Raw genomic sequence first — 142,497 nt, 5'->3', positions numbered from 1 at the left:
ACATGAGAAGGGCAATCTGTAACTTGTTAATATCAGTGCATAAAAGAGAGGCCTCAGGAGGGGTGTCTTTGTCCAGCTGAGGAGTGGAAAATCTTGCCAGATGAGTGGGAGAGCCCTGCCTCTGCTGCGTGCAGTCTGGCAGGGCCTGTGAAGGAGGGTGCGGTGAGGGTGCAGCTGGGCATGAGAGAGGGCCTGCCCCAGGAAGAGTTTTCCCTCCCTCGTGCCATCCCACTGCTAGCTCCCCGAGTCCCTGTGCCATAGCCCTTGTCCCCGGCCTGGCCACTGCTAGCCAGCCCACAGATGACACATGGAGGGCTGGGGCCCTTGTACAGGGGAAGCAGGGCAAATGGAAGGTTCAGGCTCAGTTCCTCCCCTCTGCTGCTCCTGTAAGAACAGGAAGGAGGCCATAGATGCCAAACCTTCTGCCTTGCCCTCCTTCCACCGGAGCTGGCTGGGGAAGATGTGGCAGCAATAGGGGGCAGCGCTGCTCCTCCTTTGGGGTCCCTCCTTGAGGGGACCTCTGGTGGTCCCCCTCCCACCCTCTTGCTACCTAAGCCCCCTGCAAGCTCCAAGGCAAGTATCGCTTCAAGTGCCGGTGGGGAGGTCCCTGGGGAGGTGGGAGACGTCTCCTCCATATTCAAGGAGATTGAGGCCCAGGGTCTGACCCTGGTCACACAGGGGAAGAATGATTCTCTGCCAGCAGGCCTCGCTCTTGGTAACTTTACACCACCCTCCCCTCCCCATGACCACTGCTCCCACTCTCACTTCTGGGGAGCCCCTGGACCCTTCCACCTGCCCAGTCGTGCACACCTCACTGAAGGCCACCAAGCCCATCGAGGCAACAGCCCATGCCATGTGGCCAGGCCCTGAGTCACCAGGGGCACCTCTTGCTGTTGCAGGGCAACCAACCTCCTTTCTGGGTGGGGACCCCGCTGCCAATTCTCCATCCATCGATGCCATGGCTGCAGCACCCACCATGGAGAAAGAGCCTGGCATCACCGAGGGCCCCATTCCCATTCCCCTAACACCTGAGCCCAGCCAAGAGATGCCTCCCTGGGTTGCCCGGCTGCTGGGGCTCATGGTCCCATTTCCACCCCTCTCCCTGACCCCGTTCCTGATCCCTGCCCCGACCCCTGATGCTGATCCTGTCCCCCTCCACCTCCCGAGCTGCTGCTGCCCCTGGGGTTGACCAGTGGATGACCCCCAGGGCATGGCCTTCATGTTCCCTGGTCCTGATCTCCTAAGGGCTGCTATTTTCCCTCCTGCCCACTGAGCCAGGGTCTGAGGAGGGCTGTGTGGGGCCGGCCCGTTGGGCACCATGCTGGAGGTCTTCTCCCTGCCTGCCCATTGTGGTAGGCCATGGGGCTTTGACAGGGGCCCCACCAGAGGACAGCCAGGGGCCTGTGACCCCACCCCCTGATAGGTTGCGAGAGGAGCTGCAAGAGTTTCTCAGGATGCCTGTCAGTCCTGGAACAAGGTGCAGCTTGCTCTCCAGCTCTGAGGGGAATTTTATCAAATCCTCCAGGCCATGAGGACCATTTTGGGGGAGAGTAAAGGGACAGAGAGGCTGGCTGCTTCGGCCTACCAGAGGGCCCACTGCTTCTGTGACTCCCAGCTTACATAAGGGATTGGTCACTTATTACTGCATGGCCCAACAGTGTCCCTGCCAGCAAGGATTCCCCCGCAGCCCTCCCTATGATGCCCATTACCTTCACTACATTAAACACCTGGGGCTGTAGGGTGGGTCTCTGCAGGTGCCAGATGCTCTCCTTTTTTGGGGGGGGTACTCTGTGGTTTTCCTGCAGGAGACCCATATGGATCCAACAGCTGAAGCAAGTTGGTGGCTGGAGTGGGGGGACAGGGTTCATTTTAGCCATCTCACAGCTCATACAGCTAGAGTGGTTACCCTGTTCTCCCCTGACCTATGGCCCGAGATACTGGGGGTTACTGAGGCTGTGCCGGACCACCTGCTGCACCTCTGGGTCTGCATGGAAGGCCTGGTGGTCAATCTCATCAATGTTTATGCCCCAACATCGGGCCCAGTGCAGGTACACCTTTTTTAACTGGCGTCTGCCCTCCTCAGCTCCTTGGATCCTCACGAGTGCCTGGTCCTGAACAGGGACTTAACACCGTCCTCGAGGAACAGGACTGCTTGGGGACCAAGCAGTTCCCGGCTCTTGTGGACATCTTCTGGGAAATTGTGGACCATCACTCCCTGGTGGATGTCTGGCGCGACCACCACCTGGATGACGGGTTGACGTTCACCTTTGTCCGGGTGGAGGCCCATCAGTCATGCCACTCCTGGTGGGACCACATTTCATAGAATCATAGAATCATAGAATATCAGGGTTGGAAGGGACCCCAGAAGGTCATCTAGTCCAACCCCCTGCTCAAAGCAGGACCAATTCCCAGTTAAATAATCCCAGCCAGGGCTTTGTCAAGCCTGACCTTAAAAACCTCTAAGGAAGGAGATTCTACCACCTCCCTAGGTAACGCATTCCAGTGTTTCACCACCCTCTTAGTGAAAAAGTTTTATTTATTTTATTTATTTATCATGCTGTCACCTTTCACAGGCCCACTCCTCCAGCATCCAGCCAACCCCATTCTCAGATCTCCATCTGGCAACTGTGACGGCCTCTCTTAGCGCAGAGAGGCAGGGGCCAGCCTATTGGCACTTTAATAACAGCTTGTTGGAGGATGTGGGCTTTGTGGATTCCCTCCAGGAGTTCTGGCTGGCCTGGTGAGGGCAGAGGTGTGCCTTTCCCTTGGCGCAGTGGTGGTGGGATGTGGGGAAGGTGAACGCCTGCTCTTCTGTCATGACTACACCTGGCACACCAGCCGGTGGAGGGATACGGTGATAGAACAGTTGGAATGGGAGGTCTTAGAGTAGAAGAGGCATCTGGCCACCAGCCCTGTGGATCCATCCTTTGGTGGAGCATGCTGGAAGAAGTGGGAGGAGCTCCGGGCCCTTGAGAACCATTGGGTCCGGGGTGCCTTTGTTCAATCCTGCATTCACCTCCTTTGGGAGATGGACCACGGCTCCTGCTTCTTCTACGCCCTGGAGAAAAAGAGGGTGGTGGTGGGGGCTAAGAAGCATGTCACCTGACTTCTGGCAGAGGACGGCATCCCCCTCATGGATCTGGGAATCATAAACTATAAGGGTTGGAAGGGACCTCAGGAGGTCATCTAGTCCAATCCCCTGCTCAAAGCAGGACCAATCCCCAACTAAACCATCCCAGCCAGGGCTTTGTCAAGCCTGACCTTAAAAACTTCTAAGGAAGGAGATTCCACCACCTCCCTAGATAATGCATTCCAGTGTTTTACCACTTAAATTGATTTATTGAGGACCTGCAGGGTTGGAAGGGACCTCAGGAGGTCATCTAGTCCAACCCCCTGCTCAAAGCAGAACCAATCCCCAACTAAATCATCCCAGCCAAGGAATCAATTCTGAAGCACTTAGAGGAAAGGAAAGTGATCAGGAACAGTCAGCATGGATTCATCAAGGGCAAGTCATGCCTGACTAATCTAATTGCCTTCTATGATGAGATAACTGGCTCTGTGGATGAGCGGAATCATAGAATCATAGAATATGATTCTATGGTTCTATGATGCCCTTGGTGAATCCATGCTGACTGTTCCTGATCACTTTCCTCTCCTCTAAGTGGGAAAGCAGTGGACGTGTTGTTCCTTGACTTTAGCAAAGCTTTTGACACGGTCTCCCACACTATTCTTGCCAGCAAGTGAAAGAAGTATGGGCTGGATGAATGGACTACAAGGTGGATAGAAAGCTGGCTAGATTGTTGGACTCAATGGGTAGTGATCAATGGCTCCATGTCTAGTTGGCAGCTGGCATCAAGTGGAGTGCCCCAAGGGTCGGTCCTTGGGCCAGTTTTGTTCAACATCTTCATTAATGATCTGGAGGATGGCATGGATTGCACCCTCAGCAAGTTTGCAGATGACACTAAACTGGGAGGAGAGATAGATACGCTGGAGGGTAGGGATAGGTTACAGAGGGACCTAGACAAATTAGAGGATTGGGCCAAGAGAATTCTGGTGTGGATCAACAAGGACAAGTGCAGAGTCCTGCACTTAGGATGGAAGAACCCAATGTATCGCTACAGACTGGGGACCGAATGGCTAGGCAGCAGTTCTGCAGAAAAGGATCTAGGGGTTGCAGTGGATGAGAAGCTGGATATGAGTCAACAGTGTGCCCTTGTTGCCAAGAAGGCCAATGGCATTTTGGGATGTATAAGTAGGGGCATTGCCAGCAGATCGAGGGACGTGATCGTTCCCCTCTATTTGTCATTGGTGAGGCCTCATCTGGAGTACTGTGTCCAGTTTTGGGCCCCACACTACAAGAAGGAGGTGGAAAAATTGGAAAGCATCCAGCAGGGGGCAACAAAAATGGTTAGGGGACTGGAACACATGACTTTTGAGGAGAGGCTGAGGGAACTGGGATTGTTTAGTCTGCGGAAGAGAAGAATGAGGGGGGATTTGATAGCTGCTTACAACTACGTGAAAGGGGGTTCCAAAGAGTATGGATCTAGACTGTTCTCAGTGGTAGCAGATGACAGAACGAGGAGACATATGAGTGTCCTCAGGGCAACACAGTTGCAAAAGTGAGTAGTGGCTCACTGCAGCACACACCACACTTGCTGGCTCATCCTGGTGCATGCTGGGGTGGCCATCTCCCCGTTGATGAGACCTGGTACCACCGTATTCCTGGAGCTCCAAACTGCCCTGCTGCCATCCCTGGCTATGTTGCTGTTGTCTTCTCTAGCGGTTGACTGGGAAGTGTGCATTGGGAAGTGTACAATTGACTGGGAAGTGTACAATGCCATGTAGCCATGTTGTCTTGAAGGGTGAAAGCAGGAAGAATGGTGCCTTCATAGCCCACCCTTTATTCCATAACATAATTAAGGAAAATATTTCTCAATGAACCCTCAATAAAAGATCAAAAACAGCCAATGTTTGCATCATGTTAAGGACACTGGTATTTTCTTTAAATTTGCCAGACCAAACTAACTAACATCTAACACATTTGAAGCTGTTCTTTTCACACCGTTGCTCATTCTCAGGGTCTGCTTTGTCTCCAGACAGATCCATTCTCTTTCAGAACCGCCTTGCTCTTTCTGTCTGTTTCACTCATTGACATGTCGGAGTAAACACTCCCCTTCACTCTATTCTCAAACAAACACTAGTATTAACTTTTTGATTCTGATGGATTTAGAAAGTATTTTTCAAGTGGAAGATGACATTGCTGGGGGATTGTTCCCAAGATCCGGTACTTTGTGTTCAAACATCTCCCAGCTTCCTTGGTGAAAATAAGACCACGATTTCCTTTCAATATACAGGAGGAAAGTAGTTTTTCACCCCAGGTGGGACTTGAACCCAGAATCCGGAAGCCAATGCCTTATCCATTAGTCCACTGGGGCCCTGCTGTTCAACTGGTGGAGGGATGGAAATTTCCTCTCATAACTGCACATTGCTCACATTCACCTGGAATCTAAATACCCCCTTTATGTGCTTTACATAACTGTCTGCATCCCCTGTCAGCGAGGCAACTGGACAGGTCGCTGACAGAGCTGAGCACCACATTTCTGCCAGCCATCTTTAGAGAAGAATCCCACCCTAGAGTCACACCTCCCTCCTGCAGCACCTCCACGACTGTGGCTCTGAGTGGCAGTAGGATGATTAGGGGGCGAATCCAGGGCTGGAAGGCAGGTAAGGTAAGCCTGTAAGAAGTAACTATGTGGGTCATACCCAGGGTGAGGCTGTGGGCTGCTGGTTGGTTGTTGGGATCTGAACTCTAGATCAAAGCTGCACAGCAACCTGACACCCAGGGTTATAAGGCTGAAATAGTGAACCCCTTACTTGCCTCGGTGAACCCCAGACCCTTGTTACTCAGGGCATTTAGGAGTCTCTGTCCCTTAATAACTTCCTGGAGCTCCCCAGCAGGCTGCGGGCGTCAGCCACCTCCTGCCTCACAGGTTAGATTCTTGCGGTTCTTCCAGCCGCCCCCTCGCTTGAAGGCCCAGTGTAAGAAGAAGGAGGCCCGGTGCTAGCAGAAGAGGGTTTTGATTCATTAATCTCTATGTTATGGGCACAGCACACTTCCACTGTGTCACTCTGCTGGCTTTTTGTAAGCAGCACCTAGCAGCCCTGGGTCCAGGCTAGTGCCTTGTGAACTCTGGCACTGGCAGGAAGTGGTGCAGGGTGCTGGGCAGTGGCCCTGGCAAACCAGCCCCTGGTAGGTGTCTCTGTGGTATCATGGATCAGTGAGTTTGGCTGTTAATCGAAAGGAGGGTGGTTTATGCTCCCCCAGGGATGCCACTGAAGGCGGGTTCCTCAAAGTCTGCTGGGAGCCATGAAGTCCACCTTTTGCCACCTCAAAGGCTCCCTCTTGGACCCAGTGGGTTCATGTGCTGGCTGAAAGAGTGTGGGGGCCGTGCCACAAAACCCCGTTTCTGAGCAGTCACGCTGGGGACTTCGGCTTAATCCAAGTGCAAAATATTCAGTTGGGCACGTTTCACTCCCTTCCCACCTCTGCCCAAGTGACAAGGGAGAAACAGACGAGACACACGGGCTTGAAGACTGCCTCCATACGACGTCTCTGTAGGCTGCTGTGATGTTATTAATATGAACTGGAACAGTATATATCATTGTTGACACCACCGTTATATATTTGCAGCAAATATTGTACAAAGGTTGTCGTGTGAGGTGTCGATGACAAGGTTATGATTTGCTGGTTATAATTATGCTGCCTGTAAGTGTGTACCATTTTTGAATTTGAAGTTATGAATATGGGCTATGTACTTGTATCTCAAATTTATTTTATTCCAAGTAGCCTCCTTGATGCATTTGGTCAGCTTCTTGAGAAAGGACTATTCTCAGTAGGTGCCCAATCAAGAAACACTTAACTGACATTAGACTTTGGGAGATGCCAAACCACAGCTGAGCTTTCCTGGGAACATTCAAACTAACATGTAAACAATGGTCTGAATGACCCATCCCAGCTGTGGATGTACTCCAGAGACTTGATTTGAACTTGCAGTTCATTCCATCACTGCGACAAGCCTGAACCAAGAACTTTGTCATTACTCTATGTAATTGATTCCATTTAACACATTTTAGCTCTCCTCTATATCTTTTTCCTTTTATGAATAAACCTTTAGATTTTAGATTCTAAGGGATTGGCATCAGCATGATTTGTGGGTGAGATCTGACTTGTACATTGACCTGGCTTGGTCCTTTGGGATTGGGAGAATCTTTTTTTTCTTTTATTGGGGTATTGGTTTTCATAACCAGTCATCCCCATAACGAGTGGCACTGGTGGTGATACTGGGAAACTGGAGTGTCTAAGGAAATTGCTTGTGTGACTTGTGGTTAGCCAGTGGGGTAAAACCAAAGTCTTCTCTGTTTGGCTGGTTTGGTTTGCCGTGGTGTGCATAGAAACCCCAGCCTTGGGCTGTAACTGCCCTGCTTTAAGCAATTTGTCCTGAATTGATATTCTCAGAAGTGTCCCAACAAAGGCAGCAACGTTACAGCTGCGCAAAGTTCTTGGCTTGCCTCATGCATCATCAGGGAAGTGCGGCCATGCTGCCCAAACCTGAGTCACGTCTGCAGCCTGGCCCGCCCCTGATGATGGAGCGCAGAGCCACACAAGTCAACGGCAGGTCGAGTCGGGAACCTCGGCTCTTTCCCCTGACAGCTACACAGAGATGCCTAGTGTCCCGAAAGCCTCCCTCGTGTTCTCCCGCAGCAGCCGCCTGCTGGTGTGGGTGGGAAAAGGAGACGAGGAAGCACTGCTGCCTAAAGCCAGGACAGGAGGCCCTCATCACACATGGGCCTGCCTCTTCCTTCAGCCCAGGCAGCCAGATGTCCCGGGGAGCTTCCTGGCAGTCTGACACCTCAGCCACCTCTTGGCTTAGGCCAGTGGTCCCCAACCTTTCTGTGGAAATAGCATATTGCTATTCTCGGAAGACTGTGGTGGGCACTGGACACCCTGCTGTCAAAATGCCACTGCCGAGTGCTGCCAAAAGCTGCAGCAGGAAGAAGTGTTGCTGCCAAAATACCACTGAGAAACAGCAATGCTTCTTGGTGGCATTTCGGTGGCGGGGTGTCCTGCAGACGCACAAAAAGGCACCCTCAGGCACTGCGTTGGGAACGACTGGCTTAGGCTCTTGGTGCTCTGCTGGTTGCCGCCTCACTTGAAGGCCCAAAGCAAAAAGAAAAGATCACATGCATAGCGGAAGATGGTTTCGATCCACCGACCTCTGGGCCCAGCATGCTTCTGCTGCACCACGCTGCTGGCTCTTCCCCTACAGCATCCAGCACCCAGTCTCCAGCATCCACACTAGTGCCTTGCAAGCTCTAGCCCCAGGCTGCTGGGGAGCAGCCTTGGTAACAGTGGACTTGTATCTCTGTGGTGCAATGGGTCAGTGCATTTGGCTGTTAACCAAAAAAGATGGTGGTTTGAGCCCACCCAGGGATGGTGGTAACCTCTTGTTCCTCAGAACCTGATGAGAACCTCAAAACCATCCCCCTTGGAATCAGTGGTTTCAGCTAAGGCCTGAAGAGTGTGCTGCATGAGAGTGAGAAAACCAGCACCCATGCTGGAGGCTCGGGCTTAATCCTCAAGGCTGAGCGTAAAACTTTCCACCAGGCATGTTTCATTCCCTTCCCACCTCCACCTAACTGAGTCTGACTTAACTGAGAGAATACTACTTGCTTCGGGGGCTGAGTGCCAGGCCTATGTACACAGTGGCCAGCCCAGCAGAGTTGGTCTTTCATGACCTGCGCTTCTATATTGCTGATGTTGGCTGCAGAGATAACGCTGATGTTAGTTCATTGGTCTCCCCAGCTGATCCTGAGAATCCTCCTAAGGCAGCGCTGCTGGAACCACTCCAGCTGCTTCAGATGACGTCTGTAGGTGTCACAGCCATGGGGAAGGGTGGGGATGACAACTGCCTTGTGAACCAAAATCTTGATACCTGTTTGTAGGTCCCTATCATTGAAGACTCGTTTGAATAACTTCCAAAAGATGTCCTGGCACAGCAGATCCTGTATTCAATTTCTGTGTCAATGCTGGTTGTTTGGGAGAGGTGGCTGCCAAGGTATGGAAAATGGTCCACATTTTACAAGGGTTCTCCACTGATAGTGATTTTGGAGTATGATGAGTACTTTGTGCAGGTGAGGGCTTGTAGAGTACCTTGGTTTTCCTGATGTTGAGAGAGAGACCCAGGCTGTGATAGGCATCTGCACAAAGATTTAGGGGGGTTTGCAGGTTGGCCACTGACTGTGCAAGAATGACAATGTGATCTAATTCTCATGGTCTTAGAGTTTGTTCATAAGAGACGGAGATTGAGGAGTTGACCATCCATATGACACTCAATCCCAATTCCGTCAGGAAGGCGGTCACGGATGAGAATCAGGGTTGTGGCAAGGTAAATGGAGAAGAGTGTTGGAGCAGTGACACAGCCCTGCTTGACACTGGTTCAAACGGTGAATGATTCTGTCTCTGAGCAGTTGCACAAAATGGTGGCAGTCATCCCATCATGGAGTCATCTGATGATGGAAATGAATTTCTGTGGACAGATACAACACCTTCCATAGGACATCATGATTGATAAGAGTCAAAGGCCTTGGTTAGGTCTATGAATACCATGAACAATTCCTGGTGTTGCTCTCTGCACTTCTCCTGAATCTGTCACGCCACAAAGATCATGTCAGTTGTGCCATGGATGGCCTGAAGCCACCCTGTGATTCAGGGAGGAGTTCCTCAGCAAAGGAGAGGAGGTGGTTTTGTAGGATCCAGGCAAGAATCTTCCCTGCGATGGAGAGGAGAGCTATATCTCTATAGTTCCTGCACAAAGATTTGTCCCCTTTCTTGAATATTGTAATAATGTTAGTGTTCTTAAAGTCAGGTGGAATTTCTTTGCGGGTCCAGATTTTTTGAGGAGTTGGCAAAGTTTGTGCTGGAGCATAGTTCTACCAGCTTTAAAAACCTCAGCTGGCATGCCATCTGGGCCTGGAGCCTTGTGATTTTTTTGTCTGGGTGATGGGATGGCATGCTGGACTTCCTCTGGATATGGGGGGATCAGCAAGGTGTTCCATTGCTGAGAATCATAGAGTCATAGAATCATAGAATATCAGGGTTGGAAGGGACCTCAGGAGGTCATCTAGTCCAACCCCCTTCTCAAAGCAGGACCAATCCCCAATTAAATCATCCCAGCCAGGGCTTTGTCAAGCCTGACCTTAAAAACTTCTAAGGAAGGAGATTCTACCACCTCCCTAGGTAACACATTCCAGTGTTTCACCACCCTCCTAGTGAAAAAGTTTTTCCTAATATCCAACCTAAACCTCCCACACTGTAACTTGAGACCATTACTCCTTGTCCTGTCCTCTTCTACCACTGAGAATAGTCTAGAACCATCCTCTCTGGAACCACCTCTCAGGTAGTTGAAAGCAGCTATGAAATCCCCCCTCATTCTTCTCTTCTGCAGACTAAACAATCCCAGTTCCCTCAGCCTCTCCTCAGAAGTCATGTGTTCCAGACCCCTAATCATTTTTGTTGCCCTTCGCTGGACTCTCTCCAATTTATCCACATCCTTCTTGTAGTGTGGGGCCCAAAACTGGACACAGTACTCCAGATGAGGCCTCACCAATGTCGAATAGAGGGGGACGATCACGTCCCTCGATCTGCTCGCTATGCCCCTACTTATACATCCCAAAATGCCATTGGCCTTCTTGGCAACAAGGGCACACTGCTGACTCATATCCAGTTTCTCGTCCACTGTCACCCCTAGGTCCTTTTCCGCAGAACTGCTGCCTAGCCATTCGGTCCCTAGTCTGTAGCTGTGCATTGGGTTCTTCCGTCCTAAGTGCAGGACCCTGCACTTATCCTTATTGAACCTCATCAGATATCTTTTGGCCCAATCCTCCAATTTGTCTAGGTCCCTCTGTATCCTATCCCTGCCCTCCAGCGTATCTACCACTCCTCCCAGTTTAGTATCATCCACAAATGTGCTGAGAGTGCAGTCCACACCATCCTCCAGATCATTTATGAAGATATTGAACAAAACCGGCCCCAGGACCGACCCTTGGGGCACTCCACTTGACACCGGCTGCCAACTAGGCATGGAGCCATTGATCACTACCCGTTGAGCCCGACAATCTAGCCAACTTTCTACCCACCTTATAGTGCAATCATCCAGCCCATACTTCTTTAACTTGCTGACAAGAATACTGTGGGAGACCGTTTCAAAAGCTTTGCTAAAGTCAAGATACAATACATCCACTGCTTTCCCTTCATCCACAGAACCAGTAATCTCATCATAAAAGGCGATTAGATTAGTCAGGCATGACCTTCCCTTGGTGAATCCATGCTGACTGTTCCTGATCACTTTCCTCTCATGTAAGTGCTTCAGGATTGATTCTTTGAGGACCTGCTCCATGATTTTTCCAGGGACTGAAGTGAGGCTGACTGGTCTGTAGTTCCCAGGATCCTCCTTCTTCCCTTTTTTAAAGATTGGCACTACATTAGCCTTTTTCCAGTCATCCGGGACTTCCCCCGTTCGCCACGAGTTTTCAAAGATAATGGCCAATGGCTCTGCAATCACAGCTGCCAGTTCCTTTAGCACGCTCGGATGCAACTCGTCTGGCCCCATGGACTTGTGCACGTCCAGCTTTTCTAAATAGTCCCTAACCACCTCTTTCTCCACAGAGGGCTGGCCACCTATTCCCCATGTTGTGATGCCCAGCGCAGCAGTCTGGGAGCTGACCTTGTTTGTGAAGACAGAGGCAAAAAAAGCATTGAGTACATTAGCTTTTTCCACATCCTCTCTCACTAGGTTGCCTCCCTCATTCATTAAGGGGCCCACACTTTCCTTGGCTTTCTTCTTGTTGCCAACATACCTGAAGAAACCCTTCTTGTTACTCTTAACATCTCTGGCTAGCTGCAGCTCCAGGTGCGATTTGGCCCTCCTAATTTCATTCCTACGTGCTTGAGCAATATTTTTATACTCTTCCCTGGTCATATGTCCAACCTTCCACTTCTTGTAAGCTTCTTTTTTATGCTTAAGATCCGCTAGGATTTCACCGTTAAGCCAAGCTGGTCGCCTGCCATATTTACTATTCTTTTGACACATCGGGATGGTTTGTCCCTGTAACATCAACAGGGATTCCTTGAAATACAGACAGCTCTCCTGGACTCCTTTCCCCTTCATGTTAGTCCCCCAGGGGATCCTACCCATCCGTTCCCTGAGGGAGTCGAAGTCTGCTTTCCTGAAGTCCAGGGTCCGTATCCTGCTGCTTACCTTTCTTTCCTGTGTCAGGATCCTGAACTCAACCAACTCATGGTCACTGCCTCCCAGATTCCCATCCACTTTTGCTTCCCCCACTAATTCTACCCGGTTTGTGAGCAGCAGGTCAAGAAAAGCGCCCCCCCTAGTTGGCTCCTCTAGCACTTGCACCAGGAAATTGTCCCCTACAGTTTCCAAAAACTTCCTGGATTGTCTGTGCACCGCTGTATTGCTCTCCTAGCAGATATCAGGAAAATTAAAGTCACCCATGAGAACCAGGGCGTGCGATCTAGTAGCTTCCGCGACCCATGTTGTGCTGAGTGCAGCTTCCCAGCCTGCCACTAGGGGTGCTGTCTCTTTGAAGAGAGAGGGCTTCTGGACCACTTGTGCTCATGGGCAGGGTCCTTTCCATAACAGCGGGAGCATTAGCTACTGGGTCCAGGCCATGGGTCCAGCTCAGCCAATTACATTCAGCCTCCATAACCACCCCCGGCAGCTTCGTGGGATTCCCCTTTCTCCTCTGTTCTAACTTGCTGCGACATGTTGTCATGTTCTGGGAAGCAGCTGCTGTCTTCTACCCCAAAGGTGGCTGCATTGTGGGAGTGGGTGAAATGATTTCCTCAGATCAGGTGTTCTAGGCGGCACTTTTATACCACCTAGCAGATAAACTGGGGGGAAGAGGGAGCAGGTCTGGGGACATCAGTGCTGGGTAACTGCAGGGTGACAGTAGATTTGATTTCTTTTGCGCTGCCCCCAAGTGCCATGATGCTTGGTGTGGTGGGTATCCTTGTTATGGGAATTGCAGGGGCACAACTGGGCCTCACACAGGGATCAGGGCCCTGTTGTGCTGGGCGCTGGATGCATGTCACAACTGAGGGGCAGCTGCCTTATAGGAGCTATTGGGGGAAGATGGGAGCTGGGCACTGCGGGAGGGGCATCTGGGGCTTGCAGCACCAGGGAAGGCTGTTCCAGTAGCCAGAGGCAGTGGAGGCTCTGGGGAGATTCACCTCCCCTTCAGCCCCTCCTGGAATGGAGAGCAGGGCCGACCCTTTGGTATTTGCCATAATTAGCCCCATACCAAAGGGGCACCACAGATCCCTGGGTTATCCAGTTCTATCAGACCAAAACCATCCCCTGCAGGATCTGTGGCCTCCCAAAGCATCTCTGGCTCCCAACACAGGATTTGACTCTGATCCCAGCTGAATGGTCCAGAACGAATGACTGTCCAGAGATGGAAAGCTGGTTAATAGATGTTATCAGGGAGGGAGGGACTGCGGGTCAGGATTCAGGGGCATCGGCAGGGCTGGGATAACACGGTGACGGCGGGTCGGGATTGAGGGGAATCGGCAGGTCTAGGTGCATGTTCAGCTCACTCAGGCCCTGGCTGCCCTGCGCCTGGCCCAGCCAGCATTGTGTGTCACTGGCTCCCTGCCACGTGAAGCCTGCTCTGCCGTTTCTTGATTTCAGGCCCAAGGGCAGGGATGAGGAATGACTGTCCATCATCCTGTGCCATGGAGATTGAGAGGGCCCCAAGCCCGAGTGCATGAGGCCAGCGGGCAGCAGCACAGACCAGTACCCTAGAGAAATGGGGCTGAAGGTGGCAGCCTGCCCAGATGGGACTGTTGAAGCCCCACATGAGGCAGGGGGCTGGGCCCGAGCCCAAGGACCCGATCCTCCATAACCCAGAAGCTCTTACCCTGGGGCAAATGGATCCAGTAACGTTTGACCCCTCACCGGGTGCAGGGGTGGGGCTCAGGTCCCAGGTTGTAATGGGAAGCTCAATCAGGTAGTGCCAGAGTTAACACTGGTGCCAGCGTCCCTACCAGGCTAAGACACAAGATCAGGGACGCTGCAACAGCCGGGCAGTGCCCTGTAAACTGTCACCACTGGGCAATGAACTGAGACCCTGTTATTGATCCATGCCAATCACAGTGTGGCTTTCATCCATGAGCCCTTTACAAACATTCACCAGAAAATTGCCACAGACCAATCACAGGGCAAGAACCTCCCGAGGGGGAGACCTAGACAAAGGTGGGCGGGGGTGGAGAGGCAGAACTGGAACTAGATTGCGGGTCTCAGAGAGTCCCCAACCCCTATGGCTCCCAGAGTGCTTTGTGCCATTCTGCCAGGGTGTGTCTAGGGGGAGCTCTGCAGTGGGGCCATGCTGGGAGCGCTGGTCCGATGAGTTGCTCTGTGTCACTGGAAACAAAGCAGCAAGGAGTTCCCAGCATACTCCACCCTGCACCTGAGATTCCATCTCCTGCCCTCTGGGATTTTGCATGGGCATACCATCCCCTTCCCAGTGTGAGTGCAGGGGAGTGGGGTCTGCACAAGGGTCCTGTCCCTCCTCTGGTGTCAGTACAGTGGGTCCCCCCAGTGGTAGTACAGGGGGCAGAGTCTGCATGGGGGATCCCCCCAGTGGCAGTAGCAGGGATACACTCACAGGGGCTGTGTTGTCCCATGCTGTATGAATTTCTGAGCCATGTTCTGTGACGGGAGCCCTGTGCTGTTCCCCCAAGGGCTGCAGTGCCAGGGGCAGGAGACAGCAGCTGCCTGAGAGCTGGAGAGCTGGCCTTACCCAGGGATTGGTGGGTACCCACCCTGGCCTGCCTGCACTGGGTGCAGGTGAGCTCTCCCAGACAGGCAGCAGACAGCCCCACCATGATCCCTGGGCAGGGACAAAACTTACCCTGCTCTTAGCCGGACCCTCCCTAGGGATCTCATGGGGGCATGACAAGGAGCAGGTAGGTGGGGAAATCTACCCCCACCCCCATGTGCAGGCAGCTCAGGGGCAGGGCCCTGCCCCCCGGCTCTCAGAGCTCAGACCCAGGCAAACAGGGGCTTGGTCTTTCCTTGGCGAAGGCGCTGCAAAGCCCAGACACTGGGGACCCATTGCCAAGTCCAGCCCGGAAATGGGCTGCAGAGGCCAGAGCAGGGCAGGGACTTGGCTAAGCCACCCAGCAACTCCCTGCCCTCAGGCCTCTGCTCAGACCCCAGCACACACGGCCCCTTATGCCGCTCCCAGACTGCTGAGGCCAGAGACACTGGACAGGGCCTGGGGGAAGCCTGCTCTCAACTCCAGGAGGATTCAGCAGCAGCCTTGTGTTCCGATCGGGGACAGATGAGATCTCACAGGGCCCCAGCTCGCTCAGTGAGTCAACGGGCCAGATCCCCACTGGTGTCAATGGGCTGTGGCTCCACTGGAGTCAATGGGGCCAGATCACCACTGGTGTCAATCGGCTATGGCTCCAATGGAGGCAATGGGGCCAGATGCCCGCTGGTGTCAATGGGCCACAGCTCTGTTGGAGTCCATGGGGCCAGATCCCCGCTGGTATCATTGGGCCATGGCTTCTTTGGAGTCGTTGGGGCCAGATCCCTGCTGGTGTCAATGGGCTGTGGCTCCACTGGCGTCAATGGGGCCAGATCCCCAGCAATCCGAAGGGCTGCTGTACCCATCTGCCAAGGGGTAAATGACGCGGGAGGGAGAGAAAAGGTTGTGAGCACATTGTAGGCGGTGGGTTGATCAAACAGTTTAAAGATTGCGTGAATGTAGGAGGGAGCATTTAAACACACCCACATACCCTGTCCAGCCTGACACACAGTGCTTTTGTGTATGTGTTTACTGGTTTACAAACACTAACTGTCTCCTTCACACACACACTTACAAAATAGACTGAGCATCCAGCTCCCATTTCCAAATACGTTGCCAAATGCACATGCCTACAGGGAGAGCTGCCGTCGCTCTCGGGACACCCTCCTTTGATAGGGTTAAAATTTTGTCAGCGCCATCCAGCACAGCGCCAGCTTGACACCAGACAGCTACACCAGCGGTCTCCAAACTGGGGTGCCGAGATGATACCGGGGGGGGCCGCAGCAAGAGCGCCGCCGGATGACACGCCACCAGTTTTTTTTCTTCGGTGGAAGCTCTGCACGTCCGTGGCTGATGTTCCTCTCTGGCAGCGTGCCTGCGGGAAGTCTTCTGTTCTTCTGTCGGTGGCGCGTCTTCTGGTCTTCCTCTGTGGCAGATCTTCCGCTCTTTACCCTAGGGATGCGCGAGCCAAAAAGTTTGGAGACCACTGAACTAGACAATGCCTGTGAGCAGCACGGGCCTTCCCATTCCAGGGCTGGGGAACATGTTCCTGTTTGCACCACAGTTACCAACTGGGGCAGGGGACCAAACTGCACCACAGTTGAGTCCTGATTTCCTTTTGTTTTGGGCTCCCAAACACTACCAATGCCTTGGACTTGTCTTTTGTTCCCAGCCCTGTGTGATGACTAGCAAAGGGCAGGTGGGTGAACAGAGCATGTCTGGTAACAGAGACTGCAAGGCCCTGAGGGACACCATGACAGCTGAATCCTGCAATGCAGCCACAGTCTGGGAGGCCCATCCACACAGCGGCAACACCCTGTCACACCTTGGGTACAACTGACAAACATGTTGCAGCCCAACTGACAGGCAAAGACAAAACCCGGTGCCCTCACTTAGTTAGGAACCATAGTGTGTCTACCAGACTGTGTGCTGACTATCACTCCTCTGTTCCTTGGTGTTAACATGTGAAAGCAACCACCTTACAAATAGGGTTTGGACAACACCCTCTACCCTGCCTGCACCACGTCACCTTGCCATGCAAAGCAGTGTGCCCCACAATGCCAGATGAATATTTAAGTGTCATGTCACCCTCAGAATGTGTGTCAGGAGATCTCTCTGATCATGTTAGAGGAGTCATGGTGCAGAGAGGCCATTCAAAGCTCCAGATACCATCTCAACAAAGCAGCTGTCCTCATCGTCACCCTGAAACAATCACCTCCCTGGAGGAGCACTCATTCCCATCTCCCTAGACCCCAGTCTCCAGCGTATCAGTGCACCACAATTCCTCAGCCATGGAATCTGCACAGAATCCAGAAAACTCTGCTCCAGAATCTTTGCTTTCTGTTTTTTATAAATTATGTTTCTAGCCCTTGTGGTTGTTTTTTTAAAAAAAACTCTGAAAACGTGACCAAGTATAGTGGAAGCTTCTTGAGTCTGCAGACAGCCTCGGACAATAGCTCTGAGGGGCCTGAACTGCCCCAATCAAGAAAAGGGAGTGTTGACTCTGAAGCCTAATGCTGACATATAAATGTCAGCACTGACAGATGTCACTACTGATAATTTCAGTAGAACTATCAAGCTAATTTTCTTATCCCAAATTGCCTCCCCCATTTTCCCTGATGCTATAAGCCTTGACTGTTCCTTCCCTGCTGCCCAAACCTCCAGCTTTCCCCTAGCACAGTGACTCTCAAACTGTTGGTCGGGACCCCAAAGTGGGTCAAGGGGTCACCAGGGCTGGGATAGACTAGCTGGGGCCTGTGGCCAAAGCCCACATCTGAGGGCTTCAGTTCTCCACTCTCCCCCAGCCCCTGCACGGGGCAGTGGGCCTTAGGCTTTGCCTCACACACACACCCTAGGCCTCGGGGGCTCAGGCTTTGGTCCCTGTCATAAATATAAAGGGAAGGGTAAACACCTTTAAAATCCCTCCTGGCCAGAGGAAAAACCCTTTCACCTGTAAAGGGTTAAGAAGCTAGGATAACCTCTCTGGCACCTGACCAAAATGACCAATGAGGAGACAAGATACTTTCAAAAGCTGGGAGGAGGGACAAAAACAAAGGGTCTGTGTCTGTCTGTGTGATGCTTTTGCCGGGGACAGAATAGGAATGGAGTCTTAGAACTTAGTAAGTAATCTAGCTAGATATGTGTTAGATGCTGTTTTCTTTAAATGGATGAGAAAATAAGCTGTGCTGAATGGAATGGATATTCTTGTTTTTGTGTCTTTTTGTAACTTAAGGTTTTGCCTAGAGGGATTCTCTATGTTTTGAATCTAATTACCCTGTAAGGTATTTACCATCCTGATTTTACAGAGGTGATTCTTTTTACTTTTTCTTCTATTAAAATTCTTCTTTTAAGAAACTGAATGCTTTTTCATTGTTCTTAAGATCCAAGGGTTTGGGTCTGTGGTCACCTATGCAAATTGGTGAGGATTTTTATCAAACCTTCCCCAGGAAAAGGGGTGGGGTAAGTTTTGGGAGGTTTTTGGGGGCAAAGACGTTTCCAAATGAACTCTTTCCCAGTAACTGGTGTTAGATGTTTGGTGTTGGCAGCGAAAGCCCAAGGGAAAGTGTAAAATAGTTTGTACCTTGGAGAAGTTTTAACCTGAGCTGGTAAAGGTAAGCTTAGGAGGTTTTCATGCAGGTCCCCACATCTGTACCCTAGAGTTCAGAGTGGTGAAGGAACCTTGACGTTCCCCCATCCTGGGGTCATGCAATAATTTTAGTTGTCAGAAGGGGGTTGTGGTGCAATGAAGTTTGAGAATCTCTGCCCTAGCTGTTATGATGTGAGGCACTTCTGTGTTGTCATTAAAAACTCTATGGCATATTGAAACTTAACCATGTGGGGCCTTGTGAAACAAACAGAGATGAACATCATTGTAACTAATCGGAGCGGCTGGACTGGCTGCACTGTTCATGCTCCCAACTACTTCACCAATATCTCCATGCCCCCAAGCTGCTGCAGAATACCTGCCCTGCTGCCCTGGAGCCTGGCACAGAACTTAGGGCCAGCTTGGTAAATGCTGTTAGAGAGCTTATTCCTTCACTCTCCCACTTCCCTGGTCTCGCATGAACAGAGGGCAACAATACCCGAAGTCCGAAGGTGCAAACAATTCGATGTTTATTGAGGTGAACTTCCAGCAAGCTTAAATTCAAGGTCCTTTTTCCTTATTTTTGAATCCCAACTTACTTCCTGTTTGCCCCTAATTTATATAGTAATATTCTTAGCTATACCTTAACCAATCACTCTACTGAAATTTAACTAACCAATCCTAACATATTGTAACATGATAAGCTAACCAATTATATCCCAACACCTTAATTAGTTTACACCCAGCAAAATTAATTATACAGCAGACAGAAACAATCACAGAACCAGACAGAGACCATGCCAATAAACAATAGGAAAGTGGGAACTATAATGACAAAACAATACAGAAGTGAGGATTTCACAACGACATCTATAAAGACATAAGGGTTTCCCAGCTGTGTCTATTGATAAGTGAGTTCTTACCAGATAGAAAACTATCAACCTAAATTTCCTTTTACATCTTCTCGGCTCTTCCCTTTCTCTGGAGGTGATAGATCGGATCACCTTTCTAACAGCCCCAGATTGACTAGTTTGGAATGTGAGGAGGTGACCGGTCGCTTCCCAGCTTATGGCTGCCTCTGCTGCTTAGCCAAAGGCCTTGGCCTAAGAACAGGGCCTCAGACTGTCACAGTGAGAGAAGACCCTTACGCAGATTCTTTCTTGTATACCTCTGTTACTAGCTAAATGATGAACATATACCTACATTCTTAGAGCATAGGCCTTTACAGACAGGCCTGAATATCTATATCCTAACACTCCACCCCCTTTTTTTCTTTTTTTTTCTTTTGGGATCCTCCTGCCCAGATATCCCTGGAAAAGCATAGGACATATGACGACACACTTTCTGATGGGGCCAGGCATCAAGGTGGAAGGTTTTGAAGCTCCATCTGTCCCACAGCCCCTTGTGTAGTACCATGCCCTGCACCTTCTCTCGTACAGGCATACCACACCTATTCCAGTTAGCATTCCAGACTTCCCAGTATAGTGGGCCCGAGAAGGTTGGTTCTGGGTTGTCAAGTACACTCGGGGGGGCTTACTACATTACTTATAGGTTATAATTAGTGGCTGTTCTCTAGGGGGTTGTGCCCCCCTTGATCGTTTCCATATGCAATGTAACACACATATAGTTAACAATACACCAGCTGCTATGATAATCCACAGCAACACCGAGAGTCCTGACCACTGCAGTATGGTCCAACATCCTGGCCACCATCAAAAACACTGCTTCTCCTCCTTTGATAGGGTTAAAATTTTGTCAGCGCCATCCTGTAGTGTGTATTGTAAGTGTGTCCAACTGTTGGCACTTGCAGCAAGTTGCTCTTGTAATCTTTGTGTACTTTTGTCCATATTGTGTGTCCATTGAATATCCACAGTGAAATTTGGTATTGTCCAAACCAATTCAACTACTTGGTACGGTATGGGGTAGTAGGTGATGGTTCGATTGTTTACAACGATTAAGTCTACTGATCCATTGGTGCACCATAGTCCAGGTGGCAGTGTATAGAAGTTCATAATTTGGTCATACAGTGGAAGGATTTTGCTTCCTAGTGTTATATTGCAGGATTGCATACATTCCCAAGAGAATACACTGTACCCCATAAACATTACCCCTAAATGCTCCCCCCTTTGCAATAGGCTATTGATCCAGCTCCTCCATAGTCATAGGAGAGGGGCACATCCATGTTCCTCCTCTGGATATACACCTGCTTAATGTGATGACAGTCCAATTTACCCCATTCCACCCCCACCTATTTCCTAGTGGCTCCCAACGCGCTCCCCCTTCCCTAGTTACTCCCATAGGGTTCAAGGGAACCACCTTATTTGCATTTCCTTCCCATGGTATCATAGTAACAATTACACAAGAACTGTCCCCACAGGTCGGGGATGTTATTTTCCAGGTAGATGGGTATGTTTTTGCAATTGTGGATAAACATGGGCTAGCCTTCCAATTTAATACTGAAGGCCATTGTTCTGACCAAGCATCTCTCATATATTGCAGGATTGCATACATTCCCAAGAGAATACCATTAACATTATTAACTGAGCATTTTTAATATCTACGCACACTTCTCCCCATGTTAGTCTTCTGAAGCCATCCCCTACCCATGTCACCAGGTCCCCTTCCCAATGAGTTAACTGCAAGTTTACCTCTACTGCTGTCCTCCACCCTGTGGCAACTGCTGATAGTTGCTGTTCCATTAATTCATTAATTTGTTGTTGACATTTCATATTTTGGCTTACTAATTGTTTGGTTACCCACTCGTCCCCCAGATTCCATGTACCCAGCATAGTGTTCCCCGCTGCCCACAACCCCCTTTTCCGACGACAATTCCAGATGTATCCCCTCACCCACCCATTGAATTGTTGTTTCAATCCTTTTATGTACATACTACAATTAGGATGGATTTGGTCCACCCACCATTCCTTGGGGCGTACCACCCCTGGAATAGAGTGAAAGGACACGTTAAAAAGTGCTGGCTGCACCTGCTCCCACAATGGCTCCCAGACATTTGCTCGTCGGGGAATATTCTTGGCTCCAGGCTGTGGCCACTTTAAATTTGGATTCTTTCAACTTGGCGTCCATATCCCCTGTAGGGTTACATTCTGTAAAATGGTTAACTCATCGTACACCCAGTGTCCCAAAGGGGATTTTACGCCTAATGTAATATGTACATAAAAATCACACCTTCGGGGATTATCTTCCATGGAAGTACCATTGTGGTTACATATGGTAACATCACACCCTAAATGTGGGGCCCTATTTTCCCAAGAGGGTTCATTTGCTCCAGGAGACCAGAGGGTTATATTCTTTGGACCCTCTGTAACAAACCACATAGCTGGGTAACTGTGTATTCCACTATCGTTAATCATGGCAGCACCCAGGGAGTACCATGCGATATTTCCTGATAAATTTGATATTCTCCACTTGCGATTCCCCCATCTAATCCATAAACCATATACCGACACTGCTCCCATCCATGACCTGGCCCTAACCCCTGCAATCCTGGAGCATGGTCCCTTTTGTCCCCTGCCCCTGCCCACCCTGGGGCATGGTCCCCTCCAGGGCATGCTCCTGCCTCTGCACCCCTTGGGCCATGGCTTCCCCCAGGACATGCTCCTGCCCCTGCACCCCCTGTAACGATGATGGCTTTGGTGCTTTCAGCTGGTGGCCCAAAGAGGCTGCTGGATGCAACTCAGAAACCCATCTCCCAGCAGCCATAGGAATAGTCCCTCCTTAAGAAGCTGACCAAATGCTTCACTGAGGCTACTTAGAATCAAAACATATTAAGATACAAGTACATAGCCAATATTCATAACTTCAACTACAAAAATGGTACACACATACAGATAGCATAATCATAATCAGCAAATCATAACCTTTCCATAGACACCTCACATGACAACCTTTGTACCATATTTGCTGCAAATATACAATAGTGGCTGCAACAATAATCTATAGAGTCACAGGTGATGTCAGTAACGTCACACCCCCACCACCTTAGATTCTGATACCACACCTTGGAGCACTCACACTCCCACTCCCATTACCTAGGTGACGTTTTCAGCAATCTTCCATCCTGGTGCAGAGGATGTTCTGAGCCCGCCTCCGGGCCTGACCTCCGCCAATCCCGTGGTGGCCCGTAACCTGCTCGGGTCGACATCATGGCCAGTGAAAACCCCCCGTGGCTGCATGAGCCACAGCTAGTGCAGGGCGGGCAGGCAGCGGGAGGAGCAGCCGGGCCCGGCCGAGCCCAGCTCGGTCCAGCATGGCCAAGCACCATCACACCCCGTCATGGAGCCCATAGCCCATCATCAAGGTCAAGAGCAAAGTAATAACCTGCCAGTGGTGCCACCTGACACATCTCTGCCCTTCCCCAGAGCCCCAGGGGGCAGCACGTTCAGCCTTTGGCCCTGGGGGAGGCACCAGATCCCTGTTGCAGGGGGTCCTGCTTGGCCCATGGCTGCAGCTGGGACAGGATGGGCATGCTTCGGCTACTGCCAACTCAGCCCGTGTCTCCACTGCTCTGGTGGATGTGGGGTCAAGCGGGTTATTTCATGCACGGGGCTGCAGCCTGGGGGGCTCAAGTCACCCTTCAGTTCAGGGGCTGGCTAGCCCTCAGTCTGTCCCCATCCCCCAAGGAGGCAGGGGGCTAGCTCGGTAGCTCTGTGTGGTGCAAAGCCCTCGCAATAGCTGGCAGGTTATGCAACAGAACCATGCTGCAATCTTGCAGACTGTGACAGCTCTACCTTCAGTCCCTGGGACATCAGTGGACTGTGGAGGAAGGGCCCTCACCAGTGGAGCTGGCAGAGGGACAGGCAGATCTCTGCCCGGCTTGTGCCAGTTGATCAGCTCTTCAGGCCAGAAACTTTGCCTCTCTGGCATGGGGCAGACAGAAAAGCAGGTTCCTGGCTGTGGCCACCCTGGAATCCACCTGGCTTCCTCTCTGGCATCTCTGCCCGCTGGAGTCTGGCTAGGGGCTACAGGACAGTGCCGTGCATCTGCTGTTTTGATCAGCTTCTCTTTGTCTCTCTGTTGGGTGACTGATTTTTTCTGAGGGGAGCAGTAATGAGGGAGTTTGTTGGAGGAAGTACCTGGGTTGTCTGAGGAGAGATGCGGGGCTGTATATGCAGCCTCCCATGCCTGGCTAAGGCGGTTGGTCAGAGAAGTTCCCTTCCACCCCCCATTAACCCTTTATTCTGCCAGCCCAGGCCGAGTGCCAGAGCTCTGAGCATCCCTGCTGCCACAGCAGTGCAGGTTTGCCCAGTGTTCATGGCTGCCACGTGGACTTTATTGTTGCCTCTGGTAGGGGGTTCCACGGGAGGAAGTGTGGGACCTGAGGGCTTGGCTCTCCTGACAGTTGTCTCCCTGGATGGATTTTAACCTTGCCGCTCAGAGGCTCTAGTAGGCAGCAGCTCCTTGTGGAAACGTGACCGTGGAATTGCCTCCTGGCACCGGAGTGCCTTGCCCTGATATTTGCATGTGCCAGGCTTACAGTTGGTCAGGGAGGCCTCTGCAAACCCAGTGGTGGAAGTGGAGCAGTGGCTACCGGGTCTCGTGAAGCTTGGTTTACAGGGGAGTGAGGGGACATAGAGGAGGCTTTTGGGTCTCTTCCTGCATGGCAGCCTAGCTATATGTGACCCAGGTCTGCTTTCTCTGCCTTGCAAAGTAATGCTGGGCAAGGGGCTTTCCATAGCCCCCTGCAATAGTGAACTGGCCGAGTGCAGAGGCAGTGCTTCCCGTGCAACCTGGGTGTGTGACCCTGTTCAGGCCTCCTCGCACCTGGGAGCATCCCTCTGCCCTGCAGTGCCACCTGGCATTCCCAGTGGTACCTCTCTTCTCACTGGCTTGACTCCTCAGCCCACACATTAGATCCTGGCAGATCCTTGGGCTCTGGACCCCATATGGGCCAGAGGGTGCCCTGCTGCAGCGGTCAGTGTGGGGTGGGAAGGAGCCTCTGGAGAGGTGAGGGTGCTGGGGTGATGCTCAGGGCTCCTGGGGGAGGAGTTGGTGTCGGGGACCCAGTAGGCCATGTGTAGTCTGACCTCACTCCATGTGTGTGCAGGCACCAAGCCCTCGCTATCTTGGTTGGTGAGAGCCCCACTGATCCCCTATGGACTGGACATGAAGCAAATTGTAGGGCAAAGCTGAGTCTGAACCCCCAGGCTACTGTGCTGGCCTGTAGCTCTCTGGCCCTGACCCCTCTTCTCTGCCCCCAGTTTGACACCGAGTTCCACCACTTTGCCATGAAGCGCTCCAGTGTGGGCGGCTTCCAGGAGTTCTACCAGCTGATCCAGACAGTCCATCAGATCCCTTGCGTGGATGTGCTGTTGGGGTACATGGACATTGCTGCCCACAACAATGATGATAACTACCACAAGGCACTCTCCTCTGCCAACCCGCTGCTCAGGATCATCATCCAGAAGTGGGGTAAGTCTTGCCCAGCGAGACAGCACTGGGCACTGTTAGCTGCCCATGTTGGCCTTGGGTTCCTTACCTGACAGAGCTTCCTCCAAGGGGAAAGTGGGGAGTGAATTGGGTTGACTTCCTATTCCAGAGCACTAAACATCAGACCAGCTGCAGCCTGTTTTGTGATAACTTCGTGGTATGTTATTTTATATCCTGGCTCTGATGGGAACTGTCAGCCGTGTCAGTTCATTTGCTTTGATGGTGACTTGTGGCCCAGTGGGAGGGGTGGCTGGGTGGACTTTAACTGTGCAGCTGTTGTGCCTATAGTAACATCCTAGTTGGAAGACGTGATTTTGGGGTGGGGGGAGTCTGGCTGTGCCTTTTCCATATCTTGCATTTGGGGGTGGGAGGGCCTGCCGTGATCTGACGTGTTATAAAAGCATTATAGTCAAAGAAGGAGATGCTCTCTTGATGCTCGAGGATTCTGTTTATTGCTTAAATCTACCACAGCATTGCTGAAAGCATGGCTCTGGGGAAAAGTTAATCTAGGACCTGTCAGGGTTCCCTCCCCACTCTGAAGTACAGATGTGGGGACCCGCATGAAAGACCCCCTAAGCTTATTTCTAGCAGCTTAGGTTAAAAACTTTCCCAAGGCACAAATTCCCTTTCTTGTCCTTGGACAGTATTGCTGCCACCAAGTGATTTACACAAAAGTTCAGGAAAGGGTCACTTGGAGTCCCTATTTCCCCAAAATATCCCCCCAAACCACCTTCCCTTTCCTATTGAGGCTTGAGAATAATATAATAACCAATTGGTTAACAAAGTGAGCACAGACCAAACCTTTTGGTTTTTAGCACTGTCAAGGTTCCTTCCCCACTCTGAACTCTAGGGTACAGATGAAGGGACCTGCATGAAAACCTCCTAGGCTTACTTTTACCAGCTTAGGTTAAAACTTCCCCAAGGTACAAAATTATTTTACCCTTGGATTTCCACTGCCACCACCAAACTTTATCTGGGTTTACTGGGAAACGTGGTTTGGACACGTCTTTCCCCCTAAAATTCTCCCAACCCTTGCACCCCACTTCCTGGGGAAGGTTTGGTAAAAATCCTCACCAATTTGCATAGGTGACCACAGACCCAAACCCTTCGATCTTAGAACAATAAAAAAGCATTCAGTTTTCTTACAAGAAGACTTTTAATAGAAGTAAAGGAATTACCTCTGTAAAATCAGGATAGTAGATACCTTACAGGGTAATTAGATTCAAAACACAGAGAATCCCTCTAGGCAAAACCTTAAGTTACAAAAAAGACACACAGACAGGAATAGTCATTCTATTCAGCACAGCTCTTCTCTCAGCCATTTAAAGAAATCATAATCTAACACATACCTAGCTAGATTACTTACTAAATTCTAAGATTCCATTCCTGTTCTGTCCCCAGCAAAAGCATCATACAGACAGACCCAGACCCTTTGTTTTTCTCCCTCCTCCCAGCTTTTGAAAGTATCTTGTCTCCTCATTGGTCATTTTGGTCAGGTGCCAGCAAGGTTACCTTTAGCTTCTGAACCCTTTACAGGTGAGAGGATTTTTCCTCTGGCCAGGAGGGATTTTAAAGGGGTTTACCCTTCCCTTTATATTTATGACAAGGACAATCAGGTTCTTAAAAGAAAAACTTTATTATAAAGAAAAAAGTAAAAGAATCACACCTGCAAAATCAGGATGGAAGGTAACTTTACAGGGTAATAAAAATATTTAAAACACAGAGGACTCCCCTCTGGATTCAGTTTCACAGTTACAAAACAGGAATAAAACCACCTCTTAGCATAGGGAAAATTCACAAGCTAAAACAGAAGATAATCTAATGCATTTCCTTGCCTTACAACTTTTGTAATTTTAGATGGTTCAGTTCAGGTATGTTTTTAGGAGACATTGTACCTGCCTGGTCTCTCTCTCCATCCAGAGAGAGAACAAACAGAGCACGAACAAAACCTCCCCTCCCAGATTTGAAAGTGTCTCCTTTCCTTATTGGTCCTTTTGGTCAGGTGTCAACAGGTTATTTGAGCTTCTTAACCCCTTACAGGTAAAGATTCAGTACAGCTGCCCAGGAAGGTTTTATGCTATCTTTATTTGTATGTTTATGACATGCCCCCCAAATCATAGATGATGCTGGACAGCCTGTTCCATGCTGGCTGTGATTTCTTCCTGGAGCTCTAGGAGAAAAACAGAGTTAATAAGACACATGCCCCTCTAGACACACTACTGATTATATAAAACTAACAATATTTTCCAAATTTTAAGGATGTAAATGATTCTGGGAAAAACTTTCACAGGAGAGTGCATCAGCCACTTTGTTAGAAGCCCCTAAAATGTGTTGTATTTCAAAATCAAAATCTTGGAGAGCTAAACTCCACCAAAGAAGTTTTTTGTTATTTTCCTTGACAGTATGAAGCCACTTCAGCACAGCATGGTCGGTCTACAGGTGGAAACGCCATCCCCAAACATATGGGCGTAGCTGTTCCGGAGTGTACACAATGGCATAATATTCCTTTTTGGTGATTTAACAGTGGCTTTTCCTCTCAGTTTTTTACTGAGAAATATGACAGTATAGAATTCTTGATCTGGTTCTTCCTGCACTAAAACTGCTCCCACACCTCGCTCGGACGTATCTGTGGTTACTAGGAATGGTTTGTCAAACTCTGGGGCCCTTAGCACAGGGTCAGACATGAGTGTTGCTTCAAGCTGGTTAAGGCCTTCTGACACTCTTCATTCCACTGAACTGCATTTGGCTGTTTCTTTTTGGTTAGGTCTGTCAGTGGGGCAGCAATTTGGCTGTATTGCAGTACAAATCACCTGTAATAACTGGCCAAGCCTAAGAAGGATTGGACCGGTTTCTTTGACTTTGGGATAGGCCACTTTTTGATAGCATCCACTTTGGCCTGTAGGGGATTGATAGTTCCTTGACCCACCTGGTGTCCAATGCATGTCACTCTTGTTTAGGCCTATTTGACACTTTTTAGCCCAAACAGTTAGTCCTGCCTCCCTTATGCGCTTGAAGAATTTTTGTAGATGCTCCAGGTGTTCTGCCCAGGAATCAGAAAATATGGCCACATCGTCAAGGTAGGTGACTGCAGATTCTCCCAATCCCACTTGTAGACCATCTACAAGTTTCTGGAAGGTGGTGGGTGTATTTCACAGCCCGAAAGGGAGCACATTACATTCATACAGCCCCTTATTGGTGATGAAGGCCGACTTTTCCTTGATGGATTCATCTAGCGGTACTTGCCAGTACCCATTGGTTAAGTCTAAGGTAGAGATGAACTAGAAACAAGTCCCAGTTTCTCCAACAGCTCATCTGTTGTGTGGCATTCGATAGTCGTTTGGGCGAGTTACTGCATTTAGCTTATGGTAGTTCACGCAAAAGCGTATTTCCCCATCTGATTTGGGAACTAGAACCACTGGAGATGCCCAGGCACTTTCAGAGGGGCAGATTACACCCATCTGTAGCATGTCCTGGATCTCCCGTTTTATAGCAGTTTTAGCTTGAGGAGTTACCTGGTAAATGATTAGGAGTTACCTCGTAAGGTTGGGATTTAATTGGGCGAGTATTACCTGTGTCAATGGAGTGGTATGCCCATTTGGTCACTCCTGGGGTAGCTGAGAACATCGGCACAAAGCTGGTGCACAGCTAGTACTATCGCTGCATACGTCTGAGGGTCATGGAAAGGTTCACCTCTTCCACACCACCAGCATTTTTTCCTTCATAGTAGACACCTTCAGGCCACTCAATGTCATCTCCTCCCTGGGCTGTAAACTGACAAACCTTTCATTCTCTGGAATAAAAGGACTTTCGAGAATTAATATGGTACACCTTAGGCTTTCGGTTGGAAGTGGGGAATGCTATGAGATAATTAAGAGCTCCAAGGCGCTCCTGGACCGTGAATGGCCCTTCCCACGATGCTTCCATTTTATGGGCCTGGAGCGCCTTTAAGACCATGACCTGGTCCCCTACTTTGAAGGAACGCTCTCTGGCATGTTTATCATACCAGGCTTTTTGCTCTTTTTGAGCATCCTGTAGGTTTTCTTTAGCAAGGGCTAGAGAGGTTCGGAGGGTGTTTTGTAGGTTGGTTACAAAGTCCAGAATGTTAGTTCCTGGAGAAGGTGTAAACCCCTCCCATTGCTGCTTCACCAACTGCAATGGCCCCTTAACCTCACAGCCATATACAAGTTCAAATGGTGAAAACCCCAAACTGGGATGTGGTACAGCCATGTAGGCAAAGAGCAACTACTGCAACACTAGGTCCCAATCACTGGAGCGCTCAGTTAAGAATGTATGTATCATGGCCCCCGAAGTCCCATTAAACTTCTCCAACAGGCCATTTGTTTGATGGTGCTAAGGGGTGGCAACCAAGTAGTTCACCCCATGAGCTTCCCAAAGGTTTTTCATGGCCCCTGCCAGGAAATTAGTTCCCGAATCCATAAGGATGTTGGATGACCAACCTACCCTGGCAAAAATGTCTGTTAATGCCTGGCACACACTTTTAGCCCTGATGTAGCTTAGAGCTACTGCTCCCGGCCATCGGGTGGCAAAATCCATGAAAATCAGTATGTACTGCTTTCCTCTGGGTGTCTTTTTAGGGAAAAGACCCAGAATATCCACAGCTACTCACTGAAATGGGACTTCAATGATGGGAAGTGGCTGGAGAGGGGCTTTGATCTGGACTTGGGGTTTCCCCACTTTTTGGCACACTTCACAAGACTGGACATAGATAGAAACATCCTTGCCCACTCCCACGCTGTGGAATGACTTCCCCAAACGGTCTTTGGTCCTGCTTACCCCAGCATGGCCACAAGGATGATCGTGGGCTAAGCTCAAGAGCTTTACCTTGTAATTAGTTGGAACTACCAACTGTCTCTGAGGATGCCAGTCCTCCTGGTGCCCACCAGAACAAGTTTCCTTGTATAAAAGACCTCTTTCTACAACAAACCAGGATTGATTAGAAGAGCTGAAAGGTAGTGGGTTGTTCCGTGCCTCCGTCCAAACTCCCTGGAGGCTTTCATCTGCTTCCTGTTCGGCCTGGAACTGTTCTCTTGATGGTGGAGACATCAGTTCCTCATTGGATTGTGGACTCGGGCTTGGTCCCTCTGGACACGATGCAGGTGATGGGGCTGTTTCCGTTGACTGTTAACCGTTCTCTGCTGGTGCACTATGTTGTGTTTCAGGCTCTGGCTGAGCCTCTTGCACAGGTTTAGCTGCTGCTGCCAGGGCAGCTCGATGGTGCCCTCTGGTTTTGGAGCTGTAGACGGGGTTGCAAGTGCTGGATTCAGTGCTGGCAATGGTTCTGGTGCTGGTTTCTCCGCCTATTCATTCTGGTTGGGTCTCTGGGACTGGATTTACTACTGCTATTGCAGTCATTGGCATGAGATCCAGTTCTACCTCCTCAGTTTGGGTCTCTGGGAACATAGACGGGGCCCTGTAGAAGGCTCAGGAACAGGGATAGGTGTGGAGGTTTGCGTAGCCTGGCTGCGGGTGACCATTCCCACCCTCTTGGCCCGCTTCACATCGTTGGCCAAATCTTCCCTCAGCAGCATGGGAATGGGATAATTGTGATAGACTGCAAAAGTGCACATTCCTGACCAGCCCTTGTACTGGACAAGCAACTTGGCTATAGGCTAGTTTAAAGAGTTTGACTTGAAGGGTTGAATCATCACTTGGACCTCTGGGTTGATAAATTTGGGGTCCACTAAGGACTGGTGGATAGCTGACACCTGGGCTCCAGTGTCCCTCCATGGGATAACCTTCTTCCCACCTGCAGATCTTCCAGAGATTTAGCACTTGCTCCTGATATCCAGGCATCCCGATTTTTTACAATGGGGTAGGCGTGTCGGGAAAATGCCATGTCTGGTTTCCATCTTAGGGCTCTGAACTGCCGACGGGCATGCTTGGGTGTTAGCTCCATTCTAATTCTGGCCTTTTTTAAAAAAAGTTCTTAGTTGTTCATGTGTTCTTTAAGCATTTCAGCTAAGCGTCCACTGAGCTGCAGCCTCTGCTCCACCATATACTGGTCTGTTGAGATGCTGTATCCAAGGCAGGCACTTTCAGAATTTTCTAAGAAGGCCTCTGTATCATTGCCTACCTTGTAGGTGGGGAAATTTTAGGAATGGGGAGAGGTACCTGGAGAAGGACTGTTAGGGTTATCTGGTAGACCCAGCTTAACCCTTTCCAGCTATAAGAACTTCAGCTCTAACTCCATCTCCAAGTGTTTTGCCTTTTTCCTCTCCTCCACCTCCAAGCGCTGTAAGTCCATGTGTCTTTCATATGCCTTCTGTTTCTCTTCAGCTTCTTCTGGCTAATTCCAGTTTCTTCTGGACCTCACTTTCTGTCATCTTTGCTAACTTTCCTGCCTTAGCCTAGCCTAGCCTGAGAGCTGTGGGGGGAGGAGGGGAACAGCTTGTGAATTCCTTTGCTATAGCTTAACTACTCTGTCCTCAGGCAAAGAAAAAAAAAACAAACCTCAAGCTGCTCTCAGCTTAAAAAAAAGTGTCCTTTTAAAATCCTGAGGTCTGCGCTTCTGGTTCAAAATGATCCCATCACTGCCACCATGTCAGGGTTCCCTCCCCACTCTGAACTCTGCACTAGTAGGAGCATTGCCAGCAGATCTAGGGAATTGTTTATTCCCCTCTATTTGGCACTGGTGAAGCCATACCTGGAGCATTGCATCCAGTTTTGGGCCTCCCACTACAGAAAGGATGTGGACAAATTTGAGAGAGTCCAGCAGAGGGCAACAAAAATGATCAGGGGGCTGGGGCACATGACTTATGAGGAGGCTGAGGTAACTGAGCTTGTTTAGTCTGCAGAAGAGTGAGGGGGGATTCGATAGCAGCCTTCAACTACCTGAAGTGGGGTTCTAAAGAGGATGGAGCTCGGCTGTTCTCAGTGGTGGCGGATGACAGAACAAGGAGCAGTGGTCTCAAGTTGAAGTGGGGGAGGTCTAGGTTGGATATTAGGAAACACTATTTCACTAGGAGGTTAGTGAAGCACTAGAATGTGTTACCTAAGGAGGTGGTGGAATCTCCATCCTTAAAGGTTTTTAAGGCCCGGCTTGACAAAGCCCTGGTTGGAATGATTTAGTTGGTGTTGGTCCTGCTTTGAGCAGGGGGTTGGACTAGAGGACGTCTTGAGGTATCTTCCAACCCTAATCTTCTATGATTCTGTCTTTGCTTCATGAAACTTTGGATCTAAATGGTAAAAGACAGTTGTACCCAATGTAATCATGGCATCCTTTAGGAGTGTCATTAATGCCACTTAACTAGGGAGCAGTGTTCTAAAAATAGTTTACCTGGGCCACAGGTCACCATAGTGTCCATCTTTGGGGTGAACAATCAACCACTAGTACCTGCAATTTCTACCTGAGTTCTTGTCAAATCTTTGACTTTACTTAGAGTAATTTTACACTTCTCTGGAATAGAATTCTTCACCAACCCCACAACATATCAGTAGCGATAGTGACGTATAATTTCCCCAAATATGCCCTTTTATTTCTTTAATCTGGTGGCACAGATTTAAATTAGGGACCAAATTCAGGAGTGCCTTAGAATCCTTGTAAGACACCAAATGTCAGGTATCTATTAAAAAAAGGTATCTTTCTGCAGCTATATCACTTTCAACACGGATTTCATTTTGTACACATTTGCAGCATCTCCCAGGAGTGAGCTGAACAGAAATGTCACTTCCATTTGTCCCATCTCTACCTAGATAGGGATTGCATTTCCCAAATAATAGGCAACATGCATCTGATTAGGAAGGAGATCTCTTCAGGAGCGACCTCCTGCAGGGCCTGGGCCACAACTGCTTTGGGAGCCAAATGCATGGGTATTTTGCTTAGTTACAAGTCATTTACTAGGGAATACTCTTCCCAGCCCTTTAGACAAAATATTGACCTAACCAACTGAACAATAGGGGGATTGGAACGGTGATAGGAAATAAGGGAATCCCTCTGACTTAGCCTATCTTCTTTTATTGTTACAGAGGGTGAAATGACATTTCCCCCCATCCCTGCCCTGTTCCAGCTCTTTGTTATAGTTCAATATATTATAAGTGAGGAAATGGTAGTAAAAATATCTGCTCTCCAGAACAACCTGAAGCAACATCAGAGCAACTGGGAACGAAACCATTTGTTCCCGAAAGGGGAACTTGATGACTACCAATTGCTTTGAAATGGGGGAACAGTATAACCATGGTGCTCAGGGTTTGTTTAGACTAGGAAAAGTGATGGAGTTTAGGTCAGGTCAAGGGGAAAGCTAACGCCAACCACTGCTCATGGGCTGCATCTGCACTACAAGTTTAATTGTCTTTTTACACCAAGATCACTAACTTGAGCAGCCAATGCCATGTACAGCCCTAGTGGATGTAAGGCACAGGTAGTTTTTGCCTCAGTGTAGCTTGTTGGGATCAAACCTCTCTCCCACCTGGAGCTGATGAACATTCCTGGCTGGAAGGACACACACTCCTATGACTCGAAAGGAAAGGAATTGATAGAAAAGATCACAGGACTGACCCCAAAGAAGGGTGAGCTGCAAAGGCAGAAGCAGGGAACTCATCTCAGGGAGCTGAGAGACCACGGTGAAGATGGTGCAAGATCACTATGTGGGAATTAGCAAATGTGATTTAAAAAAAAAAAAAGTCTTTGGCCAGCCCTAGTCAAGACATTTATTACAATTCTCTCTCATGTGGATTTTCTGATGTCTAATAAGGCTTGAGCTCTGATTGAAGGTTTTCCCACACTCAGAGCATGTGTAGGGTCTCTCTCCACTGTGGATTCTCTGATGTGTGATAAGCTTTGAGCTATAACTGAAGCTTTTCCCGCACTCAGAGCAGGTGTAGGGTGTCTCTCCCAGGTGGATTTTCTGATGTCTAATAAGGCTTGAGCTCCGATTGAAGGTTTTCCCATGCTCAGATAATCCGTAGGGCGTCTCTCTCATGTGGATTCTCTGATGTTTAATAAGGTTTGAACTCTGATTAAAGCTTTTTCCACACTCAGAGCATGCGTAGGGCGTCTCTCCTGTGTGGATTCTCTGATGTGTGACCAGGGTAGAATTCTGATTGAAGCTTTTCCCGCACTCAGAGCATGTGTAGGGCTTCTCTCCTGTGTGGATTCGCTGATGTGAGATGAGGGCTGAACTATGAATGAAGCGTTTCCCACACTCAGAGCATCCATAAGGTTTTTCACCCGTGTGGATTCTCTGATGTGTGGTAAGGGCTGAGCTATAACTGAAGCGTTTCCCGCACTCAGAGCATGTGTAGGGTTTCTCTCCTGTGTGGATTCTACAATGTGTGATAAGTTGTGAGTGCTGACTAAAGCTTTTCCCACACTCAGAGCATGTGAAGGGCATCTCTCCTGTGTGGATTCTCTGATGTTTGATAAGGTTTGAGCTCTGATTGAAGCTTTTTCCACACTCAGCGCATGTGTAGGGCCTCTCTCCTGTGTGGATCCGCTGATGTGAGATGAGGGTTGAATTATCGATGAAGCGTTTCCCACACTCAGAGCATCCATAAGGTTTTTCACCCGTGTGGATTCTCCTATGTGTGATAAGGTTTGAGCTCTGATTGAAGCTTTTCCCACACTCAGAGCATGTGTAGGGCGTTTCTCCTGTGTGGATTCTCTGATGTGTGATCAGGGCAGAGCTCTGATTGAAGCTTTTCCCGCACTCTGCGCATGTGTAGGGCGTCTCTCCTGTATGGATTCTCTGATGTGAGATGAGGGCTGAACTATGAATGAAGCGTTTCCCACACTCAGAGCATCCATAAGGTTTTTCACCTGTGTGGATTCTCCTATGTGTGATAAGGTTTGAGCTCCGATTGAAGCTTTTCCCACACTCAGAGCATGTGTAGAGTTTCTCTCCTGTGTGGATTCTACGATGTGTGATAAGGGCTGAGTGTCGACTAAAACTTTTCCCACACTCAGAGCATGTGTAGGGCATCTCTCCTGTGTGGATTCGCTGATGTGAGATGAGGGCTGATCTATCACTGAAGCGTTTCCCACACTCAGAGCATCCATGAGGTTTCTCACCTGTGTGGATTCTCTGATGTGAGATGAGGGCTGAACTATGAATGAAGCGTTTCCCACACTCAGAGCATCCATGAGGTTTCTCACCCGTGTGGATTCTCCTATGTTTGATAAGGTTTGAGCTTTGATTGAAGCTTTTCCCGCACTCGGAGCACGTGTAGGGTTTCTCTCCAGTGTGGGTTCTCCAATGTGTGATAAGGTGTGAGTGCTGATTAAAGCTTTTCCCACACTCAGAACATGTGTAGGGCATCTCTCCTGTGTGGATTCGCTGATGTGAGATGAGGGTTGAACTATCAATGAAGTGTTTCCCACACTCAGAGCATTCATAAGGTTTCTCACCTGTGTGGATTGTCCGATGTGCAGTAAGGTGTGGCCTCTGACTGAAGCATTTCCCACACTCAGAGCATCCATAAGGTTTCTCACCGGTGTGGATTCTCTGATGTGTGATAAGGGCAGAGCTCCGATTGAAGCTTTTCCCGCACTCAGAGCATGTGTAGGGTTTCTCTCCAGTGTGGGTTCTCCAATGTGTGAGAAGGGTTGAGCTCCGATTGAAGCTTTTCCCACACTTATGGCATGTGTAGCGTGTCTCTTCCAAGTTGATTCTCTCACGTGTATTAAGGTCTGAGTGGCTACTGAAGTTTTCCTCTGGCCTCTGCTCAGTCTCACATGCTTTTGCTTTTTCTGGGAGTGCACAACTCCTGGAAACATTCCCTTTGGATCTTCCTGATAACGTTCCATGTGGTTCTTCTTCCTCAGCATCTTCCTGCTGGGGTTTCTCCTCCTCATTTTCACTCACCATCCCATCACCTGATGGGAGACAGAGAGAATCCAGACATAGGTCACTCCCTGTGTCAGAAAGAAAGGAAATCTCAGAGAAAGGAATGGAGAAGGGGATAAACAAACCAAAATATGTGTGGGAGAGATCAAACCTGTGGGAGCTGATTTTCCCCAACCCCTTCCTCAGAGAGAGGAAAGGATCAGTTTTGGTCCGCATCTCACCAGAACACTCGGGGAAAGCGAGATCGGAGAGGGACGGGCTGCCAGTTGTAAGTCAGAATAGGTGACATCTGCCATAATGATTCCACGCCTACAGGGAACAATCCTGAACTTGGAGAGCTCACAGGCTCTTTGTAGGGAATCCCAAATGTTTCCTGCATTCCCAAACAGTTTTTGAGTTGGTTTAAACAATTCCTCACCTGGAATTGGTTAAACCAGCAGGCAGCTCTTGGGAGCACTTTTTGCTCAGAGCCCTGGAGGTCTGGGACCCACAGATCTTCCCCTCGTTCCAGCTGCAAGATCACACCAGGTTTGGAAACTGGAAACCCTACTCCAGGCAAAGAAAACAAGGGAGGTCAGTGGAATTTGTGGGATATGTGTCACAAAGATTATTCCATGGTTTTAATCCCAACCCATTTTTAAGCAGTCACATCAGGATTGGAAGGGACCTCAGGAGGTCATCAAGTCCAACCCCCTGCTCAAAGCAGGGCCAATCCCCAACTAAATCATCCCAGCCAGGGCTTTGTCAAGCCTGACCTTAAAAACTTCTAAGGAAGGAGATTGCACCACCTCCCTAGGTAACGCATTCCACTGTTTCACCACTCTCCTAGTGAAAAAGTTTTTCTTAATATCCAACCTAAAGCTCCCGCACTGCAACTTGAGACCATTAGTCCTTGTTCTGTCATCAGCTACCACTGAGAACAGTCTAGATCCATCCTCTTTGGAACCCCCTTTCAGGTAGTTGAAAGCAGCTATCAAATCCCCCCTCATTCTTCTCTTCTGCAGACTAAACAATCCCAGTTCCCTCAGCCTCTCCTCATAAGTCATGTGTTCCAGTCCCCTAATCATTTTTGTTGCCCTCTGCTGGAAGCTTTCCAATTTTTCCACATCCTTCTTGTAGTGTGGGGCCCAAAACTGGACACAGTACTCCAGATGAGGCCTCACCAACGTCGAATAGAGGGGAATGATCACGTCCCTCGATCCCCTGGCAATGCCCCTACTTATACATCCCAAAATGCCATTGGCCTTCTTGGCAACAAGGGCACACTGTTGACTCAAATCCAGCTCCTTGTCCACTGTAACCCCTAGGTCCTTTTCTGCAGAACTGCTGCCTAGGTATTCGGTCCCTAGTCTGTAGTGGTGCATGGGATTCTTTAGTCCTAAGTGCAGGACTCTGCACTTGTCCTTGTTGAACCTCATCAGATTTCTTTTGGCCCAATCCTTTAATTTGTCTAGGTCCCTCTGTAACCTATCCCTACCCTCCAGCTTATCTACCTCTCCTCCCAGTTTAGTGTCATCTGCAAACTTACTGAGGGTGCAATCCACGCCATCCTCCAAATCATTTATGAAGATATTGAACAAAACCGGCCCAAGGACCGACCCTTGGGGCACTCCACTTGATGCCGGCTGCCAACTAGACATGGAGCCATTGTTCACTACCTGTTGAGCCTGACAATCTAGCCAACTTTTTATCCACCTTATAGTGCATTCATCCAGCCCATACTTCTTTAACTTGCTGGCAAGAATACTGTGGGAGACTGTGTCAAAAGCTTTGCTAAAGTCAAGGAACAACACGTCCACTCCTTTCCCCTCATCCTCAGATCCCAAGGCCATCTTCCTTGGCTCAAAGTGGCAGGAGAGTTGTTATTATTATAAATCATATTCATTACCTTAGTGCCTAAGGACCAACTAACAGTGGGTCCCCATTGTGCTAGGCAAAGTACAAACAGAGAATAGTAGATGGCCAATGCCCTGAAGAATTTACAATCTAAATAGACAAGACAGACACAAAATGGGGGTATAATGCACTGTTAGAATATAGATATTCAGGCCTGCCTGTAAAGCCTATACTTTAAGAACTTAGGTGTACAGTAACTCCCCACTTAACTTCCTCTCGCTTAATGTTGTTTCACTCTTACGTCCCTGCTCCACTACAGAACATACTCCATTTAGAGTTGTGAAATGCTCCGCTATAACGTTATTTAGCTGCCTGCTTTGTCCTCAGCTGGCAGCCCCCCTATCAGCTCTCCTATGCGCCCCCCCAGCACCTCCTGCCCACCAGCAGACCCTGCAGATCAGCGCCTTCCCCCTGCTCCCCCCGCCTCCTGCTTGTGGCAATTAGCTGGTTTGTGGCATTCAGGAGGCAGGAGGGAGGGGGGAGGAGTAAGGAGTCTGCACGCAGCCTCCCCCACCTTTCCCTGCCTCCTGCCTGCAGCAATCAGCTGGTTTGCAGCATTCAGGAGGCAGGAGAGGGTGGGGGAGCCTGCAAGCCGAGTCCTTACTCCTCCCCCCTCTCTCCTGAATGCCGCAACCAGCTGACTGCCACAGGCAGGAGGTAGGGAAGGGAGGGGGCGAAGCGAGGATGCAGAGTGTGGACGAAAGCAGGAGGTGGTGTGGGCGGAGAAGAGGCACGTTAAGGCTGGCTTGCAAATCCTGAGTGATGATGATCTTGACAGGAAATGCAGCTCCAAAGTGATTAGGGGAGTTGATCATCTAATGACTTGCTATAAAGAAATTTACCAAGAAAAAAAAAGGAAAGCAAAACAATCTCTAGATTTGTTTTTTCGCGTTCAGAAAGTTCAGCAAGAACAGCAAGAAGAGCAGCCGGACAATCCACCCTCTTCCACTCTCTGACTCCACCACCTCAACCAAGCTTCATACTTAGCAATGATGATTGTATATTAAATTGTTGTTTTCATAGAATCATAGAATATCAGGGTTGGAAGGGACCTCAGGAGATCATCTAGTCCAACCCCCTGCTTAAAGCAGGACCAATCCCCAATTTTTGCCCCAGATCCCTAAATGCCGCCCTCAAGGATTGAACTCACAAGCCTGGGTTTAGCAGGCCAATGCTCAAACCACTGAGCTATCCCTCCCCCCAAAATAGCTTTAAAATAGTTTAAAACTTACACCTGTATTAAATTGCTTGTTTAAAATTGTTTAAAATGTATATAATGCCTTTTGTCTGGCAAAAAAAAAAAATTCCCTGGAACCTAACCCCCCCATTTACATTAATTCTTATGGGGAAATTGGATTCGCTTAACATCGTTTCACTTAAAGTTGCATTTTTCAGGAACATAACTACAACATTAAGTGAGGAGTTACTGTATTTTTAATCACTTAGCTAGTTACAGGGGTATAAAAACAAAGAATAAAAATCACACTCTGCCTATGTATGGGCCTTCTCTCACTAGGATAGTCTGAGGCATTGTTGTTAGGCTAAGGCCTTTGGCTAAACAGCAGGGGCAGCCATAAGCTGGGAAGCGTAGGGTCACATCCTCACATCCCAAACCAGTCACATTGAAATAAGGTTGTATTGGGCTGTTAGGAAGACGATCCTGTCTGGACAGTGCCCATCACCACCAGATAAAGAAACAGATCTTAAGATGATTAAAGAAAACTTAGTTTGATAGCATCCTGTCTGGCAAGAAATCACTTATCAATGGTTGTGAAACCCTCATTTCTGTATTGTTTTATATTTATGGCCACCACTTTTACATTATTAATCAGTCTGGTTCTCTAATTGTTTCTGTCAGCTGTATAATTAACGTTGCTAGGTGTAAGTTAATTAGGGTAGTGGGATATAATTGGTTAGAGAATTATGTTACACTATGTTAGAACTGGTTTGTTAAATTTCAGTAAAATGATTGGTTAAGATATAGCTGAGAATATTACTATATAAACTGGGGTCAATCAGGAGGGGGAAGGGAAATTGGAATCGTGTGTTAAGGGGTGAAACGGGAACAGGGACACAGGCAAGGCTCTGCGGCGTCAGAGCTGGCAAGGGGGATGCTAGGTAAATGCTCTGCAGCGTCGGAGCTGGGGAGGGAACACTGGGGAACAGACTATCAGCATACAGAGATAAGCTCGACTAGTGTGAAAGGCTTCGGAATATGCTTGCTTGGAAACTAACCCCAATAAACATTGCATTATCTGCACTTCCCGACTTCTGGTCTTTTGCTTCTTCCTGTCTACGTGACAAGAACCAGGGAAGTGGGAGGGTGAAGGGAAAGCCCTCTAACAAAACTGACATGACCTGATAACTAAGAGGTAAGCCTTTAAGGAAGGTTCTAATACACTTTGGAACCGAACAGGGATTCCCATGAGGGCTGAGGAGGGGGCAATGGTAAATATGAATTTAGATCATTTTCTTGTTTTATATCTTTTCCCCATAAGGGTTAACCTCTGGCACATTGTCATGGATCCACAGGACCTGTGCAATGCCCTGGCTTTTAAACAGTCCTTGGGAGGTGCCCCTTGAGTGCACTAGACCTCCAAGGCGTCCCACTCTTTCACAAGGATGGGCCATGTAGCTTCAACACCTGAGACTAAGCCTATGGCTTCAACACTCCTATTCCAACCTGTGAGCTCTGCCCAGCAGGTCCAGCTGAACCACACTGCTGTTCAGAGACTGTTCCTCACGCATGCTTCAATGCACCTCAGCAAGTTTTTGCTAAAAGAAAAGGAGTACTTGTGGCACCTTAGAGACTAACCAATTTATTTGAGCATGAGCTTTCGTGAGCTACAGCTCACTTCATCGGATGCATGCCGTGGAAACTGCAGCAGACTTTATTTATACACAGAGAATATGAAAAAATACCTCCTCCCACCCCACTGTCCTGCTGGTAATAGCTTATCTAAAGTGATCATCAGGTGGGCCATTTCCAGCACAAATCCAGGTTTTCTCAGGTTGTGCTGGAAATGGCCCACCTGATGATCACTTTAGATAAGCTATTACCAGCAGGACAGTGGGGTGGGAGGAGGTATTTTTTCATATTCTCTGTATATAAATAAAGTCTGCTGCAGTTTCCACGGCATGCATCCGATGAAGTGAGCTGTAGCTCACGAAAGCTCATGCTCAAATAAATTGGTTAGTCTCTAAGGTGCCACAAGTACTCCTTTTCTTTTTGCGAATACAGACTAACACGGCTGTTACTCTGAAACCTGTCAAGTTTTTGCTGTGACACTGGGCAGACATAAAACACAGCAGGGTTTATTAGTCAACCAAAACACACCATTGGAAAGTCCTTAGATTAGCACTGGGAAGCAAAGAAGACAATATAGTCTATACTGGCCACTGCCCTTGAGCCATGCTGCTGTAGAAAACATTTTGGTTTCCTTTCACTGTGCCTGTCCATTTGTCTTCACTCCAGTAGAGCTCCCTGCATCTGCGAGCCCAGTTCTTCCTGCTCCCAAAAACATAACAAGTCCATGTATGCTTCACTCAGCCAAGCGGAAATCCTCCCATGGACAGGTGAAAATTATTCCCTTGTCTCTGTCGGGTATTCCATTGATGTAGGTTGGTCCCAGCCAGTCCTTAATGACCCATTCATATCACCCCATGACAGTTACGTGACAAAACACCTCATGTCTCCTGCTCTTTATAATCATAGCAATACCAATAACAGAGGGAAACTGAGGTGTGTATTGGCATCCTACAAGTATCTCCAAAATTCCTACCTCTATCACACACCAACTGCTCACAGCCCTTGGAGAGAAAGCGAAGCACAAGAACTGGACATTAGTCCAGTGAACACAGTGGAGGACAAGCTGCAATCCTCAAACCCTGATCAAAAAGTAGAGGCATGTGGGTCCCTACCCATAGAGAGGGGCTGGCTAGAGGCCTGATACTTGAGAGGGCATTCCTTAAGCAGACCATAGAGGCAGGTCTAAAGCTTAGCTACCCCAGAACTGTGACATCGCAAAAGCACATTTTGGGGAATAAAGAACAAAGGAAGCAGCACTGGACTGGGGAGGGATCCTGACTGAAAGATTCAGCCAGTCAGACTGTTGGAACTTGTGGTGTGAGAGACTTTTGAATTGCCTTCGGGAACGTCTACACTGGCAAGTTTCTGCACAAATCATACCACTTTTATTAAAGCGCTGAAATTAAACTGCGGTTGTGTCCCCACCCTGTGCTCCTCGTGAGGGTGGAGCGCATCCACATTAGCAGCTCTTGCAACAGCAAAGAGAGCAGTGCATTGTGGTAGCTATCCCACCAAGCACCTGGCCGCAGGGTGATTTGGGAAGGGTTTGCAATGCCTCATGGGGCAGGCACAGTGACTAAGGTGTAATGGGAAGGACAATTAAACTCCCCCAGTGTGTGGAGAAGGCTGGGTAATTAAACAATAAAATTCAGGAGCAACAGCCTCTAATTATTCCGGAAAAGGAGAATGTAAGAAAGAAGAACTGGGCCACGCAACCTCGGGAGGAACAGGTTCAAAGATCTAAGGAGCCTGGAGGGAAGACAGCTTGCAGCTGCTGCAGATGGGGGAAAGATGGGTGGGTGGGGGAGAACACACTCTCCAAACGCTCACTCCTGTTGACTCTGATGTGATTTTATGATCTATGACCTAGTCTCATGTCTTGTGGGCAATTTTATACATGCTAGAGGTAAAATGTCATTATCAGAGTATTGCTTATTACCTCGGAACATGCATGGAGGGGCAAGGAGCTGGACGAGCGCAACTCCATGGGACCGGATGCACGGCATCGGACGGTGCTAAAGGAGTTGGCGGATGTGATTGCAGAGCCATTGGCCATGGTCTTTGAAACCTAATGGCGATCAGGGGAGGTTCTGGAAAAAGGATAATGTAGTGCCCATCTTTAAAAAAGGGAAGGAGGAGGATCCGGGGAACTACAGGCCAGTCAGCCTCACCTCAGTCCCTGGAAAAATCATGGAGCAGGTCCTCAAGGAATCAATTTTGAAGCACTTTGAGGAGAGGAAAGTGATCAGGAACAGTCAACATGCATTCACCAAGGGCAAGTCATGCCTGACTAATCTAATTGCCTTTATGACGAGATAACTGGCTCTGTGGATGAGGGGAAAAGCAGTGGACGTGTTATTCCTTGCCTTTAGCAAAGCTTTCGATACAGCTCCCAAAGTATTCTTGCCAGCAAGTTAAAGTAGTATGGGGTGGATGAATGGACTATAAGATGGATAGAAATCTGGCTAGATTGTCGGGCTCAACGGGTAGTGATCAATAGCTCCATGTCTAGTTGGCAGCCGGTATCAAGCGGAGTGCCCCAAGGGTCGGTCCTCAGGCCGGTTTTGTTCAATATCTTCATAAATGATCTGGAAGATGGCGTGGATTGCACCCTCAGCAAGTTTGCAGATGACAGTAAACTGGGAGGAGTGGTAGATACGCTGGAAGGCAGGGATAGGATGCAGAGAGACCCAGACAAATTAGAGGATTGGGCCAAAAGAAATCTGATGAGGTTCAACAAGGACAAGTGCAGAGTCCTGCATTTAGGACGGAAGAATCCCATGCAGTGCTACAGACTAGGGACCGAATGGCTAGGCAGCAGTTCTGCGGAAAAGGATGTAGGGGTTACAGTGAACAAGAAGCTGGATGAGTCAACAGTGTGCCCTTGTTGCCAAGAAGGCTAACAGCATTTTGAGCTGTATAAGTAGGAGCATTGCCAGCAGATCAAGGGATGAGATCGTTCCCCTCTGTTCGGCATTGGTGAGGCCTTATTTGGAGTACTGTGTCCAGTTTTGGGCCCCACACTACAAGAAGGATGTGGAAAAATTGGAAAGAGTCCAGCAGAGGGCAACAAAAATTATTAGGGGGCTGGAGCACATGATTTATGAGGAGAGGCTGAGGGAACTGGGAAGCATACATGGACTCGTTATGTTTTTGGGAGCAGGAAGAACTGGGATTGTTTAGTCTGCTGAAGAGAAGAATGAGGGGGGATTTGATAGCTGTTTTCAACAACCTGAAAGGGGGTTCCAAAGACGATGGATCTAGACTGTTCTCAGTTGTAACAGATGACAGAACAAGGAGCAGTGGTCTCAAGTTGCAGTGGGGGAGGTCTAGGTTGGATATTAGGAAAAATGTTTTCACTGGGAGGGTGGTGAAGCACTGGAATGGGTTACCTAGGAGGTGGCAGAATCTCCTTGCTTAGATGTTTTTAAGGAAAAAATGTATAATGAAGAGAAACTGAACAGAAATAAAACTGGAGTGTAGGGTCTAAAGCAACAAGGCTTGGGTAAGGATTTGGGGTTAAAGGTCTGGGATCCCCCACAGCTCTAGATCCCAAACTCTCCTCCCTCCCACTGATGCACCCAGGCCACCTCCCGGGTGCTCTTTCTCCACACTCCCCTCCCCTTCTTCCCATTACGCTCAGCCGGCACCACCTCCCAGCACCTTGGGAGCTTCTTGTGTTCCCCCCCTATTAGCCAGGATGGGCAGGAATGGTGTCCCTAGCCTCTGTTTGCCAGAAACTGGGATTGGGTGACAGGGCATAGATCACTTGATGATAACCTGTCTGTTCATTCCCTTTGGGGCACCTGCCATTGGCCACTGTCAGAAGACAGGATACTGGGCTTCATGGACCTCTGGGCTGACCCAGTATGGCTGTTCTTATGTTCTCCCCATCTCTCACTACCTCATCCCTCCCTGCTGCTTCTTAGCTCTAATCCTGCACACACCCTCCCCAAGTCCTGGCACCCAAAAATGATCTACTCCCCCTCTTCTCCTCCCCTCACCCATGGGGTCCCAAATGGCAGCATTATACATTCTTCTATCAAAAGAGGAGCTCATCTGACTGTCACACAAGCTATGCATAAGTCTGTGATGTTATTGACAGAATCAGTAACTGTACAGATCACTATTGCAACCACTGTTATATATTTGCAGAAAATATGGTACAAAGGTTGTTGTGTGAGGTGTCTGTGGGAAAATTATGATTTGCTGGTTATGTTTATACTGTCTATATATGTGAATCAAATTGTAGTTGAAGTTATGAATATTGGCTCTATACTGTCTGTATTTCAAACTTATGCTATGCTTCTGGGTGACACCCCAGACAAGTTGGGGTCAGCTCTGCCCAGCCTGCTGGGTGGCCCATTAAGGACCACCAGCTTTACAACTAACCCGTTGAGAGAAGGCAGATACACCTTGTGAAGCAGCAAGGTATGCAGGGACAGGTGTATGAACAGAACTCTTGAGGTTTTTCCAGGCCATGTGATGGACAGCTTGTCTTGGGACAAAGAAAGAATGACCACATGGCAAGAGACTATAAAAAGCTGCTGCAGCTCCTCCATCTTGTCTTCAATCCTGCTTCTTACCTCTGGAGGGACTTTGCTACAAATGGAAGCTCTACACAAAGGACTGATGATCCATCCCAGCTGTGGATGTCCTCCGAGACTTGATTTTAACCTGCAGTTTATTCCATCACTGCTACAAGCCTGAACTAAGAACTTTGCTATTATGTATGTAATTAATTTCATTTAACCAATTCTTGCTCTCATCTATATCTTTTTCCTTTTATAAATAAATCTTTAGATTTTAGATTCTAAAGGATTGGCAACAGCATGATTTGTGAGTAAGATCTGATTTGTATATAGACCTGGGTCTGAGGCTTGGCCCTTTGAGATCTAGAGAACCTTTTTTCTTTTACTGGGGTATTGGTTTTCATAACCATTTATCCCCACAATGAGTGGCTCTGGTGGTGATACTGTCACAACCTCAGGGATTCCCATGGGGAAGGCAGATCAGCACTGCATGTTGCTAACACTGTTGCAAGCATCGCAAAGCATTTTGGGGATGGTCAAAGGTGTGAGTGGGGAGTGGAAGATTCTTTTGCAGGCTGCAAGAGGCCAAAGGGGGAAGGAGAAAGAGAGAAGAGAACGGGTTAACACAACACTGCAGCTAGCAAGCTCAGTCCAATGATATGACACTGGCCCCAGCCCAACGACGCTGCTCACAGCCAAGACTTGGCTGACAGCCAAGAAAGACAGGGGCGTGAATGTGCCCAAGCAGCCATGAGAAAGAAAACCCCAACTGCACAGACCTACAAGGCAGCGAGGCCAGGAAAGAAGAAAACAAGGTCTAAGACTGAAGAGATTGAAAATACCGGCGAGAGAGCAAGAAGGGGCATTGAGCCTTGCATCCCTGGAGCGAGGGTGTTTTGAGAAAGCTGAAGACACCATGGAAAGCTGGTTTGGACTGACACAGAGGGCACCAGGAGCAGAGGTCCCTGAACGAAGCACCCCGCACAAGGAGCCCAGGACTTAAAACCCTCTTGAGAGCTGGAGCAACTTGGAGATCACAGCGAATCCTTGGATGACCTGGCCCCAGGACAGCACTCCTGTCCACCCTTCCCCCACTCTTCTTCTTACGTTAAACCCAGGCTTGGCCAGCTTTGGGTCGGGCGTATGTGAGTATGAAAGTGGGTTAGGGCTTGGGGCACTAACTCTTCCTTCCTTCGAGTAACATAGAAGCATTTCCAGCACTCTCCGCTGTTATTTTATTATTTTATCATAGAATCATAGAATATCAGGGTTGGAAGGGACCCCAGAAGGTCATCTAGTCCAACCCCCTGCTCAAAGCAGGACCAATTCCCAGTTAAATCATCCCAGCCAGGGCTTTGTCAAGCCTGACCTTAAATTTTATCAATAAAGTTTAAAAATTTAGACACCTGATGTGTTCCGTCATCTCCTCCCTTAACGATTCTGTGGCCTCAGCCTGATCACCCGACGGCTCAGACAGACTGCTGACAGAAATCTGTCACAATACTGGGAAACTGGAGTGTCTAAGGAAATTGCTTGTGTGACTTGTTGTTAGCCAGTGGGGTAAAACCAAAGTCCTTTCTGTCTGGCTAGTTTGGTTTGGTTTGCCTTAGAGGTGGGAAAACCCCAGCCTTGGGCTGTAACTGCCCTGCTTTAAGCAATTTGTCCTGAATTGGCACTCTCAGTTGGGTCCCACCAGAACCAGCATCGTAACAGAGTCATACACCTATTTACTTAACTTAGAATTCTACAGGCAACATATTTTCTTCTTAAAATGAGGAAGGCATGAAAGCTATAGTTATTAATGTATCCAATAAGGATACATTAAATGCAATTTTAAAATGACTGATGGCACCAAAAAGGCACATGTCCAAAAATTATACTAGTGAGTGGGGGATAAGGCAAAAAAGGGGGCAAGGAAACTTGTCAAAACTTGTAGGATGAATAAAGGTATAAAGTTACTACTACTCAGGTTCTTTAGAGACCCCACAGCTTCGAATAACCGAGGGGACAGGACTCCTTACCCAGCAAGACCACTGACTCATAGTTCTCCTGCATGACATCCCTGTAGAGGGATCTCTGAGTGGGGTCCAGCAGAGCCCCCTCTTCCCTGGTGAAATCCACAGCCACCTCCTCGAAAGTCACCGGCCCCTGAAAGAGCAAGAGTCCAACACTCAGTACCTGCTACCCCAGTGACAGCCCCACTATTCATGGAACAGCAGGACCAGGTAAATGGAAGGTCTGGGAGGCACATGTTAACAGTCCCACCCCACCTTGCTTACAGCAACCAGGAGGCATCAGAGGGTAGAAAGAAAGAACCTTTGTGTCTGCCAGCTGACAGACAGAGGCAGGGTCTTCACATTTATCACATACCTACTAGCCAGAGCTTGATATAGGAGATGGGACTATCTATGGACACTGCTGGTGGCTCCCTGTTAGGAATCCCAACACTCTCCAAATAAAATATATGGAAGAAAGGGGATGTCAATAGTAAAGAAAAGTGGTGGGATCTGAGTTACTACACAGAATTCTTTCCTGGGTATCTGGCTGGTGAATCTTGCCCACATGCTCAGGGTTCAGCTGATCGCCATATTTGGGGTCGGGAAGGAATTTTCCTACAAGGCAGATTGGAAGAGTCCCTGTGGGTTTTTCACCTTCCTCTGTAGCATGGGGCACGGGTCACTTGCTGGAAGATTCTCTGCACCTCGAAGTCTTTAAACCATGATTTGAGGACTTCGGTAGCTCAGACATAGGTGAGAGGTTTATTGCAGGAGTTAGTGGGTGAGATTCGGTGGCCTGCGTTGTGCAGGAGGTCAGACTAGATGATCATAATGGTCCCTTCTGACCTTAATATCTATGAATCTATAAAAGTTAGGTCAGAATTGTAGAAAATTGATAAGGGAAGCTATCAGCAAATCAATGACCAATCAATAAAATAAGAAGGAAGCTTTTAAAGTACAAAATTAATCCTAACAATGGTAGTGGTAAATAGATGGAAATGGCAGAATTATCAAAAATAACGCAGAAGAGGTAAAAGTGTTCAATAAATATTTCTCTCCTGGATTTGGAGAAAAGCAGATGATGTACTCATATCATAAGATGTTGACGACGACATTCTTTCCATTCCAACAATAACTCATGAGGACGTTAAACAGTAGCTATTAAAGTTAGACATGTTTAAATCAGCGGGTCCAGATAACTTGTATCCAAAAGTTTTAAAAGACCTGGTGGAGGAGCATGGTGGATTGTTAATGTTGATTTTAAATTAGGACTTGGAACACTGGGGAAATTCCAGAAGACTGGGAATAAAGCTAATGCTGTGCCAATATTTAAAAAGTGTAAAAGAGATGACCCAGCTAATTATAAGAGTGTTAGTCTGACATCGATACTGGGCAAGTCTGATCAGCCGATACTGGATTTCATTAATAAAGAATTAAAGGAGGGTAATATAATTAGTACCCATTAATAAAGGTATCATTATTGGATAAGATAAAAAGTTTCGTTGCAGCTAATAGTATTGATGTAATATACTTCTGTAAGGTATATGACTTCGTTCAGCACAATATTTTGACTAGAAAACTAGAATGATACATAATAAAAACGGCATACATTAAATAGATTAAAAACTGTGATTGTAAAGGGGGAATCATGGTCGAATGGATTTATTTCTAGCGGGTTCCCGCAAGGATTGGTTCTTGGCCCTCTGCTATTTAACATTCTTATCAATGACCTAGAAGAGAATACAGTAACTCCTCACTTAACGTCCTCCCACTTAACGTTGTTTCAAAGTTACGTCGCTGCTCAATTAGGGAACATGCTCGTTTAAAGTTGTGCAATGCTCCCTTATACCATCGTTTGGCTGCCTGCTCTGTGCACTGCATGTAAGATTTCGAGGAAGAGCAGCGACTTTACAGGAGAGCAATGCATAAGTTCCTCTTCTCCGCCTCCTCCCCATCCTTCCCAGCGCTTCCCCCACCACCAAACAGCTGTTTGGTGGCACTTAGGACTTTCTGAGAGGGACAGGGAGGAGCGGGGAAGCGCTGTGTCTCCACTCCTCCCTCTCCTTCCCAGAAAGTCCTAAGCGCTGCCAAACAGCTGTACATAATGCCTTTTGTCTGCCCCAAAAAAATTTCCTTGGAACCTAACTCCCGGCATTTACATTAAATCTTATGGGAAAATTGGATTAGTTTAACACCATTTCACTTAAAGTTGCATTTTTCAGGAACATAACTACAACGTTAAGTGAGGATTTACTGTAGAAAACCATCACTGATAAAGGTTGCAGTTGCCACACAGACTGGGGGTGGTGGTAACTAATGAAGTGTCAGTAGATTCAGGTTCCAGCACTGGGAATCTGGGAAGTTTTTTCAGCCCTGGCTGGAGGGTTATTTCCTGTTCCACAAAGAGGGGAAGTTCCATTCCCAACTCCTGTGCCTTGAAATTACGCCCTATCTGACACTACACCCCATATTCAGCATAGTGGTAGGATTATAGTATGATTCGGACATAATTATGATGCATTTTGTGCAAGATGCGTCATGTGCAGTGTTATTGGAAAAGTTACGATTTGCTGAATAGGATTATCCTATTTGTGTGCCTGTATCATCTTTGTATCTGAAGTTATGGATATTGACTCTGTATCTGTATTTCAAATGTGCTTACTCTGGGTAACACCCACAACTAGCCTTTAAGGTACAACAATGAAGAAGCAAGACAGTGGTGATGGCTCATCAACAAAGACAATGGACCATGGAAGACCTTAGCCTTCCTGTGAATGTTTCAGCCAGCCTATGAATCATGGCTACCATGACTCAGCAGGGTATGCTAGGTCATGTGACCAGATCACATGACACTGAACTCCATTTTGGTATCTGTATTTTTCCACAAAGTGGACTAGGAATTGAGTTTGGAACAAAGGGTTCCTGACATATGGAAAAGCCACAAGGTTGGGTGTGACATCATCTCTTGGCCTCATTCCCCACACAAGAGAACTGGAAACATCTGAGGAACAAAGACTGAACTGGGGGAAGTGCTGGTCCCAGGGTAAAGGGATTTCTAGCTTGTGTATTGAAACTTGATGGACTGCTTGTATCATCAGTCAGGGTGAGAAATTGCTAATCCAAATTCTATCCATCTAGTATGTTGGGCTTAGTTTGAATTTTTGGTTATTTGCTAAGTAATCTGCTTTGATCTGTTTGTTATCACTTAAGATCTATCTTTCTGTAGTTAATAAACTTGTTTTATGCTTTATCTTAATCTGTGTATTTTGAGTGAAGTGTCTGGGGAAAATCTCAGCTTGGTTAGCACAAGCTTGTTCTACATATCTTTCCCATATCCAGGGGAAGGCGAACTATATTAATGAGCTTACATTATACAGATCCCTGTGAACTATAAGATGGTATAATTCTGGATTTATACTACAGCAGGTGTGCAAAGTTGGGGAGCTGGGAAATTGGCTGTTGTCTTCTATCTGTCCTTGAGTGGCTTAGGTAACGCACTCAGGTAGCTTAGTTGGGTATATGGCGCCAGCTGCTGTTGTGTTGGGTGATAACAGGGCCTAGAGAGGCTGGCTGCATCTCCAGCAAAGCAGTGTGAGAAGGGCCAGCCCAGCTTGAGGGTTAGAGGGCACAGCGGTTCCCAGAAGCCCCCAAGACTGCACCCTGGGGGTGACAACCCATTGCAACCTAGATTACACAAGTCTCAGCAGGTTTGTCACATCCTGTCCCCTCCTTTTCTCCACCCTAGATATTTCCTGCCTCCCACCACCTCTAGCAGCTCCCAACTTCCTATGCATTTACTGCTCCTCTCCCTCCAAGCAGAACCCACCACCAGCTCCCTGATAATCCGTTACCTGAGCCAGCTCCATTGCAGCCATTTCCTTCTCCCTGGGAGGATGGGATGATCTGGAGTGAAACGCAGATGTTATTCTGTAGCCTGCGAGGGTAAGAAGATCTATGTGAAAGAATTCAGATGGAGCTTTTGTCCATTCCACAAGCCGATTCCCCTTGGATTTTTCCCTGCTAATGGACATTCTAGTTTCTACCACACTGTGAAGCACAGAGTGACCTTATTCCAGTTCAGGCCTAGCTCCCTCCCACCAGGGTGTAACCCTGAGACATGGTCAAACCCTCCCAGTAACAGAGTGTGTTACACTTATAAAGTTTGCGGACGATACCAAGCTCGGAGTGGTTTCAAGTGCTTTGGGGGATAGGATTAAAATTCAAAATGATCTGAACAAACTGGAGAAACGGTCTGAAGTAAATAGGATGAAATTCAATAAGGACAAATACAAAGTACTCCACTTAGGAAGGAACAATCAGTTGCACACATACAAAATGGGAAATAACTGCCTTGGAAGGAGTACTGCGGAAAGGGATCTGGTGGTCATAGTGGACCACAAGCTAAATATGAGTCAACAGTGTTACAAAAAAAGCAAACATCATTCTGGGATGTATTAGTAGGAGTGTTGTAAGCAAGACATGAGAAGTAATTCTTCTTCTCTACTCCACACTGAGTAGGCCTCAACTGGAATATTGTGTCCAGTTCTGGGCGCCACATTTCAGGAAAGACGTGGACAAATTGGAGAAAGTCCAGAAAAGAGCAACAAAAAGTGATTAAAGGTCTAGAAAACATGATCGAAGAGGGAAGATTGAAAAAAATTGGGTTTGTTCAGTCTGGGGAAAAGAAGACAGAGAGGACATGATCACAGTTTTCAAGTACATAAAAGGTTGTTACAAGGAGGAGGGAGAAAAATTGTTCTTATTAACCTCTGAGGATAGGACAAGAAGCAATGGCCTTAAATTGCAGCAAGGGTGGCTTAAATTGGACAATAGGAAAAACTTCCTGTCAGAGTGGTTAAGCACTGGAATAAATTGCCTAGGGAGGTTGTGGAATCGCCATCATTGGGGATTTTTAAGAGCACGCTGGTCAAACACCTGTCAGTGATGGTCTAGATCAGTGCTTCTCAAGCTATCCGATGTGGGGGACCAGCAATTTTTTTTCCCCCAATTGCACGCAGATTGGCACCGGTCCGCAGACCACCACTTTGGGTAGCACTGGTCTAGATAATACTTAGTCTGCCTTGAGTGCAGGTGACTGGACTAGATGACCTGTCAAGGTCCCTTCCAGTTCTATGATTCTATGAACCAAAGGAGTCACTTTGGGGGATTCTCCCTCTCATTGTAAACCTGAGACAGCTGCCTTGGGGACAAAGTTGTTTGATGCTCCAGCCTTTGTACAGTCTCTTCTGGGAGTGCCCCCTTTCATGGGATGAGGCCTTGTTTTAGCTTTTGGCAAGTGTGACCCCAGGGGCTCTGAGACTGGGACTTCTTCATAGAATCATAGAATATCAGGGTTGGAAGGGACCTCAGGAGATCATCTAGTCCAACGCCCTGCTCAAAGCAGGGCCAATCCCCAACTAAATCCTCCCAGCCAGGGCTTTGTCAAGCCTGACATTAAAAACCTCAAAGGAAAGAGATTCCATCACCTCCCTAGGTAACCCATTCCAGTGTTTCACCACCCTCCTAGTGAAAAAGGTTTTCCTAATCTCCAACTTAAACCTTCCCTACTGCAACTTGAGACCATTACTCCTTGTTCTGTCATCTGCTACCACTGAGAACAGTCTAGATCCATCCTCTTTGGAACCCCCTTTCAGGTAGTTGAAAGCAGCTATCAAACCCCACCTCATGCTTTTCTTCTGCAGACTAAACAATCCCAGTTCCCTCAGCCTCTCCTCAGAAGTCATGTTTCCAGTCCCCTAATCATTTTTGTTGCCCTCCACTGGACGCTTTCCAATTTTTCACATCCTTCTTGTAGTGTGGGGCCCAAAACTGGACACAGTACTCCAGATGAGCCCTCACCAAAGTCGAATAGAGGGGACAATCACATCCCTCGATCTTCTTGCCTCAGCACACCTTGTTTCTTTCTGTGACTCCCCAGTGAGTCCAAATGAGTAGATACTCCTGATAGAGACTGAACACAAGAACATCCCACTGCATCAGACCAATGGTCCATCTAGCTCAGTGGCCAATGCCAGGCCCCCCAGAGGGAATGAACAGAACAAGTAATCATCAAGTGATCCATCCCCTGACACCCGTACCAGCTTCTGGCAAACAGAGGCTAGAGACACCATCCCTGCCCATCCTGCCTGTGACACTGGCAGATAAAGTGTTAGCTCTTGCAAAAGCCCCCATGTCTTAACTGAACATGGACAAACGCAGAGCTGGAATCAGTCTGGCTCACCTGTGTTAGTATTGTTAAAACAGGCATTAGGGTTATAAGAATGTGTTTAGACTTTATGGAATACTTGTGAGTTGCTGCCTCGGTTAATATCTGACTAGTTGCATTGTGAGCCTCTGTGGCTCTGTCAATCACCAGACAGGAGAGAGACTCTACCTACGTGAAGTGCTGGTTGGCAACAAAATGGATTACACCCTGCCTGGGAGGAAAGGTCCATCAACAGCAGACAGAGCATTATGGGATGTTAAAGACGGCAAAAGACTGTTGTGCTCTTGACTTCCCCTTAGCTGAGTTTGCAGCTCAGAGCACATGGCAGGAAGGGGATAAAAAAACTCATGTAGAAGGAACTGATTATCTGTATGCTGCTTGGACTCCCAGGGGCAAAGTTTCAAGGCATAAGCAAGAGATCCCCAGCTGCTTAGCCTGGGTTAGTTCTAAAGAATATATAGAACTTGCTTATTATAGAAGCTTCTATTACCTTTCGAAATTTAAGACTGTAACTCTTCTGCATCTATATGATTACCTGCTTTAACTCTGTAAACAACTCTCATTTCCTTTTAAACAAATCTTAGGGTATGTCTACACTACGAAATCAGGTCGAATTTATAGAAGTCGTTATTTTAGAAATCGGTTTTATATATTCGAGTATGTGTGTGTCCCCACAGAAAATGCTCTAAGTGCATTAAGTGCATTAACTCAGCGGAGTGCTTCCACAGTACCGAGGCTAGCGTCGACTTCCGGAGTGTTGCACTGTGGGTAGCTATCCCACAGTTCCCGCAGTCTCCGCTGCCCATTGGAATTCTGGGTTGAGATCCCAATGCCTGATGGGGCTAAAACATTGTCACGGGTGGTTCTGGGTACATATTGTCAGGCCCCCATTCCCTCCCTCCCTCCGTGAAAGCAAGGGAAGACAATCGTTTCGCGCCTTTTTTCCTGAGTTACTTGTGCAGATGCCATACCACGGCAAGCATGGAGCCCGCTCAGCTCACTGTCACCGTATGTCTCCTGGGTGCTGGCAGACGTGGTACTGCATTGCTACACAGCAGCATCAACCCCTTGCCTTGTGGCAGCAGACGGTACAGTACGACTGGTAGCCGTCCTCGTCATGTCCGAGGTGCTCCTGGCCACGTCGGCCAGGAGCGCCTGGGCAGACATGGGCGCAGGGACTAAATCTGGAGTGACTCGACCAGGTCATTGTCTTTAGTCCTGCAGTCAGTCCTATTGAACCGTCTTATGGTGAGCAGGCAGGCGATATGGATTGCTAGCAGTCCTATTGCATCATCTTCTGCCGGGCAGCCATGAGATGTGGATGGCATGCAGTCCTTCTGCACCGTCTGCTGCCAGCCAAAGATGTAAAAGATAGATGGAGTGGATCAAAATAAGAAATAGACCAGATTTGTTTTGTACTCATTTGCTTCCTCCCCTCCCCTGTCTAGGGGACTCATTCCTCTAGGTCACACTGCAGTCACTCACAGAGAAGGTGCAGCGAGGTAAATCTAGCCATGTATCAATCAGAGGCCAGACTAACCTCATTGTTCCAATGAGAACAATAACTTAGGTGCACCATTTCTTATTGGAACCCTCCGTGAAGTCCTGCCTGAAATACTCCTTGATGTAAAGCCACCCCCTTTGTTGATTTTAGCTCCCTGAAGCCAACCCGGTAAACCATGTTGTCAGTCGCCCCTCCCTCCGTCAGAGCAACGGCAGACAATCGTTCCGCGCCTTTTTTCTGTGCGGACGCCATACCAAGGCAAGCATGGAGGCCGCTCAGCTCACTTTGGCACATTAAACACCAAACGCATTATCCAGCAGTATATGCAGCACCAGAACCTGGCAGAGTGATACCGGGCGAGGAGGCGATGTCAGCGCGGTCAAGTGAGTGATCAGGACACAGACACAGATTTCTCTGAAAGCATGGGCCCTGCCAATGCATGCATCATGGTGCTAATGGGGCAGGTTCATGCTGTGGAACGCCAATTTTGGGCTCGGGAAACAAGCACAGACTGGTGGGACCGCATAGTGTTGCAGGTCTGGAATGATTCCCAGTGGCTGCGAAACTTTCGCATGCATAGGGGCACTTTCATGGAACTTTGTGACTTGCTTTCCCCTGCCCTGAAGCGCATGAATACCAAGATGAGAGCAGCCCTCACAGTTGAGAAGCGAGTGGCGATAGCCCTGTGGAAGCTTGCAACGCCAGACAGCTACCGGTCAGTTGGGAATCAATTTGGAGAGGGCAAGTCTACTGTTGGGGCTGCTGTGATGCAAGTAGCCCACGCAATCAAAGATCTGCTGATATCAAGGGTAGTGACCCTGGGAAATGTGCAGGTCATAGTGGATGGCTTTGCTGCAATGGGATTCCCTAACTGTGGTGGGGCTATAGACGGAACCCATATCCCTATCTTGGCACCAGAGCACCAAGCCGGCGAGTACATAAACCGCAAGGGGTACTTTTCAATAGTGCTGCAAGCTCTGGTGGATCACAACGGACGTTTCACCAACATCAACGTGGGATGGCCGGGAAAGGTACATGACGCTTGCATCTTCAGGAACTCTGGTCTGTTTCAAAAGCTGCAGGAAGGGACTTTATTCCCAGACCAGAAAATAACGGTTGGGAATGTTGAAATGCCTGTATGTATCCTTGGGGACCCAGCCTACCCCTTAATGCCATGGCTCATGAAGCCGTACACAGGCAGCCTGGACAGTAGTCAGGAGCTGTTCAACTACAGGCTGAGCAAGTGCAGAATGGTGGTAGAACGTGCATTTGGACGTTTAAAGGCGCGCTGGCGCAGTTTACTGACTCGCTTAGACCTCAGCGAAACCAATATTCCCACTGTTATTACTGCTTGCTGTGTGCTCCACAATATCTGTGAGAGTAAGGGGGAGACGTTTATGGCAGCGTGGGAGGTTGAGGCAAATCGCCTGGCTGCTGGTTATGCGCAGCCAGACACCAGGACAGTTAGAAGAGCACAGGAGGGCACGGTACGCATCAAAGAAGCTTTGAAAACCAGTTTCATGACTGGCCAGGCTACGGTGTGAAAGTTCTCTTTGTTTCTCCTTGATGAAACCCACCGCCCCTTGGTTCACTCTACTTCCCTGCAAGCTAACCACCCTCCCCTCCTCCCTTTAATCATTGCTTGCAGAGGCAATAAAGTCATTGTTGCTTCACATTCATGCATTCTTTATTCATTCATCACACAAATAGGGGGATGACTACCAAGGTAGCCCAGGAGGGGTGGTGGAGGAGGGAAGGAAAATGCCAAACAGCACTTTAAAAGTTTACAACTTTAAAATTTATTGAATGCCAGCCTTCTTTTTTTGGGCAATCCTCTGTGGCAGAGTGGCTGGTTGGCCGGTGGCCCCCCCACCGTGTTCTTGGGCATCTGGGTGTGGAGGCTATGGAACTTGGGGAGGAGGGTGTTGGTTACACAGGTGCTGTAGTGGCAGTCTGTGCTCCAGCTGCCTTTGTTGCAGCTCAGCCATACACTGGAGCATACTGGTTTGGTCCTCCAGCAGCCTCAGCACTGAATCCTGCCTCCTCTCATCACGCTGCCGCCACATTTGCGCTTCAGCCCTGTCTTCAGCCCACCACTTACTCTCTTCAGCCCACCACTTACTCTCTTCAGCCCACCACCTCTCCTCCCTGTCATTTTGTACTTTCCTGCACTCTGACATTATTTGCCTCCACGCATTCGTCTGTGCTCTGTCAGTGTGGGAGGACAGCATGAGCTCAGAGAACATTTCATCACGAGTGCGTTTTTTTTCTTTCTAATCTTCACTAGCCTCTGGGAAGGAGAAGATCCTGTGATCATTGAAACACATGCAGCTGGTGGAGAAAAAAAAAGGGACAGCGGTATTTAAAAAGACATTTTATAAAACAGTGGCTACACTCTTTCAGGGTAAACCTTGCTGTTAACTGTACATACATAGCACATGCGCTTTCGTTACAAGGTCGCATTTTGCCTCCCCCTACCGAGTGGCTACCCCCTCAAACCTCCCCCCTCCCCGTGGCTAACAGTGGGGAACATTTCTGTTCAGCCACAGGTAAACAGCCCAGCAGGAATGGGCTCCTCTGAGTGTCCCTTGAAGAAAAGCACCCTATTTCAACCAGGTGACCATGAATGATATCTCACTCTCCTGAGGATAACACAGAGAGATAAAGAACGGATGTTGTTTGAACACCAGCAAACATACACTGCAATGCTTTGTTGTACAATGATTCCTGAGTACGTGTTACTGGCCTGGAGTGGTAAAGTGTCCTACCATGGAGGACGCAATAAGGCTGCCCTCCCCAGAAACCTTTTGCAAATGCTTTGGGAGTACATCCAGGAGAGCCGCGAATGCCAGGGCAAAGTAATCCTTTCACATGCTTGCTTTTAAACCATGTATAGTATTTTAAAAGGTACACGCACCAGAGGTCCCTTCTCCGCCTGCCGGGTCCAGGAAGCAGCCTTGGGTGGGTTTGGGGGGGTACTGGCTCCAGGTCCAGGGTGAGAAACAGTTCCTGGCTGTCGGCAAAACCGGTTTCTCCGCTTGCTTGCTGTGAGCTATCTACAACCTCCTCATCATCTTCATCCCCAAAACCTGCTTCCGTGTTGCCTCCATCTCCATTGAAGGAGTCAAACAACACATCTGGGGTAGTGGTGGCTGAACCCCCTAAAATGGCATGCAGCTCATCATAGAAGCGGCATGTTTGGGGCTCTGACCCGGAGCGGCCGTTCGCCTCTCTGGTTTTCTGGTAGGCTTGCCTCAGCTCCTTAAGTTTCACGTGGCACTGCTTCGGGTCCCTGTTATGGCCTCTGTCCTTCATGCCCTGGGAGATTTTGACAAAGGTTTTGGCATTTCGAAAACTGGAATGGAGTTCTGATAGCACGGATTCTTCTCCCCATACAGCGATCAGATCCCGTACCTCCCGTTCAGTCCATGCTGGAGCTCTTTTGCGATTCTGGGACTCCATCATGGTCACCTGCAGCTTGCCATGCTGGCCAAACAGGAAATGAGATTAAAAAGTTCACGGTTCTTTTCCTGTCTACCTGGCCAGTGCATCTGAGTTGAGAGTGCTGTCCAGAGCGGTCACAATGGAGCACTCTGGGATAGCTCTCGGAGGCCAATACCGTCTAATTGTGTCCACAGTACCCCAAATTCGACCCGGCAAGGCCGATTTAAGCGCTAATCCACTTGTCAGGGGTGGAGTAAGGAAATCGATTTTAAGAGCCCTTTAAGTCGAAATAAAGGGCTTCATCGTGTGGACGGGTGCAGGTTTACATCGATTTAACGCTGCTAAATTCGACCTAAAGTCCTAGCATAGACCAGGGCTTAATACAGGTTACTACAGGACTGGCTACAAGTGTGGTCTTTGTTGTGAGATCTAAGAATCAACTGATCTAAGTAAGTGACTGGTCCTTTGGGACTGACAGTAACCTGAACATTGCTGTGATTTGTGGTGTAAGGCAATGGTTCTCAACCAGGGGTCTGAGGCCCCCTGGAGGGCCATGAGCAGGTTTCAGGGGGGCTGCCAGCATTAGACTCGCTGAGGCCCAGGGCAGAAAGCTGAAGTCCCAGTGCATGGGGCTGAAGTCCAGGGCCCTGAGCCCCACCACCCGGGGCTGAAGCCTAACCAATGTAGCTTTGTGGGGGCCCTGTGGCATGGGACCCCAGGCAGTTGCCCTGCTCGCTACCCCCTAACACCAGACCTGGCTTTTAAATGCAGAAAACCAGTTATTGTGGCCCATGTGGCCTGTGGAGTTTTTATAGCATGTTGGGGGGGCCTCAGAAAGAAAAAGGTTCAGAACCCCTGGTGGAAGGGACCATCTGTCACAAAGGCTGGGTCACCTGCGTGGGGAGATCTACGGGATGACCCAAGGGGACTGTCTGTGATTCCATGTTAATGCTGTTACAGTGCCTGAAGCGTTTACACTGGATACTTGGTTGGTGAAATCTACATATCGACCTCACAACCAATCTGGGGTTTGTGCCCTGCTTCTTACCACTCTGCCTGAGGCTGGCCCTCATGCTCTCGAGTCACTGGAGACAGTGTTACAGAGACTTACGGGTGCAACACCACCAGCAGCAATTGGCAGCCATGCAGAGCAGGCTTTACAGTGACACCGTGTGGGCCAAATGGTCCATGGACTCAGTCAAGCCCCAGTTCTCCTCTGGTGCACATCAGCATCCCGGCAACCTTCAAGGAGGGTCAAGGCTGCCACTCCTTCAGTGATGATGGATCTCCAGCATAGAATCACCCGTGCCCCAGGACCCGCCTTATCTCCTGAGACAGAGGTGAATGACAGAGGGTGCACAACGGATCCTGGAGGGGGGGCGGGGTAGGGAAATATATAACAAAACACACCTTCCAGGAGTCATCCCTCAGGAAGTGAAGGTGACAGGCATTATGGTGACAGTAAAGGGGGAGGGGATGGAGTGGGAGCAGGAGAGAGCAGCACTCTCAAAGGCAATGTTGCCAGTGGGTCGCCCCACCACATCAGGCATGGGACTGATAGAGGGCCATTCCCTGGGTCTGGGTGCCTGCGAAGGGCTATATAAACCCCACGCTGGCATAGAAGGGGTAAAACTGCTGCTTTAGTCTGGACTGGCCCAGCCCCTCCACACCTGCAAACCATGCTATGACTGGAGCAGGAGTTAACAGGAGAGACCTACTCTACTCAGAGGGGAGCAACGCTAGGAAGGGAACAGTCTGTGGAGCATCTCCAGCCGCAAAGAGAGGGCTGGCAGCATTCGGGGCTCTGGCCTTCACCGAGGGAGGGTGGGGATCCCCGGAGCTCAAAGGGGGAGCAGGCTGAAACTTGCGCTGGAGAGCCAGTAAACTCTGCACAGGACTCAGACGCTCCCAGAGCCTCCAGAAGTAAGAGGGGCCAATATCCGGATGGGATCTGTCCACGTTTCCCCCGCATTTCTTTTCTTTCATTCCTTTATTTACCCTTGTTTTCCAACAGTTGGCTCTTTCAGCTGGTACCCCAAGAGAGGAAGAAAGTGCCCCAAGGCCTCAGCCAGAGGATTGAGCCCTGACACACTAGAAGGACATGCCCTGTAGCACACCTTGGGAAGGGGGCAATTGGACTCACAGAGGTGCACCCCAGAAGGCCTGAGGCCCAGCAGTTTGGCACCAGTTTGATGGGCTGGATTGCCTCTCACTGGGGGCTGCCAGCAGCCTGGCACATGGGGTAGATACGGGGGGGCCTGGGGAAGAGGAAGCGGGGCAGCATCCCAGACAGCACTCCGAGAAGAGAAATGGAGAGGGGATGAGGGGCACTGCAGTGAACTCAGCAGCCGTCCTAAAGGCCATTAGTAGAAAGTTGTCCTCTCCTTGGCCTACGGGGGTCAGACAGTGACACAGAGATCCCTTAGAAAAGGGTGACTTGGTCTTTGACAGCAGCTCTCACCTGATACCTGCCATCACAGCAAACACATCTCTTGGAGGATGTGAGGTGTGTACAGAAAACTCATAACTGGTCAAGACTCATAATGACAGAGATCAAAGTATGGGTCACATGTAAGGAACAAAGCATTTATATTGAAAATCTACTTCATGGACTCAGAATGGAAAAAATCAATCACCGAGAGGATTGGCCCATCCACCCAAGAGGGAGTCGTCACTTCTTACTAGTCAGCTGCAAGATAACGCAAGGCTCAAGTGATCGGCCTTGCTCCCTCCAAAACTATCAATGGAAAACCATTTGGGGCACCACCAAACACCTGAAATTGGGGTGGGGAGGGAGCTGAAGGTAACACAAATTTGTAGATCATCTGCAGGGCCGTCCCGGGGGGGAGAAGCAAGAGGGGCAATTTGCCCTGGGCCCCCCCACGAGAGTTTTCAGGGGCCCCCCAGGAGAATTTTCAGCGGCACTTCGGCAGCAGGTTCTTCAGTGCCACTGAACACACCCGGAGTGAAGGACCCACCGCCGAAGACCCGCCGTCACTTCTTTTGCTTCGGGTCTTCGGCGGCGGAGGTCCTTCCGCTCCATGTCTTCGGCGAAGTGCCCCAAAGTCCTGGAGTGGAAGGACCCCCTCCGCTGAAGACCCCAGACCCCCTGAATCCTCTGGGTGGCTCTGATTCATCCAAAATATGAATAGTGTAAAGGTACATGTTACATGTGTATGGTATGGAGGGGCAGGGCAGAGTGTATAGGGGAGGGGACATGTTTGGAGGAGGGGCAGACTGGGCGGAGCTAGGGCATGGCTGGACCAGGGTCAGGGGGCCCAGCTGGAAGTAGCAGTGAGGGACCCAGCTCAATGTGCAGCTCAGGCTACATCACCAAGGTGGCATATGCCATACCGTATGCTGCTGCTGCCTGTAATAAGTGCGTGCAGCAGCCTAGGACAGGAGACAGCAACTGGCTCCTACAGTGCTAAGAGAGGGCTGCAGGGGATGGACAAGAAGGGGAGGTGGAGCTGGAAACAGTGGCAGAAGGAGAAGGTGGGGAAGGAGAGAGACATTTGAAAGCATGACCATTATTCCCATTCCACTGTAACAAAAAGTACAGGAGAGGGCTGCAGCACTTCAGAATCACCCAGCAACTACGTGGAGAGAGCACTGGACGGGGACTTTTCCTGGCTCTGCCACGGGCCTGCTGGGTGACCTTGGGTAAGCCATTGCACTTCTCTGTGCCTCTGATTGCAAACTTGTGTGAGATCCACAACTGCCTATAGGGCTGCTTACTCCTCCAGCCAACATCGCTCTGTGCAAAAAGCTAGGAAGTTCACTTACAAAAAAACTTTTATGAATGCAGGATTTAAGGTTGCCCAGAGCTGTCTGGTGCCCCTCCAGAAGAGACATCAGCAAAACTCAAACTTGTAATAATCAGAAAATGCAGAGATAAGGTACACACCAATGTAATCCTAATTCTGACCCATGTGAGCAATGACCCTTTCTTTACTCCTACAAAACCCCTATGTGCACCCAGCCATTTGAGATTGTGCCTATCACTAAAGTACTAGGGAAAACGACAACCATGGCACAGAATCAAGCACTTTATCTTTGCTACAACAGAATTTGGTTTTATGTGAGCTACACTTTACAGGAGCTACTGACAACTGTTCTACACTCAGACACTGAACCTGCTCCCCAGCAACAGCCGCACCCTTCACCCTCTACCTTTCAGTACATCTATAGCTGACTGAGTGAGTGAGTACAGCAGAGAACACCCAGTGGCTGCATGAGTAACTCACACCCTGCACAAACATAACCTGCTCACTCCCATCTCTTCTCTGTATGTCTCAGAGTCCCAGAGCTGCTGCTGTCATTTATGCACACAGGCTTTCACACCTGTTACTGCTTGCAAGACCTAATCCAGTTACAGGACTGAACCCTTATTTTCCCATCACATGGGACAGTCTCAGCTGAGGGCTAGGTGAGAAGGGGAGGAGGTACAAAGGGAAAAGAGTTGCTGTCCCCAGGATATCAAAGAGATGTATTTTTAATTGGTTCTAAAAGAAATGATCTCACCCACCTTGTCTAGCCAAGAGACCTGAAAGTGGCAGGAGACATAAACAGGAAGACAGAGCTCAGGATTCTAAACCAAACATTTATAAGCCCCTGGAAGAAACTACATTTCCCTTCTGCACCTGGGTATGTTCGTGTCCTATATGAGGGACCACCCCATTCCTTTCATAGCAGCAAGGGGAGACTGCAGCCAGCCAGATGGTCCTTCCCCATCCTGGGATGTGTGTTGTGAGGAAGATTGTGTGTGGTGGGTACATGGGCGAGTCCCCAAACAGCTAGACCCATCTGCAGACTGGAAAGCCAGGGCAACTCCAGCACAGCATCAGGGCTCTGGGCAGGGGTAGCTGTTCTGGAGCTGGGCCTCTGCCCCTCTAGGTCCCATGGCAGATGGCTCTGGCAGCATCAAGTGGGTCCATCACTGCAGGGGAAGGTTGGGGCAGTGTCTGAGATCAGGTTCAGGATTGCCGGGGGGTGGTGGTGTCCATGCCCAGGAATGGAATTCACCTCCCGTCCCCACCCCTCTGCAGAGCCCAGCAACTAGGGATTTATCCAGTGAAGTGAATTTCACTCTGGGTGACTTTGAGGCAGCCACTGAAAGATCCTTGTGCCTTAGGCTCCACACTGGCCAAAGGAGTTTACTAGTACTCCCTCCCCAGACTTCCGGGGGCAGCCAGAGATAATTAGTGGGTTATGGGAATTAGAAGATGAAAATTCATTAAGAACAATGATATTTGTGTGTTTATTATTAAATCCCCAGACACCCACCAATCTGCATCCTTCTTCCGATGAGCTATAAATATATAAGGGATTCAGCTACTGATCCTGCAGTGAGTTCCTACCCCTCCCCACTTTCTATAGCAGCACTTTTAAGAACAGGCCAGGGAAACAAGTAAATACTTCGAACCAAATTCTGGAAGCTGCTAAGCATGCACAAATGAAACCTAGGTTCCGTCTCTCCAAGGACCTGGCCCCTAGTGCAAAATAATAGGCACTCGCCAGAAATCTGAAATGGCCACTTCATAACTGATAGAATGTTATTTATCTATTGACTTCTGGGAATTCCCAGTAAAAGAAACAACCCAGTGAAGGTGATACCCTGAGGGAAAGGCCTCATGTGTCTTTACAAATTGGTATAATCTAATCTGGAACTTTATACACTAAAATACTTTATTCATAAAATATCAGGGTTGGAAGGGACTTCAGGAGGTCTTTTAGTCCAACCTGCTGCTCAAAGCAGGACCAATCCCCAATTTTTGCCCCAGATCCCTAAATGGACCCCTCAAGGATTGAACTCACAACCCTAGGTTTAGCAGGCCAATGCTCAAACCACTGAACTATCCCTCCTCCCCTTGTAGCTATGGCTATTGTCTAATGTCGCTACAGGGCAGAATCCAGGTTGGGTGCCTTAGCTGTGAATTCCATCCTCAGCACATTGTGATTGCTGTTAAGTGGGTTTGGCAACATTCATTTTGTCTATTTCTTTTTTTTTTTATTTCAGTTGACAATATTGATATTTATTTTAAGCCCTTTTTTCAATGTTTACAATTTCAATGTTCAGAGCTGTGGGAAATTATGGGGGTGGTCAGACAACAATTATTTAATTACAGTAAATGTTGAGATTCCCAAAGCCAAATCTTTTTAAATGTTCAAACAAATTGTCAATGTCACAAGCAAAATATACAGTGTAAATATCCTTAAAATCAAACTACTTTCTCCAGAAGCATTTCTGTATTTTACCTATATAAATAGTTTTTCCATCTGTGTGTGTGTGTGTGTACAGTGAAATCAACATTTACTGCAATTTATTAATAAAAATCCAATCCCTTCAAGCGTACTTTTAAGTAACTACATGCTTTAATTTTTTCACTTCCTGGACTGTAATGCTTCCTTTGGGGATAATTACACTCTCCCTGTGATGTATTTTACTCTCAGTACCGTAACCCTATCATGATGTAGCTCCTGTCTGGGAGCTCTGCTGAGGCCAGTGGCATTATGATCAGAATGTGACACTCTGACACATGAGCAGAGACCCATGCGGGAGGGTGGAGGATGAGGTAACATGGAAGCTACCAGGGTTGAACATGGCCCTACAGATTGTGAGGAGCAAACTCCCTCTCCCCTTCTCCTCTCTCCCACCTCCCAGAGTCGGTAACTCTGATAAATCGTTCCCTGAAATCTAATTAGCCGCAGAACGTGAGACAGTGATTAACGCAGGTGTCTTAGGGGCTGCAGCACCAAACCCCTACCTGGGTGAGGGGGATGAAGAACTGCAGTAGAAATGGCTTAGGCTGGCTGATGTGGGACTGGGAGCTGAGTTGACCAAGAGGCCAGAACTCATGGGGGGTTGGGACAAGAAGTCAACAGGACTAGGTAGAGGCACTTCTGTGTAATTTCCCCGTTTACCATCCTGCCATGTATTTAATTTAGAAACTCTTCATTCACATTTAAACACAGTGGAGCTAAGCTGTGTTGATGCATTTCCACTTACAGTGGTATAGTTTTAATTAGGTGCTTAATCAGATGCTTATGCAACACAAAGCAGTCAATAATTGGTGTGTTTTCATTAAGTAACTTGACTGTGTGCTGTGCCGCACTTTTAAAAAAAAGATGGCTTGAGCAAGTGTCAAAATTTCAGGCATTAAGAAATGGAAAGTTGGTGTCAGTTCATTTCTCATGTGTTTATCTCATAATTTTAATTTTAGTTTTGAATCAGTATTAATACCATGTTGTTTTAATAGCATTAGAGTCTATTTGTATAATTGTTTGCAAGATTTCATTGGATATTGTGAACCAGCCATCTTAACCTTTTATTTTGAGATTACTAAATACAATCCAGCACCCCACTCCTGAAAGACCTCAAGCCTTGGCTGGTGGCATGCTCCTTGGAAAGCAAACACCTGATGAGCCCTTTCGTCCTAAAATTGCTTTTGGATCTTTGACATTGCTTTATCCACCCCACCAGAAAATGCTATAGGTAACCAGGTAATTACAGCATACCTTTACTAGGTATAGTTCTACCAGCTATGTGCCAAAATTGAAATGGTTCTGTTTGTTTTATCTTTCATTCAGCTTTGCAGTTATTAGATCTCATGTAAAAACTGGAACTGAAATAACCAAAGCAAGTTAAGAAAAGAGTGGCATCGGGCACAGGTGGGAGTAAAATGATAAAGGGCAAGAACTCAGAGCCCCAGACCCCCAATGTGATGTGGCCATGAAATAGGTTAATGCAGTCCTAGGATGGGTCAGGCGAGGTAGACACAGGGAAAGGTTAGTACTGCTATACAAGCAGCAAAGAGTCCTGTGGCACCTTATAGACTAACAAACGTACTGGAGCATACGCTTTTGTGGGTGAATACCCACTACGTCACACGGTGCTCTGTATTCACCCAGGAAAGCTTATGTTCCAATATGTCTGTTAGTCTATAAGGAGCCACAGGACCCTTTGCCGCTTTTACAGATCCAGACTAACACGGCGACCCCTCTGATACTGCTATACAAGGCACTGATGAGACCTCACCTGGGCCATTCTGGTCTCCCATGTTTAAGAAGGGTGAATTCAAACTGGAACAGGTGCAGAGAAAGGCTACTAGGATGATCCGAGGAATGGAAAATCTGCCATATGAGAGAAGACTCGAAGAAGCTAAAGAAGGCTGAGGGGAGACAGGGTTGCTCCCTATAAATACATCAGAGGGATAAATACCAGGGAGGAGAGGAGTTATTTAGGTTAAGCACCAATGTTGGCACTAGAACAAATGGATATTGGCGGCCAACAAGTTTTGGCTTGACATTAGGCGAAGATTTCTAACCATTAGAATGAAATTTTGGAACAGCCTTCCAAGGGGAGCAGCGGGGGCAAAATACCTAACAGGCTTCAAGAATGAGCTCAATGCCTTCATGGAGGGGATGGTATGATGGGACTGCCTACAATGGCATGTAGCTGATCTGCAACTGCTAGCAGCAAATATCTCCAAAGGCCGGTGATGGGACACTAGATGGGGAGGGCTCTGAGTTACTACAGAGAATTCTTTCCCAGGTGTCTTGCTGCTGGGTCTTGCCCACATGCTCAGGGTCTAACTGACTGCCATAATTGGGGATGGGAAGGAATTTTGCCCAGACTCAGATTGGCAGAGACCCTGTGGGGTTTTTATTTTTTTGCCTTCCTCTGCAGCATGGGGCATGGCATGGGTCATTTGCAGGTTTAAACTAGTGTGAATAGTGGATATTTTGTGTAGCTTGAAGTCTTTAAATAATGATTTGAGGACTTCATTAACTCAGCCAGAGGTTATGGGTCTATTACAGGAGTGGGTGAGTGAGGTTCTGTGGCCTGCGATGTGCAGGAGGTCAGACTAGATGATCTTGATGGTCCCTTCTGGCCTCAAAGCCTGAGAGTCTATAAACTGTGCTTTGCGTTGCACAGACACTGATGGCAATCAGAGCCCTATCGTGCAGCACATGGCAGAGAACCTGACTGAGATCAGGATCCCCATTGTGCTGGGCACTGCACAGACAGAGAGGGAAAGTCCTTACCCCAAAGAGATCACAATCCAAGTAGACAATGGGTAGGAGGAAAACAGAGAGGGGCTGTGATTTCCCCAACATCACCAATGAGGTCAGTGACAGAGCCAGGAACAGACCCCGGTAACTCCAGAGCCCCATGACCCACAGCTCGGAAAGGTCCCCAGACCCCATTGTATTAGGCTGCAGGAAGAGCTGGTTTGTCCATGGATGCACAGGCTGCCTTGGCAGGGCAGGGCCATAGCTGGGGGTGTGTCATGGGTCAGGAGAAGTCTGTGTCCAGTCCTGTGGTGCTGTGCTCCTGGCTCATTCCTCCAGCACTCACTGCTGCCCCTCCATTACCAGCTATACTGTTCAGGCAGCCCCAGGCCTCAGAGAGGTCACTGCCCCCCCACCCCCAAACCAGATTTACAGATCTTGCGTAGCAGATAGAATACCCCTGCTCAGGGTTCTAGGGGTGTGTCTGTGCGAATTTGCTATTGTGCTTTTTCAGGGAGTTTGTTGAGCAGATGGTGTAGAAACTCCCTGAAAAATCACAAGAGCAAATCCGCACAGACACATCCCTAGAACCCCAAGCAAGGGTATTCTATCTGCTACGCAAGATCCATAAACCTGGAAATATTCGGCGCCCCATCATCTCGGGCATTGGCACTCTGACAGCAGGATTGTCTGGCTATGTAGACTTCCTCCTCAGGCCCAATGCTACCAGCACTCTCAGCTATCTTTGAGACACCACTGACTTCCTGAGGAAACTACAATCCATCGGTGATCTTCCTGATAACACCATCCTGGCCACTATGATGTAGAAGCCCTCTACACCAACATTCCACACAAAGATGGACTACAAGCCATCAGGAACACTACCCATGATAATGTCACAGCAAACCTGATGGCTCAATTTTGTGACTTTGTCCTCATCCGTAACTATTTCACATTTGGGGACAATGCATACCTTCAAATCAGCGGCACTGCTATGGGTACCCGCATGGCCCCACAGTATGCCAACATTTTTATGGCTGACTAAGAACAATGCTTCCTCAGCTCTCATAGAATCATAGAATATCAGGGTTGGAAGGGACCCCAGAAGGTCATCTAGTCCAACCCCCTGCTCAAAGCAGGACCAATTCCCAGTTAAATCATCCCAGCCAGGGCTTTGTCAGGCCTGACCTTAAAAACCTCTAAGGAAGGAGATTCTACCACCTCCCTAGGTAACTCATTCCAGTGTTTCACCACCCTCTTAGTGAAAAAGTTTTTCCTAATATCCAATCTAAACCTCCCCCACTGCAACTTGAGACCATTACTCCTCGTTCTGTCATCTGCTACCATTGAGAACAGTCTAGAGCCATCCTCTTTGGAACCCCCTTTCAGGTAGTTGAAAGCAGCTATCAAATCCCCCCTCATTCTTCTCTTCTGCAGGCTAAACAATAGCTCAGTGGTTTGAGCATTGGCCTGCTAAACCCAGGGTTGTGAGTTCAATCCTTGAGGGGGCCATTTAGGGATCTGGGGCAAAAATTGGGGATTGGTCCTGCTTTGAGCAGGGGGTTGGACTAGATGATCTCCTGAGGTCCCTTCCAACCCTGATATTCTATGATTCTATGATTCTATGAAAAGAAGCCCTTGAGGAATTCCACCATGATTTCAACAATTTCCATCCCACCATCAACCTCAGCCTGGACCAGTCCACACAAGAGATCCACTTCCTGGACACTATGGTGCTAATAAGCGATGGTCACAGAACCACCACCCTACACCGGAAACCTCCTGACCGCTATGTCTACCTACATGCCTCCAGCTTTCATCCAGACCACACCCATGATCCATTGTCTACAGCCAAGCTCTAAGATACAACCGCATTTGCTCCAACCCCTCAGACAGAGACAAACACCTACAAGATCTCTATCAAGCATTCTTACAACTACAATACCCACCTGCCAAAGCGAAGAAACAGATTGACAGAGCCAGAAGAGTACCCAGAAGTTACCTACTGCAGGACAGGCCCAACGAAGAGTATAACAGAACGCCACTAGCCATCACTTTCAGCCCCCAACTAAAACCTCTCCAGTGCATCATCAAGGATCTGCAACCTATCCTGAAGGACAACCCATCACTCTCACAGATCTTGGGAGACAGGCCAGTCTTTGCTTACAGACAGCCTCCCAACCTGAAGCAAATACTCACCAGCAACCACACACCACACAACAAAAACACTAACCCAGGAACCTATCCTTGCAACAAAGCCCGTTGCCAACTGTGTCCACATATTTATTCAGGGGACATCATCATAGGGCATAATCACATCAGCCACACTATCAGAGGCTCGTTCACCTGCACATCTACCAATGTGATATATGCCATCATGTGCCAGTAATGCCCCTCTGCCATGTACATTGGCCAAACCGGACAGTCTCGATGTAAAAGAATAAATGGACACAAATCAGATGTCAGTGTAGAACACAACAGCACAAAAGAGAATTATTTCAATATAGGCATGGAAGGGATCTTGAGAGGTTGTCTACTGAAGCCTCCTGTGATGAGGCCAGACCAAGTATCCCTAGACTTTCCCAGACCGGTGTACCTCTACCCTGGTCTAGAAACCTCCAATGAAGGAAATTCCACAACCTCCCTTGGAAGCCAATGCAATGCAAACAGACCAAAACAACGCCGTACACGCACACACTGGGCTTGGGGTTCATAGATTCATAATGATCATCTCAGGGGACACTATCACAGGGCCTAATAACATCAGCCACACTATCAGAGGCTCGTTCACCTGCACATCTACCAGTGTGATCTATGCCATCATGTACAAGCAATGCCCTTCTGCCATGTATATTGGTCAAACTGGACAGTCTCTACGTAAAAGAATAAATGGACACAAATCAGATGTCAAGAATTATAACATTCACAAACCAGTCGGAGAACACTTCAATCTCTCTGGTCACGCGATTACAGACATGAAAGTTGCGATATTACAACAGAAAAACTTCAAAACCAGAGTCCAGCGAGAGACTGCTGAATTGGAATTCATTTGCAAATTGGATACAATTAACTTAGGCTTGAATAGAGACTGGGAGTGGCTAACTCATTATACAAGGTAACCTATTTCCCCTTGTTTTTTCCTACCAAGCTCCTTGAGTCTCCTTTCATAAGGCAAGTTTTCCATTCCTCGGATCACCCTAGTAGCCCTTCTCTGTACCTGTTCCACTTTGAATTCATCCTTCTTAAACATGGGAGACCAGAACTGCACACAGTATGCCAGGTGAGCTCTCACCAATGCCTTGTATAATGGTACTAAAACCTTATCTCTACTGGAAATACCTCGCCTCATGCATCCCAAGACCGCATTCGCTTTTTTCACGGCCATATCACATTGGCGGCTCATAGTCATCCTATGATCAACCAATACTCCAAGGTCCTTCTCCTCCGTTACTTCTAATTGATGTGTCCCCAGCTTATAACTAAAATTTTTGTTATTAATCCCTAAATGCATAACCTTACACTTCTCACTATTAAATTTCATCCTATTACTATTACTCCAGTTTACAAGGTCATCCAGATCATCCTGTATGATATCCTGGTCCTTCTCTAAATTGGCAATACCTCCCAGCTTTCTATCATCCACAAACTTTATTAGCACACTCCCACTTTTTGTGCCGAGGTCAGTAATAAAATGATTAAATAAGATTGGTCCCAAAACTGATCCCTGAGGAACTCCACTGGTAACCTCCCTCCAGCCTGACAGTTCACCTTTCAGTAGGACCCACTGTAGTCTCCCTGTTAACCAATTCCTTATCCACCTTTCAATTTTCATATTGATCCCCATCTTTTCCAATTTAACTAATGATTCCCCATGTGGCACGGTATCAAACACCTTACTGAAATCTAGGTAAATTAGATCCACTGCGTTTCCTCTGTCTAAAAAATCTGTTACTTTTTCAAAGAAGGAGATCAAATTGGTTTGGCACAATCTACCTTTTGTAAAACCATGTTGTAGTTTGTCCCATTTACCATTGACCTCAATGTCCTTAACTACTTTCTCCTTCAAAATTTTTTCAAAGACCTTGCACACTACAGATGTCAAACTAACAGGCCTGTAGTTACCCGGATCTCTTTTTTTCCCTTTCTTAAAAACAGGAACTATGTTAGCAATTCTCCAGTCATACGGTACAACCCCTGAGTTTACAGATTCATTAAAAATTCTTGCTAATGGGCTTGCAATTTCATGTGCCAATTCCTTTAATATTCTTGGATGACAATTATCTGGGCCCCCCCAATTTAGTCCCATTTAGCTGTTTGAGTTTCGTTTCTACCTCAGATATGGTAATATCTACCTCCATCCTCATTCCCATTTGTCATGCTACCATTATCCCCAAGATCCTCTTTAGCCTTATTAAAGACTGAGGCAAAGTATTTGTTTAGACATTGGGCCATGCCTAGATTATCCTTGACCTCCACTCCATCCTCAGTGTTTAGTGGTCCCGCTTCTTCTTTCTTTGTTTTCTTCTTATTTATATGGCTATAGAACCTTTTACTATTGGTTTTAATTCCCTTTGCAAGGTCCAATTCTACTTGACTTTTAGCCTGTCTCACTTTATCCCTACATGTTCTGACCTCAATAAGGTAGCTTTCCTAGCTGATCTCTCCCATCTTCCACTCCCTGTATGCTTTCTGCTTTTTCTTAATCACCTCTCTGAGATGCTTGCTCATCCAGCTTGGTCTGCAACTCCTGCCTTTGAATTTTTTCCCCTTTCTTGGGATGCAGACTTCCGATAGCTTCTGCAGCTTTGATTTAAAGTAATCCCAGGCCTCCTCTGCCTGATAAGTTCTTCAGTCCATTCCACTTCCCTAACTAATTTCCTTAATTTTTGAAAGTCAGCCCTTTTGAAATCAAAAACCCTAGTTGCAGATTTATTTTTGTTAATCCTTCCGTTCAGTTTGAACTGAATTAGCTCATGATCACTTGAACCAAGATTATCCCCTACAACCATTTCTTCTATGAGGTCCTCACTACTCACCAAAACCAAATCTAAAATGGCATCCCCTCCAGTCGGTTCAGCAACTACTTGATGAAGGAATCCATCAGCTATCGCATCTAGGAACATCTGAGCCCTATTATTATTACTAGCACTCGTCTCTAGTCTATATCTGGGAAGATAAAGTCTCCCATGATCACGCAGATTCCATTAGTATTTACTTCACTAAAAACATTAAAGAGGGCTCTATCCATATCCAAATTAGATCCCGGCGGTCTATAGCACACCCCAAGCACTATCCCAGGGGAGGCTCTAATAGTTTTCTTCCCCAATGTAATTTTTGCCCAGACGGACTCTGTCTTATCCATTCCATCGATTCTTATTTCTTTACATTCTACCTCATCATTGATATACAATGCTACTCCACCACCTTTACCTTTATTTCGGTCTTTCCTAAACAGCACATACCCTTCAATACCTGTAGACCAGTCATGACGACTATTCCACCATGTTTCTGTTATCCCTACAATATCTGGTTTCACTTCCTGCACCAGTAGAATCATAGAATCATAGAATATCAGGGTTGGAAGGGACCCCAGAAGGTTATCTAGTCCAACCCCCTGCTCAAAGCAGGACCAATTCCCAGTTAAATCATCCCAGCCAGGGCTTTGTCAAGCCTGACCTTAAAAACCTCTAAGGAAGGAGATTCTACCACCTCCCTAGGTAACGCATTCCAGTGTTTCACCACCCTCTTAGTGAAAAAGTTTTTCCTAATATCCAATCTAAACCTCCCCCACTGCAACTTGAGACCATTACTCCTCGTTCTGTCATCTGCTACCATTGAGAACAGTCTAGAGCCATCCTCTTTGGAACCCCCTTTCAGGTAGTTGAAAGCAGCTATCAAATCCCCCCTCATTCTTCTCTTCTGCAGGCTAAACAATCCCAGCTCCCTCAGCCTCTCCTCATAAGTCATGTGTTCCAGTCCCCTAATCATTTTTCTTGCCCTTCGCTGGACTCTCTCCAATTTATCCACATCCTTCTTGAAGTGTGGGGCCCAAAACTGGACACAGTACTCCAGATGAGGCCTCACCAATGTCGAATAGAGGGGAATGATCACGTCCCTCGATCTGCTCGCTATGCCTCTACTTATACATCCCAAAATGCCATTGGCCTTCTTGGCAACAAGGGCACACTGCTGACTCATATCCAGCTTCTCGTCCACTGTCACCCCTAGGTCCTTTTCCGCAGAACTGCTGCCTAGCCATTCGGTCCCCAGTCTGTAGCGGTGCATTGGGTTCTTCCGTCCTAAGTGCAGGAGCCTGCACTTATCCTTATTGAACCTCATCAGATTTCTTTTGGCCCAATCCTCCAATTTGTCTAGGTCTTTCTGTATCCTATCCCTCCCTTCCTACGTATCTACCACTCCTCCCAGTTTAGTATCATCCACAAATTTGCTGAGAGTGCAATCCACACCATCCTCCAGATCATTTATGAAGATATTGAACAAAACCGGCCCCAGGACCGACCCTTGGGGTACTCCACTTGATACCGGCTGCCAACTAGATATGGAGCCATTGATCACTACGCGTTGAGCCCGACAATCTAGCCAGCTTTCTACCCACCTTGTAGTGCATTCATCCAGCCCATATTTCCTTAACTTGCTGACAAGAATACTGTGGGAGACCGTGTCAAAAGCTTTGCTAAAGTCAAGAAACAATACATCCACTGCTTTCCCTTCATCCACAGAACCAGTAATCTCATCATAAAAGGCGATTAGATTAGTCAGGCATGACCTTCCCTTGGTGAATCCATGCTGGCTGTTCCTGATCACTTTCCTCTCATGCAAGTGCTTCAGGATTGATTCTTTGAGGACCTGCTCCATGATTTTTCCAGGGACTGAAGTGAGGCTGACTGGCCTGTAGTTCCCAGGATCCTCCTTCCAGTACCTCTAGTTCCTCCATTTTGTTACCTAGGCTCCTTGCATTGGTGTACAAACATCTTAATTTTTGCTGTTTGGCCTCGCTCACATTCTGTACCCTATTAGGCACAGTCATTCTACAGCCAGTATAACCTATTAGACTGGTATCCACACTGCCCTTCCTCCTTATATACATTCTCCTACCACGGCTGTATACTTTCTTACTTCGTTTTCTTCCCTTTCAATGCTAAAATCCGGTGTGGAGATTACCTGGACATCTCCCCAAAATTCCTAGTTTAAAGCTCTCTTAATCAGTTGTGACAGTCTCCACCCTAGAAGTCTATTTCCTTCCCTACTCAGATGAAGTCCATCCTGAGAGAACTATCCTCTGTCCATGAATGCCTCCCAGTGGCCATAGATCCCAAAGCCCTCCTTATAGCACTATTGCCTAAGCCATCTGTTGATAGTCATAATCCTGTCACACCTTTGTTGCCCTTTTCTAGGAACAGGCAGAATCCCACTAAAGATCACCTGAGCCTCCATTTCCTTAAGCGTCTTCCCCTGCCCAGCATAGTCTCCCTTAATACGTTCCAGCGAGAATCTAGCCATATCATTTGTTCCCACATGAAGGATAATTAGGGGATTCTTTCCTGCTCCCTTTAGGATCCTTTTCAACCTCAGGTCTACATCCCGTATCTTAGCACCTGGAAGACAGCATACCCTTCTATTCTCTGGATCAGCTCTGGTTACAGGCTTGTCTAGTCTCAGTAAAGAGTTCCCGATTACATAGACCTGCCTTTTCCTGGTGACAGTGCTATTCTCCAGTCTATCCCCTGTTCCCTCTGGCTGCAAGTTCTTTCCATTCCTATTCTCCCTTGTAATCCTCTTCAACCTACCCTGTATCCTCCTGGGGCTCATATTTGGTGTAGTCTCCATTGACTCTTCCCCTTTTCCTATAGGACTAGCCGCTCTTCTCTTCTTCCTTGCCCTTCCACCTTCAGTGACTACCTGCTGAGCCCTTTCTTCATTTTCCAACTCTGCAAACCTGTTCTTGAGCTCTATTTCTCCTTCACTAGCCCATCTTTTCCTCTGCCTGGTTCTTTTAGTCACAGGCTTCCACTGACCACTTTCCTCACCCAGTCTCCCCTCAGAATTCCCCAGCCCTGCTTCCATCTGCAAGTCTGAGCTTTTCCCTTCAGATACCTCATGTCTTTGCTCCATAATCTGCTCGAACCTCTTTCTAAACTCAACCAGACTTTCCACCTGCATCTCCAAACCTTGGATCTTTTCCTCCACCAGCTCTATCAGACGGCATTTCATGCAGACAAAACTCTTACCAGGTACCTCCTCCAGGATCATGTACATACTGCAGCTTCCATATTCAGTCATCCTCATTGTGTCTTCCACTACATGAGTCACTCCCACTGCTGCCTCTGTATCTGTCATACCCTTCCCACCTAAGTCCTGTTAATCTTCTCCAACAGAACTCCCACTCAAACTCCCCTGTTTACAGCTCTGTTTGCTAGCTCCTGTGCCGCGACAGCTGTCTGTGTTAAGGGGAGAGGCAAGAATTCAAACAATCTGGGTTCAGTTTTGCCCCAAATTCTCCACGCAAACTTGAGCAAATTATTTCAGCTCTCTGAGCTTCAGTTTCCCCATCTGTAAAATGGAGAGTCCCACCATTTGCCTATTTAGCCTTTGAGCTTTTTGTGGCAATGGTTCTCTGTCACTGTGGGCATGTCTACACTGCAGTTAGACACTGACGGCTGGCCTGTGCCCACTGACTTGGGCTCACACGGGGTCGTTGGGCTGTGGGGTTGTTTAATTGCAGTGTAGATGTTATGGCTTGGGCTGCAGCCCAAGGTCTGGCACCCTCCCACCTTGCAGGTCCTACAACCTGTCTCCAGCCCGAGCCCAGACATCTACACTGCAATGAAACAGCCCCTTCACCTGAGCCCTGTGAGCCCACGTCAGCTGGCATGGGCCCGCTGTGGACTTTTTAATGGCAGTGTAGACATACCCTTGGTGTCCGTTCAGCACCTCTCACAATGGGGACTCTGACCTTGGTCAGTGTCTGTGCAGAGCCCTGCACAACAGGGGGCCTGATCTCAGTCGGGGGCTCTGCAACTCCCGGCATTATAGGATCCCTGATTTTGTTTGGGGTCTCTGCCGCATCTGGCAAAATGTGGGGCCAGGATCTCCTTCAGTGTCTGTGCAGTGACCAGTACAGTGGTGGGGTCAGTGCAGTACCAGGCCCAACGGAGACACAGATCTCAGTCGAGGTCTCTGAAGTGCCCAGCACAATGGAGGCACTGCCTGGCACAAGGGGGGCCGTGATCTCGCTCCAGGTCTCCGTTTTCCCTGGCACAATAGGGGGCCTGATGTCAGTTAGGGTCTCTACAGCGCCCGGCACAACAGGGGCATAGATCTCACTTGGGGTCTCCGCAGCGCGTGGCAGAACGGTGGGGTCTGACCTTACTTGGGGTCTCCGCAGTGCCTGGCAGAACAGGACCCAGATCTCACTTGGGGTCTCCACAGCGCCTGGCAGAACAAGGTCCCCGATTTTGTTTGCTGTCTCTGCAGCACCTGGCACAATGGGAGCCTGATTTCACTTCGTATTGATGCAGGGCTTGGCACAACAGGGGCCCGGAGATCAGTCAGGGTCACTGTAGCACCCAGCACAACAAGGTCCCTGCTCTCTTTAGGGCTCTCTGCAGTTCCTGGGACAATGAGTGCCCCAAACTTGGTCAAGGTTTGTGCAGTGTCCGGCACACTGGGGCACCTGATCTCAGGCAAAGCCTGAGCCACGCTCAGTACGATTAGAACCCTGATCTCAGTTGGACACCTGGAGAGAAAAGCGGGAAGATTTTCAAGAATTTGATATCAGTATTTCAGAACTGAGGAGAAAATGGGGCACAAACTTAATATTTGCCAATATAAGAGAGAAGCATCAAGATCTGGGTAGATTTTATGTCATCACTCAACAGTTCAAGAGAAAACAGGGGAAATTTGAGGGGATTATACAGCGATATTCAAGCAACAACAGAACAGGATGGATTCTTTTTGCCTCATATTCACATGGACAGCAGGGAGCCCTTTCACAGGGGAAAAGAGTGGGGCTGGAGTCCTGTGGTCACTGCCTGTGGGGCGGGGCTGGCAGTGGGCTCTGGAAATGTGACTAGCAGGCGGTAGGGGCAGGGGCTGCTGGGTTGGGTGGGGGAAAGTAGCTGGGACTGGGAAACCTGGGGCCCGGCAGTCTCCATGGGGAATGGAGCTCCTCTCTTCCCTTCCTGTGCCTTTCCATGCCCTGTTGCCAACAGAGAGTGCCCCCCCCCCCAGCCCATCAGGACTCTCCCAGCCTCTGCCCATTTCAGAAATCACTCAGGGGAACATTTCCCACCTAAACAAGGACAAAACACTGCAGGGAAAAATGGGGGGAACACCCCCAAAGCTGAGATTTGAACTAGACACTGGAGAAGTGGCGAGCAAATGGGGTACAGTCGGTGGAGGAGACCAGAGAAGACCTTCTCCGGCAATTGAGAGAAAAGCGGCGGAGGGGAGGGGGGATCACCATGGAGTTTGATCGTTGCTAACCAGAGAGAAAGGGGAAGGACCGGAAAGGGTGGTATCACCCTGGGAGAGGGCAGCGGTAAATCCGAGGGGATCTCAGCCCCCAGCTTCTCGGGGGTCACCTGCTCTTCTCCCCTTCCTGCAATTTCCTAACTGTACAGACATTTTTCCATCCGCCCCTTTCCCCAGGTCTCCCCCCCCCCAGCCCGGGCTCACTCCCCCCGGCCCGGCAGCCCCCGCCCAGCCACACTCAGGGCCCCGGGGGGCTGGTCCCGGCCCCCGGGGGGCTGGTCCCGGCCCCCGGGGGGCTGGTCCCGGCCCCCGGGGGGCTGGTCCCGGCCCCCGGGGGGCTGGTCCCGGCCCCCGGGGGGCCCCAGGCAGAGCCGGGCGGGGGGCGCTGGGCTCCCGCTCTTACAGCGGCTCTGAGCCCCGCGGGCGGGCGGGCCGCAGGGAGCAGCCCGCGGCGCTGCGAGACGCCGGGCCCCGCTCCGGTACCTGGAGGTCGCAGCTCCGCGGGGGGCAGAGCCCAGGGCGGCTCCCGCTGACGAAGGGCCCAGGCCGGGCGCGCGCGGGGCTCTCAGCGCGGCCCCGCAGCCTCAGGGGGAGCAGCAGCAGCAGCACCGCGGCGCGCACGCAGCAGGGGTCAGACCCCACCCCCTGCCAATGTCACTTCCGCTCCTGGGCGAGTCAGCGACTACATCTCCCAGCCTGCCCCGGGGGGGCTTCCGCCCTCTGGAGCCCAGGTAAGGGGGAGGCCTGAGATCAGCCTGGTTCCCCCAACCTGGCATCCCCTCGCCCCGCAGAGAACCCCCAGCCCGCGCCTCTCAGACCGCCCCCGCCAAGCGGCCCCTTCCCGCGGCGCCTTCCCGCGTCTCGGGCGAACTCTCGTGTCCCGGGGGCCCCGCCCCTCGGCCGGGCGCTGTGCTGCGGGGCGCCTCGGCCCCGGGGTCTCCGTGTCCCCCCGGCTCCGACCGCCCCCCCCGTTCCGTGTCCTGCCCCCCCTTGTCCGACCGTCCCCCCGCTCCGTGTCCCGCCACTCCCCGGCTCCGACCGCCCCGTGTCCTGCCCCCCCATCCGACCCCCCCACCTTCCCGCCTCCTCCCGGGTCCGACTGACCCCCGCCCCGTGACCGGCCCCCCCCGGCTCCGATCGCCCCCCTCCCGCCCCGTGTCCTCCCCCCCCCCCGTCCGGCCTCCTCCCGGGTCCGACTGGCCTCCGCCCCGTGTCCTGCCCCCCCATCCGACCCCCCCACCTTCCCGCCTCCTCCGGGGTCCGACCGCCCCCCGCCCCGTGACCTGCCCCCCCCCCCGGCTCCGACCGCCCCCCGCCCCGTGACCTGCCCCCCCCCCGGCTCCGATCGCCCCCCTCCCGCTCCGTGTCCTGCCCCCCGTGTCCGACCTTCCCCCCGCTCCGTGTCCCGCGTCCCCCCGGCTCCCACCGCCCCCCGCCCCGTATCCTGCCCCCCCATCCGACCCTCCCCGTCCGGCCTCCTCCCGGGTCCGACTGGTCTCCGCCCCGTGACCTGCCCCCCCCCCGGCTCCGACCGCCCCCCGCCCCGTATCCTGCCCCCCCCGTCCGACCCCCCCACCTTCCCGCCTCCTCCGGGGTCCGACTGGCCTCCGCCCCGTGACCTCCCCCCCCCCGGCTCCGACCGCCCCCCGCCCCGTATCCTGCCCCCCCCTCCGACCCCCCCACTGTTGCCGGCACCCAGTGCCGAGAGGCTGAACAACAGCTTGAGTTGGTTCGTTACCCGGTGTGCTACACCCAATAATCACAACGGGGTGGAGAAGCAGAAAAATTTATTTGAAGCTTTAAAAAGGTACAGGGAGATTTGAATTTCAAATTCTGTACAACAGAGCAGGAAGTTACACAGGCTTTTATACATCCTTTTTTTTAGCATACTTATTTAATAGCAAGCTGCTCCAAGTATCCATATAGCCAGCCAATCCAGTTCCCAGCCAGTTACCTGATTCTCTGTATCATTTGTTAAACTATACATAAAGCTGCTTTATTCAGCATTGTTCTTCCATATCTCCCCTGTTTGGCCTTGCTTAGTTTCAGGCAGTCTGACTCTGCAACATACTGTTGCAGATTCTCAGCATAACTGCTGTGTGTGCCTCCAGGTGGGGGGGCCAAGGACACTTGGGCCTAGCACACAGAGCTGCTGCGAGTGCCTCCAGGCAGGAGGGGGGGGCCAAGGACACCCGGGCCTAGTGCGAGGGGGCTTCATCGACACTCGTGGTCTTCCATCCCCTCGAGTTACCTAGTGGCCATGCCCCAGTGTTCCCAACAACTCCCCCCTTTGAGAACACTCAACAGCCTTGGCTCTGAGTTTTCTCACTTGGGCTATTTATTTTTTTACAATATGACTTTGCATAAGCACTTTGTGATAGCCCTGAAGAGAATGACTTATTAACTTTTGCAAAAGGGCCCTGACACATGATACCGCACAGCATAATATCAGTAATACAAGCAGTACAGGAAAGAGAAATTTTAATAGCAGGCTAAAGACACCAACAAGCCAAGACGACAAACCCCAGCCTGAAAACAAGGTTTGCAACCAATCGTTCTCTGGGGCAGTATAGGCAACCTGTGCTCCGGCTTGGGCATGGGCCTTAGCCTGTACCATTTTTTTATAGATTTTATAATTGCTATTATTTATATATATATAACATTGGGGCCCGATGAGGGCACAAACCCCTCCTTGGGATGCCAAGAGATAGTCCAAAGCCAGCCTGTTTTGGAGGGAAAACGTCCTGAGCTGCTGTACTTTTTTATTTAATGTTTTTACTGCTGACCTTAAATTATTAACCGAGTCCTTTAACTTTAAGGCCACTTTCTCAAGTACCATTTGCAGCCTTACAGTATAGCGGCCTATGCATGCCAGGGCTGGCCCGGTAAACAGTGGCGCTATTTTCAGTACAGAGCACCCTACCAGCTTCTTGGTTGTGAGGGGATTTTTTATATTGCCCTTTAGTGCTTTAGTCAGTCGCCGCAGGGTTTTTTTTTGTGACTTAACAGAGGTGTCTCGGGCATTTTTAATTTTTCCTTTGGGCAGTGTGGCAGTTATGGAAAGATGAAGAACTCCATGAGCTATATAACAGCTACCTGTCCAGTTGGCTGGCAGCACCTTGTAAGCCTTTTGGCCACATACAAAATAGTGACCCTATGGGGCCCAATAAGGACTGTTTTTTAAGGGGATTTCTGGGATATTTAAGGCTGCTTTTTTAAACAGTTTATATGCCCCTAGGGGGGCATCCTATTCTCCTGATTGGGTACAAGTGGGGGCATTTCTAATTGTGCCGTTCAAATTACACTCGCCATAGGGACCACTACAAACCCACCATTGGCTTGCTACATTGGAGATATTAACTGGACGGCAAGTTACATTTTTAAACTCCTTTTTTGTGGTAAGATTATTTGTAAGTGTTTTTTTAAAAGGGGAGGAACCATTACACTCACACCGTTGGCCTCCCCTGTTGGTCTTTATTTAATACCCATTAGCCCACTGTGTAATGACACAGGAGCTCTTTCCCACAGGATGCCCATAGGGATCAGATTGGTTTCGGGTAAAACATAACACTCCCTCAGTGAGTACTGCAACTGAATACTCCTGGTCCTGATAGGTGGCTTGCTGTAAAGAGGTCTTGTTCCAGAGCGGTGAGTCCGTTCTTTCCTGCTCTTTGGTGGTGGCTAATTCTGCTAGGGTCAAGGGCAGCATGTCAAGGGGCATTCCCGTTTTGGGGGATAGTGGAGTTGGAGCACACACCCAGCAATCAGTCTGGTTTGTTAAAGTAGCAACATGGTGCACAAGCAAAACAAAGGAGTTATGCTCCTGATATGCACAATTTGGAAATACCAATACAAAGAATAACAATGTTACCCAATTAATTATTACCAGAGTTTTTCCAACCCAGGGTCTCCAGTACCTGGGTGGGCCCATTTTAGCATTAAGGTGCCCGCTATTTGTGTTTTTTAAATAGTAGCTTTAGCCCGAGATTGTTACTAGATGAGGAGTCAGCAGGTTGGACGGTCCACTGTCCTGCTGACGAGGGGGCAGGTACTACCTTCAGACGAGCGTGTTGGATCCAGTTCTTGTGTCCCTTGATTTTTGCCGCTGTATGGGAGATCAGCAGGACGGTATAGGGTCCTTTCCACTTTTCCTGGAGAGGCTTGTTTTTTCAGGTGCGAACAAGCACAGAGTCACCGGGCTGTAAGGAGTGAACGGGAGAGTCCAAGGGGAGAGGCTGGGAATCCTTGGTATACCTGTGAAGAGACAAGAGAACAGCAGACAGGGAACACATATACTGTGACAAAAAAACATTACCCAACTTTTATTCCCCTGACAGAACCGGGGTGCCATTCATGGGCCATGCCCTTCCAAACATAATTTGAAAGGGACTGAGCCCTAATTTACCCTTTGGGAGAACGCGGATACGGAGTAGGACGAGGGGCAAAGCATCAGGCCATCGCAGTGAGGCTTCTTGGCACACTTTTGAGAGATGCCGTTTAAGGGTCTGATTGGTACGCTCCACTACCCCACTGGCTTGCGGTCTCCAGGGCGTATGGAGTTTCCAGGGGATCCGTAAGGCATGTGAGATGCTTTGAATGATTTTTGACGTGAAGTGTGTCCCGTTGTCAGATTCCATCCACAGGGGGAGTCCAAAGCGAGGAACGATCTCCTTAACAAACTTGAGGGCCACTGTCCTGGCAGTGCAGTTACGGCATGGGAAGGCTTCTGGCCGTCCGCTGAACCGATCCACTATAACAAGGAGATATTTGAACCCTTGGGTCCGGGGAAACTCAGTAAAGTCTATTTGCCACACTTGTCCGAGGCCCGGAGTGGGTTCTAGGGCAGCTGGTGGCACAGGATGACCCGGTCGGGGGTTATTCTTTTGGCAGACTAAGCAGTCCGCTTGTACCTGGGCAGCCAGGGGTCGGAGTCCGGAAGTGATAAAGTATTTTCCCATTAGCTGGATAAGTGCTTCCCTGCCAGCATGAGTGGTTTGATGTAGTTTCTGCAGCACCGGCCGGATCAGGCCCTTTGGTAAGAGGACCTTCCCTTCTGGGGAATGGAGCCATCCCTCCTTTTCCCGGAGACAGAGTTTGTCAGTTAGCTGTCTCTTCTTCTCAGAGTACTGAGGGGTTGGAAGCTCCCCTACTGATGGGATAAGGGCATGCATATGGGCGTTCTCAGCCTGAGGGAATGGCAGGGTGGCAGCATGCTTAGCCTCTCTATCTGCCCGGGCGTTACCTCTGGCCACATCTTGATCCTCCCTTTGATGGGCTTTACAGTGTACCACCGCCACTTCCGAGGGGAGTTGTACAGCTTCTAGGAGCCGGAGGATTTGGGGCCCGTACTTGACTGGGGAGCCTTGGGCTGTCAGCATTCCCCTTTGCTTCCATAGGCCAGCATGAGCATGCAGCACACCAAAAGCATACTTTGAATCAGTAAAAATGTTGACCCGCTTTCCTTTTGACAGTTCAAGTGCACGGGTCAGGGCTATTAGTTCGGCAAGCTGGGCAGAGGTCCCAGCAGGCAAACCTTTAGCTTCCACAGTGTCATGGAGGGTCACAACAGCATAACCCGCCCTCCTTTGCCCATCTATTACAGTACTGCTACCATTAGTGTACCACTCATAATCTGCATTTGGGAGGGGTACATCCTTTAAATCCGGACGGCTGGAGTACTGGACATCTATGATCTCTAAACAGTCATGTTTCTGTTCCTCTGTTTCTGGCAAGAGAGTGGCTGGGTTAAGGGAGGGGCAAGGCTGTAGGGTGACTTCAGAGTTCTCTAACAGCTTAGCCTGGTACCGAGCAATCCGAGCCTGGGTGAGCCAAAGCCCTCCCTTTGCATTCAATAAGGCTCGGACCATATGGGGAGTATAGATTTGCATAACCCCTCCCAATGTTAGCTTCTCGGCTTCCTCAAGCAATAGGGCAGTAGCTGCGACTGCCCGTAAACATGCCGACCAACCCTTTGCAACGTGATCCAATTGCTTAGAAAAATAAGCCACAGGACGCTTCCATGCTCCTAACAGCTGTGTAAGCACTCCTAGCGCAACCCCCCTTTGTTCATGTACATACAACTGAAACGGCTTAGAGAGATCTGGCAGGCCCAGAGCCGGGACTTCCATCAATTTTTTTTTCAGGATTTTAAATGCCCTGTCAGCCTCTGGGGTCCAATAGAAGGGGTCATGATCTGCTTCTTTTACACAGTCGTACAGGGGTTTAGCCCACAGTCCAAACTCTGGGATCCATATCCTGCAAAAGCCTGCCATACCCAGAAATGCCCTGAGCCGCTTACGGTTACTTGGGGTAGGAACTTGACAGATAGCTTCCTTTCTTTCGCTTGAAAGCTGACGCTCCCCTTGCCGTATGTGAAACCCGAGGTACCGTACCTCTGGGAGGGCAATTTGAGCCTTACTTCGTGCTACACGATATCCCCGGAGTCCAATAAAATTCAGGAGGCTCACGGTGGCTTTAAGACAGGGTTTTTGGCCCACAGTGGCAATTAACAAATCATTTACATACTGCAGAAGGAGAGCCTCCTTATTATCCCACTCCTGTAGGTCCCTGGCCAGAGCCTGGCCAAAAAGGGTGGGAGAGTTTTTAAATCCCTGGGCCAACACTGTCCAGCAAAGTTGCTTTTTAACCCTTTTTTGGTCCTCCCACTCAAAGGAGAAGATCTCCTGTGATGGGGTGGCAACTGGGATGGTAAAGAAAGCATTTTTTAGATCAAGGACTGAAAAATGGGTATACTGTCCCCCTATAGAAGCCAATAAGGTGTACGGGTTAGGGACAAGAGGGTGCAGAGTCTTAACCCGTTCATTGACTGCCCTTAGGTCCTGTACCAGCCGATACGTGCCATTAGGCTTCTGTACGGGTAGAATGGGAGTGTTCCAGGCTGACTGACATTTCCGGAGAATACCATACATTAGGAATCGATTTATAGTTTCCTGTAAACCTTTTTTGGCTTCCCTCTTGATTGGATACTGTTTTACTTGCACTGGGCCTTTCCCTGGTATGAGCTGAATAGTAATAGGGGTCTGGTGGGTGGCCTTTCCTGGAATCCCTGATGCCCACACGAGGGGGTACACCTGGTCTTCCCACGGGCTTCATTCTGGGGCTTGCATGGCTGAGGGCTCAACTGCAAGGGTCATGATCCAGGCATTCTCAGGGGGTAAGGTAAGGGTTATTTTGTCCTCAGTAAAATGCAGGGTGGCACCGAGGCGACAAAGTAGATCCCGTCCCAGCAGAGGTGTTGGACACTCAGGGAGGTATACCAGCTTGTGGGATATAGTCCTGTCTCCCAAAGCACATTCCGCTGGGGCATACACTGGGCACTTGGTGTCCCTGCCTGTGGCTTCCACCACAGTAAGGGAATCTGCTACTGGCAACTGAAGAGGCTGATTTACGGCAGTTCGGGCCGCTCCAGAGTCCACTAAAAAATTTATTTCTGAGCTTCCCACCCGCATCTTTACTCGGGGTTCCGGGGTTAGGGTGGTCCGTCTCCCCTGACACCCCTATTCCTGCTTCACCATTGCCATTATAGGGGCACCCCCCTTTTTTTTTTTTTTGGGCACTTATTTTTTCAGTGTCCCTCCTGTCGACACAGGGCACACTGGTTGCGACCCAGTCGTCTCTCCTGCAGGCCCGGACGGTCGCGTCCACGGCCCCTTCCTCCCCGGCCACTTCTTTTAGTGCCGGCCTGTACCGCTGTTACCATTAGTCTCACTTGCTTTTTCTTTTTCTTTGTTTTTTTTAGACTATAAGCTTGGTTTGCAGTTTTTAAAATTTGTGCCATGGTCATACCCATTAAATTTTCCTTTTTTTGTAACTTTTTTTTAATATTAGGGGCTGCTTTGCTCGTAAAAATTCCCTTAATAATTGACTCAGTTGCCTGATTATCGGGGTTTGCATTAGTGTTCTGTTGAATGGTGTCCCGAATACGCTGTAGAAAGGCCCCTGGGCTTTCTTTTAAATCCTGCATTACTTCATATGGCTTTGCCCAATTATTATGTCGGACAGCCGAGTGACGGAGTCCATGCAAAAGCAACTCCTTATAGGAGGTAAGGCGGGTCATATCCCCATGATCATTTGGATCCCACCTGGGGTCTGCTCGGGGGACTTGTGCATCCGGGTCAGGGACATTAATACGATCCCGGTCGTACCGTCTCTGTGCCTCCTCCCTTGCCTTGGACACAACCTGTTGTTTTTCAACCTCAGACAATAGGGTTCGCAGGAGGACGTTACAATCATCCCAGTCCGGCTTGTGACTACTGAGGCACCCCTCAAAGACTGATATAAACCTGCTTGGGTTGGTGGAAAACTCTCCTGCCTGTGCTTTGAAAGCAGCCAAATCCACAGGATTAAAGGGCACATGAGTATAAACCTGCATAGTTGTGGCAGGACGCCTGTCTGATCCAGACCGGGCGACTTTAGTTTCAGTGATTAAGGGGTATAGGCCAACCATTGGGGACTTACAAGGTGTGGGTGTAGGGGCCGAAGGGGACACCGGCTCTGCCATTACAGTGGGGGTGGGGGTCTGGAGACTAACATTAGCTGCTACCAAACCAGTTGGAGTCAGATTACAGCGCTGTAAAATATCTGGTCGAGTACATAAAGTCAGAAACAAATGCGCATACATATGTTCATTCCATTTCCTTGTTCTTTGACAGAACAGGAGTAACTGAAGGATCGTGTTGTAATTAATTGACCCTCCTGGTGGCCACCACTCCTGGTTCTCTAGTTGATATTGAGGCCAGTCAACTGTACAGAATCGTTTTAATTGGCTCTTAGTCATTGGATCCGCACCAAATACCTTCCAGTTTGCTAGAATGCACTCTAGGGGCGTACACCGTGCCCTAACCTCTGAGCTCTGTCCCTGTCCCATACCTACAGGGTAACTCTGGGCGTCCCCAGGTTCCAACAGAGCATATAATCCGGATTTTAAAGGATCCTACCTTATTCAAGGGACCGGTTCTTCACCGTGGCCTGCAGCTGCTCCTCCCCCACGTCTAAGGGACCGGTTCTTCACCGTAGTCCACAACAGCTTCTCCACTATATGAGTGCGTTGCACCGTTGTGCCCTCTGGGGTCGATCAAATCGCGTCTCCTCCGAGGCCCCCGATGAACTCACCGGTGCGCTCTGGGCGTCGGTTCTCGCCGCAATCCTTGACCTCCAGGAGGGGTCCGGGCAAGGCTAAATTGCAGCCTCGGGCCCACCCAGGGACGCCAAAAGCTGTTGCCGGCACCCAGTGCCGAGAGGCTGAACAACAGCTTGAGTTGGTTCGTTACCCGGTGTGCTACACCCAATAATCACAACGGGGTGGAGAAGCAGAAAAGTTTATTTGAAGCTTCAAAAAGGTACAGGGAGATTTGAATTTCAAATCCTGTACAACAGAGCAGGAAGTTACACAGGCTTTTATACATCCTTTTTTTTAGCATACTTATTTAATAGCAAGCTGCTCCAAGTATCCATATAGCCAGCCAATCCAGTTCCCAGCTAGTTCCCTAATTCTCTGTATCATTTGTTAAACTATACATAAAGCTGCTTTATTCAGCATTGTTTTTCCATATTTTCCCTGTTTGGCCTTGCTTAGTTTCAGGCAGTCTGACTCTGCAACATACTGTTGCAGATTCTCAGCATAACTGCTGCGAGTGCCTCCAGGCAGGAGGGGGGGGGGCAAGGACACAGGGGCCTAGTGCGAGGGGGCTTCATCGACACTTGTGGTCTTCCATCCCCTCGAGTTACCTAGTGGCCATGCCCCAGTGTTCCCAACACCACCTTCCCGCCTCCTCCGAGGTCCGACTGGCCTCCGCCCCGTGACCTGCCCTTCCGCTCCGTGTCCTGCCCCCCCCGTGTCCGACCTTCCCCCCGCTCCGTGTCCCGCGTCCCCCCGGCTCCGACCGCCCCCCGCCCCGTATCCTGCCCCCCCCATCCGACCCCCCCCCGTCCGGCCTCCTCCCGGGTCCGACTGGCCTCCGCCCCGTGACCTGCCCCCACCCCCGGCTCCGACCGCCCCCCTCCCCCCAGCTCCGTGTCCCATATCCCAACCCCCCATGGCAAATGGTCTCTATGAGGGGTTGCTTCGCCCAGCGCTGAGACGGAGTCGTCTCGGGAGTAGGTACCTATTGGCCATTATCTGCCAGTCACTGAGCATGGAAATTTCTTAAAAAATTTGGCTCCTCCATGCCATCCATTTTCCTGTTAAAGAAGTCTCGCCCAGGGCTCCCACCACCCCGTGTGAACGGCTGGGAGGCGCAGCTGATAACTCCCTATGCATTTATCAAATACTGATATGAAATCACGACAGACTTTGCTTCTCTCCCCATTTTCAAAACTGGAGGAATTTCAGGTTTTGGAGGGGAAACTGTTGCTGTTCTCAGAAGAAGAGGAGGGAATGAGGGAGGAGGAAAGGACTCTGGCCTCATCCCTCCTGAGCCATGTTTCTGGTCTCACTGAGACACTTCAAGGAAGACCATGGAGTGACTCCAGATTAACATGGGGGCAAATAAAATCAGGATATGTCCCTGTGGGGAGGGGTTTTTAGCTGTTGCTAAAGAGGGGGGAAGCCCTCAGTCTCTGTCTGACTGTGTTTCTCTCTTCTCAGGATATTTGGGTTGAGCTTCCTGGGTAAGATTCTGCTGCCTGCATTGTGATCTGGGAGCCCAGACTGAGCAGCAGCTGCTGCTCCCCCGGTGGGGTCTGGGCTTGGAAGTGACTTGGAGTGAAGCTTCCTCTATGCCCAGGCAAGGTGAGGACTTTCTCCAGTTGTAATTAGCTCCATGGGCCAGCCCTAGGCTCTGCCCACACCAGCTTCAGAGGCAGATACTACAAATGATTGATAGAGACCTCAGGGAACATGCTGGGGATGGGCATGAAAGTGACTGCACAAGCAGCCCCTCCTTACCCCACACTCTCCTCCCCTTAGCAATTGCAGGAGCTGATCCAGCCATAGGAGAGCAAACACCCAGGAATGGCTGGCTGTCCGCCAGAGGGGAAGGGACCGGAGATGGGAAACACAAGGAGAAAAAGGAGAGAGAGATTGATAGGGGTAGTGGGAGAAATAATTGGGGAGAGAGATTCCCAGATCTTTAACGTGCCCACACAGACTTAGTGCAGCATCCCTGGGCAGATTCACTTTCCAGTGAACAAGGTGAAATGCAGGGAGAGGAAAAGCCAATTCCTGACTCTGACTGTGCCCCCTGCTGTGAGAGTGTGCTGCCCTGGGGCCAATGTCAGGAGAATTCCCCCAGGGTCACTCCTTTTGTTCTGCTTGTGATGGGTTGGATCACAGAAACCCCCTGGGAGCTGCCACCTGACGTGCCAAGACTACTTCTGCTCCTGCTTTCCTGCCCTGACAGCTTAGGACTCCAGCATCCTGCCTGGTTTGAGCCAGACCCACTAGCCTGTTGCAAACCCAGACCCAGGTCTGAACCATGTCCCCTAACAGCTGTAGGCTTAACTGAAAGCAGCTTTGTCATAAAAATAAAGGGAAGGCTAAAACCCCTTTAAAATCCCTCCTGGCCAGAGGAAAAATCCTCTCACCTGTGTAAGCAGAGTCAGGATGAGCTCCACCCTGACATCTGGTGGTGAGGTGTGGCAAGTTGTGGAAAAGAACTTCAGGGGCTGATCTCATTTGCATAGGCACACCCACCCCGCCTAGAATGAGGCCATAACTGCCCAAGTCATTTTGGCTGTTGTGGGATCCCCAGTGTCTCTGTTATTGGGGCAGGAAGAATAAATTGTTATTACACTGATTATGGGAACTGTGCCTGGAACTGTACTTGGCCTTTTATTGTGATGGAGGGACTCACCATCAACTTAGTAGCACTCGATAGGCAAGGGACATGGGTTCCAAAACTCTGTGAAATGAGGGGCTTGAGACAGGTATTAGTACCTGGTGGTGTGGGTCCCTTTGTGAGGGCATGAAGCACCAATTGCACTTCTGTCTCTCTCCACTGTGGAATGTCAGAGCTAATTTTGGGGCTATTAGGAGTTTTGCTATAGGTACTGTGCTGAATTCGCTTTGGCCTTACGGTGCACCAGCACTAAGGCTCCCACTACTATGAGCTGAAATCACTGTGTCAAGTAGTGGGGAGCTAGAAGATATAGGGTGCAGTGGTGCTGTTTGTGGATAGGCTGGTGGAGTGTTTGTGAGACAGTGAGGCGAGCTGAGCAGAGCTGCTCGTGAGATGGCGGAGTGGAGTGTTTGTGAGATGCTGAGCTGTGCAGAGTGGGTCCTGTGGGGCAGTCAGCTTCAGGTCAAGTAATGTGCCCCCTTACCTTCCCCCCCCCCCCCCGCACACAGGCACATTGTTTAGTCAGACTGGGGAGTAACACTCTGGGAGATGAACTTTTGAACTCTGGGGCTGAACTTTGGGTGATTTGTGGATTGCTGGACTCCAGACGGTTGGGTTCTGGGACTCAAGAACCTGAGGGAAAGGATATGGCCCAATTTGCTGGTGTGGGTCTTTGCTCATGGTTTGGTTAATCAACACTAGTTCTGGTGTTTCCCCAATTTAATGCTGATGTCGTTTACCTCATGTTATTAAAGATTCTCTGCTACACCCAGTCTCTGTGAGAGGGGAAGTATTGCCTCTTTGAGGTGCCCAGGGGGTGTGTAAGATTTTCCCAGGTCGCTGGATGGGGGCTCGAGCCATTTTTGCATTTGTTTTGATGAGAGGGAACCCCTGTGTACTGAACCCGGCCCTTGCTGCTATCAACTTGGCCTGCCAGAAGGGTTACACCTGTAAAGGGTGAAGAAGCTAACGCTAACCTTGCTGGCACCTGACCAAAATGACCAATGAGGAGACAAGATACTTTCAAAAGCTGGGAGGAGGGAGAAAAACAAAGGGTCTGGGGCTGTCTGTATGCTGCTTTTGCCAGGGACAGAACAGGAATGGAGTCTTAGAACTTTTGGTAAGTAATCGAGCTAGGTATGTGTTAAATTATGATTTGTTTAAATGGCTGAGAAAAGAATTGTGCTAAATAGAATGATTGTTCCTGTCTGTGTGTCTTTTTTGTAATGTAAGGTTTTGCCTAGAGGGATTCTCTATGTTTTGAATCTAATTACCCTGTAAGGTATCTACCATCCGGTTTTTACAGAGGTGATTCCTTTACTTCTATTAAAAGTTGACCTTTTAGGGTGCACAAGGGCAGTCTGTTCCTCCTCTCAGCCAGTCGCTTGGGCTTGTTTTTCCTCCCTTCTGGGAAGGAATGCAGCCTCCCCTCCCGGAGAGGCTCACTGTCTTGATGCACCTATCCTGCTAGTAGCTGGACTCCTTTTCTCCCTCTCCCACCAGGGGAGGGTTTAAAAAGGTCTCAGGCAGCCCTTGGTTGGAATCAACGGACCCTAATCAGCCTCAGGTAACTCCCTCTCAGCTGATCCGAATTGGTTCTCAGAGAATCCCTTCTCATCTGAGCCTGATTGACCTGTAGTTACCTCTCCTCTGTTGATGGGAGGAGGGCCTTTTAACCTTCTGGGGCAGTTTTCTACCCCACCCCTTGCAGCTGTCTGGCCTGAGTTTATCACATATTGCTCCCCACACTGCTCAACACTATGGGGTTGGGCTACTTGGGTCGGCAACCAGTGCACTCTCGACAGGCCATCCAAGTTGCCATGCTTGATTCCGGATCTATGTCATACTCTGAAGTGGAAGGGTTGTAGCCACAGGAACCACCTTGTTACTCTTGCATTTCTTTCTTTGTTTTGGTGCATCCACTTCAGAGGGGAACGGTCAGTGACAAGGGTAAACCTCTGTCCAAGTAGGTAGTAGCGAAGGCTTTCTACGGCCCACTCTACCGCAAGGCATTCCTTCTCTACTACGGCATGTTTACATTCCCTGGGCAGGAGTTTCCTACTGAGGAACAGGACTGGGTATTCTTCTTCTTCTCCGACCATTTGTGAAGGAACCGCTCCCAACCCAACCTCAGAGGCATTGGTTTGCAAGATAAAATCTCTCTCCCAGTCTGGGACTACAAGCACTAGGTGCAAAGGGTGGTCTGCAGATCTGCAAAAGCCTCCTCAGCTGCACTGGTCCATCTTATTATGTCTGGGCCACAGGCTTTTGTTAAGTCTGTTAATGGGTATGCCCTGGTGGCATAGTGGGGGGATGAACCGCCTATAGTATCCAACTAGTCCCAGGAATGTTCTGACCTGTTTCTTCCAGACTGGTCGGGGCCAATTCTGTATTGCCTCTAACTTGTTGAGTTGGGGCTTCACCACACCCCTCCCCACTATGTACCTGAGGTATTTGGCTTCTGCTAGCCCAACCACGCATTTGGAGGGATTTGCAGTCAGCTCGGCCTTCTTCATGGTGTCCAAGACTGCTTCCACCTTCTCCAAGTGCGTCTCCCAATCTGGGCTATGTATTATGATGTCGCCGAGATTGGCGGCTGCATACTTGCCATGTGGATGCAACAGTTTGTCCATGAGTTGTTGGAAAGTTGCGGGAGCCCCATGTAAACCAAAAGGGGGGACTGTGTGCTGATACAGTCCCTCTGGTGTTGAAAAGGCCGTCTTCTCTTTGTCGGCCTTGGCCAGGGGGATTTTCCAATAACTCTTGGTCAGGTGGACAAAAATCATGCTTTTCCCAATCGGTCAATTAGCTCATCTATCCGGGGTATAGGGTATGCATCAAATTGGGACACTTCATTCGGTTTCCAGAAGTCGTTGCAAAACCTCATACTGCCATCAGGCTTAGGTACTAGGACAACTGGACTTGACCATTGGCTATGAGACTCTTCAGTGACTCCTAACTTCAGCGTTTTCCTGACTTCTGTCTTGATCTCTTCTCTTTTCGGCTCCGGTATGGCTTGACATTCACCTTCACTCCAGGCTCTGTGAGGATGTGATGGTGAACCTCAGTAGTCCTGCCTGGCTTTTCCAATAATATGTCCTGGTTGCATCTGATGATGTTGATCACTTCAGTTCGTTGGTCAGGGGTCAATTCTGGGGATATTCCCACTTGGCCAGGCCAGTTGCTTTTGTGGGGTGGCGAGCCTAGAGGGACCACATAAGCTTCTCTGTCTTGCCTAGGTTTCAACAGGTTTATATGATAGATCTGTTCCAGCTTCTGGCGACCAGCTGTTGGACCTTATAGTCGACCTCTCCAGTGGCTTCTATTTTCTCGTATGGCCCCTGCCACCTGGCCAGGAGCTTGCTGTCTGCTGTGGGTACGAGCACCATTACCCAGTCTCTTACCTGGAACTTCTGGATCATCTCTTGGCGACTGTAGTCTGGGCTGCTTGTGCCCTCTCCATGTGTTCCCGCAGTATGGGGGCGACTTGGGCTATTCTGTCTTTCATCTGCAACACATGCTCGATGATGTTTCTCCCTGGGTTCGGCTGTTCTTCCCAGCCCTCTTTGCTCGAATGGGACTTCAGTAATCAGCAGAGGTACCAAAGGGGCCCTTAAGTGTGGTCAGGAGCCAGGTAATTGGCATTCAGGACAGGAGGCCCAATATCGTCGGACCGCCGCATAAATTCCAAGCCAGAAAAACCTCTGCAGAAGTTGGAGGGTTTTATCTACCCCTAGATGCCCCCGAACAGATGGCTGTGGGCTAGATCCATCACACCCCTCTGGTGCTTCTGCAGTACTAAGAGCTGTTCCATGACTTGCTCTTGGACCCAGACTACTCTGTATAGCAGGTCCTTCTTTATCATATAATATGGCCCTGGGCCCTTGGCTCTCCCTTCCACAGGGACCCCATTCACCTCAACTACTTCTTGGCAAATATTGTTATATATCGGATCATTGCCCTGATCCTGCCCAAAATTCTCCAGTGAAGGTCCAATTTGCCCAAACTCAGGGGGATCTATTTCTGTCTCCCTCTTGGAGGGAGTCCCCGGGGAACTAGGTCCAGCTGCCAGTTCGTCGACTGCCTGCATAGTCCCCTTGTATGTTGGGCCAACTCTTTCCCCTACAAGTATAGACTTCTGGTTCTGGGCCAAGATTCTTATTCCCTTCCTCTTATCTGCCCTCCTTTCTCGCCGAGTCTTCCTGGGCTTCCCAGGGGGAGAAAACAAATCCTGGGCAAATTCATGGAAGACTGGGGCGGGGGGGGGTGCTAACTATCAGGGTCATCCCATTGCTCTCGGGGTTATTATCTTCTTCTGATTCCTCTCTGGGGAGTAGGCTGCCAAACCCTGGGAAGTCTTATCCTATGAGGACTGGATAGGGGAGTTTCAGGACTACTCCCACTGTCACCTTAGTGGGGTTTCCCAGGACTTCTATTTTTACTGGGATGGTCGGGTAGTAAGTGACATCTCTATGTATACAGGATATTCCTGTGTACTTGGCCTGAGATAGTTGGTCTTGCCTGACCAGCTTTCCCGAGTCCACTAACACAGTGGTCTCTATGCCATTCATTTTAACTGGTCTAGTATACGTATGAGGGACCATCACAACCCCTACTAATCAACCTCAGGTTACCTCAGGTAATTCCCTCTCAGCTGATCCTAACTGGTTCTCTGATAACCCCTTCTCACCTGAACCTGATTGACCTGTGGTTACCTCTCCTCAGTTGATAGGGACGTGGGCCTTTTAAACTTCTGGGACTGTTTTCTACTCCCCCTTGCAGCTGTCTGTCCTGAGTTTATTACAGTACGCAGCAGGTACCGAGTGAGGGGCTATTGCTCTTTCAGGGGCCAATAGCCTTAGAGGAGGTGGCTGTGTATTTCACTGTAGACGAGTGGGCTCTGCTGGACCCTGCTCAGAGAGCCTTCTACAGAGATGTAATGCAGGAGAACTATGAGAATTTGACCTCGCTGGGTAAGGATTCCTGTCCCCTTGGTTATTGAAGGGGAAAGAAGAGTTGAGGTTCACAACACCCCTCAATGCAACCTCAGTTGTGCCCTTTTTCAGCAACACTCCAACAGGCCAATGAGACGCATATGAACACTTTCCAAAGTGTTGTGTAGCAGGGCAGAGCAAACAGAGGACAGGAGCAGGATTACAGTAAGTCCAACACCTTCTCTTTGCAAAGGCAAAACTTGGTTAGGTCCAGTCCAGGGAACAGAAGCTACCTACCCCTGGCCTGTACTCAAACACTGAGTCTACTGCTCACTATCTCAGACTTTCCTAATGTCACCACCACTTTACCCTTGCACTCCAGATTCCTTTACTTACCGTCACTGAGCATTGGAGACCATTAGCACATATGCCATCAGACTGCTGACAACCCTTGTGGAAAGAACATACCCTGTGCACCTTCATTGACACAACCTACAACACTTAGCACTGATGTGAGGAATACCTGTTCCTTCAAGACTCACATGCACCTCTCTTCAGGCTAATGTAGTGCCCATCTTTAAAAAAGGGAAGAAGGAGGATCCTGGGAACTACAGGCCAGTCAGCCTCACCTAAGTCCCTGGAAAAATCATGGAGCAGGTCCTCAAGGAATCAATTCTGAAGCACTTACATGAGAGGAAAGTGATCAGGAACAGTCAGCATGGATTCACCAAGGGCAAGTCATGCCTGACTAATCTAATTGCCTTCTATGATGAGATAACTGGCTCTGTGGATGAAGGGAAAGCAGTGGACTTGTTGTGCCTTGACTTTAGCAGAGCTTTTGACACTGTCTCCCACAGTATTCTTGCCAGCAAGTGAAAGAAGTATGGAGTGGATGAATGCACTCCAAGGTGGATAAAAAGTTGGCTAGATTGTCGGGCTCAACGGGTAGTGAACAATGGCTTCATGTCTAGTTGGCAGCTGGTATCAAGTGGAGTGCCCCAAGGGTCAGTCCTGGGGCCGGTTTTGTTTAATATCTTCATAAATGATCTTGAGGATGGTGTGGCTTGCACCCTCAGCAAGTTTGCAGATGACACTAAACTGGGAGGAGAGGTAAATACGCTGGAGGGTAGGGATAGGATACAGAGGGACCTAGACAAATTGGAGGATTGGGCCAAAAGAAATCTGATGAGGTTCAACAAGGACAAGTGCAGAGTCCTGCACTTAGGACGGAAGAAACCAATGCACCGCTACAGATTAGGGACCGAATGGCTCGGTAGCAGTTCTGCAGAAAAGGACCTAGGGGTGACAGTGGACGAGAAGCTGGATATGAGTCAGCAGTGTGCCCTTGTTGCCAAGAAGGCCAATGGCATTTTGGGATGTATAAGTAGAGGCATTGCCAGCAGATCGAGGGACGTGATCGTTCCCCTCTGTTGCCGGCACTCAGTGCCGAGAGGCAAAACAGCAGGGGTTCGTTACCCGGTGTGCTTCACTCAATCGCAACGGGGTGGAGAAGCAGAAAAGTTTATTTGCAGCTGCAAACAAGGTACAGGGAGAATAGAATCTCAAATCCTGCACACCAGAGCAGGTCATTACGCACACTTTTATATTCCTTAATGCTACTGCACTACACATCAGCCAATTAAAACTTTGCACAAATACTCTGCCTTCCTTATATGGGTTACAACAATGTTTATTTCCTACAATCTCTAACAAGCATTCCTAGCAACTTAAACAACCAGCACATTCTGTCTGGCCTTGTAGCCGTCTCCTTTTATCTTTAACTTGGCGTCAGCAAACCTTACACTATAAGGCATTATCTGCGGCTGCAACATTCTTTTAAGAGCAAAAGCGCTTACTCAAACCAGCCAGGCCTGAATTCTATTAAGGGGGGTTGAGAAGAAGCCCTTAGGCCTTCAGCAGGGAGGCCTTCCATCCCCTCAACTTAACTAGTGGCCATGCCCTGGGGTCTCCAACACCTCTATTCGACACTGGTGAGGTCTCATCTGGAGTACTTTGTCCAGTTTTGGGCCCCACACTACAAGAACGTGAAAAATTGGAAAGAGTCCAGCGGAGGGCAACAAATGATTAGGGGACTGGAACACATGACTTATGAGGAGAGGCTGAGGGAACTGGGATTGTTTAGTCTACGGAAGAGAAGAATGAGGGGGGATTTGATCGCTGCTTTCAACTACCTGAAAGGGGGTTCCAAAGAGGATGGCTCTAGACTGTTCTCAGTGGTGGAAGATGACAGGACGAGGAGTAATGGTCTCAAGTTGCAGGTTTAGGTTGGATATTAGGAAAAACTTTTTCACTAGGAGGGTGGTGAAACACTGGAATGCGTTACCTAGGGAGGTGGTGGAATCTCCTTCCTCAGAAGTTTTTAAGGTCAGGCTTGACAAAGCCCTGGCTGGGATGATTTAATTGGGGATCGGTCCTGCTTTGAGCAGGGGGTTGGACTAGATGACCTCCTGAGGTCCCTTCCAACCCTGATATTCTGTGATTCTCATCACAGTTCTGCCAAGCTGCTCCAACTGTTCCCTCCACTGTTCATGTAAAGCTACAGCTGACACAGTGTGCATAGCTGAAGTGCATGGAGATAAGTGGTGGAATTCAAATCTGTCAAACACAACACAAACATGGCATGTTCTCTGATCAGTACATTTTAAGGCCAGGAGATACTATTAGGTCATCTAGTCTGACCTTCTCTTAATACAAGCTATACAGTTTCATCCAGTTACCATTGAAGTGAGCTGAATACCTTGTGTTTTGATGAAAATATCTTCCAGAAAGGCATCCAATGTTGCGTTGAAGACTTCAAGAGATGGAAAATTTATCACTTCCCTGGTTAGTTGGTAAACCTTTGCATCACCCTTACTGACCTATTCCCAGTGACATTTACTGGCTCCATGGTTAGAGAGTAGGGGCAGAGTTAAGCTTCCTTTTGCAGGTGTGGTGTATAGTTTATTTGCTGGTTGTCAGATGTTTTAACTTTCACCACTCTTCATATGCTGGAAGGACAAGAGGCAGAACTAGGCAACCTTAACACTGCTTTAATGTAGTTTATAGAATCATAGGACTGGAAGGGATCTTGAGAAGTCATCTAGTCCAGTGCCCTGCACCCAAGGCAGGACTAAGTATTATCTAGACCATCCCTGACAGGTGTTTGTCCAACATGCTCTTAAAAATCCCCAATGATGGCGATTCCACAACCTCCCTAGTCAATTTATTCCAGTGCTTAACCACTCTGAGTTAGGAAGTTTTTCCTAATGTCCAACCTAAGCCACCCTTGCTGCAATTTAAGCCCATTGTTTCTTGTCCTATTCTCAGAGGTTAAAAGGAACATTTTTTCTCCCTCCTCCTTGTAACAACCTTTTATGTACTTGAAAACAGTTATCACGTCCCCTCTCACTCTTCTCCAGACTAAACAAACCCAATTTTTCAATCTTCCCTTAAAGGTCTAGAAAACATGACCTGTGATCATTTTTGTTGCTCTTCTCTGGACTTCCTCTAATTTGTCCACATCTTTCCTGAAATGTGGTGCCCAGAACTGGACACAATACTCCAGTTGAGGCCATATCAATGTAGAGAAGAGTGGAAGAATTAATTCTCGTGTCTTGCTTACAACACTCCTGCTAATACATCCCGAATGATGTTTGCTTTTTTTGCAACACTGTTGACTCATATTTAGCTTGTGGTTCACTATAGCCCCCCAGATCCCTTTCTACAGTACTCCTTCCTAGGCAGTCATTTCCCATTTTGTATGTGTGCAACTGATTGTTCCTTCCTAAGTGGAGTACTTTGCATTTGTCCTTATTGAATTTCATCCTATTTACTTCAAACCATTTCTCCAGTTTGTCCAGATCATTTTGAATTATAATCCTATCCTGCAAAGCACTTGCAATCCCTCCCAGCTTGGTATCGTCTGCAAACTTTATAAGTGAACTCTCTATGCCATTATCTAAATCATTGATGAAGATATTGAACAGACCCGGATCCAGAACTGATCCCCGTGGGACCCCACTTGTTATACCCTTCCAGCATGACTGTGAACCACTTATAACTACTCTCTGGGAATGGTTTTCCAACAAGTTATGCATCCACCTTATAGTAACTCCATCTAGGTTGCATTTCCCTAGTTTATGAGAAGGTCATGTGAGACAGTATCAAAAGCTTTACTAAAATCTTTACTTATGGACATTTAATTTCCTAGATTTCGTTTAATTGGACTTTTGTTTCTATAACTGTCTACATTAGAGCTTTTGTGATTTTTTCACACCATTAACTGACAGAGCAATGCTGCAAAATGCGTAATTAGTCCCATATCTCCATGTAGATTTGAGACCACCTCAAAACATTGTTCTTAACACACAAATATTGATACAAGGACAAAACTTCTAAGAGAAACTGTTAGGGGGCTTATTCCTTCACCCACTTACTTCCCTGGTCCTTCTTGCATGAACAGAGAGCAACAATACCCGAAGTCCAAAGGTGCAAACAATTCAATGTTTATTGGGGTGAACTTCCAGCAAGCATGATTCCAGTTTCCTTCCTTAGTATCCTCCTTCCCAGCTCTGACCCACAGAGCCTTACACCTGTGTCCCTGTTCCCATTCCTACCCTTAGGAAAACATGATTCCAATTTTCTTACCCCCATTCCCTGTTCCCATCTCCCCCACACCCCCACCCAATTCCTCATTGACTACAGATTATATAGTAAAACTTGAGTTCTGCTTAGCTATACCTTAACCAATCATTTTCCTGAAATTTAACTAACCAATCCTAACATATTGTAACATGATTATGTAACCAATTATATCCTACCACCTTAATTAGTTTATACCCAGCAAAATTAATTATACAGCAGACAGGAACAATCACAGAACCAGAGAGATTATACAGACAAACAATAGCAAAGTGGGAACTATAATGACAAAACAATACCGAAGTGAGGATTTCACATCCCAGCTATTGATAAGTGAGTTCTTGCCAGACAGGATGCTATCAAACTAAGTTTCCTTTTACATTTTCTAGGCACTTCCCTTTCTCTGGAGGTGATAGGAATACAATTCTGTCCTGATAGTGCCTAACAGCTCAATAGCACCTTATTTCAATGTGACTGTTCGCTTCCTAGCTTATGGCTGCCTCTGCTGCTTAGCCAAAGGCCTTAGCCTAAGAACAGGGCCTCAGACTGTCACAGTAAGAGAAGGCCCTTACACCAGCAGATAGTGATTTTGATTCTCTCTTTTATACCTCTAGAACTAGCCAAGTGATAATACACCTAAATTCTTAAAGTACAGGCCTTTGCAGACAGGCCTGAATATCTTTATCCTAACAGAAACTCCTTCAGAATGTAAGCAAAATCCACAACACATTGTCAGAAAGTTGTCAGTGATAGGGCTCAGACTCAAATGTCTGATGTAGCTCAGGTTCAGTGGCCATGGCCAGACCAAGAGAACACGCTAATTACTGTGACATTAGATTGCTGGAAACACTCTAGCTGTTAAAAGACCTTCATCTTGTTGCACATGTGAATTTCAGTCGCTTTGACTCATCGTTGATATTGATATAATAAGTATTACAGAAACTTTGTGGAATGATGATAATCAGTGGGACATGGTAATACCAAGATTCAAACTAGATAGGAATGACAGAGTAGATTGTGCTGATGGGGCAGTGTCACTATATGTAAAAGAAAACAGTCAAATATAGTAAAACCAAGTTTAAATGAATGAAACTGTGCCATAAAATCAGATAGAAATTCCATGCTTGAATAATGAGAGTATGGCAGTAGGAATATGCCCAGGATGGTGATGGTAATTATGAGATGCTTAGGGAGATTAGAGAGGCTATAAAAATAGAAAACTCAGTAATAATTGGGGATATCAACTATCCCATGTTTACTGGGTACATGTCACCTCAGGACGGGATCCAGAGATAAAGCTTTTAGATACCATTAATGATTGAGCAGCTAGTCCTGGGAACCACAAAGGGAGAGGCAAGTCTTGATTTAGTCCTAAGTGGCACACAAGATGTGATCCAAAAGGTGAATACAGCTGAACCACTTAGTAATAGAGATGATAATGTAATTAAATTTAACATCCTTGGAGACGGTAGGGGGAATATGAAGAACTCCACCACAGGAAGCCATATAAACAAACTTGTTTGTCTTAGAGATTGGCTGAACCAGAAGTAGGACTGAGTGGACTTGTAGACTCTAAAGTTTTACATAACTGCACTCAAAAACAAAACAATGTAATAAAATATATATTTGTAAGTTGCACTTTCACGATAGAGATTGCACTACAGTACTTATGAGGTGAATTGAAAAATATTATTTCTTTTGTTTATCATTTTTACAGTGCAAATATTTGTAGTGAAAAATATAAAGTGAGCACTGTACACTTTGTATTCTGTGTTGTAATTGAAATCAATATATTTGAAAATGTAGAAGAACATTCAAAAATATTTAACAAATTTCAGTTGGCATTCTATTGTTTAACAGTGCATTTAAAATGGCGATTAATTGCGATTTTTTTAGTCACCCTTTTTTTGAGTTAATTGCATGAGTTAACTGTGATTAATCAACAGCCCTAATAGTAATGCAGGACTGGAAGAGACCTTGAAGGTCATCTAGTTCATTCCTTTGAGCTGAGGAAGGACTAAGTATTATCTAGGCCATCCCCTACAAGAGTTTTTCCAACCTGTTCTTAAAAACCTCCAGTGACAGAGATTCCACAACCAGCCTAGGTAATTTGTTCCACTGCTTAACGATTCTTACAGTTGTGAAGGTTTTACTAATGTCTAGCCTAAGTCTCTCTTGCTGCAATTCAAGCCCATTACTCCTTCTCCTGTCTCTTCAGCCAGGTCCTTAATGAGCTTCCTATGCAGCAATGGAGATTTAGGTTAGATATTAGGAAAAAGTTTCAATCTATAAGGGTAGTTATGCTGTGGAATAGGCTTCCAAGTGAAGTTGTGGATTCCCCATAATTGGACGTTTTAAAAAGCAGGTTAGACAAACACCTGTGAGGGATGGTCTAAGTTTACTTGGTCCTGTTGTTATCCGGGCTTTTCAGAACCCACAGCAGGGGCAACTTAACTATTTCACCCTATGTGGTGTCACTAATAAATCAATAGGAACACAGCAATTCTGTCTGATCCAGAATTAAATGCAAGGAAGCATGCTCTTGTCTAACACTGCAGTTTATTAGATTTAAGGAAACACAGACATAAGCAATAGGTTTAGAACATCCCAGATATTTACCTAACATCTGGAACAGTATTGAGTAATTATCAGCAGATTCACAATGGCCAGTTGCTCACCCACCGGGGAGAAAGGATATCAGGAAAAACATCTCCCAAGATAGCTTAAGAGGACAGCTCCAAAATACACTATATTATCTAGTCTTTTATAACTAACTTCTACAAAACACATAGGTCAGGGGTGGCCAACCTGTGGCTCCGGAGCCACATGCGGCTCTTCAGAAGATAATATGTGGCTCCTGCCAGGAGCTGACTCTGGGGGGAAAAATGGTGGGTGCTCAGCACCCTCCAGCAGCCCTATCAGCCCCCCGCCCCTCCCCCAATGCCTCCCACCTGCTGGCGCCCCCCCCCCCCCATCAGCTCGTTCTATCTCCCACAATGCCTCCAGCCTGCCGGCGGCCCCCCCCCCAATCAGCACCTCCTCCCTCCCCCAATGCCTCCTGCCCACTGTGATCAGCTGTTTTGCGGTGTTCAGGAGCCTGGGGTGGGGGAAGGGCAGAGGAGTGAGGATGTGGCGTACTGTCCCCTTCCTCTCCTAGCGCCTCCTGCCTGCCACAATCAGCTGTTTCGTGGCATTGAGGAGGCTCTTGGTGGGGAGGGGAAGGGGTGAGGACATGATGCGCAGCCTCACCCCTCCCTCCCGCAGTGCTGCCGCCTCCTCCCTCCCTGTGCTCTTGCCCACCACGCTCAGCTGTTTTGCAATACGCAGGAGGCTTGGGTGGGGGGAGGAGTGACGACACAGCTCACTCGGGGGAGGGGGCAGGAAGAGGTGGGGTGGAGGTGGGTGTGGGAACTTGGGGAAAGGGGTGGAGTGGGGGATAGGGCCTGGGACACAGCTAGGGGTCCAGCACCCCCTGGCTGGCACCAGTGTCTCCTTGACTAAAGCACATGGTGACTAGCTGGTAGAAATTTTTAATCAAAATAAGAAAAGGAGTACTTGTGGCACCTTAGAGACTAACCAATTTATTTGAGCATAAGCTTTTGTGAGCTACAGCTCACTTCATCGGACGCATTCTGTGAGCTGTAGCTCACGAAAGCTTATGCTCAAATAAATTGGTTAGTCTCTAAGGTGCCACAAGTACTCCTTTTCTTTTTGCGAATACAGACTAACACGGCTACTACTCTGAAACCTGTCATTTAATCAAAATGTTTTACACCATCACCTCTGTAAAATCAGGATGGTAAATACCTTACAGGGTAATTAGATTCAAAACATAGAGAATCCCTCTAGGCAAAACCTTAAGTTACAAAAAGACATACAGACAGGAATAGTCATTCTATTCAGCACAGCTTATTTTCCCAGCCATTTAAAGAAATCATAATCTAACGCATATCTAGCTAGATTACTTACTAAGTTCTAAGACTCCATTCCTGTTCTGTCCCCGGCAAAAGCATCACACAGACAGCCCCAGACCCTTTGTTTTTCTCCCTCCTCCCAGCTTTTGAAAGTATTTTGTCTCCTCATTGGTCATTTTAGTTAGGTGCCAGCGAGGTTACCTTTAGGTTCTTAACCCTTTACAAGTGAAAGGATTTTTCCTCTGGCCAGGAGGGATTTTAAAGGGGTTTACCCTTCCCTTTATATTTATGACAAAGAGGAAGAGCCTTTGTCCACAGATCTCCAGGGCTCAGAGGAAAGAGAGATCCTGAGAGGCATCTGCACAGGTGAGGGGTCGTTAAACTGTGCCTGAAGGAAACTGCTCGGATTCCCAACAAAGACCTTGTGAGATCTCTGGGTTCAGGATTGTCCCCAGCAGGTGGCATATCCTCAGGGCAAATATTGCTCATAACTTCCTTCTTGGGCTTTCAAACAATTAAAAAAAAATTGTAATTAATCGTGGGGTTTAAAAAAAAGTTGTGATTTAATTCAGTTTTAATCACACTGTTAAACAACAATAAAATACCAACTGTGACAAAGTTCTTGGTGGGTCTTGTGCTTATTGGCAGATTTGCTCGCCTTGGAGCTTCACAGCAGCCCTCAGCTTGGCCATTTTTCTGAACCCACGGTCCAGGTCAACTCCTCCGGTGTCTGACCAGGAGTTGGGAGGATTTGGGGGGAACCCGGGCCCACCCTCTACTCCGGGTTCCAGCCCAGGGCCCTGTGGAATACAGCTGTCTAGAATGCCTCCGGGAACAGCTGTGTGACAGCTACAACTCCCTGGGCTACTTCCCCATGGCCTCCTCCCAACACCTTCTTTATCCTTACCACAGGACCTTCCTCCTGGTGTCTGATAATGCTTGTACACCTCAGTCTATGTTCTCACTCTCAGCTCCTAGTGCCTCTTGCTCCCAGCTTCTCACACACACACCACAAACTGAAGTGAGCTCCTTTTTAAAACCCAGGTGCCCTGATTAGCCTGCCTTAATTGATTCTAGCAGCTTCTTGATAGGCTGATTAGAACACCTGCAGCCAGTCTTAATTGTCTCCAGAAGGTTCCTGATTATTCTGGAGCCTTCCCTGTTGGGAAACGGAATGTCCTTTGCTTGCTCCTCAGCTATCTGCTTTCTATTCTTTCCTAAAACCCCCTGGCCTGGATTTTTCTTACTTTTTGAACCTGCCTTAGTTTCCACCCCCCCCCCCCAATTGGGCCAGACGCTTTTTTGTTTTCGTTTCGTTTTTCTGCCATTTCTCTGTTGCTGCTGAGTGCTGGTCAGCTGCCAAATTGGCGCCAGCACCCCCCCCCCCCAATGCCTGTTCCCAGGCACAGCTATTTGCCTCAGCTGAAATCCCCGGGGGGAGATTGCCGACCTGCCATCCGGAGAGGGGAGTGGAAGCCCCCAGACCCAGCCGTTTTGCTGTCAGCTTATTTTTGTAATTTTTTTCAGCCGGCCGGAAGCCTTGGAACACAGCCAACACAGCTGGAGAAGAAGATTTCAGAAGACAGGAGAAATAATCCGGGGAAGCTACAAATCATCGTGAAGGGGGCCGTAAGACTGAGTAATTTTCTGAATTATACTCTCGTGGGGGGGAGTTTGACTGTGGTTTACTTGCATTTGTGGCGGCACGGGGGTGTGGCATGGAGCCCCCCCCCCGATCCATCGGTGCCCACCCCCTCACCATTACTACAACTGTCATGGCACCCCCGCTGTCCTTCCCTGCTGGCAACCTGCCATCTCCCTTCGGATCCAGCTGTTCGCTTTGAACTTTGCCTTTCGGACCGGATATAACAGCCGACCAAACGAGACTCTTTGGACAAACGTGCGAGGGTCTGCGCCACCCCCCCCCCGGATTGCTTATATCACAGCTTGCCCCTATTACCGGACCCTGATTTGTTCCCCCCCCCCCCTCCAAGTCCAACCCCTTCATCATTCCCCCCCCACCTGCAGCCCAGCAGGGAGGAGCGGTTACTCTGCTTCCCCCTCCCTCCTCCTCCTTCCGGTGTCTCCCTGTCTCTCCCTGCTCACAATGGCGGGGAATGAGAGGGGCGAGGCCCCTCCAACAAAATCAGTTGCCCTTCCCCCCCTGTCCGACCCCCAAGGTCCCCCCCCACTATTGTTAAGATACTTGCCACCCCCTCCGCTGGGGCACCGGCGGCAGGAGGCACCGGGGGATTGCTGCTGCTGCGCCCACCACCCCCCCAGATTCTAGGAAACCCCCCCAGCTGGCCACAAGGGCCAGGGCGGGAAGAAAGGAAAGGGTCCCGCTAAAACCACTACACCCTCCATGGCAGGGGCTGCCCCCACCGCTGTGGCCTCGTCATCAACCGTGGCACCCCTCCCTGCGTTTCCCTCCACCAGCTCTGCGATTGTCCATCCTCCGGCCCCCAGGATGTATGCCTGGGCGGTGACGGGTTCCCCCCTGCCTGCTGCCTCGTCATCTCGCCCCGCGTCCGCCACCGTCACCAGCGGCCGAGGCCCTTTCCCCGCCTTGACCAGGAGGCACGGCATCCGTTGCCTCCTGGTGCCCGCCTCGCCCCACGTGGAGACATACGTGCAGGTGTTGGCGAAGGTGGTAGGACCCACGGCTATTGGGGCGGCCTCCAAGATGTATGGGAAGGTCGTTTTTTTCTTAGCCTCGGAGGCTTCCGCCCAGGAGGTGGTGGAGAGCGGCCTGGCGGTGGAGGGGGATTTTGTCCCCCTAGAGCCGCTAGAAGACCTGGGCATTTGCCTCATCCTCACCTCCGTTCCTCCCTTCTTACCCAATGTTGCCCGCTCTCTCCACCCTGGGGAAACTTGTCTCTGTCATCAGCCCTCTCCCGTTGGGCTGCAAGGACCCCACCCTCCGTCACGTCCTTTCGTTCCGCCGGCAAGTGCAGCTTCTACCGCCGGCGGGGGCACGTGACGGAGAGGCGCTCGAGGGGTCTTTCCTAGTCCCCTACCAGGGAGCCCGCTATCGGGTCTTTTACTCCACCGGAGAGGCCCGGTGCTACCTCTGCCGCTCAGCGGGGCATGTCCGCAGAGACTGCCCTTTGGCCCGGGGGGGAGGGGCACCCGAAACCCCCGAGACCCGGCAGGACATTGGCCCCATCCCTGCCGACGCCCCTGGCTGCCCGGCGCCTGAAACCAACCCTCCTCCTACTCGACCCATCGCTGCTCCCGTCTGGGCCCAAGAGATACCTTCCCTACAACGCCCGGGCGAGCAAGGGAGTTCCACCCTTGCTATTACCAATCCAGCAGAGCCTATGGAGGAGGGTGTGGCAAGAATATTACCAGGTATAGGAGAGGGCCCGCCGCAAGGAGAAACCCCCGCCCCTCATGCTGCCTCACCACTACCCCCCCGAACCTCTGAACCATCGCCTCCGCCCCCTGACATGACCCCTGCTAACCAACCCCCAGATGACACTATGGAGGACTGGACCCTAGTCCAGGGGAAGTGAGGCAAGCGGAAGGCTCGAGCTCCGCTGCATCCATCCGATGCAGAAGCCCCCCGGAAGATCAGGAAAGGAGGCACTGATATTGAGCCTCCCTCTACGGCCACGAGTGAGATCCGTCTGCTGGTGTCGGGAGGGGAAGACGGACTGGCATTGGAGGGCAGAATCCCCCCTCCATGGGAGACCCTCCCCTCCGAGACTCCTGAGGACGCCTTCTGCCTGGACACTACCTGAACCCCCCGCGGACCCCGAGGCGACCGTTGAGGCGGGCCCTAGAGGAGAGGCCCCGGGGTAGCAGGAGCTGGCCTCTCCCCCGTGTATGCGGAGATTGAGGCCCTAGATTTGACCCCGGTCACCCAGGGAGAGGATGATCTACTGCTGGCTGGCCTCGAGCTGGGCAACCTTACCCCAGCCCCCTTTTCCCCATGCTCCCTCCCCCTAATTGCCTTCCCGGGCGAGCACCCTGCAGAAGGTGGTCCACCACCTGATGCCATGGCCGCTAAGACCACCATGGAGCCAGTGCCTAGCCCTCTTTTACCCTTTAACCCTTGACTCTGCTCAGGAGGCACTTTCCTTTAGCTGCTTGCCTCCTGAACCCCGGAGCCTTACCCCTGACCCTGTCCCCACCCCTGTCACTGCCCAATTCCCGTCCTCCTGCAATGCTAATGCCACCCCGGGGTTATTTCCTTCCCACCTTTCGCAGATTCCCCCCAGGGAGCAGTCTTTGCACTTTCTAGTCGCGACCCATTAGGCGTTGCAATTTTCTCCCTGCCATCCCCTTCCACCCCAAGGCGTGAAATGAACTTAATAACCCCAGCCTGTCAGACGCCCCATCGGTGGTCCGCACCCTGTCTACCCGCCTTAGCGGACCACGAGGCTGTATTAAGAGTTCCACCAGGGAATACCCCGGAAATTGTAACCCCACCCCCCCATGAGCTGCGGCATGCACTACGGAAGTTCCTAGAACACACCCGTGGCGCCCGCAATAGGGTACAGCTGGCTCTTCAGCTATGGGGGCACTTTGACCAAATCCTCCAGGCCACAAGGACCCTTATACAGGAGGGCAGGGGGCAAGGAAGGCGCGGTGCTGCGGCCTACGAGCGAGCCTACGGCTTCCGACATGATCTACTCATCCACGGGATGGGTCACGGGTTGCTGTGCAACCCGCCGGGGGCCCTGAACACCCCCACCAACAAGAAATCCCCACTCCCCCAGCCCTCCGCATGACGCCTCTTATTATTGCAACCCTGAATACCAGGGGCTGTAGGATGGCTCTCCGCAGGTCCCAGGTGCTCTCTGACCTTCAGGAAGGGGGGTACTCTGTAGTTTTCCTGCAGGAGACCCATACGGACCCGACTGCCGAGGACAGGTGGCGGCTGGAGTGGGGGGATGGGGCATACTTTAGCCACTTCTCGACTTGGCAAGCTGGAGTGGCGACCCTGTTCTCCCCCAACCTACGGCCTGAGGTACTAGGGGTCACTGAGGCCGTGCCAGGCCACCTGCTGCACCTTCGAGTCCGTATGGAGAGGCTCGTGGTCAATCTTGTTAACATCTATGCCCCGCAAATCAGCTCAAGGCTGCCACAATTCTATCAGCGGGTATCCGACTTTCTCGGCACCCTAGATTCGCACGAGTGCCTGGTCCTGGGAGGGGACTTTAACACCACCCTCGAGGAACGGGACCGCTCAGGGGCCGAGCCGAGCCCGGCCGCCGCGAATATTCTCCGAGGGATAGTTGAACATCACTCCCTAGTGGACGTCTGGCATGACCATCAACCAGATGACACTTCCACGTTCACTTTTGTCCGGGTGGAGGTCATCAGTCACACCACTCTCGGTTGGACCGTATTTACTTATCCCGTTTCCATCTTTCACAGGCCCACTCCTCCGCCATTTGGCCAGCCCCATTCTCCGACCATCACTTAGTCACCATAACGGTCTCCCTCCGTGCAGAGAGACCGGGGCCGGCCTATTGGCACTTTAACAACAGCCTGTTGGAGGACGAGAGCTTCGTGACGTCCTTCCGGGAGTTTTGGCTGGCCTGGCGAGAGCAGTGGCGTGCCTTTCCCTCGCTGCAGCGATGGTGGGATCTCGGGAAGGTGCGCGCCAAGCTCTTCTGCCGTGACTACACTTGGGGCACCAGCCGACGGCGAAATGCAGCGAAAGAGCAGTTGGAACGGGAAGTCTTAGAGATGGAGAGGCGCCTGGCCGCCAACCCCGAGGACCCGTCTCTCTGCGGAGCGTGCCGGGAGAAGCGGGAGGAGCTCCGGGCCCTCAAGGACCACCGGGCCCGAGGTGCCTTCGTTCGGTCCCGCATCCGCCTCCTTCGGGAGATGGACCGCGGCTCCCGCTTCTTCTATGTCCTGGAGAAAACGAGGGGGGCCAAGAAACACGTCACCTGCCTTCTTGCGGAAGACGGAACCCCCCTCAAGGATCCGGAGGAGATGTGTGGGAGGGCCCGTGACTTCTACACAAGCCTTTTCTCCCCGGATCTGACCGATCCTGGTGCTTGCTGGGTGCTCTGGGAGGAACTCCCCACGGTCAGCGTGGGCGACCGAGACCGACTAGAGCTGCCTCTCACCCTGGCCGAGTTCTCGGAAGCCATCCATCACATGACCATCAATAAATCTCCGGGCATGGACGGGCTGACCGTGGAGTTTTACCTCACGTTCTGGGACATCCTCGGCCCAGACCTAGTCACCGTCTGGGCTGAGTCCTTGCAGAGCGGGGTCCTCCCTCTGTCGTGCAGGCGTGCGGTGCTCGCCTTGTTGCCGAAGAAGGGGGAACCTCCGCGATATCTCCAGTGGTAGATACGCTGGAGGGGAGGGATAGGATACAGAAGGACCTAGACAAATTGGAGGATTGGGCCAAAAGAAATCTGATGAGGTTCAATAAGGATAAGTGCAGGGTCCTGCACTTGGGACGGAAGAACCCAATGCACAGCTACAGACTAGGGACCGAATGGCTAGGCAGCAGTTCTGCGGAAAAGGACCTAGGGGTGACAGTGGACGAGAAGCTGGATATGAGTCAGCAGTGTGCCCTTGTTGCCAAGAAGGCCAATGGCATTTTGGGATGTATAAGTAGGGGCATAGCGAGCAGATCGAGGGACGTGATCGTTCCCCTCTATTCGACATTGGTGAGGCCTCATCCGGAGTACTGTGTCCAGTTTTGGGCCCCACACTTCAAGAAGGATGTGGATAAATTGGAGAGAGTCCAGCGAAGGGCAACAAAAATGATTAGGGGACTGGAACACATGAGTTATGAGGAGAGGCTGAGGGAGCTGGGATTGTTTAGCCTGCAGAAGAGAAGAATGAGGGGGGATTTGATAGCTGCTTTCAACTACCTGAAAGGGGGTTCCAAAGAGGATGGCTCTAGACTGTTCTCAATGGTAGCAGATGACAGAACGAGGAGTAATGGTCTCAAGTTGCAGTGGGGGAGGTTTAGATTGGATATTAGGAAAAACTTTTTCACTAAGAGGGTGGTGAAACACTGGAATGCGTTACCTAGGGAGGTGGTAGAATCTCCTTCCTTAGAGGTTTTTAAGGTCAGGCTTGACAAAGCCCTGGCTGGGATGATTTAACTGGGAATTGGTCCTGCTTTGAGCAGGGGGTTGGACTAGATGACCTTCTGGGGTCCCTTACAACCCTGATATTCTATGATTCTATGATCTACGAAACTGGCGTCCCGTCTCACTCCTTAGCACGGATTACAAAATCGTAGCGAAAGCAATCTCGCTGCGTCTAGGGTCTGTGATGGCGGACGTGATTCACCCAGGCCAGACCTATACTGTCCCGGGTCGCAGCATTTTTGACAACCTATTTCTAGTCCAAGACCTTTTGGAACTCGGGCGGAGAGATGGTCTGTCGTTCGCCCTCTTGTCTCTTGATCAGGAGAAGGCGTTCGATAGAGTAGACCATGGGTACCTCCTGAGCACTCTGCAGGCGTTTGGATTCGGACCTCAGTTTGTGAGTTTTCTCCGGGTGCTGTATGCCTCCGCAGAGTGTTTGGTTAGGCTCAACTGGACCCTGACTGAACCGGTCCGCTTTGGGCGAGGAGTGCGGCAGGGGTGCCCCCTCTCGGGCCAGTTGTACGCTCTGGCGATCGAGCCTTTCCTCTGTCTCCTCCGCAGGAGGATGACAGGGTTGGTGCTGCGGGAGCCGGAGCTGCAGCTGGTCCTGTCGGCATACGCTGATGACGTACTCCTCGTGGTCCAGGACCCGGGCGACTTGGCCTGACATGCCTCCACTCGTGCCATCTATTCGGCAGCTTCCTCCGCCCGAGTCAACTGGGTCAAGAGCTCTGGTTTAGCAGTGGGGGACTGGCGGCAGGTGAGCTCCCTCCCACCCGCGCTTCAGACCATCCGGTGGAGTGCGGGTCCACTGCTCTATCTCGGCATTTACCTTTCCGCCACGCACCCTTCCCCGCCGGAGAACTGGCAAAATTTAGAGGCCGGGGTGATAGAGCGGATCCGGAAATGGACGAGGCTACTCCAATGTCTCCCCCTCCGAGGGAGAGCACTGGTGCTTAACCAACCAGTCCTGTCCACGCTCTGGTACCGGCTCAACACCGTGGCCCTGGCCCCGGGTTTCCTGACCCACCTCCGGAGATTGATTCTAGAGTTCTTCTGGTCAGGAATGCACTGGGCCCCTGTTGGAGTTCTTCATCTACCCCTGAAGGAAGGAGGGCAGGGCCTGAAGTGTCTGTACGCTCAGGTCCGCGTTTTCCACCTCCAGGCCCTGCAGAGGCTCTTCTATAGTGCAAGTAGTTCGGCATGGAGCATACTGGCGCACGTCTTCCTGCGCCGCGTCCAAGGGCTCCGATACGACCGGCAGCTCTTTTATTTTTGTCCGAGGGGTTTTCCGTGAGACCTCTCCGGGCTGCCGGTCTTCTACCAGGACCTCCTCCGGACCTGGAAACTGTTTCTAACGACCAGGTCCGTGGCGGCCACTGTGGGAGCAGATCTCCTCACGGAGCCCCTGCTAGACAACCCCCAGCTCCGTGTGCAGGTGGCGGAGTCCCACTCGGTGCGCCGGAGGTTGGTCCTGGCGGAAGTCACGAGGGTTGGAGACCTCCTGGACTACGACCGGAGAGACTGGCTGGATCCCCTGACGCTCGCTCGGTGCATGGGGCTTTCCAGCCCCCGTACCCCCCGGCGCGTACTTTAGGAGGTGAAGGCCGCCTTGACCCCTGCTGCTCGGGCTTATGTCAACCGAGCCTTGCGCGAGGGCACACCCCGCCCATCCTCCACCCCAGGCCCGCCGGACCTTTCCATTGGGCCCCTACCCCGTAGATCCCAACAAACCCCTCACCCTTTCACTGCAAGCTGGCTGCATGAACTGCAGCCGGTCAGTTTTCAAATTGCACCACGGAAATATTTATACACACTCACGCTTCACACCCTTCACGCCCACACCCTGGTGTCCCACCCTGATACAAAGTGGCGGGACCTCCTGCCACCTTTGGAGGGTGAGCAACCTCAATGGGCCAGCCTGTATTCCACCTTGGTCCCGAGGCCCGTCAGGGACATCAGTTGGTGGCTCCTTCACAGAGCTGTGAGCACGGGCGTGTTTTTCTGACACGGTTTACCCCCATCCCGGATACTTGCCCTTTTTGTTATGTGAGGGAAACCCTGGCGCACGTACATTTAGAGTGTTCCAGATTGCAGCCCCTTTTCTGGCTCCTCACAAATATTCTATTGCGCTTTTGGCTTCATTTCTCCCCTCACCTTTTTATCTATACACTTCCCATCCATGGCCCCACAAAGTCACGGGATCTCCTGGTCAACCTTCTCCTAGCTTTAGCTAAAACAGCCATTTATAAAACCAGAGAGAGGAGGTTGGCCCATGAAACGTCCTGCGATTGTAGGGCCTTTTTCCGATCCTCAGTACACTCACGTATCCGGGCGGAGTTCCTCTGGGCGGCGTCCACCGACTCCCTTGACACTTTTGAGGAGCGGTGGGCGCTGTCTGGGGTTCTCTGCTTGGTGACCCTGTCCGGTTCCCTCCGTCTGACCCTTTGATTGAGGGGAAGAGTGAGAGACGCCAGCCCCAGCTGTTGCCGCTGTGGATACCATCATTACTGTCATGTAGGAGGGGTCCTATAATACATGGGTGTCTACCCCCCCCACCCCTAAACCGCCCACCCCGCAGCAGTGCCCATCTTGCCGGGCACTCTTAGGAGAGGGATAATCGGTGACACTGGGCTCGGCACTAGGTAACTCGAGGGGGTGGAAGACCACGAGTGTCGAGGAAGCCCCCTGGCTCTGGGCCCAGGCTAGCCTGGACACTTCTCCCTCCTGAAAGCTGCTGTGTTATACCTTCTTTTTGCATTGTTTTGTTTCCTTTGGTAATTTTGTAAGTGTTACCAATAAACTTTTCTGTTTTTAAAAAAAAAAAAAAAAAAGCCTTCCCTGTTGGGAAACGGGACGTCCTTTGCTTGCTCCTCAGCTATCTGCTTTCTATTCTTTCCTAAAGCCCCCTGGCCTGTGGATTTTTCTTACTTTTTGAACCTGCCTTAGTTCCCCCCTCCGACCGGGCCAGACGCTTTTTTGTTTCGTTTTGTCTTTCTGCCATTTCTCTGCTGTTGCTGAGTGCTGGTCAGCTGCCAACGTACTGCCAGCACCCGCCCCCCCCACGCCTGTTCCCGGGCACAGCTATTTGCCTTAGCTGAAACCCCTGGAGGAGGGGGGGAAGATTGCCGACCTGCTATCCGGACGGGGGAGTGGAAGCCCCCAGACCTCATCATTTTGCTGTCAGCTAATTTCTGTAATTTTTCACAGCCTGCCGGAAGCCTTGGAACACAGCCAACACAGCTGGAGAAGAAGATTTCAGAAGACAGTAGAAATAACCCAGGGAAGCTACAAATCATCGTGAAGAGGGCCGTAAGACTGAGTAATTTTTTGAATTTTACTCTCATGGGGGGAGTTTGACTGTGTTTTAATTGCGTCTGTGGTGGCACAGGGGGTGTGGCACGGAGCTGCCCCCCGATCCATCGGTGCCCCTAACCCCCCCCCCCATTACTACAACTGTCACGGCCCTCCCGCCGTCCGTCCCTGCTGGCAACCTGCCATCTCCCTTCGGATCTAGCTGTTTGCTTTGAACTTTGCCTTTCGGACCGGACTTAACAGCTGACCAAACGAGACTCTTTGGACAGACGTGCGTGGGTCTACACACCCCCCCGGACTGCTTATTTCACAGCTTGCCCCTATCACCGGACCCCAAATTCTGTTATTCCCCCCTCCCAGTCAACCCCATTTGGCATTTCCGCCCCACCCCACCTGCAGCCCAGCAGGAAGGAGTGGTTAATCTGCTTCCCCCTCCCCCCTCCTCCTTCTGGTGTCTCCCCGTCTCTCCCTGCTCACAATGGTGGGGAATGAGAGGGGCGAGGCTGCCCCCACATCGTCATCGACCGTGGCGCCCCTCCCTGCGTTGCCCTCCACCAGCTCTGCGAATGTCCCTCCCCCGGCCCCCAGGACGTATGCCCGGGCAGTGACGGGCTCCCCCCCTGCCTGCCGCCTCGTCATCTCGCCCCCCCCGCCTCCGCTACCATCAGCAGCGGCCGGGGCCCTTTTCCCACCTTGACCAGGAGGCACGGTGTCCGTTGCCTCCTGGTGCCCGCCTCGCCCCACGTGGAGACATACATGCAGGCGTTGGCGAAGGTGGTAGGACCCACGGCTATTGTGGCAGCCTCCAAGATGTATGGGAAGGTCGTTTTTTTTCTTAGCTTTGGAGGCTGCCACCCAGGAGGTGGTGGAGAGGGGCCTGGCGGTGGGGGAGGTGTTTGTCCCCGTAGAGCTGCTAGAAGACCTGGGCGTTTGCCTCATCCTCACCTCCGTTCCTCCCTTTTTGCCCAATGTTGCCCTGTTACCCGCTCTCTCCACCCTGGGGAAACTTGTCTCTGTCATCAGCCCTCTCCCGTTGGGCTGCAAGGACCCCACCCTCCGTCACGTCCTTTCGTTCCGCCAGCAAGTGCAGCTTCTACCGCCGGCGGGGGCACGTGACGGAGAGGCGCTCGAGGGGTCTTTCCTAGTCCCCTATCAGGGAGCCCGCTATCGGGTCTTTTACTCCACCGGAGAGGCCCGGTGCTACCTCTGCCGCTCAGCGGGGCATGTCCGCAGAGACTGCCCTGTGGCCCGGGGGGGAGGGGCATCCGAAACCCCCGAGACCCAGCAGGACATCGGCCCCGTCGTTGCCGACGCCCCTGGCTGCCCGGCACCTGAAATCAACCCTCCTCCTACTCAACCCATCGCTGCTCCTGTCCGGGCCCAAGAGATACCAAGAGATACCTTCTCTACAACACCCAGGCGAGCAAGGGAGTTCCACCCTTGCTATTACCCTTGCGTTGTTTTGTTGCATAGTTTGTTTTGTTTTCTTTGGTAATTCTTTGCAAGCATTACACAATTAAATTCTTTTCTATTTCAAAAAAAAAAAAACCCCTTCCCTGTTACTTACCCAGGGAAAAGGGACCTACTTAGCCTGCTCTCCTGCTGCTGCCCTCTGGCCTGGTCTTTCCTTGCTTTTGCCCCTGCTTTCGGCTTCCCCCGACCGGGCCAGATGCTCTCCCCTCTTTCTTTTCTTTTTGTTGTTTTTTTTCTTTCTCCGCTGTTGCTAGAGTGCTGGCTGGCTGCCGGCTGGCTGTTAGCACCCCCCCCCCCCGCCTGCCCTCGGACGCTGCTGCCGCTCCAGCTGAAACCCACCCCCGAGAGAGGGCGGAGCTGCCGGCCTGCTTCCCCGGAGGGGGGGAGTGGAAGGACCGAGCCCCCAGACCCAGCCGCTTGCTGTTTGTCTGTGGACCCATCTCCGGCTGAGAGAATTTCTTATCATCTGCTCCGGCATCCCTGGAATGTGAAAAAGAAAGCCCGGAACAGACAGAGAAACAGCTGTCTACTGGAGGAACACCGCCCGGGGAATCTACAAATCGCCGTGGAGGGGGCCCAAGACTGAGTAACTTTCGAACTGTGCTCTCATGTGGGGGGAGGCCTTGACTGTGTTGTGACTGTGTTTGTAGGGACACAGGGGGTGTGACATGGAGCTGCCCCCCGATCCATCTGTGTCCTCCCAACCCCCACACTACTATCCTCATCACTGCCCCCTCCATCATCATTGCTGGCTGTTTAACGTCTGCCTCTGGACTTAGCTGCTCGCCCTGATTCCACTGTGTTGGCCAGAAGCACCAGCCAACCAAACAGGACTCTCTGGACAAGCGTACGGTGGTTCATGTGCCCCCCCCCGAACTGCCCATCCCACAGCCTGTCCCTTTTTACCTGACCCCAAATCCTGTTAACCACCTGCCACCACCCCTGCTGGGGCATCGGCAATGGAGGGCACCGGGGTGACGTCCGCCGGTGCCATGCCCACCGCCTCCCCAGACTCTAGGGGAGCCCCCCCAGCCGGCGGGAAAGATGAGGGCAAGAAGAAGGGAAAGGGCCCCGCTAAAAACACCAGGCTCTCCGTGGCAGGGGCCACCCCCACTGCTACGGCCCCACCACCGACCACGGCGTCCCTCCCCACTGCCCCCTCCACCGGCTCTGCGGGTGTCTCTCCCTCACCCCCCCAAGGACGTATGCCCGGGTGTTGTACCTGAAAGGCTAGTTGTGGATGTTACCCAGAGTAAGCACATTTGAAATACAGATACATAGTCAAAATTCATAACTCCAGATATAAAATTGATACGCACATACAAACAGGATATTCATATTCAGAAAATCATAACTTTTCCATAGATAGCTCACAAGACACACCTTGTACCAGATGCATCATTATTATGTCACAATCATATCATAATTATAGAACTATGATTAATATGGGGGGCAGTGTCACACAAGGTATTTACGTGCCAGAGATGCAAAACATTCGTATGCCCCTTCAGGTTTTGACTTCTTGTCATTTTTACCATGCAAATATTTGTAATAAGATAATATTAAGTGAGCAACTGTGCAACTTGTATTCTGTGTTATCACTGAAATCAAAATATAGGAAAACGTAAAAAAACATCCAACATATTTATAGTAAATTCAAATTGTGTGACAGGGACGGGCCAGATGGCTATAGGAGAGTAATTTTTTTTTAAGCAAAAGATGCTTTTTTTGCATAACACACTTACAAAGTAAACACAGCAGCATATGCAATGTGTAACACAGCAACCAATCACAATTGTTTTCTTATTAGCTTCAGGGGAGGGAAGTGTTCAAGCTTGCCTGGGCCCAGAGCGGGGGGCTTCCTCGACTCAAGTGGTCTTCCACCCTTCCGAATTACCTGGGGGCCCAGAGTGAGGGGGCTTCATCGACTCTCGTGGTCTTCCACCCCCTTGGGTTACCTGGCGCCACACCTGAGTGTCACCAACAATTCCCTCCTCAGAAAGCACCCAACAAGAGGGGCAGGCTGTGGGGTGGACAATCTGGGGGGGGGGGAAGTGCACCCACGTGTGAAAGGATCCCTCTAAGGTGGTGGTGTCCGCAGCAGCAATGGCTGGGGCTGGGGTCTCTTACTCTCTCCCCCAATCAAAGGGTCAGACAAAGGGACCCGGATGGGGACACCGAGCAGAGAACCTTGGACAGTGCCCACCGCTCCTCAAAAGCATCAAGGGAGTGGGTGGACGCCGCCCAGAGGAACTCCGCCTGGATACGTGAATGGACTGAGGATCAGAAAACGGCCCCACAGTCACAGAAAACTCCATTGGCCAACCTCCTCTCTCTGGTTTTATAGATGGCCGTTTTAGCCAGGGCCAGGAGGAGGTTAACTAGGAGATCCTGCGACTTTGTGAGGCCACGGATGGGGAGTGCATAAATAAAAAGGTGACGGGAAAAATGCAACCAAAAACGTAATAGGAGATTTGTGAGGAGCTGGAACAGGGGCTGCAGCCTGGCGCACTCCAAATATACGTGCGCCAGGGTTTCCCTCACTCCACAAAGGGGACAAGTATCTGGGACGGGGGTGTACCGCGCCAAGTACGTGCCCGTACTCACAGCTCCAAGAAGGAACCGCCAACTGATGTCCCCGACGGACCTCGGAACCAAGGTGGAAGGTCAGTATGCCAATTTTCTTGATCGTAGAGTTTGTCTGGAGGAGACGGAGATTGATGAGTTGACCATCCATATGACACTCAATCCCAATTCCGTCAGGAAGGCGGTCACGGATGAGAATCAGGGTTGTGGCAAGGTAAATGGAGAAGAGTGTTGGAGCAATGACACAGCTCTGCTTGACACTGGTGCAAACGGTGAATGATTCTGTCTCTGAGCTGTTGCACAAAATGGTGGCAGTCATCCCATCATGGAGTCATCTGATGATGAAAATGAATTTCTGTGGACAGACACAACACCTTCCATAGGACATCATGATTGATAAGAGTCAAAGGCCTTGGTTAGGTCTATGAATACCATGAACAATTCCTGGTGTTGCTCTCTGTACTTCTCCTGAATCTGTCACGCCACAAAGATCATGTTGGTTGTGCCATGGATGGCCTGAAGCCACCCTGTGATTCAGGGAGGAGTTCCTCAGCAAAGGAGAGGAGGTGGTTTTGTAGGATCTGGGCAAGAATCTTCCCTGCGATGGAGAGGAGAGCTATATCTCTATAGTTCCTGCACAAAGATTTGTCCCCTTTCTTGAATATTGTAATAATGTTAGCATTCTTAAAGTCAGGTGGAATTTCTTTGCAGGTCCAGATTTTTTGAGGAGTTGGCAAAGTTTGTGCTGGAGCATAGTTCTACCAGCTTTAAAAACCTCAGCTGGCATGCCATCTGGGCCTGGAGCCTTGTGATTTTTTTGTCTGGGTGATGGCATGCTGGACTTCCTCTGGTTATGGGGGGATCAGCAAGGTGTTCCATTGCTGAGAGTTGTGGAATAAACTCGATGTTGTCTTCAGAGACCCATGGATTTGTGGTTTAGTAGCCTCTCAAATTGCTCCTTCCAGCATTGTTTAATGGCTGCACTGTCCTTGACGAGGGTGAAGCCATCCTGAGAACGTAAGGGGGTTGGGCCTTTGGAGCTTGGCTCATATATAGCTTTGGTTGCTTGAAAGCAGCTGCTTGTGTCATCCTGGTCTACGAAACCCTGGATCTCAGAGGCCTTCTCTTGCTGCCACTTGTTTTTGACGTCACGTAGCTTCCTTTGGACTTTGGCTTTAAGCAGGTGATAGGCCTCATGTTTTCTTTTGTTAGAGGAATCATTTTGACAGTTACAAAATTAATTTCTTTTCTGTGAATTATTGCTAGGATTTCCTTGTGGTTTTTATCAAACCAGTCTTGGTGCTAAAGAGTGGAATACCCTATGGTTTCAGCACATGCATTACAGAATCGTAGAATTGTGAATGTGTTTTTAAGTTGATCCCAGTGCTCTTGAAGGTCAATGATGTTGTCAGGCAGTTTAGAGAGTTTCTCAGACAGATGTTGCTGGAACGTCTCACAACTGGCTTGGTTTTCAAGTGCTTTGATGTTGTACTGCTTTCACTTAGTCTTGGGGTGTTTGCAGTATTGTGGAGCGAGCCGAAGGTACATGACTGATCTTACTAATCCATGGTCCATCCAACAATGATCGGTACCTCTCATAGCTTTTGTTATATGGACATCGGTATAGTCTCGGGCTCTGCTATAACGTAGTCAAGGAGGTGCCAATGTTTGGACCAAGGATGTTTCCAGGTGGTCTTAAATGTGTTCTTATTGGAACAAGGAGGTTAGTCTGGCCTCTGATTGATACATGGCTAGATTTACCTTGCTGCATCTTCTCTGTGAGTGACTGCAGTGTGACCTAGAGGAATGAGTCCCCTAGATGAGGGAGGGGGGGAAGCAAATGAGTACAAAACAAATCTGGTCTATTTCTTGTTTTGATCCACTCCATCTATCTTTTACATCTTTGGCTGGCAGCAGACGGTGCAGAAGGACTGCATGCCATCCACATCTCATGGCTGCCTGGCAGAAGATAATGCAATAGGACTGCTAGCAATCCGTATTGCCTGCCTGCTCACCATAAGATGGTTCAATAGGACTGACTGCAGGACTAAAGAGAATGACCTGGTCAAGTCACTCCAAATTTAGTCCCTGCGCCCATGTCTGCCTAGGCGCTCCTGGCCGACGTGGCCAGGAGCATCTCAGACATGACAATGATGGCTACCAGTCATATTGCACCATCTGCTGCTAGAAGGCAATGGGTTGCTGCTTCTGTGTAGCAATGCAGTACCACGTCTGCCAGCACCCAGGAGACATAGGGTGACGGTTACCTGAGCGGGCTCCATGCTTGCCATGGTATGGCGTCTGCACAGGCAACTCAGGAAAAAAGGTGCAAAACGATTGTCTGCCCTTGCTTTCACGGAGGGAGGGAGGGAATGGGGGCCTGACGATATGTACCCAGAACCACCCGTGACAATGTTTTAGCCCCATCAGGCATTGGGATCTCAACCCAGAATTCCAAGGGGTAGCAGAGACTGCGGGAACTGTGGGATAGCTACCCAGAGTGCAACACTCCGGAAGTCGACACTTTCCTCGGTACTGTGGAAGCCTTCCGCCAAGTTAATGCACTTAATGCACTTAGAGCATTTTCTGTGGGGACACACACACTCGAATATATAAAACCGATTTCTAAAAAAACAACTTCTATAAATTTGACATTATTCCATAGTGTAGACATACCCTTAGACTACTTAGCCACACTACCAGCTGTAGCAAAAAACAGCTGCTTTGTCTTCTCTCTGTGAGGGCTTATCTGCACCACCAAATTAGGTCAACACTGTAGAGTGGAGGAGGGTACCCGCAGCAACTCGGGGGATGGGGGGTTCTCACAGCAGAAAACATTTCTTCCTTGCAAAGATGCAGCAGACAATCTCATAGTACCTGGGGAGACAGGTCAGGTTGCTGGGAAGGTAACAGGATATTGGGAATCATCAGGAAAGGGATAGATAAGAAGACAGAAAAGATCTGATTGCCTCTATATCAATCCATGGTACGCTTCCAGCTGTCACTCCATCTGTCTGGGAGGGAGGCCATGCCCCTTGCAACAAGTCCTCTGGAAGGGCACAGTTCAGGGGAGAATTAGCACAGGGGTCTCCGCCACTCTGTGGGATAGCACAGGACTGAGGGTAGGGGGCACCAAACAGTTGGAGGGCTCTGGCCTACAATCAGGGTAGGGCAGCAGTGTCCATAAGCCCGAGCCCTCAGGCAGATCAGAGCAGCAAGCAATCAGGAGGTTCTGGCCTGTGTTCTGGACAGAGCAGTAGCGAGTCTATATGCCCAGGCCCTATGAAAAGGGAGGGGCTCATGCCTCTGTAGCAGGAATGCAGGGCAGCCAAGTTCACAGTGGGCATTGTGGGATACTGGTGGAGGCCAGTTTTGCTGACAGTCAGAAAGCGCTATAAGAAAATTGGTAGCGCATGTTCACACGACACTCCCTTGGTTGGCGGCCTTTGGCTGGTGTACACACTGCAATGCCACGTCTGGCGACAAAACTGCCCTGTTTTGCCGAAAGAATAAAACCACCTCGATGAGAGGTCTAGAGCTTTTTGCGGCAAAGGTAAAGCAAGAAAACGTCAGTGTAGAAGCTGCTGGTCATTATATCACCATAACTGGCCTCTGCCAGTATCCCACAATGCCCGCCGTGAACTCGCCTGCCCGGCATTCCTGTTGCAGAGGCTGGGCCCCTCCCCTTTCATCGCTCCGGGAAGTTCTGACAGCTGAGCCTGCTGCTCTGCAAATCACGCCCATGGACATCTGCTCTCCCCCACGCGACGAACACAGAGCTGGGCGGCGGAAGCTTCCTTACTGTGTGGGGGCCACCGGCATCTGAACTGTGGAACCCCCAATGACACCCCTTTCCCCAAGTCCCCTTACTCCGCCCCTCTTCCTGGAGGCCTCACCCCACCCCTCCTCCCGAGGCCACACCCACAGACAGGGCCGGATTAATTTTTTGTGGGCCTGGCTCCAAACACATTTGTGGGCCCCCATGGGGCAAAGTGTAGGGGGGGGCGGGATGGTCAGTCTCCAGTCTGAAGGGCGGGCTGGGGGCAATGAGGCACAGTGCGGTGGGAGCAGCCCCGCTCTGCACAGCCCAGCAGGAGGCACTGTTTACTATCCTGCAGCTGCCAGATGCACACTGGCCTACCCAGCTCTGTGCTGCCAGCGTGCCCCTTCCCCCTGAGGGTGGCCCTGCACCACACCCGTCCCTGCCCAGTGCCCCACCCTTATGCCCACTGCCCCCTTGCCCAGAGACCTCCTCCACAGATCTCTATGCCCAGCCCCCACGCCTCCCAGAAAGCTCCCCGCTGGCCTCCCACCACAACTGCACAGCACCCTGCACACCACACTGCTCGCCCAGCACCCCCCGCCCATAGACTTCCCCACTGCCCACCACCTTCCACACAGTTCCACCATCCCAGCTGCACAGCATCCCGAATTCCTGAGGAGATTCTGCACCAAAAAATTAAAAATTCTGTGCACAACATTTTAAAATTCTGCAAATTTTATTTGTCAATAAATAAATGTGGAGGCTCCAACATGGCAGTGGGGAGCATAGGACACTGATTGCATGAAGGTGGGAGATCCCTGCAGCCTTCCCCCACCCCACCCCGGGACAGGGACTCGGCAGTGAGGCTGCACCCGACCCTGACACAATGCAAGGGCCAGACCTGCCCCAGAAACACCCTGGAGCCCTACCCCTCTGTGCCAGGTGCACCGGGGTGGGCGAGCAGGCTCAGCCCGGCAGCAGGATCCAAGTGCAGAGGGACTTAGTGTGGGAGGATCCAGGTGGGGGAAAGAGAGTTCTCTGGGTGCGGGCGGCTCAGTGGGAGATCTGGATGCACAGAAGCTCATTGGGGGGTTCTAGGTGCAGGGGCAATGGGACTCTGCAGGGGATCCAGGTGCAGGTGGTTGGGGCTCAGTTGGGAGGGTATCTGGGGGGCTCATCGGGGTGGTACAGATGCAGGGGAGGTGGGGCTTGTCATGATGAGGGTTTGATGGGCCTGCTTAACAGGGGAGCCCCAGCTTCTGCCAAGGGGATCCGCATGCTGAGCTCCAGCTTCCCCCCTGCCCCCGCTTCCCCCATCCCCTTCTCTTCCCCATCCCATGCCCCTTCCCCACTACTCCATCTCCTCCCCAGCCCACTCCCTTCCTTCCCCCTGCCCCTGCTTCCCCTGTCCCCTTCTCTTCCCCATCCCATGCCCCTTTCCCACTACTCCATCTCCTCCCCAGCCCACTCCCTTCCTGCCCCTGCTTCCACTGTCCCCTTCTCTTCCCCATCCCATGCCCCTTCCCCACTGCTCCATCTCCTCCCCACCCTACCCCCTTTGTCCTCTTTCCTCCTTGCTCTTCCTCTGCCCCTTGCACGTCTCCCCTGCTCCCCCCAAGTGTTTCCATCTCTCACTGCATGGCTGAGAGCCCCGCTGATGGAGCAGGCTGACAGCTGGGAGGGATGCTATAGAAACTGTGGCATGAACTCTGCTCCGAATATTACCAATGCCTCCGTGTCAAACGCTGCAATTCGGGTGGAGGAGAGTCGGCTGAGCACCTTTGGACAGATCTCTCTCCATAGCCACTCCAGCCCCCATCACTATGGCATCCAAGCAGCAGTGATCTCTAGGGCTGACTCTTGTTGACACTAGTCTTATTACTGTAGCACTGGCAGGCCCCAATCCAGCTTGGCCCTCCAGGAGGTTTAGTCTAAACCTAAAACTTAGGTGGGCTTGGCTGCCTTGTTCAGGGCTGTGAACAAAGTCCTGCCCCACACCGTGTAGTTCGTTTGGTGTAACTCACACTGCAGATGCAGCTAGGTCAATGGAGTAATTCTTCCAGCTACTGCCATTCCTGGGGGTGGATTTACTAGAGGAAGGGGGAAACCCCTTGTCCCCTTTTGTCTCGGTAGTAAGTGTCTATCCTACACAGCACAGCTGTAGCTGGAGCACTTGCCATGTTGACACACCCATGGAGCACGATGGTCCCTGCCCAGAAGAGCTTCTAGCAGATTGGGGCGGGGGGGAAGAACACCTAGGTTCCTTCTTCATCACTGACTTCCAGTGTAGCCCTGGGCCAGTCACTTAAACTCTCTGTACCTCAGCAGCTCCTCTGAGACGTGGGGATAGAGCCATGGCACTGCCCTGCTTGTAGGGGTGCTGTGAGAGGTTTTTAGTTGTTGGCTTTTTTGACAAACCGTTTTCGGTCCCAGAACTCCAGTTTTGTCAAAATCAAAATGTTTTGCATGTAGATTTTGGTGACATTTTTATCATTTTGGATCCTGTTGCCAATATGGTACCACATCATATTTCATAAAAGGTGACCAGCAAAGCAAAATAAACCTCCATGATCAAAATGCAACAATAGGAGGGATCAACTGAAGCTTTTTCATCATTCTTGTTCCAAGGGACACTTTGAAATTTCAGCTTTTTTGTTCCCTGTTTATTTATTTATTTTTTTGTATTTCACAATCACCAATATTCAACCAGCTCTAGTTAGGAAGTGTTCCTATTCTAAAGTCATGGGGAGCGAGACACACGCAGGTGGGAAACTGAGGCACTGACCGATGGACAGGGACTTTACAGCGGAGGCAGGACTGACTGCTGCTCACCAGAGCCCCAGGCAAGTGCTTTACTCACAAGCCCACCCTTCCTCTTCACTCCTACAACTTAAATCTCCATCTGACGCAGAGCCGCTCTCAGCAGTGCCTCTCCTGGACCCAGCCAGGGGGGTGGTTTCTGTGTCCCAGCTGCAGGAGCTTGTCAACATCATTCCAAACACCCGAGAGAAATCCCCACCCCCTGCCTAATTTGCAGGCACTGGTCTCACTTACCTCTTTGAGATCATATGCAGCTGCACTTTTCAAAGTCCAAACCCAGCCATTCTCAGGCTGGTTCTGGCTAACGCTTTCTGCCTAAAATAGAAGCAGAGCCTCCTTGAAAGACTAAGAACTCCTTCTGGCTCTCCATAGATTCATAGATTCATAGATATTTAGGTCAGAAGGGACCATTATGATCATCTAGTCTGACCTCCTGCACAATGCAGGCCACAGAATTTCACCCACCACTCCTAAAAAAGACCTCACACCTATATCTGTGCTATTGAAGTCCTCAAATTGTAGTTTGAAGACCTCAAGGAGCAGAGAATCCTCCAGCAAGTGACCCGTGCCCCATGCTACAGAGGAAGGCGAAAAACCTCCAGGGCCTTCCAATCTGCCCTGGAGGAAAATTCCTTCCCGACCCCAAATATGGCGATCAGCTAAACCCTGAGCATATGGGCAAGATTCATCAGCCAGATACTACAGAAAATTCTTTCCCGGGTAACTTGGATCTTACCCCATCTAAAAACCCATCACAGGCCATTGGGCCTATTTACCATGAATATTTAATTACCAAAACCATGTTATCCCATCATACCATCTCCTCCATAAACTTATTGAGTTTAATCTTAAAGCAAGATAGATCTTTTGCCCCCACTACTTCCCTCGGAAGGCTATTCCAAAACTTCACTCCTCTGATGGTCAGAAACCTTCGTCTAATTTCTAATCTAAATTTCCTAGTGGCCAGTTTATATCCATTTGTTCTTGTGTCCACATTGGTACTGAGTTTAAATAATTCCTCTCCCTCTCTGGTATTTATCCCTCTGATATATTTATAGAGAGCAATCATATCTCCCCTCAACCTTCTTTTAGTTAGGCTAAACAAGCCAAGCTCCCTGAGTCTCCTTTCATAAGACAAGTTTTCCATTCCTCGGATCATCCTAGTAGCCCTTCTCTGTACCTGTTTGAATTCATCCTTCTTAAACATGGGAGACCAGAACTGCACACAGTATTCCAGGTGAGGTCTCACCAGTGCCTTATATAACGGTACTAAAACCTCCTTATCCCTACTGGAAATACCTCTCCTGATGCATCCCAAGACGACATTAGCTTTTTTCACAGCCATATCACATTGGCAGCTCATAGTCATCCTATGATCAACCAATACTCCAAGGTCCTTTTCCTCCTCCGTTACTTCTAGTTGATGCGTCCCTAGCTTATAACTAAAATTCTTGTTATTAATCCCTAAATGCATGACCTTACACTTCTCACTATTAAATTTCATCCTATTCCTATTACTCCAGTTTACAAGGTCATCCAGATCCTCCTGTAGGGTATCCCTGTCCTTCTCTAAATTAGCAATACCTCCCAGCTTTGTATCATCTGCAAACTTTATTAGCACACTCCCACTTTTTGTGCCCAGGTCAGTAATAAAAAGATTAAATAAGATTGGTCCCAAAACTGATCCTTGAGGAACTCCACTGGTAACCTCCCTCCAACTTGACAGTTCACCTTTCCCCGCTGAATCCCAAAGCTGTGTTCAAAGTAATGACCAGAGATTGATCACTGGCTGGATTTTCTTAGGGTTTCTTCCACAGCAAAGGCAGACTTTAAAATGCACAAACTAGAAATGCTCCCGGCTGAAATGCTGGTTAAACCGCCGCTGCCCAGCAATTAGTGCCACCCAAATTATGACATTAATGCTTGTCTAAGCCATTGGCTGCTTTGGCTCATACGCCTCTTCCCCAGGATTCCAGTCTTACCCCACTAGTTCCCTGCCTGGATACAGTGGCAGAAACATTATTACAAAGAGAACAAACTGAGGTGCCTTCACATTTTAAAGTAATTAGGCCCTGAAACAATGTACCCAGGGTTCTGGTGGATTCTCCCTCACTGCCCATTGTTAAATCAAGACAAGATGTTTTTCTAAAAGCTCTGCACTAGGAATGAATTGGTGGCAGGTCTCTAGGCTGTTCTAGAGGAGGGCAGATGAGATTATCTCTCTATCATCCCTTCTGGCCTTGGAATCTGCATTATTCTGATTTCTCGGCTTCCTGGGGGGTTGAATGTCACACATGGAGTGGGTCTGATCTTCCTGGGGGAAAGTAAGAATTCCACTGATGCCCAGCATCGCAGGAAGAGCTGGGGCTGTGGACTAAAAGCGAGCACATAGATTCACATCACAGCTCGCTCTGCCTTCCCTGGCACCTGGGGAATGCAACAGGCACTGAGCTCCAGGTCCCCTTTCAAGACAGAGGGGAAAGGACTCTGTGTGTGTGTGGGGGGGGGGGGGGGGCGGGATGACACAGCCTCTCCACTTACAGCTGGAGATCAGAGAGATCACAGATGTCAATCAAGTTTCACATTTCTAGCAGTGGTGCCGGGGGATACTGGAAAGAGATGTCTGTGAGTCCAATGGATGTGAAATCAGCTGTGCACTAACACTGACAGCTCCCGCTCCCAAAGCGCCCCTGCCAGTCCATGCTGATATCCACAGGGGAGGGGGGCAGAGAAGAGCGGGCCAGGCAGGGGCCCCTTTGGAGCTTGGGCCCGGCGCCATGACGCCAGGGGTGCCATGGTAAACCTGGTACTGATGGTAAGAGGCTCCACGGGGGGCTGGCCCTGCTTTCCTACCACCTTGCGATGCTGGCCGCAGAACAAATGCTGGTCTGTGGGTGGCCTTCAGTGGGGGTTTTCCATGCCAGAGAGCAGGCTGGCTGGATGTCTTTGTGGCTGTCTGCTGGCCACGCATAGGCATGATCCTCTTGCCCCACCCTCAGTTGCTCTGTGCCTTTTAAGCCTTCCCTTGGAGCTGTCAGCACCAGCCACCTCTGCTCTAGGTGCCCAGAGGAGGAGAGGTGTGCTGGGCTCCAGCCTGGGACTCTTCCTCCCTCCTGCCTATCAGGCCTGGCCCTGACACTCCTTCCTTTAAATGCCATGTGGGCAACAGGAAGAGGGTGGCAACTGCCCAGAGAGGAGAGGTGTGCTGGGCTCCAGCCTGGGACTCTTCCTCCCTCCTGCCTATCAGGGATGGCCTGGCCCTGACACTCCTTCCTTTAAATGCCATGTGGGCAACAGGAAGAGGGTGGCAACTGCAGGTACAAGGATCAAACTTGTGGACATCAGGTGAAGCAGCAACACACACAACCATCAGGTCAATCAGCAGGAATCTCTAGCCAGACTGTGAAGTTCTAGGGCCCCAACCTATAGCGGCCATTCTGTCAAACCAGCCGGACCAAAGACCTATCTCCAGTGGACGTCAGTCACCCAGCACAAGGGGAGGAGTGTCACTCTGGTTCACCCAGAGACACGGAAACCAAGCACACTGAGCTCCAAGGCTTTGCAGCAAACCAACATAGCCCCAGGAGGTCCCACTGAGATTTGAACTCAGATCGCAGGATTCAGAGTCCCAAATGCTGACCATTACACCATGGGACCTGCTGTTGTTTCTTTTTCCGGACTCCTGTGACTCCCAGCTGGCTGGCTAGCACTCTGCACTTATTGCTTCCCTTCAGCTGCTTCCTCTTGCAGGATTCTCTCTCCTCCATCGACCATGGTCCTGCTCTACTGGATCCGCAGGTCCTGCCCTGAGTCCCTGCATCCCCCTGCTTTGTATCTGTTCCCTGCAGGCTGCAAAAATGCCAGGGGAGGCCTCCCCTCCCTTCCCTCAGTGGTCCCACTCATATCGGCCAGCTGCAGCCGCATGTCCTGGAACTCAGCCAGCTGTCGCTTGATCTGGTCGTACAGTCACACGCTGACTGGCTCCCCTGCCTGGATGCTCTTGTGGAAATCCCACAGACGATGCTGCAGAACTTGGCTCCGTTGGTTTCTTTAACACGGTGGTGTTTGCCTGGCTGCTGGAACAAAGCCACCAGCTCCTCCCGCACTGACTCCCACTAATCCCCCTGGTTGCCATAGAACCCTCTGATGCTTTCCTGTTCTGCCAACACCACCAGGCCTCGCCACCCCCGCCCCCTTTATCTTGCTAGCTCTGGATGTTCAGCTTCCAATATCCTCTGCCATGAGTCAGGGAATTGCCCACATTGAGGCACATCGTGAGAACTGCATGATCTGAACAGTCCATTGGCACTACCCTGCACTGGGCTGTCGACATGCTCTCTTTCATGTAAATCCAGTCAATGCGACTCCTGGCCTGTCCCTGCAGAAAGGTGTACCCCCTCTGCGGCTGGTGTGAGCTCGGATCAGAGGAATAGGAGGCTACAGCCCACCCTCACTGATTCCACTATAAAGAAACACATCGTCTAAGCCAACCTCGCTACAGAGCTGTACCAGGTAGTGCTCATCATAGAAGAGTTTCCTCTGATGGTCAGGAAAACAGGACCAGTGGTCCTCAGGCTGGCTGACACAATTAAAATCCCCCCGCAAAACCAAACACCATGAGGTCCAGAGGAAGGGAACCAGTTCCTTCCATTGATCTTTCCTTTCACACCTTAACTGAGGACCATACATACTAATATAATGATAACCAGTGCCACGGAGCACAAAGTCCACCAGTAATACCCTCCCTGGTCAGAGCTCTACCACCTTCTGTACTTGCACCCCAAATGTGAAGAACAAGACTCCAGCCCCATCATTCTTCCCTGGCCCAGAGGACCAGAAAGACAGACCCTTCCTCCAAACACCCTTTGCCCATCAAGCTACCCTAAAGTCATTAATGTGTATTTCCTGAATGCCAAGCATGTCCAAGTCCAGCTGCTCCAAAGCACTGAATATCAAATGCCTCCTCCTGGGCCCCCAAATCCCTGCCCCACTCCACCTGGCCACTTTTACAGATACCCCTTCCCCAGTACTGCCCTCACTCAGCTGCACAGAGGAGCTTTTGTCCCCAATTCCTGTCCAGCACCCCCTCTGGCACCATTACCAAGGGCCACCCTGCCTCACTCTCTTCCTCCCACACTGGGTCGACCAATAAGTTGCATGGGAAGGACAGTTCCCATCTCTCATTGTTAAAGGTCAGGAGGGCCAGCTAGGGGGTAGAAGCCCACCCTATCTTTTCCTGCTGCAGAACACGAGATTAGGGGCTTGCATTGGGTGTCGGCACTGCTAGAGGACAGGCCACCACTGCATGAAGAGAGGAAAGGTCCTGCCAAAGCCCAGGGTTGAACCAGGGACCTTTAAGAGTTTCAGTCTAATGCTCTCCAAACTGAACTACTTCAGCAGCTGCATGGCACCCTTTTGGGCTCCTGCATGTCTGTCCAGAATATCTTTGTCCTCTGTGGCACACAAAAAGGACATCATTGTGAGCGGCTCATGAAGGCAAGACTCGCTTTGGCCTGCCTTGCTCAGATTGACTTACTTCCTCCTATGACGTGCCCCCCAAATCACAGATAGGGTGAAACGCTGGCTGTGATTTCTTCCTGGAGCTTTAGGAGAAAACAGAGTTAATGAGACACATGCACCTCTAACAATATTTTTCACATTTCAAGGATGATTTTAACCAGTTGATTCAGGGAAACTTTCATGGGAGAGTGCATCAGCCACTTCGTTAGAAGTTCCTGAGATGTGTTGGATGTCGAAATCAAAATCTTGGAGACCTAACTCCACCAAATAAGTTTTTTGTTATTTCCTGTGGCATTATGAAGCCACTGTAATGCAGCATGGTCAGTTTGCAGGTAGAAATGCCGTCCCCAAACATACGGGAGTAGCTTTTCCAGAGCGTAGACAAAGGCGTAACATTCTTTTTCCCTGACTGACCAGTTGCTTTCCCTCTCAGACAGCTTCTTGCTGAGAAACACTACAGGGTGGAATTCTTGATCCGGTCCTTTCTGCATTAAAACTGCTCCCACACCACGCTCGGACGCATCTGTGGTTACTAGGAATGGTTTGTCAAAGTCTGGGCCCTTAGCACAGGGTCAGACATGAGTGTCGCTTTAAGGAGGTTAAAGGCCTTCTGACACTCTTCAGTCCACTGAACGGCATATGGTTGTTTCTTTTTGGTTAGGTCTGTCAGTGGGGCGGCAATTTGGCTGTATTGCGGTACAAATCATCTGTAATAACCGGACAAGTCTAAGAAGGATTGGACCTGTTTTTTTTTAAACTTTGGGACAGGCCACTTTTGGATAGCATCCACTTTGGCCTGTAGGGGGTTGATAGTTCCTTGACCCACCTGGTGTCCAAGGTAAGTCACTCTGTTTAGGCCTATTTGACACTTCTTAGCCTTAACAGTTAGTCCTGCCTCCCTTATGCACTCAAGGACTTTTTGTAGATGTTCCAGGTGTTCTGCCCATGAATCCGAAAATATGGCTACATTGTCAAGGTAGGCAACTGCGTATTCTCCTTATCCCGCTAGGAGACCATCTACAAGTCTTTGGAAGGTGGCGGGTGCATTCCGCAGATCGAAAGGGAGTACATTAATTTCATACAGCCCTACATTGGTGATGAAGGCTGACCTTTCCTTGGTGGACTCATCTAGCGGTACCTGCCAGTACCCCTTGGTTAAGTCCACAGTAGAGATGAACTGGGCCCGTCCCAGTTTCTCCAATAGTTCATCTGTGCATGGCATTGGATAATTGTCTGGGTGAGTTACATCATTTAGCTTACGGTAGTCCAAGCAAAAATGTATTTTTTCATCTGGTTTTGGAACTACAACCACTGGAGATGCCCAGGCACTGCGGGAGGGGCAGATTACACCCATCTGTAGCATATCCAGGATTTTCCATTCTATAGCAGTTTTAGCTTGAGGAGACACCTGGTAAGGTTGGACTTTAATTGGGTGAGCATTCCCTGTGTCAATGGAGTGGTATGCCCGTTCAGTCAGTCCTGGGGTGGCTGACAACATTGACACGTAGCTAGTGCACAGCTCCTGGATCTGCTGTCACTGCGTACGCCCAAGGGTCAGGGAGAGATTCACCTTTTCCATGCTACCAGCACTTTTTGCTTCGTAGTAGACACCTTCAGGCCACTCAGCGTCCTCTCCTCCCTGGGCTGTAAACTGACAAACCTTTAATTTTTTGGAATAAAAGGGCTGTCAGGGTTCCTTCCCCACTCTGAACTCTAGGGTACAGATGTGGGGACCTGCATGAAAACCTCTTAAGCTTACTTTTACCAGCTTAGGTTACAATTTCCCCAAGGTACAAACTATTTTACCCTTTGCCCGTGGACTTCTACTGCCACCACCAAACTTTATCTGGGTTCCTGAGAAAATGTAGTTTGGACACGTCTTTCCTCCCAGAATCCTCCCAACCCTTGCACCCCACTTCCTGGGGATAGTTTGGTAAAAATCCTCACCAATTTGCATAGGTGACCACAGACCCAACCCCTTGGATCTTAGAACAATGAAAAAGCATTCAGTTTCCTTACAAGAAGACTTTTAATAGAAGTAAAGGAATCACCTCTGTAAAATCAGGATGGTAAATACCTTACAGGGTAATTAGATTCAAAACATAGAGAATCCCTTTAGGCAAAACCTTAAGTTACAAAAAAGACACACTGGCAGGAATATTCATTCTATTGGGCACAGCTATTTTCTCAGCCATTTAAAGAAATCATAATCTAACACAAGGGCTTTAGAGAATTAATCTGGTACACATTAGGCTTTTGGTTGGAGGTGGGGAATGCTATGAGATAGTTAACAGCTTCCAGGCGCTCCTGGACAGTGAATGGCCCTTCCCACGACGCTTTCATTTTTTGAGCCTGGAGCGCCTTTAAGACCATGACCTTGCTCCCTACTTTGAAGGAACGCTCTTTGGCATGTTTATCATGCCAGGCTTTTTGCTTTTTTTGAACATCATTTAGGTTTTCTTTACCAAGGGCTAAAGAAGTTCAGAGGGTGTTTTGTAGGTTGCTTAAAAAGTCCAGAATGTTAGTTTCTGGAGAAGGTGTAAACCCCTCCCATTGCTGCTTTACCAACTGTAACTGCCCCTTAACCTTGTGACCATATACAAGTTTAAATGGTGAAAACCCTAAACTGGGATGTGGTACAGCTCTGTAGGCAAAGAGGAACTGCTGCAACACGAGGTCCCAATCATTGGAATGCTCAGTTACAAATTTACATATCATGGCCCCCCAGGTTCCAATAAACTTCTCCACCATGCCATTTGTTTGATGGTGGTAAGGAGTGGCAACCAAGTGATTTACCCCATGAGCTTCCCAAAGGTTTTCCATAGTTCCTGCCAGGAAATTAGTCCCTGCATCTGTGAGGATGTCGAAGGGCCAACCTACCCTGCAAAAAATGTCTGCTAGTGCCTGGCACACACTTTTAGCCCTGGTGTTGCTTAGGAGCTACTGCTTCCGGCCATCGGGTGGCAAAATCCATGAAAGTCAGTATATACTGCTTTCCTCTGGGTGTCTTTTTCAGAAAAGGTCCCAGAATATCCACAGCTACTCGCTGAAATGGAACTTCAATGATGGGGAGTGGCTGGAGAGGGGCTTTGACCTGGTCTTGGGGTTTTCCCCCTTTTGGGCATATCTCACAAGACAGGACATAGGTAGAAACATCCTTGCCCATTCCCTCCCAGTGGAATGACCTCCCCAAACGGTCTTTGGTCCTGTTCACCCCAGCATGGCCACTAGGATGATCATGGGCTAAGCTCAAGAGCTTTACCCTGTAATTAGTTGGAACTACCAACTGTCTCTGAGGATGCCAGTCTTCCTGGTGTCCACCAGAAAGAGTTTCCTTGTATAAAAGTTCTCTTTCTACAAGAAACCTGGATCGATTAGAAGAGCTGAGAGGTGGTGGGTTGGTCCGTGCCGCCGTCCAAGCTCTCTGGAGGCTTTCATCTGCTTCCTGTTCGGTCTGGAACTGTTCCCTTGATGCTGGAGACATCAGTTCCTCATTGGATTGTGGACCTAGGCTTGGTCCCTCTGGAAGTGATGTAGGGGATGGGGCTGTTTCTGCTGACTGTGAACCGCTCTCCGCTGGTGCACTGTGTTGGGGTTCAGGCTCCAGCTGAACCTCTTGTGTAGGGTTATGGGCTGCTCTGGTTCAGGTTCGGTGGGACCCTCTGGTGTTGAGGTTGCAAGTATTGGATTCAGTGCTGGCAATGGGTCTGGTGCTGGTTGTTCCACTGGTTCTGGTTTTGGGACTGGCTCTGTCTGGGTCTCTGGTACTGGATCTACTACTGCTGTTGCAGACATTGGGCTGGGGTCTGGGTCCATCACCTCTGACCGGGTCCTGATAGAAGTTTCCGGAACAGAGCTAGGCCTCACGGCTTGTTTAGCCTGGTTTCAGGTGACCATTCCCACACTCTTGGCCCGCTTCACATGATTGGCCAAGTCTTCCCCCAACAGTATGGGGATGGGATAATCATCATAGGCTGCAAAAGTCCATGTTCCTGACCAGCCTTTGTGCTGGACAGGCAACTTGGCTGTGGGCAAACTGAAAGAGTTTGACTTGAAGGGTTGAATCATCACTTGGATCTCTGGGTTGATTAAATTGGGGTCCATTAAGGAAGCATGGATAGCTGACACTTGTGCTCTGTTGCCCCTCCATGTGGTGACCTTCTTCCCATCCACACTCACAGTTTCCCTCTGTTCCAAGGGTATCTGGGAGGTATCTGGACCTGAGGACCTCTGGTGTGATCTGGGAGCAATGAACTGTAATCTGTCGGGGTTCTTGGGGCAGTTGGTGTTTACATGCCCCGGCTTGTTACATTTAAAACATCGTCCAGCTGTCGGGTCAGTGAGGCGAGGTGGGTTGCTGGAGAATGGTGTGGCGGGACGATAAGGTGTCTGGAGGGTTCCTTGGGGGGCAGGTGGGGCCTTGGGTGGCCCCTGGTAGTAGGGGGTGGTCTGAGGTTGTCCCTTCTGGTATCTGCTCCAACTGCGACCAGTTTTTTTCTTTTCTGCCACCTCCACCCATTTGGCTCCAATCTCCCCCACCTCGATTACAGTTTTGGGTTTTCTATCTAGGATGTATCTTTCTATTTCCTCAGGAACACCCTTTAAGAACTGCTCCATTTGTATAAGGAAGGGCAAATGTTCTGGAGATTTAACACTTGCTCCTGATATCCAGGCATCCCAGTGTTTCACAATGTGGTAGGCATGTTGGGTAAATAACACGTCTGGTTTCCACCTTAGGCTCTGAATCACCAACGGGAATGCTCGGGTGTTATCCCCATTCTGACTCTCGCCTTGGTTTTAAACAGTTCATACTGGTTCATTTGTTCCTTAGGCATTTCAGCCACCACCTCAGCTAAGGGTCCACTGAGGTGCGGCCTCAGCTCTACCATGTATTGGTCGGTAGAGATGCTGTACCCAAGGCAGGCCCTTTCAAAGTTTTCTAAGAAGGCCTCCGTATCATTGCCTGCCTTGTAGGTGGGGAACTTTCTGGGATGGGAAGTGGTACCTGGAGAAGGATTGCTAGGGTTTGTTGGTATATTCTGCTGAGCCTTTGCCTTCTCCATCTCCTCCACATGCTTCCTCTCTTTTTCCTTCTTCTCCTGTTCTTTGGCCCTAGCCTCCATTTCTTTGTCCCTTGCCTGCATTTCCCTCCTGTGGGCAGCCTCCCTTTCTTTTTCCCTTGCCTCCATTTCCCTCCTGTGGGCAGCCTCCCTTTCTTTTTCCCTGGCCGCTTGTGCATCCATCTCCATGAGTTCTAGCCATCTTTCGTATTCCTTTTTTTCCCCCTCAGCCTCAAATCTGGCTAATTCCAGCTTTTGTTGAACCATGGAGTCTGTCATCCTAACCTCTCTGTTTTTAACTAACTTTACACCTGAAAGTTAAAAACAAAACAAAACAAAAAACTTGGCTTGTAAAATTTTGCTGTGCTGTGCAAATACCTATGTTCTCTGATAGTGATTGTCAGCCTACAGAGAAATCCTAAGAAAAAAACAAGCCTAACAACTTTGTCTCCAGGCAAATATGCAGAAAACCCCTCTAGTTGCTCTTAGGTAAAAAAAAAAACTTCAGGTCTGTGAAGAACTACTTTGAAGACTTGTGAATTTCCCTGCAGGAGGTTAACTACCCTGCCTTTAGGTAGAGAAAACTCCAGCTCACAAAAGACAATTCCCTTTTGTCTCTGCTATGGCCCCAAAGCAGAGAAAAAAAACTTTAACTGTTTTCAGTTTAACCTGCTTTCCAGCAGCCCAAAGGAAAAAAAATATTTCCTTTTCAAATCTGTGCTTCTGGTTCAAAAAAATCTCAAAATGATTTCAAGTTGATCCCACCGCTCTGCCACCATGTCAAGGTTCCTTCCCCACTCTGAACTCTAGGGTACAGATGTGGGGATCTGCATGAAAACCTCTGTAGCTTACTTTTACCAGCTTAGGTTAAAACTTCCCTAAGGTACAAACTATTTTACCTTTTGCCCTTGGACTTCCGCTGCCACCACTAAACGTCTAACCGGGTTTATTATTGGGAAAAAGCCATTGGAAACGTCTTTCCCCCCAAAATCCTCACCAAAACCTTGCACTCCCCTTCCTGGGGAAGGTTTGACAAAAATCCTCACCAATTTGCATAGGAGAACACAGACCCAAACCCTTGGATCTTAAGATCAATGAAAAATCAATCTGGTTCTTGAAAGAAGAATTTTAATTGATGTAAAAGAATCACCTCTGTAAAATCAGGATGGTAAATACCTTATAGGGTAATCAGATTCAAAACATAGAGAATCCCTCTAGGCAAAACCTTAAGTTACAAAAAGACACAAAAACAGGAATATACATTCCATTCAGCACAACTTACTTTATCAGCCATTTAAACAAAACAGAATCTAATGCATATCTAACTAGATTGCTTATTAACCCTTTACAGGAGTTCTGACCTGCATTCCTGCTCTGGTCCTGGCAAAGAAAAAAGACACAGACAGAGAGAACCCTTTGTTTCTCCCCCAACCTCCTCCAGCTTTGAAAGTATCCTGTCTCCTCATTGGTCATTTTGGTCAGGTGCCAGCGAGGTTATCCTAGCTTCTTAACCCTTTACAGGTGAAAGGATTTTTCCTCTAGCCAAGATGTTTACCCTTCCCTTTATATTTATGACAAGACTGAAGATCTAAAGGTCCCTGGTTCAATCCTGGGCTTTGGCAGGCCCTTTCCAACCTCTTTGTGCAGCAGTGGCTTGTTTTCTGGGAGTGCCATGATGTCTTTAACTGAAGCAATTCCCTGATCTCAAGCTCCCAAGCAGGACAACAGAGCATGGGCTGTTGCCTCACTTGACCTTTCTTTCACAGCTGCTGAAGTAGCTCAGTTTGGCGAGCATTAGACTGAAGATCTAAAGGTCCCTGGGTCAATCCCAGGCTTTGGCAGGCCCTTTCTTTCTTCTTTGTGCAATGGTTTTCTGCAAGTGCAGCGGTGCCTGTATCCAAGGCAAGTCCTGATCTTGGGCTCTGCAGCAGGAAAAGATAGTGTGGGCTTCTGCCTCTATCTGGCCCACCTGACCTTTAACAATGAGGGATGGGAGCTGTATTTCCCACATGACTTATTGGTTGACCCAATATGGGAGGAAGAGAGTGAGGCAGAGCGGCCTTTGGAGATGGTGCCAGAAGGGGTGCGGGGCAGTTTCAGGCAGGGATTGGGGATGAAAGCTCCTCTGCACAGCTGAGCGAGGGCAGTACCAGGGAAGGGGCATCTGTAAAAGTGGCCAGGTGGAGCAGGGCAGGGATTTGGGGGCCCAGGAGGAGGCGCTTAATGTTCAGTGCCTTGGAGCAGCTGGACTTGGACATGGTGGACATTCAGGAAATGCACATTAAGGATTTTAGGGTAGACAGATGGGTAGAGGGTGATTGGAGGAAGGGCCAGTCTTTCTGGTCCTCGAGGCCAGGGAAGAATGATGGGTTTGGAGTCTTGTTCTTCACATTCACAGTGCGAGTACAGAAGGTGGAGGAGCTCTGACCAGGGAGGGTATTACTGGTGGACTTTGTGCTCCGTGGCACTGGTTACTGCTATATTAGTGTATATGGTCCCCAGTTAAGGCGTGAAAGGGAAGATCTATGGAAGGAACTGGTTGAGGGAGGCAACCTAGTGACAGAGGATGTGGAAAAAGCTAATGTACTCAATGCTTTTTTTGCCTCTGTCTTCACTAACAAGGTCAGCTCCCAGACTGCTGTGCTGGGCATCACAAAATGGGGAAGAGATGGCCAGCCCTCTGTGGAGATAGAGGTGGTTAGGGACTATTTAGAAAAGCTGGATGTGCACAAGTCCATGGGGCCGGACGAGTTGCATCCGAGAGTGCTGAAGGAATTGGCGGCTGTGATTGCAGAGCCATTGGCCATTATCTTTGAAAACTCGTGGCGAACCGGGGAAGTCCCGGATGACTGGAAAAAGGCTAATGTAGTGCCAATCTTTAAAAAAGGGAAGAAGGAGGATCCTGGGAACTACAGGCCAGTCAGCCTCACCTCAGTCCCTGGAAAAATCATGGAGCAGGTCCTCAAAGAATCAATCCTGAAGCACTTGCATGAGAGGAAGGTGATCAGGAACAGCCAGCATGGATTCACCAAGGGAAGGTCATGCCTGACTAATCTAATCGCCTTCTATGATGAGATTACTGGTTCTGTGGATGAAGGGAAAGCAGTGGATGTATTGTTTCTTGACTTTAGCAAAGCTTTTGACACGGTCTCCCACAGATTTCTTGTCAGCAAGTTAAGGAAGTATGGGCTGGATGAATGCACTATAAGGTGGGTAGAAAGCTGGCTAGATTGTCGGGCTCAACGGGTAGTGATCAATGGCTCCATGTCTAGTTGGCAGCTGGTGTCAAGTGGAGTGCCCCAGGGGTCGGTCCTGGAGCCGGTTTTGTTCAATATCTTCATAAATGATCTGGAGGATGGTGTAGATTGCACTCTCAGCAAATTTGCGGATGATACTAAACTGGGAGGAGTGGTAGATACGCTGGAGGGGAGGGATAGGATACAGAAGGACCTAGACAAATTGGAGGATTGGGCCAAAAGAAATCTGATGAGGTTCAATAAGGATAAGTGCAGGGTCCTGCACTTAGGACGGAAGAATCCAATGCACCGCTACAGACTAGGGACCGAATGGCTAGGCAGCAGTTCTGCGGAAAAGGACCTAGGGGTGACAGCGGACGAGAAGCTGGATATGAGTCAGCAGTGTGCCCTTGTTGCCAAGAAGGCCAATGGCATTTTGGGATGTATAAGTAGGGGCATAGTGAGCAGATCGAGGGACGTGATCGTTCCCCTCTATTCGACATTGGTGAGGCCTCATCTGGAGTACTGTGTCCAGTTTTGGGCCCCACACTACAAGAAGGATGTGGATAAATTGGAGAGAGTCCAGAGAAGGGCAACAAAAATGATTAGGGGTCTAGAACACATGACTTATGAGGAGAGGCTGAGGGAGCTGGGATTGTTTAGTCAGCAGAAGAGAAGAATGAGGGGGGATTTGATAGCTGCTTTCAACTACCTGAAAGGGGGTTCCAAAGAGGATGGCTCTAGACTGTTCTCAATGGTAGCAGATGACAGAACGAGGAGTAATGGTCTCAAGTGGCAGTGGGGGAGGTTTAGATTGGATATTAGGAAAAACTTTTTCCCTATGAGGGTGGTGAAACACTGGAATGCGTTACCTAGGGAGGTGGTAGAATCTCCTTCCTCAGAGGTTTTTAAGGTCAGGCTTGACAAAGCCCTGGCTGGGATGATTTAACTGGGAATTGGTCCTGCTTCGAGCAGGGGGTTGGACTAGATGACCTTCTGGGGTCCCTTCCAACCCTGATATTCTATGATTCTATGATTCCCTTCCTCTGTACCTCATGGTGTTTGGAGTTGGGGGGGATTTTAATTGTGTCAGCCGGCCTGAGGACCGCGGGTCCCGTTTTTCCGACCGTCAGCAGAAACGTTTTTACAATGAGCACTACCTGGTGCAGGTCTATAGCAAGTTGGGCTTAGAGGATATGTTTCTCCCTAATGGAGCCCATGGAGGGCAGGTGGTAGCCTCCTATTCCTCTGATTCAGGCTCACACCAGCTGCAGAGAGTCGTATTGACCGGATTTACATGAAAGAGAGCATGTCGACAGTCCAGTGCAGGGTAGTGCCAATGGACTGTTTGGATCACACAGCTGTCACCATGTGCCTCAATGTGGGCAATTCCCTGACCCATGACAGAGGATATTGGAAGCTGAACATCCAGAGCTGGCAAGATAAAGGGGAGGGGTGGGGAGGCCTGGTGGTGCTGGCAGAACAGGAAAGCATCAGAGGGTTCTATGGCAACCAGGGGGATTGGTGGGAGTCGGTGAAGGAGGAGTTGGTGGCTTTGTTCTGGTGGCCGGGGAAACACTGCAAAGTTAAAGAAACCAATGGTGCCAAGTCCTGCAGCGTCGTCTGTGGGATTTCCACAAGAGCATCCAGGCAGGGGAGCCAGTCAGCGTGTGACTGTACGACCAGATCAAGAAACAGCTGGCCGAGTGCCAGGAGATGAGGCTGCCATTGGCCGATTTGAGCAGGACCATCAGCATCCCTGGCCAGCCAATGAACTAGGGCAGTGGTCACCAACTGGTAGATGGTGATCAACTAATCAATCCTGGACTATCAGACAGTCGATCGCGATTGCTGGCTGCTAAAATTCCGGTGGTGCAGCGGGGCTAAGGCACACCCCTGTCTGCCCTGGCCCCACGCTGCTCCAAGGAGCAGCCAGCTTGCCCCTGTGGGAAAGGGGTAGGGGTCTCTGTGCGCTGCTCCTGCCTGCAATCACCACCTCCGCAGCTCCCATTGGCTGCAGTTCCCTATTCCCAGCCAAAGGGAGCTGAGGGAGAAGTGCCTGTGGGGAGGGGCTGCACGCGGAACCATATGCCCACCCGGGGGAGGCAGGGGTGTGTTGGCTGCTTCTAGGAGTGACGTGGGGCTGGGCCATGCAGGGAGCCTGATTTAGCCCCTCTGCACTACTGACCAGGAGCTGCCCGAGGTAAGTGCTGATGGGTAGGAGCCCACACCCCTCCCACACCCCAATCCCCAGCACTGAGTGCCCTCCCAGAGCTAGTACCCCAGACCTCCTCCTCCATCCTGAATCCCGTCCTGCACCCCAAGCCCCAGAACTGAGCTCCCTCCCAGAGCCAGTAGCTCATACCCTCTCTCCAATCCTGAACCCCAATGCCCTACCCCAGCCCTAAGTCCCATCCTGGAGCCAGCACCTGTCAAGGTTCCTTCCCCACTCTGAACTCTAGGGTACAGATGTGGGGACCTGCATGAAAACCTCCTAAGCTTACTTTCACCAGCTTAGGTTAAAACTTCCCCAAGTACAAATTAATTTTACCCTTTGCCCTTGGAATTTCCACTGCCACCACCAAACTTTAACTGGGTTTACTGGGAAACGTAGTTTGGACAAGTCTTTCCCCCCCAAAAATCCTCCCAACCCTTGCACCCCACTTCCTGGGGAAGGTTTGGTAAAAATCCTCACCAATTTGCATAGGTGACCACAGACCCAAACCCTTGGATCTGGGAACAATGAAAAAGCATTCAGTTTTGTTACAAGAAGACTTTTAATAGAAGTAAAGGAATCACCTCTGTAAAATCAGGATGGTAGATACCTTACAGGGTAATTGGATTCAAAACATAGAAAATCCCTCTAGGCAAAACCTTAAGTTACAAAAAAGACACACTGATAGGAATAGTCATTCTATTCAGCACAGTTCTTTTCTCAGCCATTTAAAGAAATCATAATCTAACACATACCTAGCTAGATTACTTACTAAAAGTGCTAAGACTCCATTCCTGTTCTGTCCCCGGAAAAAGCAGCATACAGACAGACCCAGACCCTTTGTTTTTCTCCCTCCTCCCAGCTTTTGAAAGTCTCTTGTCTCCTCATTGGTCATTTTGGTCAGGTGCCAGCGAGGTTACCTTTAGCTTCTTAACCCTTTACAGGTGAGAGGATTTTTCCTCTGGCCAGAAGGGGTTTACCCTTCCCTTTATATTTATGACAGCACCCCATACCCCCTCTTGCCCCCAACACTCTGCTCTAGCCCATTGAAAGTGAGTGATGGTGGGGGAGAGCAAGCAATGGAGGGAGGGGGATTCAGTGAGCAGGGAAGGGCCTCAGGGAAGGGGCGGGGTAGATCCTGGGTTGCCCTTAAATTAAAAAGCTGATCTTGTGCGTAAAAAGCCTGGAGACCACTGAACTAGGGAAAAGGTTACAGACAGCCTTACGGAGACCTTAGAAACAATTAAATAACAAAAATCCCATAGACAAAGTGGCCCAGTACTTAAAACAATAGCCTGCTAATCATTTGTCATCCTTGTGGGCCTCTTTATTCTTCCCTCATTTCTCTCAAACAAGCATTTCCCTCCCACAGCTCAGTGACAGCCCCACACTCTTTGCTTCCTACACACAAAGATTCACACATAGACCTTGCAAGGCAAATTCACCAGTGAGTCAGATGCAGCTGCTGGATCCCTGCACCTCTGCTTTACAGAATCCAAACACCAGCAAAGCTTGTCAGGCCCAGGTAGGGGCTGGCTGGGAGCCAAGCACTGGATCAGTTAAAGCAGCATTTAAACGCAGCCACTGCATGTCGCCACCAGTGGATTGTTTTGCAGCCACCCCAGCTGCAAAGCATGGGCAGAGACTGGGTGCGGGGAAGGAAAGCAGCAGCCCCTTAATGCAGCACCCAGCTGTTGATCCTGAATAGCCATTGGGAAGGAGAGCAAGATGCAGTGACTTGGTGTTTGCGCTGGTGCTGCCAGCAGGGATTTGAACCCTGCACCATGCAGCATAAGTGGATTTTGACTTCTAGATTTGAGGGCGTTGTTCCAGTCAGGCCAATGAGTCCACGGTGGGGGGGGGGGGAGATTCTGTGCCTGCCCACAGGAGGGCCATTTCCTATTTTGGGGGGCAACTTTAACCATGATTCTCAGGGCTACTTGCGCAATGGAAAACTCTTGGGTTTTTCACAGATAACTTATAAATTAGCTGTCTGGAGCACTGTATCTAATTCCTATATCAGGAAATAAAATTAAATAAATATGAGACCCACTCAGCTCTAATACTAACATGTTCCCACATCTTGTGGCACGTTACTTAAGGGCCACTGGCTAGGTTTAAAATTGTAATGTCTATTCTTACTCAGATTCTCTTACTAAAGTCAGAAGGCACCATCATGATCCTCTAGTCTGACCTCCTGCACCTTGCAGGCCACAGAACCTCACCACTCCTCTATTAGACCCCTAACCTCTGGCTGAGTTACTGAAGTCCTCAAATCATGATTTAAAGACTTCAAGTTCCAGAGAATCACCATTGACACGAGTTTAAACCTGCAAGTGATCCCATGCCCCATGCTGCTGAGGAAGGCGAAACCCCCGCAGGGTCTCAGCCAATTTGACCTGAGGGAAAATTCCTTCCTGACCGCAGATATAGTGATCAGTTAGACTCTGAGCTTGCAGGCAAGACCCATCACCAGACACCTGGGAAAGAATTCTCTGTAGT

At 49.7% G+C, this 142,497-nt stretch overlaps 1 protein-coding gene and 1 long non-coding RNA gene across 7 annotated transcripts; one reads left to right on the top strand and one right to left on the bottom strand.

Annotated features, from left to right (window-relative positions):
- Window positions 1-26,539: 26,539 nt before the first annotated feature.
- LOC311511297 (uncharacterized protein) lies at window positions 26,540-78,295 on the bottom strand. 6 transcript variants are annotated; one of them, XM_084611755.1, is made up of 5 exons: window positions 78,125-78,295; window positions 50,810-50,892; window positions 46,983-47,109; window positions 36,143-36,270; window positions 26,540-35,792 (listed from the first exon to the last, which is right to left on the bottom strand). In XM_084611755.1, exon 5 carries the CDS (start codon window positions 35,743-35,745, stop codon window positions 33,577-33,579), a length of 2,169 nt encoding a protein of 722 aa, XP_084467881.1. In that variant the 5' UTR covers window positions 35,746-35,792; window positions 36,143-36,270; window positions 46,983-47,109; window positions 50,810-50,892; window positions 78,125-78,295; the 3' UTR covers window positions 26,540-33,576. The 6 variants fall into 6 exon arrangements, with proteins under 6 accessions (XP_084467881.1, XP_084467879.1, XP_084467880.1 ...); XM_084611753.1 differs by lacking the exon at window positions 36,143-36,270; XM_084611754.1 differs by lacking the exon at window positions 36,143-36,270 and having other exon boundaries at window positions 26,540-35,753.
- On the top strand, window positions 78,292-116,347 carry LOC311511298. The gene is made up of 4 exons (XR_014709250.1): window positions 78,292-78,372; window positions 88,248-88,391; window positions 104,456-104,567; window positions 113,218-116,347. It is a non-coding gene; the product is annotated as an uncharacterized lncRNA (long non-coding RNA).
- The last annotated feature ends 26,150 nt before the right edge of the window (window positions 116,348-142,497 follow it).

This window comes from Lepidochelys olivacea, assembly GCF_965140295.1.
Source record: "Lepidochelys olivacea isolate rLepOli2 genome assembly, chromosome: 22".
NCBI classification, from domain to species: Eukaryota; Metazoa; Chordata; order Testudines; family Cheloniidae; genus Lepidochelys; species Lepidochelys olivacea.
This window is presented reverse-complemented; position numbering and strand designations above follow the sequence as displayed.

What these genes read in the sequence shown, in the direction of transcription:
- LOC311511297 (XM_084611753.1), bottom strand. Translation starts at nt 50,833, where the DNA reads ATGGCTGCAATGGAGCTGGCTCAG. An exon ending in CTGCAATGGAGCTGGCTCAG is followed by an intron (nt 47,110 to 50,809) that starts GTAACGGATTAT and finishes TTGCTCTTTCAG; the next exon opens with GGGCCGGTGACTTTCGAGGA. An exon ending in TGAGTCAGTGGTCTTGCTGG is followed by an intron (nt 35,793 to 46,982) that starts GTAAGGAGTCCT and finishes TTTCTGACACAG; the next exon opens with GGAGTGACCTATGTCTGGAT.